This window comes from Rhinoderma darwinii, chromosome 2, assembly GCF_050947455.1.
Source record: "Rhinoderma darwinii isolate aRhiDar2 chromosome 2, aRhiDar2.hap1, whole genome shotgun sequence".
In the NCBI taxonomy this organism is placed as follows: Eukaryota; Metazoa; Chordata; class Amphibia; order Anura; family Rhinodermatidae; genus Rhinoderma; species Rhinoderma darwinii.
This window is the reverse complement of record NC_134688.1, coordinates 95,909,977-96,054,155: the sequence shown is the minus strand read 5'-3', so window position 1 is coordinate 96,054,155 and position 144,179 is coordinate 95,909,977. Positions and strand designations below refer to the sequence as shown.

The window sequence follows — 144,179 nt, the reverse complement described above, 5'->3', positions numbered from 1 at the left end:
TGATAAATTGACCTCGCATATAAGCTTTGTGCGTGCACCAAAGCGTAGCCGAGGAAACGTCAGCAGTATCATTGAGCAAGAAGAAATCCTGCAATAAATCAGCGGATTTGTTAGCAAATTGAGGGGCAGATAGAAAATAGTTGTTAAGTCGCCATTGGTTCGCAGGAGGGGTACTATATTTTCTGCAATGGATAAGTAAATGGGCGCATGATCGGACCAATCGATATTACCTATTTTAGTAGATATTATTCTACGAAACAGAAAAGCATCCACAAAAAAACATATCTATCCGTGAATATGTCTTATGTGGATGAGAGAAAAAGGTGTAATCTTTCTCTGAAGGATGCTGAAGCCGCCACACATCTAATAGCATTTCTTTTTTAGTAATATTGTACAAGTCGGACGGTTTATCTGACCCTGAAGGAGCTGAGGAGTCTAGTGCGGGCCACATTGTTTTATTAAAGTCTCCCATAAGTAACACCGAACCTGACCGATGCTTATTGAGAAGTTTAAACAGTGATTGGAAAAAACGTAACTGTTTTTGGTTGGGCGCATAAATTGCGACCAAAGTGTAGGTAATATTATTAATGTCACATATCAATATCACAAAACGCCCATATGGATCTATATGGGACTCCCTGAGTAGAAAAGCCACAGAGTTTCTAATCGCAATTGCAACTCCCCTTTTTTTGTGATAAACCGGAGAGGCATATATATTTGTGAATTGCTTATGATACAACCTACTTACATCTACCTGATTTAAGTGGGTTTCCTGCAAACATACGATATCCGCATGAGACTGTCTTGCCTCTTTCCATACTATAGAACGTTTAAACAGACTATTAAGTCCTTTAGTATTAAGCGAAACTACCTGTAACACCATTTTAAAACATGAAATGCATCTGCTAAAAGACAATTACCTGAGACCCACTGACTTACTACATGTCTGAGATAGAGATTTCCAGAGCAGCTTTGACCTGCCCTATATAGACCGGAGTTAACAAAAACAGACATACAACAATTAAACAGTATCCTGAAAGGGAGGACATCAAACTCTAAGGTGAGATGTAGAGGGGGGAAGGTGAAACACATCAATTGCAGTGTATCACCGTGAACCATACCATGGCATTTATGAAAATACAGCAAGGATATACAGCATACAGTTATGTCATAACCCTTTCTAAAGTAAAGAGAAAATACTGCAATAACCTTTGGGAATCACATTAAAACTTATCAGGACATACAAGAGGCAGTCAGTCAGAATCTTTAGTTTCCCATTCCTTCTCCAATCTAGGTAAGGATCTGGATCTTGGCGGTTTAGGAAAGGAAGCAATCGGAGATAAATTCCATTCCTGAAGCAGTTGCAGAACTTTGGCTGGATTGTTCGCAATCGCTTTCCGACCATCTTTAGTGATAATGAGCTTGACAGGAAATCCCCAGTGATATTGAACATTGTGCGATCTTAAAATCTTTGCCACATCTTGGAACTCCGGTCGTTTCGCCAATGTAACCGCTGATAAATCCGTGAACACGGAGACACCTTGAAACCTGTCTGGAAGAAGAGGTGGTTGTCTGGCAGCTTGCATCATCTTCTCTTTAAATCGATAGAAGTGTAAACGAGCGATCACATCCCGTGGGATGGCGGCATGTAATTCTTTGGGTTTTGGTATACGATGCGCTCTATCGATAAGCAGATCTGACACAGGAGCATCCGGTACTAGCGCCACAAAAAAATCTGTAAGAAATTTTTCAAGTTGTTCCGGTTTTATCGCTTCAGATATGCCTCTAAACCGCACGTTATTGCGGCGGGAACGATCTTCCAAATCCGCCACCTTTAAACGTAAGGACCCTACTTCCTCTTCCAAAGAATTGTTGATGTCTACCAGCTCATTATGTGCTGCTGAGAAGTCAGCCATTTTATCCTCCATATGAGCGGTACGTTCTCCCAGAGCAGCGAATTGCATTTGGATATTTTTAAAAGCAGCTTGAATGTCAGACTGGAGAGAGGTTCTCAGACTATCCAGTAAAATTTTTAAAGTATCTTCCGAAACAGGCGAAGCAGTAGACTGTGATGCGTGCATAGCAGGGGAGAGACAAGTCTCTGTACTTTGCATATGTGGCATAGGAGACAGAATATGAGGAACAGCATAAGTACTCACTCGGCCCCTGAATGTATCACTTTGCATCTGAGGAGAGGATCCATGAGAGGACCGGATGTGATCTCTCCCACTAGCTGAAGATTGCAGCGAGGAAGCAGGAGAAGAAGGTCCCTCGTCATCCGTCCTCACAGCCTGGAAGCCGCTGGCGCCATTTTGGGACCTCGTGGAGGGAAAGAACTCCGTGAGTCTAGCAGAGTTTGCTCTCTTTTTAGCTTTCCCCATGTTGCAGGTTGGAAAGCAGGACTTAAATGCCGCTGTCAGTGCACTTGCTGGGTCTTTTCTCAGCCGTTCAGAGCCGCTTAGAGCCGTTTGTAATGCCCGGAGTTCAGGAGCTAAGACACACACGTCTCACTCCATGCTCGTCCGGCCACGCCCCCAGTGATCATAACTTTAACACATGCTTTTGTATGCAACTGTTTTTCTTATTTAACCCCTTAATGACCAGCCTATTTATTTTTTTTTCTTTATCAAGATTTTTATTTTGAAAATATAACAGCATATAAAACATTGTACATTTTTGCCAAGAAATGTGCACGCAGTGCAATATACAAACTTTCACAATGTAAGAACAGTATATAAAATATATAGACATCAGTGGGAGGTAGCCTCCCAACCATCCAAATTAAGTATATATCGAAATGTAGTGGTACTAACTGTACCATGTGTACAGCAAGATAGTGCAATAGTCAGGGGACCAGGCCCCAGTGAAATAAGAGTTGGTACGTATAAGTGCCACAATTGTGATATCACACCAACACAAGACACTAGACAACAAAGGGAAACACATACAGACAAAGCGCACAGAGTAGGGTCACGGAATTTGTTCAGAACATTCCATCCAGCCAGAGAGATAGATCAGCACCACCCCGGAATCCAGACCACACTGCCCACGTTTGGACAAAGAGCACAGATTTGCCCCTATCAGCGGACAGCAACTCCTCCATCCTCATTATCCCGTTCACCTCCGTTACCCATTCCTTCAAAGAAGGGACAGTATGAGACTTCCAGTGACGAGGTATCACCGTTCTCACCGCAGTCAAGAAATGCCTAAAGACACCCTTTTTGAGGTGTGGGAGTGATCCAGGAACCATGGAAAGCAATCCAATAGAAGCCGAGGTCAGGACCTCAGTGTGAAAGAGCTTGTTACCTAGGTCAAATTTTTTTTCCCAAAAGGGACATAGCTTGGGACAATCCCACCAAATATGCAACATGGTTCCAGGAGCCTCCCCACACCTCCAACAATCAGCAGACACATCAGGAAATATCCTATTCAACAACGCAGGACAACGGTACCACCTGGTAAGTATCTTGTAGTTCTTTTCCTGAGCGAAACAAGACGTTGGGAGCTTGTGAGCTAAAAAGAAAGAAGTACCCCATTCCTCTTCAGAATGCTGAACCCCCATTTCCTCGTCCCACGCAGTAGTGAAGGACAGTTGAGAGAACAAGAATTTGGGCAGAAGGATCCCATGTAAATAGGACAACACATGAGAAGGGGCAGTAGTCAAGGATAGATAATGTTCCAGAGGAGTCTTGTCCTGTAGCAAAACAAGACAGTCACCCATGGAAGAAAGGTAGGAGCGTAGCTGTAAATAGGACCACCAGGTTGATCGTCTCCCCGGGCAGGCCCCAGAGACAGCATTCATTGATAAGATGGCAACATCAGGAGTAAGAGTCTCAGCCAAATATCCACCTTCTTCTCTCCCCCAACAGAGGAATGTATCAACACCCACCGCCGGGGGGAAGGAAGGGTTATCAAAGAGAGGAGTCAGAGGACCCGGGCGATGAATAAGGCCCGCGGCACCAAAGATTCGCTCCCAGACCACAAAGAACTGATGTGTGAGGAAAGGCAAAGAAAGCACGTGTCGCTGAAGGACAGACAACCACGGCAGAGAGGACAATGCAAGAGGAGATATAGCTTTTTCAATGCGCACCCACTGCTTACCCGTTTCTGAGCGGAACCAATCTACAACGCGCATAATCATTGCAGCTTGATGGTATCGTTTAAAGTCTGGAAGACCCACGCCCCCGTCTACCTTTGACTGACTAAGGACAGCAAAATGGATGCGAGGCTTAGAGGATCCTCACACAAATTTAGTTATGGCCCTATGTAAGGTCTTGAAAAAGCCCGATGGTACTACAATAGGGATAGCCTGGAAGATGTAAAGAAATTTGGTCAAAATATCCATTTTAACCGCGTTGATACGCCCAAACCATGACATACGGTTCCCACCATACTCCGCCAATTCCTTCAGGGTACACTGCAGAATGGGCGTGTAATTCAGAGCATACAGGTCCGACTGCTGTGTGGGGACATGCACCCCCAAGTATTTTAAGGACGTTGGTTGCCATTTGAACGGGAAAACCCGCGCGAGATGGGTAGCCAGAGGAGCATCCAGAGATATATTCAAGGCCTCAGATTTAGAATAATTGACTTTAAAATTACTTAAATGACCAAAATGCTCAAATTCCTCCGTCAAAGATGGCAAAGAAATCATGGGAGTTGTAATATACACTAGGAGATCGTCTGCATAAAGCGCCAGTTTATGATGCTGTGAGCCAACCCGTACACCATTAACATTAGGGTTGCTCCGCAGTGCCACGGCCAGGTGTTCCATGACCAGAACATACAAAAGGGGCGAGAGTGGGCACCCCTGTCTCGTGCCATTAGCGATAGACAAAGAGTCAGATAAAAGTCCGTTAACACGAACTCGAGCAGTAGGCCTATGGTACAAGGCCATTATCCTATCCACCATAGTAGTGCCAAGGCCAACCTGCGTCAGAACACTGCGAAGGAACACCCAGTGCACTCTGTCAAAGGCCTTTTCGGCATCCACCGAGAGTAAGCACATCGGTATCTTACGGGATTGGCAGTATCATGTTAAAAGGAGAGTCTTGTTAGTATTATCCCGCGCTTCCCTACCGCATACAAACCCCACCTGATCATCCAGGATCAAGCCAGGCAGTATCGGTGACAGACGAGAGGCAAGCAACTTCGCGAAAAGTTTTACATCGACATTGATTAGTGATATGGGCCGGAAGTTAGCGCACGATTTCAGATCCTTGCCTGGTTTTGGTAGGAGGGTGATATGAGCCTCGAGGGACTGGGGCGCAAAGGGACACGAGGAAGACACAGAGTTAAAGACTTTCGTCAAAAAAGGAGCCAGTTGACCCTTAAACGTCTTATATAATTTGTTATTAAACCTATCGGGCCCCGGACTCTTGCCCAAGGGTGAGTCTCCAATTGCACGCTCCACTTTCGATTCCACAAATTCTTCCTCAAGCCCCAAGGCCTCCCCATCCTCCAAGGATGGCAACGCAGTATTATGCACATAACGGTCGATTTTATCCCGTAACGCCTCCGCCTGCATATCGTGAAATTGGCCTTTAATATTATATAAAGCCGAGTAATATTGTCTGAAGCAATCAGTAATACCAACCGGGTCATGAACCTCACTGCCCGAAGGAGATATAATTTTAGGGATGTAGGACGCTTGTGTATGGGGATGTAATATGCGCGCCAAAGACCTACCACACTTGTCCGCAAATTCATAGGAGTGCTTCCTCATCCGATCCTTGAACCAGGCGTGGGACTGATCTATCAGGGAGCGTAAGGATTCTCTCGCTGTAGTAAGATCCGCAAAAACCTGTGAAGATGGAACCCGTTTATAACAGGATTCCAAATCCTGTATCTGAGTGAGGAGACGCGCAATAGTTTACCCCTTTTTCCCGCTTCAAACGTGCCCCATGTTGTATCAAGACTCCTCTAATGACACATTTCAGCGCCTCCCACTGGAGTGGCAAGGGAGTAGAGTCATGCTCATGGACCTCAAAAAAACCCGAAAGCGAATCCTTAAGGGCCGACACGCACACTGTATCTCGTAATAAGTTATCATTAAGTTTCCATGACTGGAAATTCGGCACCGAGTCAGGAAATGTAAGAGTCAGAAACACAGGGGCATGATCTGACCATATCATGGGGCCCATATTAGAAGTAGGATGCCAGGTAAGCAAATGGTGGCTAATCAAAAAAGCGTCTATCTGACTATACATATTATGCAGTGGGGAGAAGAAAGTATACTCTCTTACCTGAGGGTGCAGAATCCTCCACACGTCAATCAGTTGCATGGAATGCATCACAGTCTTTAGTGCCCCCAAGTGCGACTTAGGAACAGTAGACCTACCCGAGGAGGTGTCAAGCCTGGAATCGAAAGTCAAATTAAGATCTCCTCCCACAATTAAAACACCCTCGGTGAACTCTTCCAATTTCTTCAAAAACAAACGACCCACTCGGGCCTGGTCCTGATTAGGGAGGTACAAGTTAGCCAGGGTGAAAATCTTATTTCGCAAGGACAGTTTGAGAAAAACGTACCGACCACCTAGGTCAACCAGAACATCAATAATTTTGTGAGAGAGCGATTTGTGGAGACATATAATAGCGCCCTTGGATTTGGATTCCGGGTTGGCACTGTGAAACCAAGTCGGAAAGTATCGATTTGTGAACTGTGGCGTATGGCCTACCTGGAAGTGAGTCTCCTGTAGGAACAAAATATGTACCCGCTCCTTGTGCATGTTATATAAAACTTGCGAGCGTTTTTCCGGGACATTAAGCCCCCTAGCATTAAAGGTACAGACTTTCAATTGCGCCATCACCACCTCCTACCGAAGGAGCTCACGACCAGAAGGCGCTACAACAGTGGTGAAAAGAACAAAACAGACAAGGAAGGGAGACACGACAACAAAGACAGACAAACGGGCGAAATAATCACCCACTCCTTGATCTACTCAAGGAGAAACAACTCAATATACACCGGATTCAACCAGTGAGTCCCTAAGAGGAGAAGTGTCAGGACAAGGTCTAGCCAGCGCCCTGCACCCCCAACCCGGCAAATTTCAATAAAGCAAATAACAATATAACAGAAAAGAAAGGAAAGCCAAGACCCTTAGCATGATACCCTATAGTGGTGAAATAATAGTATGCAGCATTAGTAGGGACCTAAAGAGACCTCAGCAGAGAACACCCCTGAATACATTCAATATCAACATGAGTGCACATATAGATTAGCAATACAGGGAATATATAAAACATTTTTAAACATTCACATTTGTAGCGAATTGACACCAATCAACCCACACCAATTAGCCACCAGATCTCCATCAGCAATCACTTATAACAAGAGGCAGACCCAAAACGCAATGGCTATATGAAACACAGAATACAATTGCTTCAGATGAGAAACACACGAGCCGTTGCATTTAGCTCTGACAACAGGCCGCAAGGAGACATAAGAAAGGTATCACATCGGCTCAGCAGGACGACCCTCATGACGCCTCACAGGAGAAGCAGGAGAACGACCTCGCCTGCGTAACCGTGGACGCGGCGGCGGGACGGGAACATAAGGCCAATCAGGAAGGGAGACTCTAGGCAAACGGAGAGCAGCGCAGAAGTCCGGAACATCCCCTGGGTCCCGAACACTCAACAGTGTCCCATCCCTGCGAACCTGTAGCTGGAAGGGGTGACCCCAGGAATAAGAAATCTCGTGTTCTCTCAAGACGTCCAGCAAAGGACGAAGCACTCTGCGCTTGTCCAGAGTCATCCTGGACAAATCAGATAGCAGCTGGATCTTGACCCCCTGTAATAAAACCTCGCCTTTATCTCAGGCCTTCCTCATTATCTGCTCCTTGAGAGAAAATAAATGGACACGGCATAGCACATCTCTAGGCCTATCAGGATCTGGGTTACGAGGGCCTAGAGTCCTGTGAGCTCTATCCAATTCCAGAGGGTCATCAGCAGGGCGCCCTAGCAAGGTGTTAAACAGAGACTGTAAAGCAGGGATGAGTTGACCCTGAGAAATATCCTCAGGAAAGCCCCGAAGCTGAATATTATTGCGGCGATTCCGATTCTCGTGATCCTCAGCAAGGTTAAATAACGCATGAATCTGATGAGAGTGTTGATCCAATCTATCGGCATGAGAAACTTGCTGTTGTGAAATAACGGAAACATCGCTTTCCATACGCTGCACTTGATCTGATAATTCGGACAAATTGGTGGTAAAAGATTGTATCTCCGACTTGTACGTCATCTCAAGACGATTTACATAACGCTCCATGTCCTGTTTAGTGGGCAGTGCAGATAATTGTCGTCTCAGGCTCTGTAAATCATCTCCCAGGACAGTAGAACCACCCAATTGAGATGAGGGATGGATAGCCATATCTCTGGGAGAGGTAGAAGGCAGCAATGCAGGTCCCAGCACATGAGGGGAGAAAGGAGAGATCCGGCCGCCAGGACAGACACCACGTGGCGAGCAGTCCCGCGCAGGCAGAGCCATCACAGCCCCAGAAGAGCCCGGTGCTATCCCATCCAGCAGGGAGGGAAACTGCTCAGGCGTACCCGACATCGAGGAGAAGGTACTATCGGTACCTGATGCAGCAGCGCCGGCCGCAGGTGACAGCCCCTCTGGAAGCAAGGTCCCGGTGCCATCTCGTCTCCCCTCCAGATGAAGACATCTGCCGTGTGCAATAAGGAGTCCCCGTGGAGGTCTTGGATTTCCTGACCATCAGGCAAGTAAAACTAAGCTTATTAATGAGCTTATGATCGGGTTAGAGAAGTGCAGGAACGGAGCTCTCAAGCAGCACGTCTGGTCAGCGCCATGTCCAAGCCACGCCCCCCCCACCGACCAGCCTATTTTAGACGTTAATGACCAAGCCATTTTTTACGTTTTTCCATCTTCTCATTTAAAGAGCTATACACTTTTTATTTTTGCGTCAACATAGCTGTATAAGGTCTTGTTTTTTGCGTGACCAGTTGTAATTTTTAATAGCACCATTTTGGGGTACATAGAATTTATTGATTAACTTTTATAAACTTTTTTTTGGACGGGAATAGAAAAAAACAGCAATTTCGACACACTTTTTTGCATCCTAAATTTGCGCTGTTTACCCTGTAGTATAAATAACACAATATTTTTATTCAGTGGGTTGTTGCGATTGCAACGATACCAAATTTGTAGTTTTTGTATGTTTTACTACTTTTACACAGCGAAAACACTTTTTTTTCAAAGTTATTTGTTTTTGTGTCTCCATATTTGAACAGCTGTAAAGTTTTTATTTTTTTGCCGATGCAATTGTAGGAGGGCTTTTGTTTTGCAGGACGACTTGTAGTTTTTATCGGTACCATTTTAGAGTAGATGCGACTTTTTGATCACATTTTATCACATTTTTTTAAAGGCTGGATTCAAAGAAAACAGCAATTTTTGCATGGTTTTTAATTTTATTTTTTACAGCGTTCACCGTGCGGGTTAAATGGTGTAATAAGTTTATAGTCGGAGTCGTTACGGACGCGGCGATACCAAATATGTGTAACTTTTTTACTTTATTTTGTTTGTTAATAGTAAAGCAGTTTGTAAGGGGGAAAAAGTGAGTTTTTCATTTATTTTTTTTCACTTTTTTTTTTCACTTTTCATTAAACTTTTTTTCACTTTTTTACTAGTCCCACTAGGGGACTTTAATATGCGATTCTCCGATCGCATTTATAATACACTGCAATACTTCTGTATTGCAGGGTATTACTGCCTGTCCATTTAAAACGGACAGGCATCTGCTAGGTCATGCCTCCGGCATGATCTAGCAGGCATTCATTACAGGCAGACCCGGGGGACTTTATTAGGCCCCCGGCTGCCATCGGAGACACAGACACTCGGCAATCTTATTGCCGGGTGTCAGTGAGATGAGAGGGAGCTCCCTCCCTCTCTCCAAAACCACTCAGACGCTATTCAGGACCGCATCTGAGAGGTTAAATGGGTGAGATCGATACTAATATCGATCTCACCCGGTCGAGCAGGGACGCCCCCAGCCCTCAGCTGCCACTGGCTCTCACTAACGGGTTAAGTCAGTGAGTAAACAACACATGAAATACAGAAGGCATAGGGCATATGGGTGGTTTTACAAAAACATCTCAGCATTAGAGGCGTAACTTGTAGCTCCTGGGCCCAATGACGGATTAAGTAGACCATAGGCCCTGGGCTGTTAACTTGGGCCCCCCTTCTCCACCGCTGCCCTGCCACGCCGTAACAATTGCTAACACTACGTTTTTTTTGCAAGCATTAACAAATGGGTGTTACGATTCCCCTTGTCAAAGGGCTGTGTCCCTACATACTGACAGTGTCACACTGTGCAGGGACACATCCTCCTGACAAGGGGAATTGTCTATCAGTCTTGGACTGCACAAAGACTTTTTGTGAAATACAAGGATTTCCTATAATAAACACGTCAGGAGATGTGACAGATTCTCTATAAATCTAATGACTCACGGGTGATGACTTCTCAGATTCTAGTAGTTTTTTTTCCTCTTTTCTTCTCCATCGGGTTCAGAGTTCATGATGACTTCTCCCGGCCATGACCCATTTCTGCAGAATTTGCCACTCAGATGTCTTCGACTCCTCACTTTTCCTAGATTTCCACACCTATAAACGAAGATAAAATTATCGTGGAGCCACACACTGTGCCCCTAAATATAATAGCACCATACACTGCGCCCCTGAATAAAATAGTGCCAAACACTGTGCCCCTGAATATAATTGTGTCAGACACTGTAAAGTAAAGCACCAAACAGACAGTGCCCCCTGTAGATAGCGCCACACACAGCCCCCTGTAGAAAGTGCCACACAATTCCACTCGTAGATAACATCACACACAGCCCCCATATATATCACCCATCCCCCTATAGCTAGGACCACACAAATCCCCCCGTCGAGAGTGTGACACACAGCCCCTATAGATAGTGCCACACAGCCCACCTGTAGAGAGCGCCTCACACATATCCCTGTAGATAATGCCACACAGCCTTCCCCCTCTTGAAAATAATCCCACAGCCTTCCCCCTCTTGTAAATAATCCCTCTTATAAATAGTGCCACACAGCCCTCCCCTGTATGTTGCCACACAGCGCTCCCCCCTTTATGTTGCCGCAAAAATAAAAAAGTTATGGGTCTTAGAATATGGCGAAAGAAAACAAATGATTTTCTAAAAAAAGTGATTTTATTGTGCAAAAGCTGCAATACATTAAAAAAAACTATATAAATTTGGTATCGTCGTAATCGTATCGACCCGCAGAATAAAGTTAACATGTAATTTAGGGCGCACTGTGGATGCCGAAAAAAAAGCCAATAAAAAACTATTCCAGAATTGCTTGCTTTTGGTAATTTCCTTTACCAAAAAATGAAATAAAAAGTGATCAAAAAGTCGTATGTGTTCCAAAATGGTACCAATAAAATCTACAGCCCGTCTCGCAAAAAACAAGCCCGCACACCGCTCAATCAACTGAAAAATAAAAAAGTAATGCGGTGATGAAAAAACATCTCAATGCGCAGGCCGGAGGGGAACATTCCTTCAGTTTCAGGGCCATAGTATTTAGGAACTAGGAAAGGGAAGGGACATAGCACATCCGCTGGAAGCGAGGGCGCCCGTATTATACCAGCGCAAAACTTTCCCAGCAAAATTTCCCAAACTACAAAGGAGAAAGAGTCCACAAAAGGTGCAGAGTGTTACAAAAGGGGGATAAGAAAGAAAACTGTTTATCAGTGCGACACCAGCCTGTGCATAATGGATCACTTCACAGCGTAACACACACCTATGGATAATTGTATTATTTACCCCATTATTATACCCTCTTATTATGCCCTGATGTACTCCGCACAGATTACATACACCCCCACATTATAAACTGAAATACCAGCAAAACTCAAACAAAACTACCAAGCAGAATCCATGCTCAAAATGGCAGTCTTTCCCTTCTTAGCCCTACAGTGTGCCCAAACAGCAATTTATGTCCACAAGTAAGGCATTACCATACCCGGGAGAACCCACTTAACAATTTATGGGGTAAGATTCTCTAGGGGCACAACCTATTGGGCGGTGAATAGGCAGATCAGTGGAAAAATTGAAATTTTCACTTTGCACGATCCACTGAAAAACACCTGTGGAGTCTAAATTCTCACTACACCCCTTGATAAATGCCTTTAGGGGTGTAGTTTCTAAAATGGGGTCACTTTTGTTTGGTACATCAGGGGTTTTGCAAATGCAACATGCTGTCCGCAAACCATTCCAGCAAAATCTACGCTCCAAAAGATAAATACCGCTCCTTTTCTTCTGAATGCTCCCATATATGTAAACAGCCGATTATAACCACATATTGAGTGTTACCGTACTCGGGAGAATGTCTTTACAAATGTTGGGGTGCTTTTTCTTGTCTATTCCTTGTAAAAATTTAAAATGTTGATCTAAAACTACATACATGTAACATATAAACATAAAAACGGAGTATCTTTTAAATAGCGAACTAGTACTCTACATCAAACTGGTGAGTCACAGGGATGAATCATACAGGGTTTCAGTTAAAAACAATGTATGCATTGATATGCAATACCTTTTATATGTGATTAGCAATAGTAATGACAATGTGTGCATTATTTTGCAGAGAAAGTACCCAGAACGGGGCAATGGCAGCAAAGAAGCAACCGGTGTGAACAGGACCCAACCCACAGGGCAGAGAAAGCACCTGTGAAAACAAGCTGCAAAGGTAATGTTAACCCTAAGGAAGAAGACAATTCAGATATAGAGGATGTCAAATGTATATTTGATAAAAAGATTTGCATGAGAGCATGTATCTATACAGAATTGGTGATATATAGGGGTTAATAATGGAACATCAGTTCCTTTCTAAGATTTAGCCCTGAGGGAAATCTTGTATTGAGGTGATAAATCCAGAATGCTTCACGCGTTAATAATCTGTGTTTAAGATCCCCTCCTCTGTTAGTTCTGTTGATTTTTTCAATAGCATATATTTTAAGAAAATTGATATTTCTATTGTGACAGGTTATGAAATGTCTGCTGACATTAGAGATGTTAATAATTGCCGGATTTCTAATGTAACTAAGATGTTCTAAAATCCTGACCTTGTGTTTTCTGGTGGTACAACCCACATATTTTAAATTGCAGTGGGTACACTCAATAATGTAGACTACATGGTCGCTGTTGCAATTAATGTGAGTTTTTATAGAAAAATTGGTTACACCACTAGAATCCGAAAATTTCTTGGTAGTTTTACTAACTGTACATACCTTACAGGGATGGGACCCACACCTGTAAAAGCCCGTAAAATGTAACCAGGTTGGAATTGCCTTGTTGGATGGAAGGTACGAGGGGGAAAGAATGTTCCCTAAAGTTGGTGCCCTACGGGAAACTATACGAAAACTGTTCTTAAGTATTGACTCGAGTTTGACGTCCTCAAAAAGTATGGGAATATAACGGTGCACCATGTCCCGTATTTTGTCAAACTGGTTGCTGAATTGGAGGACAAGTGTAGGTTTTGCTATTCTCTGGATCCCTGAAAGGTCACTGTTTGCCCTAACTTGGTCTGTAGACAATAGGACCTTTCTGTCCTCAGAACTAACTATGGCTTGTGCTCTATCGAGAGTCCATCTCTTATACCCTCTGTTAGATAATTTATTACAAATTTTTTGTTGTTCTAATATGAAACTCTGATTGCTGGTGCAGTTTCTTTTAGCCCTAGTCAGCTGACCGACCGGTATTGACGAGATTGTATGTTTGGGGTGACTATTGGTGGCATGAAGGATGGTATTACCAGAAATTGGTTTGTGAAAAATCTCAGTCTGGATAATTTTGCCAGCAGTACCCGACAATGTCAGATCCAGGTAATTAATAGTGGTCTGGTGAGAATGGTGAGTGAAGTTTAAGCTGAAAGAGTTATTATTAATATACTTTAGGAATTCAGGTATGGCAGAGACATCACCCTCCCAGATGAACAGGAGGTCGTCAATGTATCTGCCATACCAGTGCACCTGGTGGAAAAACGGATTAAGAGCAGAGAATATAGTACATTCCTCCCACCACGCCATAACCAAATTGGCTATGGAGGGGGAAAATTTGGCGCCCATGGAGACCCCTCTATTTTGGAGAAAGAAGCCATCTTCATACTGAAAAAAGTTATGGGTCATAAGGAATTGAAGTACGTCTAACATGTAAAGCTGCAGTGTGTTATCATATGAGCTATACTTTAGTAGATGATGTTCTAAAGCCTGAGTGGCTATGAGATGGGGTATAGATGTATATAACGCCACCACGTCACAGCTCAGCCAAATGTGGTTGTGACCCCAAACTTTGTTATCAAAAATGTGCAAGACATCCTTAGTATCTCTAAGATGGCCAGGTGTTCTCTGTACAAGGGGCTGTAAGAAAAAATGCAGCCACTCGGATAGTCTTTCAGTTAGTGACCCAATGCCAGAGACGATGGGGCGCATGGGTGGGGGGATGATGCCCTTATGTGTCTTGGATAGGGCATAGAGAATGGGAATAATAGGGTTCTTGACTGACAAATACTCATATTGTTTCTCTGTAATTGTGCCAATATTCAGACCTCTGTCAAGCAGATTCACAAGGAGCTGCTGGAAGCCAGAGGTCGGATTATGGTCCATTTTTATATATGTGTCTGTGTCAGACAATAGTTCCGTAATTTGTCTAGCATATATGTCTCGATCCATAATGGTCACGCTACCCCCCTTGTCCGACATACGAATCACAATATTTTTGTTGTCCCTAAGGGATTTGACTGCATTGTTCTGACTAATTGTAAGATTATGTTGAGATTTACTTTTGTAGCTACGGCTGGTAATTTTGTGTAGTTCTCTTTTTATGATAGACTGGAATCTGTCCATGGACTCTGTCCTGGACTGAATAGGGTAAAAAGTAGGATTTGACGTAGAAAATTTTTCAGCTATCGAGCAAGGAGAAGTTTTGAACTGTTCAGTGAGCTCTACCAAATTCGACAGAGCAACTTGCTCCTGAAACATGAATGGACGAAATATATTATGACCGGATGGATCCCTATCAGGGGGTCATAAGGCTAGTTTCTGTGTGCGCATCTGTATCTAGAGAAAAATGCCTTTTTATAGTTAAATCTCGTATAAATTTATTTATATCTAACAGGGTGTGAAAAATATCAAAATCTCTGTTGGGAGCAAAATTCAGACCGAGAGCGAGTACTTCAATATGTATGGGGGTGAGGGGTACTTGAGACAAGTTTATAACATGCATGGTATGATTTACAGTCTCTGGTTCCGTAATCGGCGTGGTTGTGTGATATCCGTGTTTCCGATGTTTCCTGCCCCTCCTCCTCCCCCGGTTTTTGAGGGGCCACTTCTGGCAGGAAAGGAATGTCTGAACGATTCTGATTCTCGGGATGAATCCATGTCTGATACACCTTCTGCTCCATCTGTCATCTCATGCTCCGTGGAGCTAAAGCTGACTCTGCGTTGGCTGGTGTAACGCTGTCTAGGTCTCCTACGATCTTTCAAAATAGATTTAGCACTGGAATGGAAATTATCCCTCTTGCTCCAGTTGTAAACTTCTCCTTTAGCGTAATCCTCCATGTCCCTTTGGAATTTGCTCCTTTTGATGTCCATGATGGACCTTTCATTTGCCAATTTAACCACCTTGTCATTTCTCCTGTGTTCACCTTTTATTGTTCGTGATCAATAAAGTGGAAACTGAGTTTCTCCATTTACATATACATCGCTGGATCCTACTTCTCTCTTTTCTCAATAAATATTGAGTTACATTTCTCTGGTAAAACCTTCTGCGGTACAAAAAAAAATGGATTCAAAATGAATTTCTGGAAAAAAATAATGAACTTTGTAAATTTCCCCTCTACTTTGCCTTAATTCCTGCGAAATGTCTAAAGGGTTAAGAAACTTTCTAAATGCTGTTTTTAATACTTTGAGGGGTGCAGTTTTTAAAATGGGGTGATTTATTGGGGGTTTCTAATATCTAAGGACCTCAAAGCCACTTCGGAACTGAACTGGCCCCTGTAAAAATAGCCTTTTGACATTTTCGTGAACATGTGAGAAATTGCTGATAAAGTTCTAAACCTTGTAACGTCCTAGAAAAATAAAAGGATGTTCAAAAAACGATGCCAATCTAAAGTAGACATATGGGGGATGTTAATTAGCAACATTTTTTTTGTGGTATAACTGCCTGTCTTACCAGCAGATACATTTAAATTGAGAAAAGTGCTAATTTTTGCAATTTTTCACTAAATTTTGGTGTTTTTCACAATTAAATACTTAATGTATCGGGCAAATTTTGCCAGTAACATAAAGTCCAATGTGTCACGAGAAAACAGTCTCAGAATCGCTTGGATAGGTACAAGCATTCCGGAGTTATTACCACATAAAGTGAAACATGTCAGATTAAAAAATGAGGCTCTGTCAGGAAGGTCAAAAGTGGCCAAAGAGAGAAGAGGTTAAGAGAGGACTTAGAATGAACTAAACGCATTGAATTTTTTTTTTATAATTCAAAGTTTTTATTGAATTTTGTAAAATAAACAAGAATAAGAACAAGCAATTTTACATGTGACATATTTTTGCATCAACACGTAAGGACAACAACTAATAATGACAATTGAAAAAGTGAAAAAAGGAGACAAAAGGGGGAAGAAGTTAAAGAGAAGAAGGGGGAGGACGGGGAGGACGACAATAAGACAAAATGTAAGTATACAAGTTATGCAAAGATAGTATGTAAGCATCAAAATACTAGAATCAAAAGAGATTACTAGAGATGAGTATGAGGAGATCTCCCTCTGTCAGACCGAACCAAGCAAAGGATAAATTAACTAGAACGCACATCCAAATTATATTTGTGCCATGGCGCTATTTGTCCAACTGGATAATTCCTCAAATCTAGAAAGGTGGTTAACTTTGGCTAGCCATTGTTGTAAAGTAGGAGGGAGAGTCTGCAGCCAATGAAGGGCTATTAAGGTCTTGGCCGCCGTAATAAGGTGGGTAACTAGGTTGCGTTTAGAAGGAGTAAACAGAGTACTTGGTCTAGCCAATACAATCGTATCTATGGTTAAGACCAAATCGAAGCCCATAATAGTACGTATACTCTGCGTGATTTGCTCCCAAAAAGACAAAATACCAGGGCAGTACCACCAAATATGTGAGAGGGAGCCCACATCACCTTTACACCTCCAGCATAGATTGGAGTCAGAAATGTTGCATTTAAATAAAAACTCCGGGGGTTCTGTACCATCTTGTCAATATTTTATAATGGTTCTCTTGTAGCAAAACACAAGAAGAAAAACCATGTGCGTGAGATAATATAAATTTGGACTCAGAGTCAGACAAGGTAATATTCAGCTCCTTTTCCCAAGCTAATAGGAAATTCGGTCTGCCAGCTGTAGGGGTAACCAGAAAATTACGGTATAAATTTGATATCCTCCTAGAAACAGGACAATTAACAGCAATCACTTTCTCAAATCCTGTGAAAGGTCTAGTAACATCATGCAACTTCAGAAACAGGGAACAAGACTTTTTAAAATGTTGGTAATGAAGAAAGTTAGGGCGTAGTGGAGAAACCAGTTGTTTAAAAGAAGGTTCATCAGGAACCACAATGTCAGTAAACATATCATGAACAGATAAAGCACCAAAAGAATTCCACATAGGCGTCATTGAGACCGTCCTGCAACCTATATAATCAGGGATGAGCAGTGGCGGATTAAGTAAACCATGGGCCCTGTGCTGTTCCACAAGCTTGGGCCCCCTTCTCCACCACCGCCCTGCCACGTCATGTCTATATTAAACACCACCTTTCGGTGTGAGCATTGACAAATGAGTGCTACGATTCCCCTTGTCAAAGGGCTGTGTCCCTACATACTGACAGTCTACAACCATCGCTGACAGTATCACACTGTGTAGGGACATATCCTTCTGACAAGGGGAATGGTAACACGCATTTGTCTATTAGTCCTGGGTACACAAAGACTTTATGTGGAATACAAGGATTTCCGATAACTGACATGTCAGGAGAGATGACAGATCTATAAATGCAATGACTCACAGGAGATGTCTTCACTGATGGGTCGTTCTCTTTTCTTCTCCATCTGACACAGACCGTTATGGCGACTTCTCCTGATGACTGCAGAGTTTCCTGATGAGAAATCTTTTCCCCTTGATTCTGTAGCCATTTTCAGCATCTATAGCAACATAAAAATTCAGAAATATAGGACATGTCGGGAGTTTTACGCAGCGGACATATGCTGAGCAAAAATCACTGACAGTCTGCACTGCCCCATATACTTGCATAGGTCCGTGCGACGCAGTGACCTTGAATTGAGAGTCGTGTGTTTGAATTCCCCTGATCTCCTGGTCCTGCTGAACAGCCTGCAAAAGAGTCTCAATGACTAAGATGAAAAGGGTTGGAGAGAGGGGACACCCCTGACGAGTACCATTCGAGATGTTGAATGTTGGGGAAAGAGTATCATTGAATTTCAATCTGGCATGTGGTTGTTCATATAAAGTAAAGATAACACGTATCAGAGAAGGAGGGAAATTAAATTTCAGCAGGGTGGCTTCCATAAAGGCCCAGTCAACTCTATCAAAAGCCTTTTCGGCATCAATACCAAGAAAGACTAGGGGGATATCACTGGAACGAGCTAGCTGATTAGCATGGAAAAGTTTAGTCGAGTTGTCCCTACCCTCTCTTCCCTTAACAAAACCTGATTGATTCACATGTATCAAGGTGGGTATGATATTGTTTAGTCTAGTGGAAATGAGCTTAGCCCATATCTTCACATCTATATTCAGAAGAGAGATGGGCCTATAGCTACCATACCCTTTTTCAATATCAAAGTGACTTGTGCCTGTCTAGGGAGCAAGGAGCCTGTCAATAAGGCATTGCAGGTACGTACAAGCTGTGCTAGAAGAATGTCTTTAATTTTTTTATAAAATATAAGAGGAAAACCGTCAGGTCCCAGACTTTTCCCCGGTGGGATAATGTTGATAATTTTCTGCAGTTCAGACAAGGAGACCGGAGCTAAAAGACCAGCAGCCTCATCATCCCCTATAATCGGTAGATTAAGGGCATTGAGGAAAGAACCAACAGCTTCCGTTCTATCAAATGCAGTATTAGAGGGTTCAAACTGGTGTAGATTATAAAGCTGAGACTAAAAAACTTGGAATACCTGTGCAATATCTTTAGTGGAGCTTTTCACCGTACCTGACCCATCTTTAATAGTGTTAATATGAGCTTTGGTTCTAGCTTTCTCTATGAGTGAGGACATAAATTGACCTCCTTTATTACCATGTACATAAACTTTATGTTGAAAATAAAGGTGGTGTTTTGCCGATTTAGCTGCCAATAAAGCTCGCAACTGTTCCCTAAGTGCAATAAGGTCAGTTTGTACTAAAAGTGATTTGGAAGATTTATGCACATGTTCTAAAGCCGCTATCTGTGACATAAGAGACTCTAATTCCATCTGCTTGCTCTTCTTAACCCTGGAACCAAGCACTATCAAAAAAACCCTAATGTAAGCCTTGTGTGATTCCCAAACCATCGGCTGGTCAGTGATGCTAGAAGTGTTAAACCTAAAGAATTCTTGTAAATGGTCTCGCAGAACCCCACAATCAGCCTCAGAGTCTAGTAGGGACTCATTTAATCTCCATCTGCATTCCTTCACCGGCAACGGAGTCAGTGTGAGACGCATATGAACAGGAGCATGATCGGATATTGTAATATTCCCGATCTTGGGGTATGCTGTATAAAGAAGGAGGGAATCTGACACAAATATATAGTCTAACCTCTGAAATGAACCATGTACTGAAGAGAAATAGGAGTAATCTATATCTGCAGGGTTATGGTGTTCTGTAAGTGTGAAAGGGATGGATTTATGAATCGCTGTACTGACTTCCTTAGAGGTGGAGTTTGGGTGACAGCAATGAAACCATTGTGAGAAATAAGTTTTGGGGAGACTTGGAATTTAATCATTCTTAAAATGTGTTTCCTGAAAGAAAGTGATAGTAGTCTTAATTTTACAGGAAAGCAGTATCACATGATGTCTTTTATCAGGGGAATTCAATCCCTTAACATTAAACGAAGAGACATCCGGCTTAGGATATATCTGATGTATCTAGGTCTTAAGCTTTATGTAAAGGATCTGCCAGACACAGCTTCTGTGTCGACGCCCGTGGGTAATCAGTCTGCACCTGCTCCTAAGTCTGAGAGAGTGACACGATCTTCTACCAGTCAGGCTGGGAGGCTGAGGAGTGGGAGAGCCTATCACAGCCTGGCCAGACGGAGCTAGCTCCCGCCCTCTGTCTATTTAAACCCGCATTTCCTGCTCCTCCTTTGCCTGTGATTCTTTTCTGTTTCCTGGCTCTGCTGCTCCTGCTATGATTATTGACCTTGCTTCATTTTTGACCCTGGCTTTACTGGCTACGCTCCTGCTCTGCGATTTGTACCTCGTGCACTCCTGGTTTGACTCGGCTCGTTCACTACTCTTGTTGCTCACTGTGTTGCCGTGGGCAACTGCCCCATTTCCCTTAGCTTCTGTGTACCCTTGTCTGTTTGTCTGTCGTGCACTTATTGAGCGTAGGGACCGTCGCCCAGTACGCCGTCGCCTAGGACGGGCCGTTGCAAGTAGGCAGGGACTGAGTGGCGGGTAAATTAGGGCTCACCTGTCTGTCTCCCTACCCCATCATTACACTTTAGCATTAAATCAACAAAGGGAAGGAGGGTGGTAATTCATAGTAAGCAGGGTAGCCCGCTCTTCATCAGCGTTTCTGACCTGTCTGTGTCCATTTGTAAGTATGGCCTTTTTCGGTGTTTTTGTGTATGTATGTCCCCTTGTTTTTATCGGTTTGGTTTGTGAATCAGGAACATTTAGTTCCAGTTATGGAGTTAGGGACTCGCAAGTCTGGGGATCCTTGTCGTGGATTGCGATCTTGAGTCCTTTTGGCCAAAATGATTACTAATACCCCAGGTATTTTTCATTCTTACTTATATTTGCTTCTTTTGGACACAGCCAGGTCTTTGATGCTGGGAGAGTATGGTGTGCTGTTGTTTGGCATAGTAAGCACGGTTGCCCGCTCTATGAATTATCAAGGCGTCACAAATAGGCTTTTACCTGGCTATACACGCTGCGCCTCATGACTTACACACTATCCCTCCATGTTTCACACACTTGCACCCCATTATTCATTTACCTTTATTTATGCACTTTACTCATTACTGCCTCCTATATTCTCATTTATATTATTATCACTCGCACATACACCATTCATTTATTATTTTTTACTACACATCCCATGCACCATACGCCACTCCCCTCAAGACTAGTGGGTGTGGCTATTATTATTTAATGCACCTTTTTCACTCTCCTTCATCAGCTTTTCTGACCTGTCTGTGTCCATTTGTAAGTATGGCCTTTTTCTGTGTTTTTGTGAATGTATGTCCCCTTGTTTTTATCGGTTTGGAAGGTGGAGGTCCTGTAGCACCGAGTATAATTTTCGAATTTACTGCCTTAGAGACATGGGACTTTTTAGAGGAAGAGTCCAAAAACGGGTTCAAAGTTACATTTAAATCCCCTCCCCCTAGGATTATAGGACCATCATCAAACATCTTAAGTTGATCTAGTGTCTTCAATAACCATGAAATTTGGTTGACTTTAGGTACATAGATGTTAGCCAAAGTATAAGTAACAGAGGCTATAGTACCCTTTAAAAAAAGGGCTCGACCCTCTGAATCAGCATACTGTTGTGTAAGTGTGAAGGGGATGGATTTATGAATCGCTGTACTGACTTCCTTAGAGGCGGAGTTTGGGTGACAGCAATGAAATCATTGTGAGAAATAAGTGGGGAGACTTGGAATTTTATCATTCTTAAAATGTGTTTCCTGAAAGAAAGTGATAGTAGTCTTAATTTTACGGGAAAGCAGTATCACATGATGTCTTTTATCAGGGGAATTCAATCCCTTAACATTAAACGAAGCGTGATCTCTCGAGAACACGCTGTGTGTCTATGCACTGCCAGAAGCTGGGTGTTAAAGAAGAGAAGTGGATGATGCTGATTCGTCAGCATCATACACTTCTATTCACAACGCCCAGCTAGTAAAACAAGTAAAAACGCCCAGATGTACACACACAATACACGCCCACTTGGACTTAACTTTAAACACGCCCAGTTGTACTTAAGAAAGGCTCATTTGCATATATATAAAAATGCTCATAACTTGGCCAAAAATGCTCGTTTTTGAAAAAAACAAAACGTTACTGTAATGTACATTGCAGCGCCGATCTGCTGCAATACGAGATAGGGGTTTGAAAATCTGGTGACAGAGCCTCTTTAATGCAGGCACCAAGTTGATTTGGAGCGTGTAACTGGTCTGGAGGAGGCTGAACTCTTAATGGTTGGTAGGGGATCAAATACTTATTTCTCTGTGCACAATGCAAATAATAAATATATAATTTTGACAATGTGATTTTTATTTTTTATTTTTTTATATAATCTATCTCTCACTGGTAAAATTAACCTAGCCTAAAAATTCTAGACTGTTCATGTCTTTGACAGTGGGCAAACTTACAAAATCAGCAAGGGATCAAATACTTATTTCCTTCACTGTAGATAAATTATAAAAAGAAGGATCTTTCTATGAATATATATATATGTATATATATATATATATATATATATATATATATATATATATATATATATATATATATATATATATATACATATATATAAGTTTAGCCACAAAATTTGGAGACATCAATGATGTATATACATATTGGAAAACAAAGTATTAGTAAAGTTTAATATGCGATCACGACCATATTGAAAGATATTTTTAAGGTTAGACCAGTATTAAGAGTATTAGAAATAACAAAAATTATTTTTAATTATTAGAAAATACAAAATTGTCTGCAGGGCTCATGGGGGGCTCAGAATAAACTATTTGATCTTATTATTGTTCACAAGAAGGCTACAAAAGTGAAGCCCTCATTAAGTCCTCCAGGACTAAGGCTGTTTAGGTGGTAAATCCACCGCGCCTCTTCCTGTAACAACCTACGGTCTAGATTTCCTCCTCTAGGACCAGGTTTCAACAAGGTGATACCCCAAAATTGAATGGACTTATTGTCATTCTCATGTACACATCTCATGTGTCTAGAGAATGGGGTATCTTCTTTTCACTTCGCTTGATAGAACTTAAGTGCTTCTCACACTCACCTCCGACCCTGTGCCTTCTTTTCCCATAAGTTCTCTCCCACTGAGCAAAATTATGAGGTGGGTAATCGGGAACTGCTGGCCATCAAATGGGCTTTGGAGGAATGGCGCAATTTTCTTGAAGGGGCAAGACATCGGATCACAGTCCTCACTGACCATAAAAATGTGTTCTTTTTAGAATCAGCCAAGAGACTCAAACCTAGACAGGCTAGATGGGCTCTATTTTTTTACCAGGTTAAATTTTGTTGTTACCTACAGGCCTGGTTCAAAGAATATTAAAGCGGATGCGCCTTCCTGTAGTTTTCTGGCCACCCCTCTGCCTGAGACCAAACCTGAAGGAGTATTGCTTCCTGGTGCAGTAGTGGCAACCGCAGACTCTGACCTAACCACAGATCTCATGGCCAGCCAAGACTCTGCCCCTAAAGCCCTTCCAGAGGGCAAATTGTTTGTACCCCTACACCTCCGGCTGAGGCTTCTCCAGGAATGTCATGACTCAGTCCTCTCAGGTCACCCAGGCATCTCTGATACCAGGGACCTTGTCACCCGTGGTTTCTGGTGGCCAGGGCTGCTATGGGATGTCCGAGCCTAAGTGGTCTCATGTGAGACCTGCGCCCAGTCTAAAACTCCCAGATCCCGACCTGCAGGCTCTCTGTGTCCTTTGCCGGTGCCCCAAGGACCCTGGACCCATCTAGCCATAGATTTTTTCACCGATCTCCCTTCGTCCCAGGGCAGGTCGGTGATCTGGGTAGTGGTAGACTGGTTTAGTAAAATGGCCCACTTCATTCCCCTGAAGAAATTCCCCAATGCTAAAGAGCTAGTTAACCTCTTTATTAAACATATTTTACGTTTGCACGGGGTACCTGTTAACATCATCTCTGACAGGGGGGTCCAATTTGTATCATTGTTTTGGAGGGTGTTCTGCAAGCAGTTAGGACTAGACTTGTCCTTTTCATCGGCCATCCAGAAACTAATGGCCAGACTGAGAGGACCAATCAGTACCTGGAACAGTATCTCTGATGTTTCGTGGCCGACGCTCAGGATAAATGGTTCAGGTTTTTGGCTCTTGCGGAATTTGGCCTCAATAATCACATCAGCACATCGTCAGGAGTTTCTTCATTCTTTGCTAATTATGGTTTTAATCCCTGGTTTTCTTCAATTTCCCCATGTGTATCAGATAACCAGGTCCAGAGTAATCTCAGGGTAGCCCAGGACCGCCAGCGGCTTCAAACCAATAAAAGGCGTTCGGCTAATCCTGATTTCTTGGTGGGAGATCGGGTTTGGTTATCTTCCAAGAACCTCCGCCTGAGGTTACCCTCCAGAAAGTTCGCCCCAAGGTACATCGGTCCTTATGAAGTCATGGAGAGGATCAACCCGGTCTCCTTCCGCTTAAAATTGCACCCCCTCCTTCCGCATCCACGATGTGTTTCATTCCTCCCTTCTGAAAATAATTGTTCCCCCCATCCTTCCCATTGGGAAACCCCCCGTCCCAGTATTGACACCCGAGGAACAGGAGTTCGAGGTGGCCATGTTGCTGGACAGTAGAAAGGTTCAGGGGTCTATCCAGTACCTGGTCCATTGGAAAGGTTATGGTCCAGAGGAGAGGACTTGGTTCCCAGTCCGAGATATCTGAGCTCGGACCCTTATAAAAAACTTTAATAAGAAGTTTCTGAATAAACCTGGTTCGGGGGTTGAGGGTCCAGTGGCCCCTCGAAAAAGGGGGGTACTGTCACGTACTCTCTGCCTGCGGCTCCCTCGGTCTCCAGGACATCGAGAGTTACTTGCTCGGGCGTCGCCCGGCCTGGCAGACTGAGGCAGTCTGCAGCCAATAGGAACTCGGGAGCGTCAGGCTAATCAAAGCCTGGCTGATGTACCTGAGCTCCCGCCCTCTCCTTATTTAATTCAGCCTGGGATAGTAGGCCTTTGTCTGAAATTAGAGTTACCTTGCCTGGTCATTTCGCTTGTTTCAGACTCCCCTGAGCGACTTGCATTTTGACTCCTTGTGACCTGACCCTGGCTTGACTTTTCTTTGCCTTCTAACTTTTGTTTTTTCAGAACTCTCCCGGTTTGACCCTGCCTGACTCCGCTTTTTGCGCCCGGACTTGTCCGCTACGCAATTGCCCTGCCTCTCCCTACGTGTACTTCCCAGGTGACCCTTTGTTATTTCGTACTGTCTCTGTCTTATCCGTTTGTCAGTTTCACTTGTACCAGTATAGGGAATGCCGCCCAGTTGTGCGCCGTCATTTAGGTCGGGTCGTACAAGTAGGTAGGGACAGAGGTTAGGGAAGAACAGGAACCTCACTGTTTACTGTGTATTTGTTCATGACACTTATGAAGTTTTTTTTAAGATTAGTAAAGCTTCAGTGCTACAGATGTATAATATAAATTTTTTTATATAATGCAGCCACCCAGATCCAAATATAACTAAAATGGAAATATAATGGCTGCACATAATCCCAGCAGTTTAATGTTTTTTGGACATTTTGTCCCTTTTCTGATACACCTGTCTGATGCCAGTAGGTTGCCTGAAGTCCTATGGGAAACTACAAATAAGCCCTTATTCACACGACAGGGTTTCCCGGCCGGGTGACGGCCGTTCATAAATCGGCCGTCACCCGGCTGCAGTAGGAACAATAGACCCCTAATGGGGCTATTCACACGAGGGATTTTTTGACGGCCCGGGAAACCTGGCTGTCAAAAAAATGGGACATGCCCTATTTTCGGCCGTTTACCCGGCCACCTGGCTCCCATAGAAGTCTATGGGGCCGGGTAATACACGGCCATCACCGAAATGTGTCCCGAGTGATGGCCATGTATTCCATCGCTCGCGCTCTCTCTCCTCCTCCTCCTCCTCACAGTGCAGAGTGCATGTGAGGAGGAGGAGGAGGGTCTTTTTTTGCTCCCTGTAGGAGTCGGAATCCCCAATCCCCAGCCGGGGATTGGGGATTCCGCTACAGGAGAAGTGAGTGACTACACTGTCCATATATGGACACAGCGACGCCACTCACTTCTGAAGTGGAATCCCCAACTCTATGGCCGGGGATTTCGCTACAGGAGACGTGAGTGACTACACTGTCCATATATGGACACAGCGACGCCACTCACTTCTGAAGTGGAATCCCCAACTCTATGGCCGGGGATTTCGCTACAGGAGAAGTGAGTGACTACACTGTCCATATATGGACGCAGCTACGTCACTCACTTCAGAAGCGGAATCCCCGACCCTGTGGCAGGGAATTCCGCTACAGGAGCAGTGAGTGACTACACAGTCCATATATGGACACAGTGACGTCACTCACTTCAGAAGCGGAATCCCGGACCCTGTGGCCGGGGATTCCTCTCCAGGAGAAGTCACGGACTAAACTGTCCATATATGGACATTGAAGTCAGTGACTTCTCCTGGAAGGGGGGGGGGGGGTGATCGCAACCTACAGGGGGCAGGGTGGCATTACCTACAGGGGGCTGGGTGGCATTACCTACAGGGGGCTGGGTGGCATTACCTACAGGGGGCTGGGTGGCATTACCTACAGGGGGCTGGGTGGCATTACCTGCAGGGGGCTGGGTGGCAGTACCTACAGGGGGCTGGGTGGTATTACCTACAGGGGACTTGGTGGCATTACCTACAAGGGACTTGGTGGCATTACCTACGGGGAGCTGGGTGGCATTACCTACGGGGAACTGGGTGGCATTACCTACAGGGGACTTGGTGGCATTACCTACAGGGGACTTGGTGGCATTAATTACAGGGAGCTGGGTGGCATTACCTACAGGGGGCAGGGTGGCATTACCTACAGGGGGCTGGGTGGCATTACCTACAGGGGGCTGGGTGGCATTACCTACAGGGGGCTGGGTGGCATTACCTACAGGGAGCTGGGTGGCATTACCTACAGGGGGCTGGGTGGCATTACCTGCAGGGGGCTTGGTGGCATTACCTGCAGGGGGCTGGGTGGCATTACCTGCAGGGGGCTGGGTATCATTACCTACAGGGGGCTGGGTGGCATTACCTACAGGGGACTTGGTGGCATTACCTACAGGGGGCAGGGTGGCATTACCTACAGGGGGCTGGGTGGCATTACCTACAGGGGGCTGGGTGGCATTACCTGCAGGGGGCTGGGTGGTATTACCAACACGGGGCTGGGTGGCATTACCAACAGGGGCTGGGTGGCATTATCTACAGAGAGCTGTGTGTGGCAACAGATTTAAATGAAATTCATCCGATTTTAAAACGGACAGGGAAAAAAACGGATGCAAAACGGGTCAAAATCGTCCGTTAAAAACAGCCCAAAACGGCCAATTTTATCGGCCGACACTCGGACCCTGTCGTGTGAATGAGGCCTAACACATGATAGCATCATGATTTTTGCCAAAGGACAAACTCTGCAACATCTGCACACCGAATAATAAAGGTCGAATTACAACATCATTTGGCACATTGGGAACTCTATATTATTCACATTATATATGATACGTACTGAATCAAAAGCATAACAGACTTGAGAGTAATAAAATATATACCCAAACCAACTGGTCCAGTATTCATTTTGAACAGCAAATTTTTTGTCTGGGGTTGGTGGACAGTGAATTATTAATCTCCCTGCCAATCTACTGTTGCGTGCAACTTATAATTGATTCCAATATGATTCCAATCCTGTATAGATTATAAACTTGTATCAGTGGTGAAAAGACTGCCTGTTTTAGGTCATGGCACCATCTGATTTCCTGTTATATAATTTTTTTTGTGGTACACTGAAATTCTAGCTCACACTGCAAAACAAGTAAAACAATGAAGTAAAAAAAAATCCACATTTGGGCGCTGTAAAGGGAAGTACAAACAGAAAAAAATGGGACATAAATATCAAAACCACAAAAAAAGTTCTGGTTAGGGACTCGCAAGGCACTGGGGAGCCTTGACGTTGGGTTGCGAGCTTTGCGTATTTTGGCCAAAATAACAACTAATACCCCATGTTTCATGGATATTTCTTACTACGTATACTACACTTTTTTTCAGGACGCGGCCGGGTCTTATATGCTGGGAGGGCATGATGTGCTGGCGTTTGGTTTGGAATGCAGAGCAGCCCGCTTTAGCTAACACTAGCGGCGTTACAAATAGGCTGTTATTCGGCAAGATACGCCATGCCTGACGACCAGCACATTATCCCTCCACGTATTACACATAGTACTGACACCCCATGTACTATTCACAGCACTGACCCCTATTCATCACATTTATTTTATTTATTTATTTTTATTACATTATTACACAGTTCTGACACTTTCATACATACATATTTATTTTTTACCATCCATTCACACCCTAGCACTACACTGACACACATTTATCACACACCTTTGAGCACTTAGTCCGCCACTCCCCTCAAGACTAGTGGGAGGGGCTATCACTATTTAATGTACACTCCTTCTGCAGCATTCTTTGACCCGTCTGCGTCCTGATGGGAACGGGTTTTCACCCACCCACCTACCTAGTGAGTATGGCCTTTTTTGTGGTTTTGATATTTATGTCCCATTTTTTTCTGTTTGTGTTTTTAAATTAGGAACGAAAAGTTCTGGTTAGGGACTCGCAAGGCACTGGGGACCCTTGACGTTGGGTTGCGAGCTTTGCGTATTTTGGCCAAAATAACAACTAATACCCCATGTTTCATGGATATTTCTTACTACGTATACTACACTTTTTTTCAGGACGCGGCCGGGTCTTATATGCTGGGAGGGCATGATGTGCTGGCGTTTGGTTTGGAATGCAGAGCAGCCCGCTTTAGCTAACACTAGCGGCGTTACAAATAGGCTGTTATTCGGCAAGATACGCCATGCCTGACGACCAGCACATTATCCCTCCACGTATTACACATAGTACTGACACCCCATGTACTATTCACAGCACTGACCCCTATTCATCACATTTATTTTATTTATTTATTTTTATTACATTATTACACAGTTCTGACACTTTCATACATACATATTTATTTTTTACCATCCATTCACACCCTAGCACTACACTGACACACATTTATCACACACCTTTGAGCACTTAGTCCGCCACTCCCCTCAAGACTAGTGGGAGGGGCTATCACTATTTAATGTACACTCCTTCTGCAGCATTCTTTGACCCGTCTGCGTCCTGATGGGAACGGGTTTTCACCCACCCACCTACCTAGTGAGTATGGCCTTTTTTGTGGTTCTGTAAAGGGAAGTGTCCCCCTTTATATATATATATATATATATATATATATATATATATATATATATTATAATGTCTCATGAGCCAGAGCTGTAGAAACACAGCCCTGGTCATGAATACGGTTGTAAACAAAGCAGGACAATTAGCATTGCCCTGCTTTATTTGGAAACCATGGAGACCTGAGATAGTTTGATCTCCTGTCTCCATTTCAAATCTCCCGCACGTACGGACGGTCTCGCGCGCGGGTGCTCATGAGTCGGCTGGTGATACATTATCACCATGCCGACGCATGCTAGCCGGGGGTGAGCGCCACTCGTCCCCCACTGCGAGCGTACCGTCAGGGTTAAATAGCCCTGCGTCGGTACGCTCAGCAGCTGAAGACCACCTCACCACTCCACCAACGAGGAGCTCCACCACGGAGCGGCTCACCTCTCCTGTCCTGCCTCTTCCTCCAACGACCTGCTCCTGTCTCCCTCTCCTGCTACGTCTCCTGCTTCTGCTCCCCTGCTTCACCAACGGCACGCTAAGTATCAAGTGTAGCAACAGCTACACTTAACCCTCTCTCTCCATGTCTCCTCCTGCTGTTCCTGAAGTTAATCCTTGCTCTCCCTGAGTACTGTCCCTAAGTTAACCCTTGCTTCCCTGAGTAACCCTTGGTGCCCCTGAGTCCCTGTGTTAACTCTTACTGTCCCTAAGTTAACCCTTGCTGCCCTGAGTCCCCGTTGACCCTTGCTGCCCTGAGTTAACCCTTGCTGTCCCAGAGTAGCCCTTGGTGCCCCTGAGTCCCTATTTACCCTTGCTGCCCAGAGTTAACCCTTGCTGTCCCAGAGTAACCCATGGTGCCCTTGCAGTCGCTGAAGTTAACCCTTGCTGTCCCTGAAGTTAACCCTTGCTGTTCCTGAAGTTAACCCTTGCTGTCCCTGCGTTAACCCCTTTCTGACAACCCTTCCCACTGTTAATCCTTTACCTGATAAACCCTTAGTGTACAGGGACAGTTATATTAGGAGGGAGTGGGACAGAGATACTGAGCGTGTGAGAATTACAAGTAACTTATGTGTATTGTGTTGTAACGTAACTTCTATGTATGTTTAGGTAAGTGGGTGGCAGTATAATTAGGATTGTGATACCGTGTTTATATTGTACTGTGATTAGTTACTGTATTTTATATATGAGTGATTACTGTATGTTAATAAATATTACCTTTATTTATGTTAATAAATATTAACTTTATTTACTATACGGTCTTATTCCCTTGAGTAGCAGCAAAAGCAATTAGACGTTAGTATAAGGAAAAGGTAGGGGAACTATGCATAACCCTAGTGACCCTGATTATAAAGGCGGTAGTAATAGTGGGTGACACGAGTAAGTGAAACCCGGCTATTACCCCACCCCCTTTAACAGGCACGATCTGGGTCTTTCCTACTTCTTTACTCCACTCTATTGTTCCCCCTCTTCATATTTATTTTAGTATTATATTATTATATTAAATAGTAGGAGTATGAAAACTGGGAATTTGTCTAAAAAATGCTGGCTTCAACTAAAGCACCAAACTCATTTCTGCCATATTACAGGACTCCAATGCATTCAAGTGTTTGGGATAGGGGGTAAAAAGAGAGGATGGTAAACTATAGCAAATAACATTAGGGCTCCTCTACTTTTGCTGGCTCATGCCAGCACACACACACAAACTCGAATAGTGAGCCACTGGCATCATTGCTTCATGAAGGAGCAATGATGGAACTTAGTGGAATTTAACAGGTCCCGTTGACATATATTAGGTCTGTTTAAGTCGGTTTATGTTGTTGTTTTTTTTAAAGGAAATAATAGCACAGCACACTGTGTTGTTGGGTGATCAGAGAGCAATGGAAACCTGATGGTACAAACCCTAACACCAGTGTGAATATAGCCTAAGGTTCCTACAATCCATTGAAGAAATAAACGATAACATAATTTCTCTTTTCAGTTACATACAATTACTTCTCAGAGGAATTTACATATAAACATGGAACCATTTATTAACAGTATGTTTATGTTACATGGTGCAGCATAGTCATATCAAATTAGAAATGGGAAAAATGAATACAAAAAAATTATAATATACATAATAAATTGCAATGGATAACGGATCATTATAAAAGGTTTGATTTTGATTTAAAAAAGACTGTGTGCATTATATACGGATTGTTTACAGTTTAGTCCAGGGCTTGGTACTAATTTTGGAGTAACTGCCACAAACTTTAGCTAATGTTCTGCATTTGGTTTCTTAATTTACTGTTGCGTCATCATTTGGGTATTACAACCTGCATAAGATAAAGACAAAAGAAGTGAAACGTTTAGCATGAAATACATGGCTTGGGCATTAACAACAATTATTAGCGAACGTTCAGTTCAGAGAAATTTTCATGGATGTTCTTAAGCAAAACAGAAACAAAACTACAACCGTAGCACCCATGTTAGCGTTAAGGGTCTTATCAGTATTTTCTTTATACCTTTCCTTCCATTTTGACCCACTTCTGGTTTTGTCTCAAAAATTTTAGCAAAAACTGCCACAACTGAATCAAAACATGCAAGGTTGATTCAAATAGGATTTTTTTCAGACAAAGAGATAATGACAACAGATGTATTCCACAAATACTATAAAATAGCTTTTTATGTAAATATCTTTGTATACTTCATATAACGGCCATGGCCGCGGACCATCATTCCTTCTCCCCCCTCGACGGCCGCGGCCATGACTCTGTGAGTGCTGGCCGTCATCTCCTTTCTAGGAGACGCCAGCACTCACTTCCGCCTTAAAGGGCCAGTGCGCGCACATGAAAAGAATCTCTAATTAGCCCATGATCACCCATGACTATAAAAAGGGCTCTTCCCTTTCACTCATTGCCTGGGCGTTGTTGTGTTTACCCGTGTTAGTCTTGAAAATGGTCCCTTAGTGTTATCCTGTTCCCAGTGTTCCCGTACCTGCAACCTGTATCCTATATCCCTTGCTACCTTGTTCCTGTGCCTTAGAAAGTTGGAGTCGGGTTGTGCCAACAGTCATGCCTGCTGTGTTATACCACGCCTGGTGTCTGCTGCCAAGGTCCAATTTGAGCCTAGCCGTTGCTACTGTCTGAACTACTACAGGTACACTTGTGCTTGGACTATATATGCATTGACTTGGTACACTGTTTGGCCAGCTGCTATCCCACTACGGCAGTATGGCCCAGTGGGTCCACATACCAACAGATAGTGACACTTCAATTATAATTTACCAAGAACGGATGGCATTTTAAATTTTGTAATCCACTAAGAATAAATGAAAGCCCTGCTAACTATAATCAGTTTTATTTTTTGATGCACTTCTAAAATCTCTTTCTTGTTCTCTCAATCTCAACTTGAACCTCACATGCTTTCCGCTCTTTTTCTTCCTCTCCTCTTAGCTCCTCCTTTTTTCCCTCCCTATGACATCCCTAACTTCCTTACTCCCTTCCTGACCAACTGTAACACAGGACCCAGTCCGGACCCACTGTCCCTGCATACACAGCCACAGAAAAGGGGTCATACTCAATCAGAGCCGCTCCCCCCACTGCTCCAGTTGCAGCCCCCTCTGCACTCCGATGCGGTTATCACTACAGGGCTGTACACAGCCCGATCCAGCCCCCCTCTCCTCCAATTCAATGCAACCACAGTGAAGGGGCCATATTCGAACAGAGCCTGTCCCTACACTGTCCCAAATGTGGACACCCCGCACTCAGGTGCCATGATCACTCTAGCGCTGCACTGCTGCTGAGATACGCAAGAAGCCGCTCTGTCCTGGACTTTGCCCTGTCAACTCTCGCCAAAGGGAACCATTAAGGGTAAGTTCACACAGGGCGGATATGCTGCTTAAACGCACACAGTATCTGACCTGTGTGACGCAGGAGGCCGGCCTGGACGAAAGAAACACAGTATAATTGTTTTTTTTCCTGAGTTGTGTTTTTTTCGGCGGAATCTTAGCGCAACATTTGCTATTTGTTGCGGGATTTACCTCCCCATTGAATTCAATGGGGAAATCCTGCAACAAATCAGCAGCGTTTACACAAATACAATTGACATGCTGTTGATTGAAAAACTGCACTGCATGTAAATTTCTGTGCGGTTTTCCCGCTCAGCATTTACGCAGCGTGTGAATGAGATTTGTTTAAATCTCACCCACTCTGCTGCTACCTCATTATGCTGCGGATTTTCCGCAACAAAATCTGTTGCTGAAAATCCGCAGTATTTACACTACGTGCGAACTGACCCTTAAGGTGCACTCAAACCTTACGCTGGCCAAAAAATAAAATAAGCACAAAGTGAGTCAATTATGTTCACACTGTACATTTTTGTTGTGTTATTAACATGTATTTTTATGTTTTGTTGATGAACTACCATTCATTTGGTTGCCCATAGAATAAAAACACTGCATTTTTGTCATGTTGTTACCGCAAAACATGGCAAAAACCGCGACAAAGCTGCTTTGTGTAGGCCCTGGTCTCAATTGTATCCGCGTCCAAAGGATTGACATCGCTGGCAGGGCAAGGGAACCATCAGCATTTTTTTGTGATACAGGCGGCATGACGACATCATCACGCCGCTTGCACCGCTATGCTGGATGTGGCTTGGTCAGCAGAGAGCAGGCTTGCATCATTGGAGAAGAGGACGGCGCTGGAACGGGGACAGGTAAGTGTAGCACTATCTACAGGGGGGTGGCGCATTCTGCAGGGAGCTGTGTGCCGCTATGTAGATGGTGTGTGGCGCTATCGACAAGCGGTGTTGCGCTATATACAGGTGGGGTATGGCACTATGGGGGGGTGGCACTATCTACAGTGGGGCCATGTGGTGCTATCTACAGGGGGACTGTGTGGCACTATTTACAGGGCGGTGTGTGGCTCTATCTATGGAGGGGGCTGTGTGGCACTATCTACATGAGGGCTGTGTGGTGCTATCTACAGGCGGGCCGTGTGGTGCTATCTACAGGGGAGCTATGTGCCACTATTTACAGGGTGGTGTGTAGCACTATCTACAGGGGGTGGTGTGGCACTATCTACAGGGGCGGTGTGGCACTATCTACAGGGGTGTGTGGTGCTATCTACAGGGGGACTGTGTGGCACTATTTACAGGGCGGTGTGTGGCTCTATCTACGGAGGGGGCTGTGTGGCCCTATCTACATGGGGGCTGTGTGGTGCTATCTACAGGCGGGCCATGTGGTGCTATCTACAGGGGGGCTATGTGCCACTATTTACAGGGTGGTGTGTAGCACTATCTACAGGGGGCGGTGTGGCACTATCTACAGGGGGTGTGTGGCGCTATCTAGAGGGGGCTATGTGGGCACCATCTACAGGGGGCTGTGTGTGGCACTATCTACAGGGAGCTGTGTGTGACACTTTCTACAAGGGGGGCTTTGTAGCAGTATCTACAGGGGGCGTGTGGCGCTATCAACAGGGGATTGTGGTGCTATCTATAGGGAGCTGTGTGTGGCGCTTTCTACAAAGGGGGCTGTGTGGCAGTATCTGCAGGGATCGTGTGGTGCTATCAAAAGGGAGCATGTCACCCTATCTACAGGGAGCTGCGTATGGCGCTATCTAAAGGGGGTGTGTGGCTCCACCTATAGAGGGGGGACGGTGTTGCGCTATCTAGAGGGGGCTGTGTGGCGCTATCTACAGAAATTGTGTGACACTATCTACAGGGGGGGTGGCGCTATCTGCATGGGCATTGTGAGTGGCACTATATACAGGGGGCACAGTGTGTGTGTGATGCTTTACAGTGTTTGACACAATTATATTCAGGGACGTGGTGTATGGTACTACTATATTCAGAAGAATAGCATCCGGTGCTGTTATATTTATGGGCACAGTGTGTGGCACTATGAGAATTATATCTTTAGTTTATATGTTTTGAAATGTTGGAAAAGTGAGGAGCCGAAGACATCTGAGTGGCAAACTCTGTAGAAATGGGGCATGGCCAGGAAAAGTCATCATTAGGTCTGGACCTGATGAAGAAGAAAAGAGGAAAAAACTGCTAGAATCTGAGAAGACGTGACCTGAGAGTCACTGGATTTATAGAGAATCTGTCACCACTACTGACGTGTTTATTATTATAGGAAATCCTTGTATTTCACAAAAAGTCTTTGTGTAGTGAGGACTAACAGACAAATGGGTGTTAACATTCTCCTTGTCAGGAGGATGTGTCCCTGCACAGTGTGAACCTGTCAGCGATGGTTGGAGACTGTCAGTATGTAGGGACACAGCCCTTTGACAAGGGGAATCGCAACACCCATTTGTTAATTCTTGCATAAAGGTAGTGCTTACAATGGACACGGCTCGGCAGGGCGGCTGTGGAGAAGGGGGGCCCAAGCTTGGGTAACAGCCCAGGGCCTATGGTCTACTTAATCCGCCTCTGCCTATGCAGCATATGATCACTTGACAACTGTTAAAAAAACCAACCTCCCTAGCTACGCCTTACCAACAACTGGAGGGCACATCACTGGTAAGGCTTGCCTCACAGTTTGAGACGCACTAGTTTAGACATTGCTGGTGTAGGCCTTACCTCTTTTTAGCTTATAAATTGCTGTATAGAGGAGATTAGAAGCAGTCAACAACAAAACATTCCCAGTATTTTTCATGTAACATTTTTTAGAAAATCACAAAAAAAAAGCGGAGTTGCTTATTTGTTCTGTGATTAGATAAAAGGCATCTGGACTTCTTTAAGTATAATTTCCATTAGCAACAGAATGTGGCATACAACAGATCCAACAAAGTGCACTAACTCTCAGTGTAAGGATATATGCCCATCTATAGCTATTCTTAGTGTGGCAAATGGAGTAGGTCACAAATAATGTGTGATATCTATAATAAAGTAATGCAGCATACCTGATTCACCTTGGAGTGTCCCTGTTATTTTGTCAGAGTTTTCATTCTTTGGATACTGCTTCACTTCATCAATTGGACATGGTTGGCAGGGATTTGGCACAAAAGAAGAAACTTCGTCACTTAGATTCTGATTCACTTCAGTTGGACATGGTTGGCCAGTATGTGGCCCAGAAGAAGAATGTTCAGCACTTTGATTCTTCTTAACTTCATCACTTGAACATGGATGGCAGGGATGTGGCACAGTAGAAGAAAGTTTATCACTTGAATTCTGCTTCACTATATTAGTTGGACATGGTTGGCAAGGATTTGGCACAGAGGAACGTTCATCAATTTGGTTATTTTTAACTTCACCAGTGGGACATGGTTGGCAGGGATGTGGCACAGTAGAAGAAATTTCATCATTTGGATTCTGCTTCACTCCATCATTTGGACATGGTTGGCCAGGATGTTGCTCAGGAGAACGTTCATCACTTTGATTCTGCCTAACTTCATCAGTTGAAAATGGTTGGCAGGGATATGGCCCAGTAGCAGAAAGTTCATCACTTGGATTCTGCTTCACTTTAGCAGTTGGACATGGTTTGCAGGGATTTGGCACAGAAGAAAATTGATCACTTGGATTCTGCTTCATTTCATCAGTGGAACATGGTTGGCAGGGATTTGGCACAGAAGAAGAAATTGCTTTTGACTTTCTTTCAGACTTAATGCCTTCAGAGATACTTTCACATTCTGTAGGCACTTCTGTTCCAAGCCCCTCCATTCCAACTTGGTTTTGATCGCTCCCTATTTTGCTTTCAGCATCCTCTTTCTTTCCTTCTCTGGAAATATCGTTTTGCTTTCCATTCTCTGTCTCTCCCGAGTCTCTCTTGGGAAGGTCAATAAAACTGTCTTGTGTGCTGTCTATCCCTTTCTGACTATCTTCATCTTTTAGGTTCAAAATTGCCAATTGCTTGCCATCACTAGAACCTCCATGGTCTTGTTCTTCTCTAACTATTTCACTGGAGTGGCCTGGCGTAAGGGTTATCTTGTCTTTAGTTCCACTCTGTGTAATAATGTCAATATTTTCCTGTGTTAAATGTCCTGACACCTTTTCTTCTGTTACCACTTGATGTTTTTGAGACATTTCCAAAGTGTCGCAAAGTGAGTCACTTTCTGTTTTGGTGTCCGAGTCTCCAGTTTCTTTAGGTGCAGTTGTATCATTCTGTATAAATTCATCTGCGTTCTGACTTAAGGATTCTTCCAATTGTTCCGCATCTGGGATAATGTGAGATTTGTGAGTCATTTCCTCCGTTGAAGAAGAAGTATTTTCATCTGTGTTGGAGTCTTGAGTTTCATTTGAAATGGAAGATATGCGATTAGACTCATATTTCCCATCTGAGGAGCCTTTTTCACCGATTAAAATGCTTGTTCCTGGGTCTATCGAAGACATGAAAAAGGAACTGGAAGAACTTATGGGTGATGAGATCAGTAGAGAATTTCTTTTACTGTAAAAGAGAATTGTTTACATTTAGAATGGGATACTAGATAGAAGAAAGACAAAAAACGAAGACAATTGAAACAAAATCCGCACTATAATTCAGAGTGAATTATCAGAATAAGCCATTGTGTGTGTGTGTACTGGGGTAAAAACAGTATTTCTAACCACAATGCCACCTGTGTGATGGCTTTTTTTCAGCAGATTTGCGTCTCTGTGCGTTCCATCTCTAAATGTCAGTTTTTATAAACTCAGCTCCAGAAACGGCGGGCACTTGCTCAGGCACTTGTTAATCCAGCCCCAATACTGTGATCAGTCATCTGCTTCTTCATGAGACATTAAAACTTGCAGAATGTCTACAGATCCCCACCCCACAGACACATCAGTAACAATAGGGCAGATTTATTAATAAAGGCTTAAAGATAGATAGCCTAAAGCTGAATGTGCTATGTTTAAGATGCACCAATTTTTAAACCGGTACAGGTCCAGGATATTTTGAGCCATCAGGACCAGACACCGTTTAGCCATTTTTAGCACTCGTTAGTTAAACGGCTATAACTTTTTTTATTTGGTGGGATAGCGACATGATTTCTGCAATGTTTTTTTCCATAGACAATGCAGGTTTCTTTTTTTTTAATCATTTTTATAGACACTCGTTTTGCTAGAATTTTTAGGCTTAAAGTTTGAAAATAATAGTAGAAAAAGAAGCTTTTTTACATTTTAGCAATTTGTTTCTGTTATTAACATAGCTTTACCCTGAAATAGACTTTTTATTTGTGATCGTCCCTGTCTACCAAAAGTTTTAATATATTACATGTCTATATTAGGGTAATTGAGTCTAGCATTGGGCTAGCATTACGACAATGATTGGCGGGGGGAATGTTTTTTTTGGGGTAGGTATTTTATGTGTATTTATTATTAATTTTTTTGCACTTTATTTTACTTTTATTTATTTATTATTATGGTCTGCCCCTCAAAGGACCTTTGGCGGACTTTATTGTTTTTTACTTTCTTCTTTTACGCCATGTTTTTCCCCTGAACTGGGGCTGCACAGCAGCCCCAGTTAAAGGGGAAATCAGCCCTCTTATAGTGACTATTGTCACTAATAGGGCTGTGCTGGGTCTAGCAAGACCCAGCAGGAGTCTGCCACTAACAGCATCCGGGCGATCATGTGACCAGATCATGTGACATGATCACCGGGACCAATAGAGGCAGTGGCGCTGCTGCTGCCTCTATTCATATACACAGCACTCAATGAGTGCTTTGTAGAAGAGATCAGAGAAGATAGAACCAGCGAAAGCCGCTTCTATCTTCTCCTCAGGGTCCCCGGCAGTCACTGGAGACCCATCATTCAGCTTCCCGATCGCTCTGGCAACAAGCAAAAACCTGCCGTAAATACACAGCCAGTGGTCGGGAAGCGGTAAAAAACGTTCATGCTAGATTTGGCGCATCTTCGCGCATGTTGGACTCCTTTCCCTTCTTCACACCACCTATTGGGTGGTCAACTTTAGTCCAGTGTTCTGCGCCACAAAACTAGAGCACGCAAGTGTTAAATTTGGTGCATTTCACAACTCGACAAATCCACGGCCATATTCTAAGTATGTGATTCAACGTGGTAAACATGTCGAAATCAAGGTTCATTCTGGTGCAGGCATTAATAAATGTGGCCCACATTATATGCGCCAAGAAATAAAGCGACACAACGCCAGAACCGAGGCGCAAAGACATTTATAAACCTGCCCCAATGTGTTTAGGGTATAATAAATAGGATTTTACACTGAAATGCCTGAGCAGTGTCTCAATCAATCACTGGTATGGGATAGTAATCTGCTTACTGGAAGATTATCTATTTTAGGAAGGTAATGCTTACATGCTATTTATTTTCCTCAGTGCTTGCTGTTTGGCTGCTTTTTAGCTCATTTACCTTAGGGCAGAGCTGTGATCTGTGACTACAGTTTAGCTACAGTGCCTGCAGGGTGTCTAATGTAGTCTGAAACCCACCTCTGGTCTCATTATTGGTTTCGGCTGCTGCTCCCTCCCCCCTCTACACTGCAGCTCTGCCTTTTCAGATTGGCTGCTGTGTATAAACACAAGTTTATCACAGGCTCACCTTGAAGTTGGTGCATTGAGAGCTGATTTCTATTACATAATGGGCATAATGATCGTAAAGCACAGATAACTAAATTGCCAGTGAGAAAAACATCAGTTAATTGCTTCACATATACTGAGCCAAATACAGTAAGTCTTAGGGCTGATGTACATTGGCATGAAGCCCCACAGCTCCATTCTAAAAGAGCAACACATTATCCGTGCTCTGCCACCCATACTCCTTTGAACTATGTGTGTACGAAGATACTCTCTAATGCTTTTAGGGGAAAACAACTCTATACATATGGCATCCGATGGAGCACGCCACAATTTGTTTTCTGTCAGATTTGTACAGCCATGTACATCATCATCTAGAGCTCTAAGACATTATTCATCCAGATTTGGCAACAATGAGGGAATATATCAAAAGGTTTATGCCAGTTTCTGGTGTTAAAAAGTCGCTAATTTTTACTTTACTCACCACTTTTCGAAAGTGTCAAGAAAAGGGGGCAGGGTTTAGCCGAAGGGGATTAAGCCAGCAACAGAATTACAGATTTACAATAATTTACGCCAGAAACTGACGTAAATGCTGGTGAGTTTATAGCAGGCATAGATTTGCTTTTGTGTTGCACGGACAGCCAAAAATACTGATGTAAATTTGTTAAAGAGGCTCTGTCACCAGATTATAAGTGCCCTATCTCCTGCATAATCTGATCAGCGCTCTAATGTAGATAACAGTGGTTTTTATTTTGAAAAACTATAATTTTTGAGCAAGTTATGAACAATTTTAGATTTATGCTAATTCGTTTCTTAATGCCCAACTGGGTGTTTTTTAACTTTTGACCAAGTGGGCGTTATAAAGAGAAGTGTATGTCGCTGACCAATCAGCGTCATACACTTCTCTTCATTCCAGCCCAGCTTCTTTCACTGCACAGCGTGATCTCGTGAGATCATGCTGTGCTGTCACATACTCCCACACTAACTTTACTGAAGTGTCTTGAGAGTGAATAGACATTGCCTCCAGCCAGGATGCCAAGTCTATTCTCACTCCCGACACTTCAGTAAAGTTTCTCTGGGACTTACTCACACAGCACAGCATGATCTCGCAAGATCGCGCTGTGCTGTCATTCCACATTTTTTAGGTTTAATTCCAATTCATAAATGGGCAGTAATGTACTGGAAATAGGGGTGAAAGGCCAAAAAATGGGTAAAAAAAAAAAAGTAGAGAGTAAGTCATAAAATTAATAATTTAGGGAGGAATGGTATTTGGTTGAGTAAGTCCCACAGAAACTTTACCGAAGTGTCGGGACTATGAATAGACAACGCACCCTGGCTGGAGGCAATGTCTATTCACTCTGAAGACACTTCAGTAAAGTTACTGTGGGTGTATGTGACAGCGCAGTGTGATCTCGCGAGATCACGCTGTGCTGCGAGTACAGATGGAAATGAATGGAGAGAAGTGTATGACGCTGATTGGTCAGCGTCATACACTTCTCTTTACAACGCCCACTTGGTCAAAAGTTAAAAAACGCCCAGTTGGGCATTAAGAAACTAATTAGCATAAATAATTAAATAACAAAATTGTTCATAACTTGCTCAAAAATTATCGTTTTTCAAAATAAAAACCACTGTTGTTATCTACATTACAGCGCCACACCAATCAGATTAGGTAGGGGATAGGGCATTTATAAACTGGTGACATAGCCTCTTTAAAATAAAGACTGGCCAGTCTTTGGTCTCGTTCACATTTGTACTGCTCTTTCCATTGTTATGTTCTGTTTTGTTTTCAAACTGTTTTTTATTGGTAAAAGCATATTGGAAATAGTATACACCACAGTACAATAACATTGGCTACGCAAAGCCAATATACCGTGTTCCAAATTATTATGCACATTGGATTTAAGTGTCATAAACACTTAATTATTAGTTTTTCAATTAAACTCATGGATGGTATTGTGTCTTTGGGCTCTTTGGATCATTGTAATCAATCTCAGACACCTGTGATAATTAGTTTGCCAGGTGTGCCCAATCAAAGGAAAACTACTTAAGAAGGACGTTCCACATTATTAAGCAGGCCACAGGTTTCAAGCAATATGGGAAAGAAAAAAGGATCTCTCTGCTGCCGAAAAGCGTGAAATAGTGCAATACTTTTGACAAGGTATGAAAATATTGGATATTTCAAGAAAACGTAAGCGTGATCATCGTACTGTGAAAAGATTTGTGGCTTATTCAGAGCACAGACGGGTTCGTTCAGATAAAGGCATAATGAGGAAGGTTTCTGGCAGACAAACTAATAGGATTAGGAGAGCAGCTGCTAAAATGCCATTGCAAAGCAGCAAACAGGTATTTGAAGCCGCTGGTGCCTCTGGAGTCCCGCGAACCTCAAGGTGTAGGATCCTCCAGAGGTTTGCAAGTGTGCATAAAGCTATTATTCGGCCAACCCTAAACAATGCTCACAAGCAGAAACGGTTGCAGTGGGCTCAGAAATACATGAAGACTAATTTTCAAACCGTGTTGTTTACTGATGAGTGCCGTGCAAACCTGGATGGTCCAGATGGATGGAGTAGTGGATGGTTGGTGAATGGCCACCATGACCCAACAAGGCTGCGACGTCAGCAAGGAGGTGGCGGAGTCATGTTTTGGGCTGGAATCATGGGGACAGAGCTGGTAGGCCCCTTTAGGGTCCCTGACTGTGTGAAAATGACCTCTGCAAAGTATGTAGAGTTTATGACTGACCACTTTCTTCCGTAGTACAAAAAGAAGAACCGTGCCTTCCGTAGCAAAATTATCTTCATGCATGACAATGCACCATCTCATGCTGCAAAGAATACCTCTGTGTCATTGGCTGCTATGGGCATAAAAGGAGAGAAACTCATGGTGTGGCCCCCATGTTCCCCTGACCTCAACCCTATTGTTGAACCTTTGGAGCATCCTCAAGCAAAATATCTATGAGGGTGGGAGGCAGTTCACATCAAAACAGAAGCTCTGGGAGGCTATTCTGACATCCTGCAAAGATATTCAAGCAGAAACTGTCCAAATACCCACAAATTCAATGGATGCAAGAATTGTGAAGGTGATATCAAAGAAGGGGTCCTATGTTAACATGTAACTTGGCCTGTTAAGTTTTTTTTGATTGAAAGAACTTTTGATTTCTGTAAATATGACCTCCTGATGCTGCAAATTCAACAAATTACCATTTTAGTTCTCTTTACAACCTTTAAAATGTTTTGATCTCTGTTGTGCATAATAATTTGAAACAGTGCATTTTGAGTTTTTTACTTCTAAAAAAAAATCTGTTATCATTAGGAGATTTGTTCAATAAAATTCGCATTATACTCCAACGGTTGATGGCTTGAAGATTATACTGACTGTCATTTGCAACGACTATTTAGGAAAATCAGCAAAAAATGACATTTGCATAATAATTTGGAACGCGGTGTACAATCGTCAAAATAAAAGAGCAACAACAACAATGGGGTCATAGAAAGGGGAAGAGGGAAAAAAAGGAAAAGTAGGGGTTAGGTTAGGACTATAGCAGAATAAAGGCAAATAAAATAAAAGAGCAATGTGTGACAATAATGGCTGTACTGTAATAACATGACCTGTATACAGCAGTAAACAAACAAAGGTCAGCAGAACCATTGTACGAAAATGCTAAACATATCAACATATACAATAATATGCAAAAGTAATAAATCATAGTGATGTTTGCAGTTTAGAAAAATCAGGGAATTCAAGCCAGGGAGACCAGGTGGATAAATATTTCACACGCATCCTATTTTCCCAATGAGCTAGTTCTTCAAATCGCTGAATTTTAAACATCTTATCCAACCATTGAGTAAAAGTTGGAGGGGAAGTGTCTTTCCACAACGTGGGATTCAGTAATTTAGCTGCTGTTATCATATGAGTTAGTAAATTGTGTTTCTTAGGTGTAAATCCAACTATAGGTTTCCATAATAATATCAATTCCGAAGTGAGCTTGATGTTAAGAGAGCAAATGGTATTCACAGCTTTTCCCACTTGAAGCCAGAACGGTTGATTGACGGGGCAATGCCACTAGATATGTGAAAGTGAACCAATAGCTCCATTACATCTCCAACATTTATCAGAGATTGAGCTATTTATACCATGGAGTACCAATGGTGTTTTATACCATCGTGTAGTTAATTTAAATGAGTTCTCTTGAGTTCTCGTACACCGAGAGAAGCCATGTGTATTTGCCAGTATGAAACGTGTTTCTGGCTCTGTGAATTGCACACCCAGCTCTTCCTCCCATTTCCCAATATAACGGGGTTTATACTCAGTTTGCATGGTTAAAGTACGCTGATACATCTGGGATAGTTTAGGAGCAGTGTATGGGTCTAAAGCAAACAGATCCTTCAACCAAGTATTAGTATGAGGAATGACAAGAGACTTCCGTAATTTTTGGCACTCAATAGTAATTTGGTGTGTTAATAAAAAATTCCCATGTGGAACATTAGCTTTCTAGAGAAGATGTATGATCTCGGCATCACCAGACACCGCTTTGACATCAGATATAGTCAGGGTGTGCGAAAGATCCCAAGGAACTGGTAAATTGGAATCAGGATTACGTTGGAAACATGGGATGTAAACAAAGGTATTAGGGAGGAGGGGGAAGATAATAAATTCGAAAATCTGTTCACCTTTTGCCACACTGAAATAGTGCCCCTGAGGAGAGTATTAGTGCAAAGCGTGCTGGAAGTGACCGGACACAAACCCCAGAAGGCCTGCCTTTCCTCCACTGACATACTAGAGAACTCCATAGAGGCATATATATTCCCCGGGTCACGATGTGCTAAAATAGTCCATCTGCAAAGATGGTTGGCCCTATAATAGAACAAGAGGTCAGAGAGACCAAAGCCTTCCAAGCGGGAATTCGTAATAAGGTATTTGTAAGATAGCCTAGGGCTTAGGAAGCCAGATAGGTACAGTTTGGAGAACATATAACAATTTGGGTACGATAAAAGTTTTAAGCAGATTCCTCCTACCCATCCATGACATAAAGGGTATATGTAAGGAGTGTAAATAAGTTTTAACATCAGCTAATAAGTTTAGATAATTGAGTTTATAAAGTAGTGATGGGTCTTTAGGGATTTGAATGCCCAGATATTTAATAGACGTATCTGGCCACATATAAGGAAAGCTGGTTTTTAAGTGTGTTATAATAGTTTAGGGGGACAGAACTATTGAGGGTTTCTGATGTACTAAAGTTAATTTTAAAGTTGGAAATTTTTCCGAATTCAGAAAAAAGGTGAGTAATCTGAGGGAAAGAACACTCAGGGTTAGTGGTGCGTATCAAAAGATCGTCAGCAAATGCGGCTGTTTTGTGTGTAAACGTACCTATGGATAAACCTTGGATAATGGGCTCCTGACAGATTCTCTGCACAAGCGTCTCCATAACCAACACAAATAACGTCGGCGATAAAGGACAGCCTTGTCTCGTACCGTTAGTAATGGCAAAGGAATCCGACAGCACCCCATTTACTCTCACCTTTGCACTAGGGCCAATATATAAGGAAAGAATCGCCTGAATAAAAGAAAAAGGTATACCAAATTTCTCAAGAGAAGCAAACATATAAGGACAATCCACTCTATCAAACGCCTTTTCTGCATCCGTACTAAGAAGGACTAAGGGTATTCGAGATTTTAAAGCATATTGCACCAATCTCAAGATTCTTGAGGAATTATCTGATCCTTGTCTTCCCTTGACATATCCAGTCTGTTCAGGACCAATAATGTTAGATAACAAAGGGCTTAAACGGGCTGCTAGAGCTTTCGCCAGTCAGTGTTAGGGTATGTGCACACACACTAATTACGTCTGTAAATGACGGACGTATTTCGGCCGCAAGTACCGGACCGAACACAGTGCAGGGAGCCGGGCTCCTAGCATCATAGTTATATACGATAGGGCACTTATAATGTGGTGACAGAGTCTCTTTAAATTGTTTATAATAATTTATAGTGTAACCATCTGGGCCTGGACTTTTACCTGAGGGAATAGAATGAAAGACCTGTAGAAGTTCTGATGGGGAAAAAGGGGTGAGCAGTTCCTGGAAATCAGTGTCAGATATACGCGGAATATCTATTGAATCTAAAAAGGAATGAATAGCTTGTTTGGTGGAGTCTGGAGAGGACGTAGAAGTGTTAAATCTGCAAGATTGTAGAGATTCAAATAAAATTTTTGAAAGGCATTAGCAATTCATTTTGTATCTGTGTGATACGGCAAATAAATGCTTTATCCTGTTGAGTTTTCAGAAGGGCGGACATAGTTTTGTTACCCTTGTCTCCATGGGCATAAAATTTAAAGCGTGAAATCTGAAGCAGTTTGGCTGATTTGATGTTGAGAAGATTTGTAACTTTATTACGTAGGGAATATAATTAGTCTTTAGTAGATACGGCTTGAGTATGCTTATGGAGGTTTTCTAGCAAGGAGATTTGAGAGAAAAGGGAATTTAAAAGAGCTGACCTCTGCCTTTTAACATGGGTACATAGGGAGATAAATTCTCCTCGCAAAACCGTTTTATGGGCCTCCCAGGTGATAGCAGGTGAAACATCTGGTGTAATATTAGCGTCAAAGTAGTTCTGTATGTGCGTCTGTATACAAGATTGGTAAGAGGGATCCGCAATCAAGGTGTCATTAATCCTCCAACACCATTGTCCCTTAGGAACATCCGCTAGTGTTAGGGTAGCATGGATGGGTGCATGATCCGAGAGGAGAATATTTCCTACTACAGACTGAAGTAAAAATGGGATATGAGATTGAGATATAAAAATATAATCTAATCTGTGGTAGGTGTGGTGCGTGTGGGAAAAATAGGTGAAGTCCCTATCAGAGGGATGTAATATTCTCCAAGTATCTGTCAGGTATAAGGTGTTAAAGAATTGACGAAGTTTTGCAGTGTGTCTATATGAAAGTGAGGACTTACTAGTAGTGTCCAATAATGGGTCCATAGGGAGATTGAGGTCACCAACAACCACAAAAGCACCTTCAGCAAATTGTTTGAACAATTTTAAGGTCTGAACTATCCACGTAGTCTGCTTTAAATTAGGTGCATATAAATTTGCAATCCTAAAAAGAGTATTGCCCAAGAGGCATTTGAGAAATAAATAACGACCCTCCGGATCGACCATGTCAGCTATCCATTTGAAAGGTACACTTTTGTGAAAAAGTATACTCACCTCTACGTGAGGACGAATAAGCGCTATGGTAAGCGTTCAGAAAAACATTCTTCCGTAAATTTGGAATTTTGTTGTGTCTAATATGCGTCTCTTGCAATAGAGCAATTTTTGTTTTATCTGTAAGAATTTGTTGCAAAATTTGACTTTTCCGTGGAGAATTCACACCTCTAACATTAAATGAGGTAATTTTTAAGTCTGCCATAGATATAGTTTATAAGCAGGAATAGACCGACACACACAACTCCAAAGAAAATGCAGAAGACCATCTATTGTCCGTGGAAAGAGGAAAAATGGCGGAAGGGTTGAAAGGAAAGGCACGGGGATGGAAGGGGATAAACACATAAACAGAAAGGTTGCTAAAAACCAAAAGGACTGCATTATCCAGTGAAATCTATATGTCAAACAATTATGTAAGCATGTCCTTATCAACAGGAGGAAATCATGAACAAAAGAAAGTTCCTGCGAGATTAGATCCATACAAGACATATGTGTATGAACAATCCCAACACTGAAAAACTTACCAGAACATACGGTAAGAAGTTACATATCAAAAATAGAATCTCAGATCACAATGATACAGAAACACTATCTCCTTACAAGTTTAAAATTGTAGATTAGTAAGAGATATTAGGGGAGATCTTCATGTTACTCACAGCGTTTCTTCCACACATCTAGTGGAGAAACGAGTATGCCAATGAACCACCAGGTAATCATCGAGAAGACAATCAAGTGTCCAACTGTTAATCACGAGCAGAAGCTTTCTTGGCTTTAGGTGAGACAGTTCTCGCAGCTTGATTCCAAAATGAGGGACCAGGTAAGGGTATGTGCACACACACTAATTACGTCCGTAATTGACGGACGTATTTCGGCCGCAAGTCCCGGACCGAACACAGTGCAAGGAGCCGGGCTCCTAGCATCATACTTATGTACGATGCTAGGAGTCCCTGCCTTGTTGCAGGACAACTGTCCCGTAGTATAATCATGTTTACAGTACGGGACAGTTGTCCTGCAGCGAGGCAGGGACATCTAGCATCGTACATAAGTATGATGCTAGGAGCCCGGCTCCCTGCACTGTGTTCGGTCCGGGACTTGCGGCCGAAATACGTCCGTCAATTACGGACGTAATTGGTGTGTGTGCACATACCCTAAGGGTGGTAAGTCTACCATGGTAGACGGAAGCCATGACGGAATGTCTATAGGCGAAATGTCCAATTTCTCCCAAGCAGCTTCAAGATCCACAGGTTTTTTTTATGATGATTTGGCGGCCGTCTTTAGATATAGCTATACCAAACGGGAAAAGTCATCGGAATTGCAATTTTTTCTCCCATAAAGCATCAAGTAAGGGTTTAAGCACTCTTCTCTTTGCTAAAGTTGAAGGAGCGATATCTTGGAAAATTTGAATTGTAGAAGTTTCATAAGTCAAAGTGTCTCTATTTCTAGCAGCTTTTAAGATGGCAGCTGTGTCCGTGTAACTGAGCAAACCACATATTATACCTCTCGGAGGTTCGTTGGGGCGAGGCTTGGCCCTCAATGCTCTGTAGATACGTTCAACCGTAATGGATTTGGCCGCATCTGGGCCTATGAGGTCAGAGAAGATATTCATGGCTAGCTGAGGCAGACTATCACGTAGAATAGATTCTGGAAGGCCTCTGAGTCGAAGGTTATTTTTCCGACTCCGATTTTCTTCTTCTTCAATACGTAATATGATCTCATTAATACAACCCTGTTGGGAGTCCAGAGCGCATTTAGCCTTTGCACTATAATGCAGCAAATCATTTTGGTTATCTTCAAGGGATTCAACCCGCGCCCCAAGTCCAGATCAGATTTAATATCTGTGAGTTCTTTCACTAGCGGAGTAAGAGCTTGGTGTCATGTTACGGGTTTGTGGACCCACTAGGCCGTACCGCTGTAGTGGGGAGGCAGCTGGCCAAACAACAGGGAACCCCAGCAATACAATGTCCCGCACAAGGGTACCTGGATAGTCCAGACAGTGGATGACACAGGTGCCGCAGGTTGCGCCAGACGTGGCAAATTCCTCTGGACGCGGCAGATGACACAGGACGTTGCGGATGACACAGATGCCGCAGGTTGCGTCCGACGTGGCGAATTTCTCTGGACGTGGCAGATGACACAGGACGTGACACGACTCCGACACTAGTAGGCATAGGAACTAGAACAGCACGGGATACAGGAACAGGGAACGGGAAACACTAAGGGACCATTTGCAAGACAGACCTGGGATAACTAACAATGCTCAGGCAAGGATCAGAAGGGCTGGGGCCTTCTTATAGACCAGGAAATCATGGGCAGTTTATGATGATGATTTCCTCTTGGCGCGCGCTCGCCCTTTAAGGCCGGGCACGAGCGCGCGCGCGCACCCTACGGGACACAGCAGACCGGAGCGGAAGTGAGCATTGGCGTCTCCTAAGAAGGAGATGGGGACGGATCCATGGCTGCGGGCGTCGGGAGGTGAGTAAACCCGACGGCCCGTGGCCATTGACGCTACACTTGGTACAGTGTCCTTTTAAAAAGGCCTCTTGACACTGGAGCCATTTGAGAGTCATCACCATTATCAGAATTACAGCCTGCACTATCCATATCAGAATCATCCTCTAAAAGGTTGTCATCAGGGAGGACAAGGGCTTGTTTGGACTTACAGGCTGGAGAGGCTGCCAATTTTTTCCTCAAAAAGTGGATCAAGATCCGCTTGTGTTTTGTTAGCCTTAGGAGAGGGGTACTGCATCTTTAAGTTTTTCTTTAGACGTTTTGACCATAATGGCGATATGCAATCTGAGTAAGCAAATGTTCTGGAAGTTTCAGCGACAGGTAAGTATTCAAGCCACCATCGACACGTGAGAGTATGTAAAATTAAACACAGAGAGGAAGAACAATATAGCTGTCCAGGAACCGAAGAATATTACAGTTCCGTTCAGTCAGTAATAGAAGTGCTCCTTTGCAACAAGTGTAAAGTAAATGGCTGCCAGTTACAATCCCTTCCAACACTCAACGGTAAGTTCCTGATATGTAAATCGGTAGTTCTCTAAGTCAAGAAGCAGGCAGAGATCTGTGGAAGTGTCCCAGAAGACTGGGTACGAAAGCGAGGTCCGGAAGTCCGGTATTCAGGATGCCGGCTGGAATCCACTACCACAGCCGCGTGGTGAGATAGGCCGCACTCTCGTGTCGATGAGGTAAAGGAAAAAACTCACTCCTGTTGGCCCTGCTACAATGGTAGATGGTGGTAGGAAGGTGTCGAGATGTGTAAAGAACACCGGGGGTAAGTTCTATGGACGGATGATATGAGATTCAGACAGGGGAATCAGAGCTCTCACTCAACACGTCTTTCCACCATCAGCGCTAGGCCACGCCCACATTCCATTGTTATGTTCTGGAGCAGAACAACAAAAATACCGGAAGCGTTGGCTTGACTTTAATGGGTTCCGGCGTGGTGTCCGTGGTTTTACCAGAACGAATATGACACAGCATGGTTTGCTATTGTTTTGTGTTTTTTTCCTTGCCAGATCTGCGACGGAGGCCCCTAACGGAGCCTCCAACACATATGTGAACTGGGCCTTAATATAGTCCCCGGACTATCTGCAAATTCAAGAGTTATAATTTGGAGATACTATATAAAATAAATAAAACATACCTTTTGACTCCTTTCACAACAAAGACTTTGCTGGAATGTTGTCTCTCTAGTTTAATCATAACTTCATATAGGTCATGGTTCAGCTGCCGGGAGGATGACATAGATTCAGTAATTAATTGTAATGACCTGATTGTTACATGCAGACAACAGATCTCATCTATGAAAACTAGTACACATAAAAAACAGGGCAATAGCTGATGTTTGCTATGTTATGTACTTTTTCTTTGCTAAACCTTGTATACATGAGGCTGAGGGCATGTTCACACGCACTGTTTACAGGCGTAATTCGGGCGTCTGTCAAAAGACGGCGCGTAAAAAGACGCCCGCGTCAAAGAAGTGCATGTCACTTCTTGGGACGTTTTTGGAGCCGTTTTTCATTGACTCCATTGAAAAACAGCTCCAATAACGTCTGTAAAAGACGCCTGAAAACAGCTCCGTAATTTCAAACATATTTTGATACTGCGTGTGAACATACCCTATGTGCACACGCTGAGTCAAAAACGGCTGAAAATTACGGAGCTGTTTTCAGAGAAAACAGCCTCTGAATTTCAGCCGTTTTTGAAGCTGAGGCTGGGTTCACACGACCTATTCTCAGACGTAAACGAGGCGTATTATGCCTCGTTTTACGTCTGAAAATAGGGCTACAATACGTCGGCAAACATCTGCCCATTCATTTGAATGGGTTTGCCGACATACTGTGCAGACGACCTGTAATTTACGCGTCGTCGTTTCAGAGCTGTCAAACGACGACGCGTAAATTGACTGCCTCGGCAAAGAAGTGCAGGGCACTTCTTTGCAATGTAATTTGAGCCGTTCTTCATTGAACTCAATGAAGAGCGGCTCAAGATATACGAGCGTCACAGACGCCTCGTATATTACGAGGAGGAGCATTTACGGCTGAAACGACGCAGCTGTTTTCTTCTGAAAACAGGCTGTCATTTCAGCCGTAAAAGCCAGCTAGCGTGTGAACATACCCTAAGAATGAAGTTTCTTTTAATTTGGAACTTCTTTTGAGGCGTTTTTCATAGTGTTCAATGTAAAATCAGCTCCAAAAAAATGCCTCAAGAAGTGACATGCACTTCATTTAGGCTATGTTCACACATAGCTCGTCAAAAACAGCCCTAAAATGCCTCCTGTCAATTTCAATGGGAGGCGGGGGCGGTTTTCTCCCGCGAGCCCTATCTTCGGGCGTTTCCGCCTCTGACCTCCCATTGACTTGAAAATCACGCGCGTCGCATGGACCTATGTTAGTCAATGGGGCCGTTCAGACATTCCGTGATTTTCACGCAGCGTGTATCCGCTGCGTAAAACTCACGACATGTCCTATACTTGGGCATTTTTCACGCATCACGCACCCATTGAAGTCAATGGGTGCGTGAAAATCACGCGCAGCACACGGACGCACATCCGTGTGTCACGCGTGATTCGCGCAACAGTAGATCAAGAAATGAAGGGAATAATAAAACCACTTCCTTCATTTCTTTTTCTAAACATCAAAACGTCATAAGGATGGCATATACGTGCAAATCACGCAGCCACACAGTAAACACTTATGACACACGGAACTGCAACGCGCAAAAAATGTAGCGTTTTATTGTGAATAAGGCCTTATAGCGTGTACAAAGGGCCTTAGGGTATGTTCACACAGAGTGTGAAAAATCGGAAGTAGAACGCATCCAAACATCTGCCTATTGATTTTAATGGGAAAAACGGGACGTTTTTTTTTACGCGTTAAAAAACGGCCGCGTAAATAAACGGCCGCGAAAAAGAAGTGCATGTCACTTCTTGGGACGTTTTTGGAGCCGTTTTTCATAGACTATTGAAAAAAGCTCCAAAAACGGCCGTAAAAAACACAGCGAACAGCTCCGTATTTTCAGAAGTTTTTGAGTTTGGTGTGAACAAACTCTAAGTGTCTTGGCTACCGCAACAGTTATTTTCTTAAACGTTGTCAGTTTAAGGGTAGGAACACATAAGCGTAAACACTGCAGATTTTCTGCAACGGATTTAAAATCTAACTATCTATTTATTCTTGATAAGTTGATTTTTAAGGGTGAACCTAATTACTTAGAAAATACAACTCCAAAACCAGCAAGTTCCTGTTGTCCTTGTTACATAACCATGTGAAAATCAGTAATGTTATGCATTTACAGTTTTTTTTATTCAGTATGATATATAATGAATATATTATATTTAAATGTTGTACGTTTTGTTTTTTTTGTTTAAAAGCCATGTACCTACCTGACTCATCTCCTTGTAGAAAACATCTCTAAGATTGGCAATATTCTGGAATATGGTCACATAACATCCAATTCGACTGCAGCACAGAAAACATTAGGATCAATGTGAATTAATAAAACATAGTTACAGTATATGAAAAAAAAATGTGCACACAAAATTATTGGAGCAGAAGAAATGTGAAAACCTAGATGATAAAATAAGCAGATATTGGGACAGATTTGCTAGGCAAAATGCACAAGAATTTTGGCACAAATTGTGCTATAAAAGTGTCAATGGTCAAATTTATTTTGTGTTTCAAACTAAATTTACGCCTCGAATTACGCCTGAAAAGACGGCTCCATTACGTCTGCAAACATTTACGGTGTTCTGTTCAGACGAGGTATAATTTTACGCATTGATGTCAAAAGACGGCGCGTAAAAATACGCCCGCGTCAAAGAAGTGCAGGACACTTCTTGGGACGTTATTGGAGCCGTTTTTCATTGACTCCGATGAAAACCAGCTCCAATTACGTCCGTAAAAGACGCCGCGAAAAAGGCAAGTACTGGCAAAAACGTTTGAAACTCAGGAGCTGTTTTCGCCTGAAAACAGCTCCGTAATTTCAGATGTATTTTGCGTTTGCGTGTGAACATACCCTAACATTTTTTAGAGGCATGCACCATTCTTTGAGCTGCAAAATATTGATGAAATTATGCCTGCCATGAGGTGGAGTAAGGAAAAGTAAAGAGTCTAACATGTCTAGCAAGATGACCAAAATGTATTATACAGCGTGCGCCATTCTGATCTGGTTTAGATTTATCCTGTCTATACTTAGTACTAGCAGAGAATGAATAAATTTGCCCCATTGTGTTCAAATAAAGTTCAGTTCTAAAATTTAAAACTTCACCACTGTATACTTTGATATGGAATGAACAGGTTTCCAGATTATCAATATTCTGTATTACCAAGTAGATATCCTTATCCTTAAATGTAGTTTTAGAATGACAAAAAATGAAATTATTCCAGAATAAAATGTCTATATCCCAGCAGTGGATACTTTCTATTGGTTGTCTCTGCTCAGTCTTAGGCCTGATTCACACGAGCGCTGCGCATCTCGGACGGAAAAATATCCGAGGTGCATCCGTGCTCAGCGCTGCAGTTGAGAGTCTATGGAGGGATGCGTGATGCGTGAAAAGATAGGACATGTCCTATTATCGCACGGACCCTTCACATGGTCCGTTGAAACGACGGCTGTGTGAATGGCCACATTGAATTACATAGGTCCGTGGGACGGCCGCTGTTTCAACAGCCGTCCCACGGACGTTTAACGCGTTAGTGTTAATCAGGCCTTAGAATGTGTGGCTCTACGTACGGCACCATGTCAGAGATAGTTTCTTAATATTGTGTCCAATGAAACAGCATCGTTTTTTTTTTTTCAATCAAAAATTGAGAACTATTCAGAACTGGGTTATAATAAATATAATTATAAATAAAAATGCGCAGTTTAATGTTAAAGTGGAGGATAACCTTATATCGAGGAGTTTCATATGCAACAATACATTAAAGGGGTTATCCAGGACTATTCAAAATCAACAGTAGTGCAGGGGATAGCACAACATATAAAAAAAATGGCAGATAGTCACCCCTGAACTGCACACAGCGGAAAGTCTCTGGGCTCAGGGTCTCTAGACTCACACTACAATTGTGTTCTAGACACTTATGCCCCTGTAGCCATATAGTACGGTAACTACAATATATTGCCTGGTTAGAGAAAATGCTACTTTTAAATAAAAAATGGTACAGTTACCATTCCCAAACAAAGTATTTTCCCTTATTAGAGTATATTTAAGTGAGTCTGTCAGCTCCTTATGCTGTCCTGTCTGATTTCTATGATTTCGGCGGTATGTCACTTATTCGTTAATGTGCTGTAGTTTGTGAAAACTTACATGTCATCTTTGCGGCGCGCGGCCAGCGCTGCAGGCCCAGAGTCCAATGATATTCACGTTCCCCCCTTCCCCCCACCATCCAGCTGCTAATTGACATATTTCTCCCTATGCACAGTAATAGGGAGAAATGTGCCATTTAGCGTCAAGTTGGCGGGGAAGCGTAAATATCATGAAAATCATTGGACACCGTGTCCACAGCGCTGGTTGCGTTGCTGCAAACGTAATATGTACGTTTTCACAAACTACTGAACATTAACGAATAAGTGACAAACCGTTTAAATCAGCATTTCTCTTACTACTTAGGCCTCATGTACACGAACGTGCTTTTGCGGCCGCAATTCGCCCGAAAATGCACGGGAGAATTGCGGCCCCATTCATTCCAGGAGCCCGCACCGCAGAAAGAATGAGCAAGTCTTATTACAGCCGTGTTCTGCGGTCCGGGCTCATTGAAAATAATGGCTGCGGCCATGTGCACGGCCCGCGATTTTCGGGCGGCTCGTGGCTGTCACTCCGCCCCCGGCCGACCCAAAAATCACGGCCGTGCACATGGCTACGGTCGTGTGCATGATGCCTTAGTGTATGTTCACACGCAAACTCAAAAACGTCTGAAAATACGGAGCTGTTTTCAAGGGAAAACAGCTCCTGATTTTCAGACGTTTTTTTGAGCAACTCGCGTTTTTCGCTGCGTTTTTCAAAACGGACGCGTAAAAAAACGGCCAGTCGGGACAGAACGCAGTTTTTCTCATTGCAATCAATGGGCAGATGTTTGGAGGCGTTCTGCTTCCGATTTTTCGGGCGTTTACGGCCCGAAAAACGGCCGAAAATAGCCCATGTGAACATACCCTTACTGTTGCCTCCAGACAGGAGGTAAGGAGCTGTCAGATTTGCGTAAAAGCAACTTCCTATACACAAAAAGGATATTTTATTAAGAGGTTTACACTATTTTTGTGGTGTAAAATAGTTGCAAATTTTGGCGCACAACATATTCGTGCTAAAATTGACTAATTTTCTCATGGCCTTCTGGGGTGATGCTGTAGGCCAAATGACCGCTGCAATCTTTGATTGGCTGCAGCTATCACATGGGATGAAACGCCATCCCAGGAGGCCGGGCTGCGCTCAGAACAGAGGGTCGTGTCACTATGACAACAGCCAGGGGTAAGTATAAACTTTTATATTAATTTTACATAATACCATGTACAAAAGTTTTATTTTTTTATTTCCGCAAAAAAAGTCACAGCCCATGCCTCTTTGTTGTGGGTTTTACCTTCCCATGGAATTCAATGGGGAAAACCCGCAACAGAAGAGCAGCATAAATTGACATGCTGCGGATTAAAAAAACGCATTGCAGGTCAATTTCTGAACGATTTTTCGGCAGATTTTTTTCGCTGTGTGTGGATGAGATTTGTTCAAATCTCATCCACAATGCTGCTACTGTACTACGCTAATTCCCTTGATCACTACTTTGGGCTTATGTATTTGTTTTGTGCAAGAGAGCGGTCCCTTTACAGTTACTTAAAGGGGTTGTCCCAAGATTAAGATTGATCTCCTAACCACGAGATAGGTGATAACATGCTGATCGGTGGAGGTTTGACCAACCATGCGCACTGCCGCTTAACTTTTGATCTTGGGATAACTCCTTTAAGGCCCTTTTACATGGGCCAATGATCGGGCGAATGAGTGCTTGTACGAATGCGCATTCCAAATCATTGCCTTGTGTTAACAGAGGAGCAATCTGCCAACAAACGAACTAATGCTTGTTTATCGGCTGATCGGATCTTTTATGTGGCACAAAAAATGGTCGCTTGTCAGCAGCACATTTCCCCCTGTAGACGGAATGTGCAGCCGAAAAGATGCAAAATGTATAAATCATTGGTCCCCATACATTCCGATCATTGCTCTGTTTAAAAGGAGCAAATGAGTGCTGATTGGCAATCCTTTACTGGACAAAAATCTGCCCATGTAAAAGAACCTTTAGGCCTTATTCACACGAATGTGTGTGTTTTTTGCGCATTGCAGTACCGTGTGTCATCAGTGTTGGCTGCGTGGCTGCGTGATTTTCACGCATATTCCATGCTTATGACACGCGGTTTTGATGTTTAGAAAAATAAATTAAGGAAGTGCTTTTATTTTTTCCTTCATTTCTTTATCTACTCTTGCTTGAATCACGCGCAACACATGGAAGTGCTTCCGTGTGCCGTGCACGATTTTCACGCACCCATTGACTTCAATGGGTGTGTGATACGCGAAAAACGCGGACTGTCTGAACGGCCCCATTCACTAACATAGGTCCATGCAACGCGCGTGATTTTCACGCGCATATCACGGACGTTAAACACGTTCGTGTGAATAAGGCCTTAGACTAACTCTTCTGAAAAACGACAGAAACAGCAGTCAGTCCAGGCCTGCAGCACATGATAACAACCCCTCTTTACATTAAAGGCATCTGAGTAAGCAATGATTGAGAATTTTATCCCCTTATACTGGCTATTACCTGTTAGCCAAATTGCATTTTGCCGGGTCCTGTTAAAAGTAATAGTTGTTCATGTGACCACTAGGTGGCAGCAGTAATATTATTAAAGAGGTTACTCCATGAATCATTCCAGAAATGCTGTTAATAGGTTTTTATAATCCCTTTCCGACATTTGACTAACATGTAGAACACACACGTCAAACATAAGGCTGGCGAGCCGAATCCAGGCCGCCACCTCATTTTGTGTGGCCCGCTGTATGTAAAAACCTGAATTAGGTTCTTACATGCATCCAGGGTTGCCAACCATCCGTAAATTTAGGGACAGTCCGCATAAAAGGGTGTTTTTTTTTCTGCCGTCCGTCAGTAACGTGAGGTCAGGTGACTCAAGTCAGGTGACTGGACTGGTCCACTCCCGGGTTGGCACAGATCTCACTCAGACCGCCGCCGCATTATCTGCTGCTCCTAATGGTGAGTCACGTCAGGCAGAGTGGAGAGTAGTAGTGGTAGGCCTCCGCTCTGGTACTGTATGGTGGGTATCTACAAGGAGCGGGGCTGTGTGGCACTAAGTACAAGGGAGGCTGTGTGGCACTTAGTACAAGGGGGCTGTGTGGCAGTATCTACAAGGGGTCTGTGTGGCTCTAAGTACAAAGGGGGCTGTGTGGCACTAAGCACAAAGGGGGCTGTGTGGCACTAAGTACAAGAGGGCTGTGTGGCTGCGTGGCAGTATCTGCAAGGCGGGGCTGTGTGGCTATAAGTACAAGGGGGGCTGTGTGGTACCAAGTACAAGGGGGGCTTTGTGACAGTATCTACAAGAGGGGCTATGTGGCACTAATTACAAGGGGGCTGTGTGGCACTAATTATAAGGAGGGGGTCTGAGTGGCACTAAGTACAAGGGGGGGGCTGTGTGCCACTAAGCACAAGGGGTGGCTGTGTGGCACTAAGTACAAAGGGGGCTTTGTGGCACTAAGTACAAGGGGGATTCTGGCAGTATCAACAAGGGAAGGCTGCGTGCCAGTATCTACAAGGGGGACTATGGGGCACTAAGTACAAGGGGGCTTTGTGGCAGTATGTACAAGGGGGGCTGTGTGGCACTAAGTAGAAGTGTGGGCTGTGTGGCACTAAGTACAAGGGGGGCTGTGTGGCACTAAGTACAAGGGGAGCTGTGTGGCACTAAGTACAAGGGAAGCTGTGTGGCACTAAGTACAAGGAGAGCTGTGTGGCAGTAAGTACTAGGGGAGCTGTGTGGCAATAAGTACAAGGGGGGGGCTGCGTGGCAGTATCTGCAAGGCGAGGCTGTGTGGCTCTAAGAACAAGGGGGGCTGTGTGGCACGAAGTACAAGGGGGGCTTTGTGACAGTATCTACAAGGGGGCTGTGTGGCACTAAGTACAAGGGGGGCTGTGTGTCACTTAGTACAAGGGGGGCTGTGTGGTACTAAGTACAAGGGGGGCTGTGTGACAGTATCTAGAAGGGGGGCTGTGTGGCACTAACTATAAGGAGAGGGTCTGAGTGGCACTAAGTACAAAGAGGGCTGTGTGGCACTAAGTACAATGGGGGGACTCTGGCAGTATCAACAAGGGCAAGCTGCGTGGCAGTATGTACAAGGGGGGCTGTGTGGCACTATGTAGAAGGGGGCTGTGTGGCAGTATTTACAATGGGGGGCTGTGTGGCTCTAAGTACAAGGGGGCAGTGTGGCACTAAGTACAAGGGGGGTTATGTGCCACTAAGTACAAGGGGGGCTGTGTGGCACTAAGTACAAGGGGTGGCTGTGGCCTAAGTAAAAGGGGGTCTGTATGGCACTAAGTGCAAGGGGGGCTGTGTGGCAGTATGTGCAAAGGGGCTGTGTGACACTAAGTAGAAGAGGGGCTTTCTGGCAGTATTTACAAGGGGGGGCTCCGTGGCTCTAAGTACAAGGGGGGCTGTGTGGCACTAAGTACAAGGGGTGGCTGTGTGGCACTAAGTACAAAGAGGGATGTGTGGCACTAAGTACAAACGGGGGACTCTGGCAGTATCAACAAGGGCAGGCTGCGTGGCAGTATGTACAAGGGGGGCTGTGTGGCACTATGTAGAAGGGGGCTGTGTGGCAGTATTTACAATGGGGGCTGTGTGGCTCTAAGTACAAGGGGGGTTATGTGGCACTAAGTACAAGGGGGATGTGTAGCCCTAAGTACAAGGGGGTTATGTGGCACTAAGTACAAGGGGGGCTGTGTGGCACTAAGTACAAGGGGTGGCTGTGGCCTAAGTACAAGGGGGGCTGTATGGCACTAAGTGCAAGGGGGGCTGTGTGGCAGTATGTACAAAGGGGGCTGTGTGGCACTAAGTACAAGGGGAGCTGTGTGGCACTAAGTACAAGGGGAGCTATGTGGCACTAAGTACAAGGGGAGCTGTGTGGCACTAAGTACAAGGAGGGGCTGCGTGGCAGTATCTGCAAGGCGAGGCTGTGTGGCTCTAGAACAAGGGGGGCTGTGTGGCACGAAGTACAAGGGGGGCTTTGTGACAGTATCTACAAGGGGGCTGTTTGGCACTAAGTACAAGGGGGGCTGTGTGGCACTAAGTACAAGGGAGGCTGTGTGGTACTAAGTACAAGGGGGGCTGTGTGACAGTATCTAGAAGGGGGGCTGTGTGGCACTAACTATAAGGAGAGGGTCTGAGTGGCACTAAGTACAAGGGGGGGCTGTGTGGCACTAAGTACAAGGGGTGGCTGTGTGGCACTAAGTACAAAGAGGGCTGTGTGGCACTAAGTACAAGGGGGGACTCTGGCAGTATCAACAAGGGCAAGCTGCGTGGCAGTATGTACAAGGGGGGCTGTGTGGCACTATGTAGAAGGGGGCTGTGTGGCAGTATTTACAATGGGGGGCTGTGTGGCTCTAAGTACAAGGGGGCTGTGTGGCACTAAGTACAAGGGGGGTTATGTGGCACTAAGTACAAGGGGGGCTGTGGCCTAAGTACAAGGGGGCCTGTAGTACAAGTACAAGGGAGGCTTTGTGACAGTATCTACAAGGGGAGCTTTGTGGCACTAAGTACAAGTGGGGGCTGTGTGGCACTAAGTACAAGGGGGGCTATGTGGCGCTATTTACAGGGGGCTGTGTGTGTTGGGCTATCTGCAGGGGGCTCAGCTGGTGCATTATTACTGTGTGGCGGCACGGTTACTGAGCGGGCCTTATGATTGTCTTCAAAGGGCTGATTGTAATTGTAAGACTGTATAAAAAAAAATTTAAACAAATTGTTTTTTATTTTGTAAAAGTAGTAAAATATAACAAAAACTATATGAATGAAATATTGCCAAAATAAGTTTCTTAGTACATTATATGGTACATACATGGCCCTTAGAAAGTGGGGAAAAAACAAAAATTAAAAAAGGATAACTGGTTGCGGCGTTATGGGGTTAAAGGGAGTCTGACACCACTTAACCATTTTAGATAGGTGAAAATAGGAAAATGAAGTTATATTCACTCAAACGCCATATGCTGATAAGATGCCAATTGTCTGCCAGTCAGGGAACTACACTGGCTTCTTGCCTGTAAACTCTCCCCAACCTCTCCTTGCTACTGTTAAGTGACGGTTCTAGCGGACAGCATGTTATGAGACAGGAGGCGGCTAGTGCCGTCACTTAAGAGCAGAGGAGTTTGGGATTGTTTCCAGGCGGGATTGATTTTATTTTTATGCTTGACCTATCTAGCAGTATTAGTGGTTAGGGGGGATCAAAAGCGGTGACAGACAGCTTCTGAAGTAATTGGCAGTGTTTCTACCATTTAAAAATAATTTCATATCTTTTTTTATCTTCCCTGTGTCCCCCTTGGTGCTGCGGCTAATCTGCTATTCTCGGGGCGGGCTCTGAGCATAATCAGTTTCCTTTGCCCTCTGGCAGCTGACAATATTGTCCCTTCTTACTTTCTCTGCAGATAGGTAACATGGGATCCAGAGTAGTGAAGATATATACAGCGTGACATCCCCAGTATGCACTCTCTTAGAAATCAATGCAAATGTAATGAAATAAAACAACAAAGACTTAGTGTCCAGGGTTCATATCTGCTGTCAGGATACAGAGCTTTAGGCTGGGTTCACACGACCTATTTTCAGACGTAAACGAGGCGTATTATGCCTCGTTTTACGTCTGAAAATAGGGCTACAATACGTCGGCAAACATCTGCCCATTCATTTGAATGGGTTTGCCGACGTACTGTGCAGACGACCTGTAATTTACGCGTCGTCGTTTGACAGCTGTCAAACGACGACGCGTAAATTGACTGCCTCGGCAAAGAAGTGCAGGGCACTTCTTTGCAACGTAATTTGAGCCGTTCTTCATTGAACTCAATGAAGAGCAGCTCAAGATATACGAGCGTCACAGACACCTCGTATATTACGAGGAGGAGCATTTACGGCTGAAACGACACAGCTGTTTTCTTCTGAAAACAGGCTGTCATTTCAGCCGTAAAAGCCAGCTAGCGTGTGAACATACCCTCAGGCTGGGTTCACACGACCTATTTTCAGACGTAAACGAGGCGTTTTATGCCTCGTTTTATGTCTGAAAATAGGGCTACAATACATCGGCAAACATCTGCCCATTCATTTGAATGGGTTTGCCGACGTACTGTGCAGACAACCTGTCATTTACGCGTCGTCGTTTGACAGCTGTCAAACGACGACGCGTAAAAATACAGCCTCGGCAAAAGAAGTGCAGGACACTTCTTTCAGACGTAATTTAAAGCCGTTCTTCATTGAACTCAATGAAGCACAGCTCAAAATTTACGGCTGTCAGAGAAGCCTCGCAAAATGCGAGGAGGAGCATTTACGTCTGAAACGAGGCAGCTGTTTTCTCCTGAAAACAGTCTGTCTTTTCAGACGTAAATGCCTGCTATCGTGTACACATACCCTTACAACCCTAACAAGCTGAGAAGAAGTATCCTCAGCTATATTGCAATGCTACTTCAGAAGCTCTGCTCCTTTCCTGACATGCTGAACACAAGTAGTCTCTTCAGCTACACTGCCATGCTACCACAGAAGCTCTGATCCTTTCCTGTTAAAGAGGTTCTATCACCACATTATAAGTGCCTTATCTCCTACATAAGGAGATGGGCGCTGTAATGTAGGTGACAGCAGTGCTTTTTATTTAGAAAAACGTTCTATTTTTACCACTTTATGAGCGATTTTTAGCTTTATGCTAATTAGTTTCTTAATGTCAATCAGCGTCATACACTTCTCTCCATTCATTTACACTTCACTAGCGATATAGTTATATCGCTATGTGCAGCCACATACACAAACACTAAGGCTGTGATCACACGACCTATTTTCAGACGTAATGGAGGCATTTTAGGCCTCGAATTACGTCTGAAAAAACGGCTCCAATACGTCGGCAAACATCTGCCCATTACTTTCAATGGGCTTTACGATGTACTGTGCCGACGACCTGTCATTTTACGCGTCGCTGTCAAAAGACGGCGCGTAAAATTACAGCCTCGTCAAAAGAAGTGCAGGACACTTCTTGGGACGTAACTGGAGCCGTTTTTCATTGACGCCAATGAAGAACAGCACCAAATTACGGCCGTAAAAGATGCCCCGCAAAACGTGAGTACATGCAATTACGTCTGAAATTCAGGAGCTGTTTTCTCCTGAAAACAGCTCTGTAATTTTAGACGTAATTGCAGTTATCGTGTACACATACCCTAACATTACTGCAGTGTCCTGATAATGAATATACATTACCTCCAGCCAGGACGTCATGTGTATTCAGAATCCTGACACTTCTGAATCTTTTCTGTGAGATTTCCAGCAAGGCAAACGTAATCTCGTTTTAAATGACAGTTCACATAGTAATCTCGCTAGATTACGTTTGCCTTGCTGGAAATCTCACAGAAAAGATTCAGAAGTGTCAGGATTCTGAATACACATGACGTCCTGGCTGGTGGTAATGTATATTCATTGTCAGGACACTGCAGTAATGTTATAGTGTGTTTATGTGGCTGCACATAGCGATATAGCTATATCGCTAGTGCAGTGTAAATGAATGGAGAGAAGTGTATGACACTGATTGGTCAGCGTCATACACTCCTCTGTACAACGCCCACTTGGTCTAAAGTAAAAGCACGCCCACTTGGGCATTAAGAAACGAATTAGCATAAAGCTAAAAATCGCTCATAAAGTGGTAAAAATAGATAGTTTTTCTAAATAAAAAGCACTGCTGTCACCTACATTATAGCGCCCATCTCCTTATGTAGGAGATAGGTCACTTATAATGTGGTGACAGAGCCTCTTTGAGCAGGGCAGAAGGTTTTTTCTATTGGCTGCTATGCAGTGCACAGAGAATCCCTATGCAGAGACCTAGCTGTGGGGAGAGAGATTGAGCATGGGTGTCCACCAGCACTGAGGTGGGCACGCACATTGCTATACCCTTTGAACGCTAGGTGGCGCCACACTATGTAAGTCCTAATTCACACAAATGTTTTTGTTTTTTTATCTTTGTGTATTATCCTAGTCTTATTAATAAAGATCACCGGGACCACCAGAGCGACAGTGCTGAATCGGCGGGGAGTATATCAGGTGAGTAATGTTTCTTTTGTTATTTTATCACATTCCCTGCCGTTAGTAAATTTTAATTTTGTCTTGAAAAATTCCTTTAATGTATGAACTGTAAAATAATCATCGGTGAGCTCTGCCCTTTCGTACCTGTTGTAGAGAACTGGCAGTTCTTCTCGTAATTCTTTGTTCAAATCTTCAAATATCATCTGTGCCTTATTAAACTCTTCTTCTGCCTAAGAAAAATATTGATTTACTACTAGAAAATTTTAATGACGTATAAGCCACTAGAGTTACATTATATCCTGCACGGTTCATTACAGGAGAATATACGAAATGGAGATTCTACCACCCATTCCTGTGCCCATTAAATAATCACTACTGTCTCACAGCATCTTGTCATCAATTCCTGGTTACTACAGGATCAATGAGCTATTTCCTTAACCCCCATGGGGATATAACACAAAAAAATTAGATTTAAAAAGGTGAATAACATGTAAAATTTAGTAAATATTCTACATAAATGCATTCAAAATAATGTGTATTTCGAAAAGGCACAGTTTTTTTTTCAACTGACCGCATCAAAAGAAGGTATTAGTGCCGGAGCCCACCTTTAACCCCTTCAGGACTGAGCCTGTTTTGGCCTTTAGGACGAAGCCGATTTTTTCAAATCTGATAGGTGTCACTTTATGTGGTAATAACTTAGTAATGCTTTTTAATGTCTAAGTGATTCTGAGATTGTTTTCTCATGACATATTGTATTTTATATTAGTGAAACAATTTGGAAGATAAATTCAATATTTATTTGTAAAAAACACCAAAATTTTGAGAAAATTTGCAAAAATGTGCATTTTTCTCAATTTAAATGTATCTGCTTGTAAAACTGATAGTAATACTATACAAAATAGTTACTATTTCACATATCCCATATGTTTACTTTATGTTTGTATCATTTTTTTGAACGTCCTTTTCATTTTTCTACGACGTTAAAAGGCTTAAAACTTTTGCAGAAATTTCTCACATTTCCAAGAAAATGTCAAAAGGCTTTTTTTTCAGGGACCAGTTCAATTCTGAAGTGGCTTTCAGGCCTTATATATTAGAAGGCCCCATAAATCACCCCATTTTGAAAACTGCATCCCTCAGAGTATTCAAAACAGCATTCAGAAAGTGTTTTAATCTTTTTCACAGGAATTAAAGCAAAGTGGAGGTGAAATTTACAAATTTAATTTTTTTTGCCAAAATTAATTTGCAATAAATTTTAACACAGAAGGTTTTACATGACAAATGCAACTGAATATTTTTTTGCCCAGATTCTGCAGTTTTTAGAAATATCCCATATGTGGTCCTAGTGTGGTAATGGACTGAAGCACTGGCCTCAGAAGCAAAGAAGCACCCAGCGGATTTTGGGGCCTCCTTTTTTTTTAGAATATATTTTAGGCACTATGTCAGGTTTGAAGAGGTCTTCTGGGGCCAAAACAGTGAAAACACCCAAAAGTCATCCCATTTTGGAAACTACGCACCACAAGGAATTTTTCTAGTGGTATAGTTAGCATTTTGACCCCACAGTTTTTTTGCTGAATTCATTGGAATTAGTTTGTGAACATGAAAATCTACTTTTTTTCTGAAAAAAACGTAGACATTTTTAATTTTTACAAGGAATAAAAGAGAAAAAGCACCCTAACATTTGTAAAGCAATATCTCCCGATTACGGTAATATGCCATATGTGGTAATAAACTGCTGTTTGGGCCCACAGCGGGGTTTAGAAGGGAAGGAGCGCTATTTAGCTTTGAGAGAAATTTAGCTGAAATGGTTTTTGGGTGTCATGTCGCATTTGCAAAGCCCCTGAGAGACCAAAACAGTGGAAACAGCCCAAAAGTGACCCCATTTGAGAAACTACACCCCTTAAGGAATCTATCTAGGGGTATAGTGAGCATTTAGACCCCTCAGGTCTTTTGCAGGATTTATTAGAATTAGGCTGCGGAAATTAATATCAACATTATTTCCACTAAGATGTTGAATTTTTTCCTATTCACAAAGTATAAAGGAGAAAAAGCACCCCAACATTTGTAAAGCAATTTCTCCCGAGTACGGCAATACCCCACATGTGGTTATAAATGTTTTTTATTAGAAATCAATTAACGCTTTCTGGACTGATTCATTTTTTTTCATTTTCTTTTTTGTTTTTCCCTCCCTGCTTTCCAAGAGCAATAACTTTTTTATTTTTCCATCAAGAGAGTGGTGTGAGGGCTTATGTCTTACGGGAGGAATTGTAGTTTCTATTGACACCATTTAAAGTACCATTTAATATACTGGGAAACTGAAAATAAAATTCTTTGCAGGCTGAAATTGGAAAAAACTGCTATTCATCCATAGTTTTTTTGGGTTTCGTTTTTATGGCTTTCACCATGCAGTGGAATTGGCAACTGAATTGTTTTTTCCTGCGACTCAATACGATTACGGTGATACCAAATTTATATAGATTTTTTTATATTTTTCTACTTTTACAAAGTAAAAACTATTTGTTAAAAAAAATTGTTTTGTTTCACCATGCCTCCGAGAAGCATAACTTTTTTTTTTATTTTTGGTCGATTAAGAGGTGTGGGGACTTATTTTTTGCACGATGAGCTGTCGTTTTTATTGGTACCATTGTTTAGTACACACAACTTTTTGAGCACTTTTTATTACTTTTTTTTTTAGAGCTAAGGTAAAACAGCGATTTTGGCGTTTTATATTCTTTATTTTTTACGGTGTTCACCGTGCGACTTAAATAATGGTATATTGTTATAGTTCAAACTTTTACGGATGCAGCAATACCAATTTTGTGTAACTTTTTATTTTTTACATTACTTTGGTGAAAAAATGGGAAAAGTTTTTTTTTCTGGACTTTAAATATTTATTTAAATTTTTTCACTAATAATAACTTTATTTACTTTTTTTTTTGTCCATGTCAGCTATAATACACAGCTGACACCCGCAGCTTATGGCGCGGGCTCAGCGCATGAGCCCGCTCCATACATCACCCCCTGCACCACGACATTCTATTAAGTCGTGGTGCACGAAGGGTTTAATGCGCAGTGGATGGTGCAGCGTGAAAATTTAAATTTTCTACTGATATGCCATTTTAGTGCACAATATTTTGTGCCCAGTTTGTGCCACTGAAGACAAATACCTCATAAAATGCTAATCGGGTTCTCCCGGGTATGGCGATGCCATATCTGTGGATGTAAACTGCTGTTTGGGCACACTGTAGGGCTCAGAATATATGGAGTGTCATTTGGCTTTTGGAGCGCAGATTTTGCTTGGTAGTTGTTCTGTTTGGGGTTTTGCAGGTATTTCCTTTTATTAATGTGGGGGCATATGTAAGCTGCGCGGAGTATATCAGGGTGTAATAAGAGGGTATAATAATGAGGTAAATAAATAATAATTCATAGATATGTGGCCAGTGTCACACTGATAATGGGTGCTAAACCTTATCCGCTTTTGCAACACTCTGCAAATTTTGCATCGCCATATTCTGAGAGCCAGAACTTTTCTATTTTTTCTCCAACGGAGCTGTGTGAGGGCTTATTTCTTGCGGGTCAATCTGTAGTTTTCATTGGTACCATTTTAGGGTACATGTGACTTTATGATCACTTTTTATTAAATTTTTTGGCAAGCAAGGTGACCAAAAACCATCAATTCTGACAATGTTTTTTATTCTTTTTTTTTTATTTGCGGCGTTCACCGTGCGCTATAAATTACAATTTTACTATATTCTGTGGATTGATACGATTACGGTGACACCATATGTATACAGTTTTTTTTTATGTTTTGCAGTGTTTGCACAATAAAATCACTTTTTTTTATAAAATAATAAATTTTTGGTGTTACCATATTCTGAGAGCCATAACTTTTTTGTGTTTTAGTAAAATAGGTTGTGTATGGGCTTGTTTTTTGCAGGACGGGTTGTAGTTTTTATTGGTACTATTTTAGGAACATGCGACTTTTTGATCACTTTTTATTCTATATTTTGCAAGGGGTTATGACCAAAAAAATAGTGATTCTGGAATTGTTTTTTACTTAATTTTTTTTTGGTGTTTGCCATGCGGGAAAATGAATATTAGGCTCTGTTCACATCTGCGTTGGGGTCCCGTCCCGTTCTGTCATTCCGTCAGAGGTTTCCGTCAGAACGGGACCCTGAGCAGACACAATCTGACACCGACGGAAAGTCCACTACGCTATTGCTTCTGGCAAAACGACGAATCCAGTTCACAAAAGAGACAAACAGAAACCACGGCCATCGGCTCCTTCACCATTGCCATGCGGGAAAATGAATATTAGGCTCTGTTCACATTTGCGTTGGGGTCCCGTCCCGTTCTGTCATTGCGTCGGAGGGTTCCGTCAGAACGGGACCCTGAGCAGACACAAAGTGACACCGACGGAAAGTCGGCTACGCTATTGCTTCTGGCAAAACGACGAATCTGGTTCACAAAAGAGACAAACAGAAACCACGGCCATCGGCTCCTTCACCATTGAAATCAATGGTGATGGAAACGGAAACCTCTGGTTTCTGCCCATGTCAGTTTGTGTCTGCTCAGTGTCCCGATCTGGCGGAAAGCTCCGACGGAACGTCAGAACGGGACCCCAATGCAAATGTGAACAGAGCCTTATAGAGCCGCTTATCGGCAACGGGGAGAGCAGGGCAGACACCCTGCACCATTAACCGCCGCTGCAGTGTAGCGCCACTCGGGCGTTAACTGTTAATGCGCAGACGTAACTGCACGCCAAGGTGCGCAAAGATACTGCTCACCTGGACGTGCATGTACGCCAAGGTGTGGGAAGGGGTTAAACATAACTGTGTGTACTACATATGTTTGTTACTGTTTAATATGTGATTTTCTTCCAGGTCTCTGCCACTATAAAAAAAGACAGATGATGACGGTCAGCACTGTGGATTTGCAGTGCTGCAGAACTGTATTGCCGACTGCACTGTTAAGTATTCATATATATATATATTATTGCTAGACGGTTTTGCACTGTACGTGTGTTATGGTTGTCTGGCATTGTGAGTTGCTTCCACTAGTTGGCCCTATTTCATCAGCCATATAAAGGGCTGGCAACAGGCAGAGGAGATCAGTGTGGTAGAAACCACATGGTCTGGTAGGAGATCCTGCTGCTCCTGGGAGAATAGAGATAGTAGTCTGCTTACTGAGGAAAGTGGTGGAGGCTGCTTTATACAGTCCCAAACTCACTGAGTCAGATGAAGAGGGAAAGTTTGCCAGCTGCAGAGAGGTTGTAGACCGTGCAGTGAGAAACACTGTGGGCTACAGCAGATATAGAGCCAAGAAAGAGAGCTGTCTGTGTGAAAGGACTAATGAGAAGAGCTGCAGTACCAGCATTTGAGTAAATCCCATTAGGACAGAGGCCAGTGGGGCAGCCTAGTAAAGAAAACAGGCTGCTGAGGGAAGATACAGAAGCGTGTCAGCTGTAAACAGAGTGTGAGGCGCAACATTAAGAGATAGACCTCATGCACATGAACATGTTTTTGCATCCACAATCCATCTGCAAAAATGTGGATGAATTGTGGACCCATTCATTTCTATGGGCCCATGCACAAGATTGTGGTTTCCACGGTCCGTGCATTGACCGGGAGCTCGGACTGCAAAAAAATAGGACAAGTGAGTTTACAGGCCGCATTTGCAGTCCGGGCTCATTGAAATCAATGTGTGCACGGTTCGTGAATTGCGCACTGCCGCGGATGACACTCCGCGGCCGTCCGTGCCTACTCACGGACCGTGCACACAGCTACAGTTGTGCGCATGAGGTCATATTGTATGCAAAGCTGCCGATCCTGTTGAGGAGTTCGGTTCAGTCAAAGAGGGGAGGTGGAAGCGGGTGAGCTGTTAAAAGTTGAAATGGTGCCAGTGGTCCGGCAAAGTGATGGGACTGACAAATAGCAAGAGTGCACTGTATGCTGGGCGCCGGGGATGAGTGGCCGTGAGTGGGGTTCCCTGCATTGGTAGTCCCTGCAGATGGAGAATGGAATTGCACTGTATCCTGGATCTGAGGGGAACGGATGGAGGCTGGGGTCTTCGCAGACTTTTATGGTAGGGTTCATGTTTGTATGTCACCAGAGACACGGCAGATGAACCTCCCCCACATATAATTTTTAGACCAAATGGTTATAGCTGTAGGATGTGATCCATAGTGAATGATCAGGGTTCCTCTTACCTTTACAATTTTTGCCTCATCTTTCTTCTTAGCATTTTGAAGTGCCTCCAGGTGGTGTCTCGCACTGTCATAATCCACCAATTTTCTCCCCCGCTTAGCTATTCTTTCCTGTAAGGTTAGCACGATATAATGTTAAATCTATCAGACCATTGCTGCTGGCCATTGCTTAGTCCTGTTAAAACTCATGCTAAATCAGTTTAAAACTGGATATTGTCCTGCCTTTTCATGTCCAATTTTTATATGGGTAAAGTATAATCAGTAAAGTGTACCTCCTGTGAAAAAAACTTCTAATGTACAGTACCTTTGTAAAGCCTTTCCCTTCAAAACACAGACGTTAATGCTACAGACCTCTCTTTCTTCCTAATTCACTAAGAGGAAGTTATTATTATTGCCTACCATGTTACCGATACAGTGGAGCTGCAGCTCAGTCACCAGTCACTGTTTCTACAAGTCTCCTAGTTTACATTACACTTTCTACTCCTCCCCTCTCACGTGTTACTACACTCCTACTCACTGTTTGAATTAGTGCAGAGGCTGCTGTAATCAAAGTTCTTTATTAAGTAGCAAGGTCATTCTACAGACGCACAAAGCATGTAAAGAAGGCTGTACCGAGGCACATGGAGTCCTTGCAGCTCCGTAGTTGGAACCCATAACGACTCATATGGACATATGGTGGCTTCAGAAGCAATATAATTTTTACATAATATGGTATGCAACAGAGCATGCAACAATTATAATTTTTTTTTGGGCCAGATTCATATTGAATCCAACAACAACAAAATCTCCATATAAAATTTGAGGCATAAGGAGGTACACTAGGGCCTGATAGAAGTCTATAAGTATAAATGTATAGAACTTAAAAATCTACATATATGGTGCCGTAATACGTTTTTGTGCATGAGATCTAACATTTACTCTTATATAAGTACACCCATCTGGACTGTTGAGAATAACAGAAGAACATTTTTAATAGAACAGGACTACGTTTATATATTTTGTTGGATATCGCTATATGTTTATGTAAGTTGTATGATTTTTATGTTACTTATTAGTCTTTCACTGTATGAAGTTGACATACTTTTTGTATGTGAGGAATTATTTTATTGGTATTTAGGATGAAAGTACATTTTACCAGTGTAGAAACTAAAATGTTGTTGCCTCAAATCACCTTCATTTCCGAGAACTGAGACATGTAATTCTCCATGATATGGACGGCCTGGTCAGCTAATTTCTCCTCATAATCACTCCACAGGAGGTCATTGTTCTAAAAACAAAACACAAAAAAGCTCAGTTTACAAGTAAAGAAAAATGTTTTACACAAGTGAAAAATAACGTGTTACTCTAATTAATAATGAATACAACTTAGAATAAAATAGACCACTACATACATTCCCTTCTACCCTCACCTACTGCTCATTACACCATGCCAATTCTGCACACCATTGTTACATTTTACTGTGACTACCTTATATCCTCTGATATAATATAACTGTAAAGTGCTGACTACTCAGCTATATACCATGATGAAACATTGTTTATCCATTATTTTCGTTATTGTTTTTCTATTATGATACATGTATTTTTACAGTCAATACCATTGTGTGTTAAAAGTAAGTTACCATCCACACAATCAACATCTGGCTACTGTGATCACAAAACTGCGGTTGGCAAAATGCTAAGAATGGGGTCCCACCCTGTTCACACGTGGTACGGTCTCATACACACAGACATATTTGGATGTAATCACACACGGCAGATATTGTTGCAGAAATCTATGCGACTGAATATCAGTTCCATTCACCTGACTAGGGTTGATTCTGCAGCAGGTTTATGGATATCTGCAACAAAATTTACCGCATGTTAAACCAACCTTAGGCCATGTTCCCACGTGTCGGATACCCTGTGTAAAATTTACACTGCATATCCGACCTGGAACCCGCAGCATATTGCATCAAAAAAAACACACCACATTGTGATGCAGTCTTTCATCTGGAATTACCGCTGTGGAAAGCAAAATAGAAAGAAAAACAAACAAAAAAACTGTTATACTTACCGCAACCGGTGTCATAGTGAAGCTTCCCTCCTTTGACGTCTGGTCCAGCCTTCCCGGATGATGCTGCAGCCCATGTGACCGCTGCAACCTGTGATTGGCTACAGCGGTCACATGGGATGAAACGTCATCCCAGGAGGCCGGACTGGAGGAAGAAGCAGGGAGTTCTGGGTAAGTGTAACTTTTTTTTTCTGAGTTGCGATTTTGGTGTCAGACTCTCTGTCGCAGCACTTGCCGATCTGTTGCGGGTTTTGCATCCCCATTGAATTCAATGGGGAAAACCCGCAACAGAAAAGCAACGAAAATGCAGACTAAATTTACATGCTGCGGATACAAATTCCATACCGGAGGTCATTTTATGAATGTTTTCACTGCGTTTTTTTCCGCTGCGTCGGCATGAGATTTTTAAAGTCTCATCCACTTTCTGCCTCTGCAAATGCTGCGGAATTTCCGCACAGAATTCTAATAGATCCAAGTTGGCACCCATAGAAGTCTATAGGGCTCTACTTTACTACTGTATGCCTATGATTTCATGGGAGTTACACATTGATTTTTCTGTCAGATTCTTTATGATTCTTTTCTTTTCCTTCAAACTCTGAAAGAAAAGTGTGGCATGCTCTATTGCATTAGACGCTTAACTTCTAGGGGAAAATATCTCCTTAATATATTGTCATGGAGGCACTGTACAGCGGCACATGGAATAGTATGCGGCTGCAGGGTCTCCATGTGCTTCTGTACAGATTGTATGAAAATAGCTCTATATGTGTATGAGGCCTTCATATCGTGGAAAAAAATGTGAACATTTTTGGCGCTATTCACACATATATTTATTGCATTTATATACAGTACATTTATACAAGTACCCCTATATGGGAATTGATATGGACTTCCTATAATTTGAAATCTCTTGTGGGATTAATGATGGAACGAATCACATAAAATAATGGAATTATACAAACAGACATCCTCTCAGGGAATGTATAGTTTTATAATCCACCTACATATTTACCTCTACAATTGCTTTCAGGCCACCATATCCCTCCCAGTCTGGTCTGTAGATGACTTGCAGTGTTTCCGATAATCTCTTAGAGCTTTCATGCATTGCTAAAAATAAGAAGGTTATTACATGTACAGGTCATGTTCTCTACAATTTGTATCAAATGTTATCAAGTCATACAAATATTAACGTGAAAAATATCATAGTGGCCAAGAACTCGGGACCTGCGACTGAGAGAGGAACATGGCTGCCTATCTAAAAGTACAAGTGGAGTAAAGCCATACAGACTACCAGTTCTCCACTAATGTAACTTGTAACACACTCCACGCCAGTGTGGGACAGAGACAGCAAAGGGCCCCTGTGCAAGAACAGTGTAACGCCTCCATTACGTCTGAAAATAGGTCGTGTGAACCCAGCCTAATATTGCAAATTGTAAACTGAGCATCTCTTGAAGTCAGTCACATCCATGGAGCCTGTACGGCATCACACAGTCCCTACAGCTCCGTACTACGTGTTCTGCTGTATTGTACCTCTCTGTATAAAACTGTAAAATGAATTCATCGGAAAGTCTATATGTCTATGGAGGTACACTATTGCCACTTTGGCTACTTGGAGTGGTATATTATGGCTGCAGAACTTATACAGCGCAATACTTCAGCCATATTTATGAGCTCTTATACTTTTCATCCCCTTAGTATCCACTCCTAACTTTCGCTAAAAAATATATATAAAAAATCTGCACAAAACTGCCCTGTGTGAACCTGGCTTAGTGCAATATGTACGGCGTTAATAATATTGTTTCTGTTTACAGATATTCTGGACGAATTATCTTACCTTTTACAGCACTGAAACCCGCCTTTAAATCCTTATACAACCTGTTTCCTTCATTCTGAAATAAAAGTTATTGTTGGTGCAATGAGAAATTAGAGAAATGATTTTCAAAATTAAAAAACAGAATTAAAATACATATTATTTACTGATTGTCAAAAAATCATCTCTTCTTAAATGAACTATAATCTAATGATTTACATATCACCCCAAAAATACATTTGGATAGCTCTAGACAGGGCCGCCATCAGGAATTTCTGGGCCCCATACAGCCATGGTGTCTGGCCCCCCCCCCCTCCATTACCGGGGGTGGGCAACGGAAAGTGTGGCGCTCACGTTTGTACGTTATTCGCATTAAATTATTTTGGTGCTGATGTCAATTACTGTGAAGGAAATCATGAAGCCGGCAGTGACCGGTTCATGCTCCGGATTTTGATCTATTTAGCTAAAACGTATCCGACTGTATGGCATACAGTGGGATACGTCGCCTGGGGAATGGCCCAGGGGAAACTACTGAAGTCACTGTCCATGAACAGGGCTGGAGCCTTCTACTAGTGCTCTGCCCAGGGACTATGGCGCTGCTCCTGATGTCCATATACATAAAGTGACGTCCGAAGCTGCACAAAGCCTGAGTACACGGCCGGAGCGTCGGCAACATTCTGGCCAGGGATTCCGGCCCTGGAGAATCCCCTGATGTCACTTTACATATATGGACAGTGATGTCAGGAGCTCCCAGGGACAAAGTCCACGGGTAGAGCACTTGTGATGCTGCCTGGGGACTCCGGAATAACAAAGTTTACTACGCCATTTCATCCTTCAAAAAGAAGGTAAACCGACGTCCACCAGCCCGACGGAGGCTAAAAGGACATAATGGAGCCCTGTGAATTATCGTCTACGTTGTTTATACTGTAAGGTAGGAGATTTCCTGACTACACGATAAACTTAGGGCAACAATACGATGTGAAGGGGCCTTAAAGAGGCTCTGTCACCAGATTCTGAAATGCCTATCTCCTATTGCAGCAGATCGGCGCTGCAATGTAGATAACAGTAAGGTTGGTTTTTTTTCAAAAACAAGCATTTTTGGCCAAGTTATGAGCATTTTTTTATATTTATGCAAATGAGCCTTTCTTAAGTACAACTGGGCGTGTTTAAAGTTATGTCCAAGTGGGCGTGTATTATGTTCGTTACATCGGGGCGTTTTTACTTCTTTTACTAGCTGGGCGTTGTGAATGGGAGTGTATGATTCTGACGAATCAGCATCATCCACTTCTCTTCGTTACCACCCAGCTTCTGGCAGTGCACAGACACACAGCGTGTCCTCGCTCATCCGACGCGATGAAGTTCCTGTGGGAGGAAGTGAGTGACGTCACAGCGTGATCTCGCGAGGACACGCTGCGTGTCTGTGCACTGCCAGAAGCTGGGTGGTAACGAAGAGAAGTGGATGAGCAAACACGAGTTCGCTTAAAAAACTTCTGAAAATCAGGAGCTGTTTTCCCTTGAATATCTCTGTATTTTCAGACTGTTTTTGCTAATTGTGTGAACATACCCTAAGGCCTTATTCACACGACAGTGTCCCGCCGTTTTTCCCAGCCGGTTTGCATTCGTTTTTCATCCGTTCCGGGCCGAGCATATCTGGACAGTGACATCAGGGGCAACTCCTGAAGGGGAATCCCCATGTGGCCGGTGATTCCACTTCAGGAAAAGCCCCTGTCCATTTATGGACACTGAACGTTACTGGCTTCTCCTGGTGTGGACTCCCCGGTCACAGAGTGTTCGGGGATTCCGCTTCAGGAGTTTCCCCTCATGTCACTGCCCAGATATGGACAGAGACATCAAGCGCTCTGTTCAGTAGCGGAATCCCCGAACACACAGGGATTCCGCTCCTTCAGGGAGCTAAAGTGGGGCTAGCACATAGCAGAGCAGAGACGAAGCTACAGCAGTAGCAGCCGCAGCAGCTGCTAGCGGCGCCATCGGCCATGGTAGGTGTCGCTGCTAGCAGCCGCTATGGCTGCTATAGCTGTAGCGATGCCTGAAGAAGCGCCAGGGCGGAAAGGAGGCTGATTCGCCGGGCCAGGGCGATTTGGGAAGGGAGCCAGAGCAGCGCCCCCTTCCACCTGCTGTACACCCCAGCCCTGCCACACAGTACCCCTGCACATAGCAGAGCAGGGACGTCGCTACCACAGTACCCCCACAGTGTTACCTCCAGCATAGAGCGCTTCTTCTGAATGAGATACACTCCTCCTCCTCACATGCACTCTGCGCTGTGAGGAGGAGAGAGCGAGCGACGGTAGACACGGCCATCACTCGGGACACATTCCGGTGATGGCCGTGTATTACCCGGCCCCATAGACTTCTATGGGAGCCGGGCGGCCGGGTAAACGGCCGAAAATAGGGCATGTCCCATTTTTTGATGGCCGTTTTTCCCGGCCCGTCAAAAAATTGGTCGTGTGAATAGCCCTTTAGGGGTCTATTGTTCCTACTGCAGCCGGGTGACGGCTGATTTATGAACGGCCGTCACCCGGCCGGGAAACCCTGTCGTGTGAATAAGGGCGAATAGGCATGCAGCTTATTTAACCCCTTCCCTCCCTCCGCCATTTTTTGGATTTTAACTTTTGTTTTTTCCTCTCCACCTTCCAAAAGCTATAATTTTTTTTACTTGAGGGCTTGTTTTTTGCGGTACAAGTTGTAGTTTTACATGGCACCATTTATTGAACCGCATAATGTACTGGGAAGCTGAAAAAAAATTATTTATGGGGTGAAATACTGCACGTGCATGACGTTCTGACAAACCCCATTCACATGAGTTAGGGCTTATTCAGACTAACGTGTTAATCGTCCGTGTGAAGGACATTTTTTTTAATGGCCGTCACACGGCTGCAGGTATTTCTATGGGGTTATTCACATGGTCGTTGTTCTAACGGACCGTGTGAAGGGCCTGTAAAAAATAGGACATGTCCTATTTTTGTGCGTTTTCACGGATCCCTCAATAGACTCAAGTCTGTGAAAACGGGTCCTGCACGGCTGCAAATCGGCCGTTCTTCACGTCTGATTTCACACACGTTGGTCTGAATATCGCCTTAGGCTTTATTCACACGAACGTGTCCGCTTTGCACGCGCAAAAAACGCTGCATTTTGCCCGAGCAAAAGTTTAGTGTGGCGTCAGCATATGATGCGTGGCTGCGTGAATTTCGCGCAGCCGGCATCATTATGACACTCTGTTTTGATGTTACAACACAGTAAAGAAGGGGGGGCTTTTATGTTTCCCTTCACTTCTTTACCAGCTGTAGCGCGAATCACGCGTGTCACCCGGAAGTGCTTCCGTGTGCCGTGCACGATTTGCACGCACCCAATGACTTCAATGGGTGTGTGCTGCGCGAAACACGGGCAAGTATAGGACATGTCGTGAGTTTTACACAGTGCACACACGTTGCGTGAAATTCACTGACAGTCTGAACGGCCCCAATGCACTAACATAACTCTGTGCGACGTAATAAGTATCACGGACGTATAACACGTTCGTGTGAATAAGGCCTTCTATTGTAATTTGTAGTGAATTTTCAGTGCGCAATCCGCACCAAAAATAGGAGGCAAGTAAGTGGCCTTTTTCAGACGTCCATGTTCGGTCTGTGATATACGGACTGTGTATCGGCCATATTTCCCGGACCGACCACAGTTTAGGGAGTCGGGTTTCTAGCATCACAGTTATCTATGATCATAGTCCCTCCCTTCCCGTGGGAATACTGTCCCCGGTCCCGTACTGAAAGCATCATTACCGTATGGGACAGTATTCCCGCGGAGAGGCAGGGACTCCCAGCAACACTGATAACTATGATGCTAGGAGCTATGAATTGTGGTCAGCCTGGGAAATACGGCCGATACGCGCTCCGTATGTCACGGACCGAACGCGGCCGTCTGAATAAGGCCTTAGTCTAGTTACACAGTGCGGTGAAATCCCATTTTTTTGCCACAATTTTTGCAAAAACGTGATTTGACCGCACTGTGAGAATATAGCCTAACAGCACTTTTCATGTTTTGTATCTTTTTTTTATGCAATTTTCGTAATTGCGGCACAAATCACGCGGTTTTGCCGCGATTTTTATATAATCGCGGCAAAACTGCACCATTTTTGCCGCGATTACGAAAATCGCGGCAAAAAAACGCTAGGAAAACGAAAAAATACCCAAAATTTTTTTAACCAACTTTATACAATCTACAAATGGGGTCAGGGGGATGGGAAGCAGGAAGGATAGGGGGAACATACTCACCAGCCTGCAGGTCCGTTCGGCAGAGTAGAGGAGCTGGGGGGCGGGATCTCCACACGGAGCTTCAGCACATGCTGCATCTTCCCCGTCCAGTGAAGCTACAACAGGTATGCAGGGGCTGCCGCCTGTGTTGCTAGGGGAGTGTAGCTAGGGGGTGTCGCTAGGGGGGGTCGCTAGGGGGGTGCCGCGGGCGTTGCGAGGGGGGGCCCGTGAGCGTTGCGAGGGGGGGGCAACAGTCCGGGGGGGGGGGGCGACGGCAACCCGGCGGGCCCCTTTTCTTCATCCATGTGGCCGGGCCCCTGACGGGAGTACCAGTAATACCCCCCTGATGGCGGCCCTGGCTCTAGATACATTTAGAAATACAAAGAATCATTTGGATTAAATCTAACACAAAGGGAAAGTAAAGTATTTGCACATAGCAAGCACTTATGTCATTATAGGCAACTCGCGTTTTTCGTTGCACTAGTCACTAGAATTTCGACCATTGTTTATTTTCACTTTAATGTATTTTAACCATGGATTTATACAACATATGCCTGCTGCATCTTCTATAATGGATTAAATTGTGTCTTGAAGGGACTTCCTGGGGATTTATTTCTTGTAGTCAAGTCTACTAATTTCTGGGATTTTGTGGATTTACCTGCTGGTTGTTAAAATCATTAGCAAACTGCTCAAACAGCTCATCCTTGGTTTCTATTGTTCTTCCCAACTTTTGTAGAACCTAAGTAGGAAAAAAAAAACTGATTGCAATTCATTCACATGCAAGTGTGACACATGCAGAATATTTAAACTAGGGCTGAGGAGGGAGGTCAATGTAGAAAATAAAGTGGTAGTTATGTTAGAGAGGGGTCAGACTATATTGGTGGGGGGAGGGGAGACTGTGGGGAGAGGACTAGACAACAGGATAAGGAGATCCTTTTGTTACAAAACAGCAGTGAAAACAAAAATGCCCAAATAATGTCAAATAAGCACATTTCTGATACTGAAAATAAAAAATTGAAAGGCAAGTTAAAGTGAATGTTCACAAATGGCAGAAGTCTAGCAAGCAAAATGGGGGAGCTAGAGGCCTTGGTACTGGAGGAACATATTGCTATAGTTGGTGTTGCTGGAACATGGCTAGACTCTTCTCATGACCGGGCTGTAAGGGCACATTCAGACGTGGCAGAATTGCCGTTGAAATCCGCTGTGGACAGTTCACAGTGGAATTCTGCATCAGCCGTTTTTTACATTTGTTTCTATACATTTTTAGGAAACTTAGTTCAGACATTGCGGAAAATAACTGTGCGGAAATTAGGCTGCGGTGCATAAATTTCCCTCCGCAGCATGCTCATTACAATGCAGAGTAGAAGTGGAATTTCACTGCGGAAAACTGAAATCTGTGGCAAGTCCGCTGTGATATCCGCAACGTATGAATATGCAAACGTTGGTGCAGATTCGTTGCGTAATTGCCTCAAATCTGCACCAACATTTGCAGCGGAAAAATTCTGCCACGTCTGAACATGGCCTAAATCTACAGGGTTTTACACTGTTTCAGAAAGACAGGACAAATAGGAAAGGTGGTGGTGTTTGTCTGTATGTGAGAAGTGATATGAAGGCGAGTGTGAAAGAGACATTAAAGGGTGAAGATTGTGAGGAGATTGAAACCTTGTGGGTGGAATTACAAAGGGAAGTAAACACTGAAAAAAATTACTTTTAGTGTAATCTATAGACCCCCCCAATATAACTGAGGAGATGGAAGTTCAGCAATATAAACAGATGGAGCGGGCTGCACAGGCTGGGACTGTAGTGATAATGGGAGATTTTAATTACCGGGATATTAATTGGTGTCATGGTTCGGCTTCAACTGCAAAGGGGAGAGATTTCTTCAACCTGTTGCAGGAAAATTTTATGGCCCAGTTTGTGGAAGACCCGACTAGAGGTGAAGCTCTGCTGGATCTGGTCATTTCTAATAATGCAGAGCTTGTTGGGAATGTCAATGTTCGTGAAAACCTTGGTAACAGTGATCACAATATAGTTACATTTTACCTATACTGTAAAAAACAAACGCAGGCTGGGAGGGGAAAAACACTTAATTTTAAGAAGGCCAATTTCCCCAGGATGAGGGCTGCAATTCAGGATATAGACTGGGAACAACTAATGTCAAATAATGGTACAAATGATAAATGGGAGATTTTAAAATCTACTTTGGGTAATTATAGTGCAAAATTTATTCCTGTAGGTAACAAGTATAAATGACTAAAATGAAACCCCACATGGCTTACACCTTCTGTAAAAAGGGCAATATATGACAAAAAAAAGGGCATTTGAAAAATACAAATCTGAGGGTACAGCTGTAGCCTTTGTAAATTATAAAAAGCTTAAAGAGGCTCTGTCACCAGATTTTGCAACCCCTATCTGCTATTGCAGCAGATAGGCGCTGCAATGTAGATTACAGTAATGTTTTTATTTTTAAAAAACGAGCATTTTTGGCCAAGTTATGACCATTTTTGTAGTTATGCAAATGAGGCTTGCAAAAGTCCAAGTGGGTGTGTTTAAAAGTAAAAGTCCAAGTGGGCGTGTATTATGTGTATTTTGCAGCAGCATCAGCGTTTGCAGGTAAGTCGATCTTACCTGCAAACGCTGATGCTGCTGCAGAATCAGCTGTAGCCTCTGGTGCCGATGTGGCCGTCACGATGCAGGACCTGTGAGTGACGTCACAGATCTGCACTGTCAGAAGCTGGGCGTTCTGAAGAGAAGAGGATGTTACTTCTCTTCAGAGCGCCCAGCTAGTAAAAGTATTAAAAACGCCCCGATGTACGCACATAATACACGCCCACTTGGACTTTTACTTTTAAACACACCCACTTGGACTTTTGCAAGCCTCATTTGCATAACTACAAAAATGGTCATAACTTGGCCAAAAATGCTCGTTTTTTAAAAATAAAAACGTTACTGTAATCTACATTGCAGCGCCTATCTGCTGCAATAGCAGATAGGGGTTGCAAAATCTGGTGACAGAGCCTCTTTAATAAAATCTTAAAAAAGTAATAAAATCAGCAAAAATACAAAATGAAAGGCAGGTGGCCAATGATAGTATAACAAATTTTTCAAGTATATAAATGCAAAAAAGCCAAGGTCTGAACATGTAGGACCCCTAAATAGTGGTATTGGGGAGTTGGTGACAGGGGATCAAGAGAAGGCAGAGTTACTAAATGGGTTATTTAGCTCTGTATATACAACAGAAGAAACAGCAGCTGATGTAGCCGGTGCCAGTGCTGTTAATATATCAGTTGATATACTAAATTGGCTAAATGTAGATATGGTGCAAGCTAAGTTAACCCCTTCCCGCACCTTGACGTTAATGCACGTTGAGGTGAGCAGTAACTTTGCGCACCTCGACGTGCAGTTACGTCTGTGCTTTGACAGTTAACCGCCGCGCGGTGCTACACCGCAGCGGTGGTTAACTGTGCAGGGTGTCTGCCCTGCATTCCCTGTTGCCGATCAGTGGCCCATTTCCGCGGATTTCGGCAGTTAACCCCTTCGATGCGGCGGTCGATTCCGATCGCCGCATCTAAGGATTTTAGCGGAGATCAGCAGCCCCCACGTGAAATCACGGGGGCTGGCGATGGTACCCATGGCAACCAGACGCCAGACAATGGCTTCCGGGCTGCCATGTACAGAAGCCTATGAGGACCAGACGGAGGGTGGTCGTCGTAGGCTTCCTGTCAGTGTAACTGTCACGTCACAATGACAGTTGGAATGCATTACACTACGCAGGTAGTGTAATGTGTTCCAGCAGCGATCAGACCTGCAAGTCTAAGTGTCCCCTAGTGGGACAAGTAAAGAAAGTAAAAAAAAGAATAAAAATATTTAAAAAAAAGTGTAAAAATAAAAGTTATAAGTGACATAAACAAGAACTGCTTTTTCTCCTATAATAAGTCTATTATTATAGGGAAAAAAATGAACACGTAAACAAAAAAGTACACATATTTGGTATCACCACTTTCGTAACAACCCCATCTATAAAACTCTAATATTATTTTTCCCGTAAATAAAATAAACGAAAAATAAAGCCAGAATCACTATTTTTTGGTCACCACCCCTCCCAAAATATACAATAAAAAGTGATCAAAAAGTCGCATGTACGCCAAAATGGTACCAACACAAACTACATCCCGTCCCGCAAAAAACAAGCACTTACACAGCTTTTTTGACTGAAAAATAAAAAAGTTATGGCTCTCAGAATATGGTGACACAAAAAATAGTTTATTTTATAAATAAGTTATTTTATTGCACAAACAGTGCAAAATGTAAAAATAACTATATACATATGGTATCGCCGTAATCATATCGACCCGCAGAATAAAGTATAATGGTCATTTATAGCCATAGGTGAAAGCCGTAAAAAATAAATAAAAAACATTGTCAAAATTGATGGTTTTTGGTCACCTTGCTTGACGAAAAATGGAATAAAAAGTGATCAAAAAAAATGGCATGTACCCCAAAATGGTACCAATGAAAACTACAGATTGTCCCGCAAAGAATAAGCCCTCACACGGCTCCGGTGGTGAGAAAATAAAAAAGTTCTGGCTCCCAGAATATAGCGATGCAAAATGTGCAGTGTTCCAAAAGCGGATAAGATCGGGCGCCATTTATCAGTGCGACACCTGCTACATATCTGCGGATTATTATTTATTTACCCCATTATTATACCCTCCTATTATGCCCCTGATGTACTCTGCCCAGCCTACATGTACCCCCACATTATAAACTGAAATACCAGCAAAACGCCAGAGCTACTACCAAGCTAAATCTGTGCTCCAAAAGCCAAATGGAGCCCTACAGGGTGCCCAAAGAGCCGTTTATGTCTACCGATATGGCATCGCCATACCCGGGAGAACCCTGTTAATATTTTATTTGTGGTATTTGTGGAACAAACTGGGCACAACATATAGTGCACTAAAATGGCACATCAGTTGAAAACTGTAATTTTCACTTTGCACCATTCGCTGCGCATGAAACCTTTCGCACACCATGACTTAATAGCATGTCGTGGTGTGGGGGGTGATGTATGGAGCGTCTCACTCACTGAGTCCGTGCCATACGCTGCGGGTGTCAGCTGTGTATTACAGCTGACACCCGGGACTAACGGACAGAAACAGCGATCTCGCTGTTACAGGAGCCTGTAAAAATGACAATATACTGCAATACATTAGTATTGCAGTGTATTCTACCAGTGATCTAACGATCGCTGGTTCAAGTCTCCTATGGGGATTAATAAAATTTGTAAAAACAAAAGTAAATAGTTATTATTAGTGGAAAAAATTAAATTAAAATATTTAAAGTCCAAAAAAACAACCTTTTCACATTTTTTCTCTAAAGTAATATAAAAAAATAAAAAAAAAATACATAAAATTGGTGAACGCCGTGAAAAATAAAGAATTTAAAATGGCAAATCCGCAGTTTTTTTGGTCACCTTGGCTCTACCAAAAAATTTAATAAAAAGTGCTAAAAAAGTTGTATGTACCAAAAAATGGTACCAATAAAAACTACAGCTCGTCCCGTTATGGCTCTCGGAAAGCGGGGAGGGAAAAATTAAAAAGAAAAAGCAAAAACATGGATCAGTCCGGAAAGGGTTAATTACTTTCTAATGAAAAAGCATTTATGACCACATGTGGGGTATATCCGTACTCGCGAGAAATTGCTTTACAAATATTGGGGTGCTTTTTCTCCTTTATCCTTCGTGAAATTGAAAAAATTCTACATTTTAGTGGAAATAATGTTGATATTAATTTTCACAGCCTAATTCTAATAAATTCTGCAAAAGACGTGTGGGGTCTAAATGCTCACTATACCCCTAGATAGATTCCTTAAGTGGTGTAGTTTCCCAAATGGGGTTACTTTTGGGGGGCGTCCACTGTTTTGGTATCTCTGGGGCTTTGCAAATTTGACATGACACCCAAAAACTATTCCAGCTAAATTTGAGCTCCAAAAGCCAAATAGCGCTCCTTGCCTTCTAAGCCCCGCTGTGGGTCAAAACAGCACTTTATTACCACATATGGCGTATTTACGTAATCGGGAGAAATTGTTTTACAAATGTTGGGGTGCTTTTTCTCCTTTATTCCTTGTAAAAATTAAAAATGTCTACGTTTTTTCAGCAAAAAAGTAGATTTTTACCTTTACAGACTAATTCCAATGAATTCAGCAAAACAACTGTTTGGTCAAAATGCTAACTTTACCCCTAAAAAAATTCCTTGAGGGGTGTAGTTTCCAAAATGGGGTCACTTTTGGGGGGTTTCCACTATTTTGGTACCTCCAGTGCATTGTAAACGCGACACGGCACTGAAAACTATTCGAGCAAAATCAGAAATCCAAAATCCAAATGGCGCTCCTTCCCTTCTGAGCCCTGCTGTGGGTCCAAACAGCAGTTTATTACCACATATGGGTATTGCTATAATCGGAAGAAATTGCTTTACATATGTTGGGGTGTTTTTTCTACTTTATTCCTTGTAAAAATTTCTATGTTTTTTCAGAAAAAAAAGTAGATTTTCATCTTCCCATACTAATTCAAATAAATTTAGCAAAAAAAACTGTAACAAAATGCTAACTATACCCATAGATAAATTCCTTGAGGGGTGTAGTTTCCAAAATGGGGTCACTTTTGGGTGTTTTTTTACTGTTTTGGTACCACAAGACCCAGGGGCGTAGCTAAAGGCTCATGGGCCCCGATGCAAAAGTTCTTATTGGGCCCCCCCCCGCAAACTTCTCATGGCCGACGGTCCGCAGCTTTCAGCTGCATCGCTGGGTCACTTAAGTGACCCAACACTGCAGCACTAGCAGCCGGGGCGTCACTAAGGGCTTAAAATGTCTGGGGAAATAGCCCAATACATATGTGTCCCCCCAAAAAAAAATGTTTGTATAGGAGATAGCATATCTATAGCACTACGACGCTATCAACTATGGCTAGGATTAGATACATTGGCTCAGCAGACAGTATCACACATGATAGGATTAGATACAGTGGCTGAGCAGACAGTATCACACATAATTGGATTAGATATAAGGCCCAGCAGACAGTATCACACATGATCGGATTAGAGTTATAGTTCCCCATGCAGGGGAAGGGCATAACAGACAGTAGTTTCTTTGCAAAGTACTGGGGACACACTTTTTTCTTATAAGCTGCTGCAGTGCTGCCTGGCTCTTACCTTTGAGTCTGACTATGTCTCTGCTCAGCTCTGTGAGCCATGATGTAGCCGGCACTCTGTCCCCCGAGGATGAATGTGGGCGGGTGGCACTTATGCAGAGCAGGTACAAGATGTAATATGATGGGGGAGGGGGAGTGGAAGTGGAAAAGGTCAGTCGACGACTCATGAGGCACCTCCTGCTGCTATAACCATGACAATTCCCCCCTATGCAGTGCACAGTTTACATGCTGGCCGCTGTAGTACACAGCCTAGTGCAGCCCAGCCAATCAGTATGACCCACACTAATTGGCTGGACTGCAGCAGGCTGCGTAGTATAGCTTCCAGCAAGTGGGCTGTGCGCTGCTCAGGGAGGGGAAATGTGTCACACTGCAGAGCAGGGCCCGCCGCTGGGGATAAAGAGGTGGACGGGCAGCAGCAGCAGCACACTACATACACCGGCATCTGGCATTTGCCAGATAGGCTGCCAGGCCCTGCAGTCAGCGTTAGTGTGGCGAGGGGGGCCTACGGGCCCCCCTGGCTTACGGGCCCAGTCGCAACTGTGACCGCTGCGACCCCTATAGCTACGCCACTGACAAGACCTATTCAAACCTAACATGGTACCTAAAATATATTCTAAAAAAAGGAGGCCCCAAAATCCTCTAGGTGCTCCTTTGCTTCTGAGGCCTGTGTTTCAGTCCATTACCGCACTAGGGCCACATGTGGGATATTTCTAAAAACTGCAGAATCTGGGCAATAAATATTGAGTTGCATTTCTTGGGTAAAACCTTCTGTGGTACAGAAAAAATGTATTACAAATGAATAAAAAAATAAAATAAATGAAATTTGTAAATTCCACCTCTACTTTGCTTTAATTCCTGTGAAACACCTAAAGGGTTAAAACACTTTCTGAATGCTGTTTTGAATACTTTGAGGGGTGCAGTTTTTAAAATGGGGTGATTTATGGGGACTTTCTAATATATAAGGCCCTCAAAGCCACTTCAGAACTGAACTGGTCCCTGAAAAAATAGGCTTTTGAAATTTTTTGAAAATATGAGAAATTGCTGCTAAAGTTCTAAGCCTTGTAACGTCCTAGAAAAATAAAAGAATGTCCAAAAAATGATGCAAACATAAAGTAGACATATGGGAAATGTAAACTAGTAAGTATTTTGTGTGGTATTACTATCTGTTTTACAAGTAGATACATTTAAATTTAGAAAAATGCAAATTTTTGCTAATTTTCTCTAAATCTTGGTGTTTTTTCTAAATAAAAATAAAATTTATCGACCAGTTTAGTAATTTCTCTCCCCCTCTTTATATTTAGAGATTCTCTTGTGACTGGTATAGTGCCAAGGGACTGGTGCAGGGCAAATGTGGTGCCTATTTTCAAAAAGGGCTCTAGGTCTTCCCTGGGTAATTATAGGCCAGTAAGCTTAACATCCATTGTAGGGAAAATGTTTGAGGTGCTGTTGAAGGACTATATACAGGATTATGTGACAAAAAAATAGTATTACAAGTGACAGCCAGCACGGTTTTACTAAGGACAGAAGTTGTCAAATCAACCTGATTTGTTTTTATGAAGAGGTGAGCAGAAGCCTAGACAGAGGGGCCGCAGTGGATATAGTGTTTTTGGACTTTGCAAAGGCATTTGACACTGTCCCTCATAGACTTCTAATGGGTAAATTAAAGGGAATGTGTTGCCAGAAAAACATGTTTTTTTTTTTTTAATTAAACATTTAGTGTGTGGGTGATTAAACATTGTTCAAATTTTTTTTATTTTTTTCACGAGTCAGGAAATATAAATTAATTCTAATTTATAATATTTCCCATTTCTGGTCACTAGATGGAGCTATTCCCAAAATTGCAGCATTGCAAAATTGGGTAAAAAGCCCTCGCTCTAGTGAGCTCTCAGCATCCCCCCCTCCTTTATCCTGGCTAGTGCCGGGATAAACGAGGGGTTTGAACGGTGTAACCTCCTACACTGTGTGTCGCCATTTTTTGAGCTAACACACAGTGTAGTAGGTTTACATACAGTAGTAAACACACACAAACACGAACATACATTGAAATCTCTTACCTGCTCCTGCCGCCGCGGCTCCCTCCGGCCCGTCCGCTCCGTCTGCTGCCGCTGGTCCAAGTGCACAAGTCCGGAAGCCGCGACCGGAAGTAGTAATATTACTGTCCGGCCGCGACTTCCGGTCCACAGGAAAATGGCGCCGGACGGCGCCAATTTCAAATTGGACTGTGTGGGAGCGGCGCATGCGCAGTTCCCACACAGACGCCGTACACACAAGTGAATGGGTCGGGAGCCGTTCGCAGTCCCTATGGGACTGTGGCTGCCGTATTCCATGTCTGTATGTGTCGTTAATCGACACATACAGAAATGGAACAAAAAATGGCAGCCCCCATAGGGAAGAAAGAGTGTAAAAATAAGAAAAAGTAAAACACAAACACACAAATAAATATAAACGTTTTTAATAAAGCACTAACATCTTTAACATATAAAAAAATAATTTGTGATGACACTGTTCCTTTAAGGACTATAGGTTTAGAAAGTATAGTTTGTAATTGGATTGAGAATTGACTCAAGGACCGTATCCAGAGAGTTGTGGTCAATGATTCCTACTCTGAATGGTCCCTAGTTATAAGTGGTGTATACCAGGGTTCCGTGCTGGGACCTCTATTATTCAACTTTATTAATGAATCTGATATAGAGGATGGGATTAATAGCACTATTTCTATTTTTGCAGATGACACCAAGCTTTGAAGTATTCTACAGTCTATGGAAGATGTTCGTAAATTGCAAGCTGATTTGAACACACTAAGTGTTTGGGCATCCACTTGGCAAATTAAGTTTAATGTAGATAAATGTACACTTATTCATCTGGGTGCCAACAATCTGCATGCATCATATGTCCTAGGGGGAGCTATAATGGGGAAGTCACTTGTTGAGAAGGATCTGGGTGTACTTGTAGATCATAAACTAAATAACAGCATGCATTGTCAATAAGATGCTTACACTAAAATTCTCAAGGTGTCACACACTACACCCCTAAATATAATAGTGCCATACACTGCACATGTAATTATAATAGCGCCGTACACTGTGGTCCTTATTATAATAGCACCAAACACTGTGTCCCACACACACATGCACCCTGTAGATAGTCCCCCATAGAGCCCCCTGTAGATAGTGCCCCTATAGATCCCCCTGTAGATAGTGCCCCACATATAGTCGCCCTGTAGATAGTGCCCCACCTATAGCCCCCTGTAGATAGCGCTCTACATATATCTTCCAGGTACCAAAGTCTGGCTGTCCTCACGGAACATCCGTTTCAAGGTGCCGTCATACAAGTATGCTCCCAGGTTCCTCTGTCCTTTTGAGATTCTGCAACAGATAAACCCTGTCTCCTATAAGCTGCGGTTGTAACGTCTATGGCCGAAGGCCATCATTCAGACTTACCCTCTGACGGCCCCGGCCATGGACATCTGTGTTCTCGGCGGCATCTCCCTCCAGGGAGACGCCGGCACTCACTTCCGGGTTCTGGAACTGTTTCCCACAGGGCGCTCCTAGTGTTTTCCAGTTCCCAGTGTTACCCGTTCCATTCCTGCTGCCTGTACCCTGTATTCCATGCTGCCGTGCCTCTGTGCCATCTACAGTGATGGTCAAGTTGTGTCGTCCGCTGCATCTACTGTGCCATCTACAGTGAAAGTCAAGTTGTGTCACCATTACTGTCTACATTGCCTCAGGTACCCTTTCTGGACTATAGACATTGTTTTGTACTTAGTTAACCAGCTGCTATCCCGCTACGCGGTACGGCCCAGTGGGTCCACACCCCGCGTCATGACAGAGATTGCCTCCTACCCTCAGAATCCCCAACTCCTTTCATGTGTCCCTCGTGAAACCAGTGGCCTGCTACAGTAAGACTTCCAGTTCCACAGTTGCTCCCAGCAGTTCTTCTGATGTGTTTGAGTTGAGGGAGATCCTGGACTTTCTATTTGGTGGACTGGAGAGGGTTTGGTCCTGGGAGCCGGAAGAGAACCTCAGTGCCCCTGCAATTATTAAGAAATTTCTCTCTCGCTCTGGTCCCAAGAAGAGGGGGCGTAAAAGGGGGGATACTGTAGCGTCCATGGACGCTGGCCGTCGGGTTTTCTCACCTCCCGACGCCCACAGCAATATCAGTGAGCGCTGGCTCGCATCTCCTTCCTAGGAGACGCCAGCACTCACTTCCGCTCCGGTCCACTGTCCCGTAGGGTGCGCACGCACGCTCATGCCCGGTCTTAAAGGGCCAGCGTACGCACATGTGAAACAATCATCATCATCAACTACACATGATTCCCGTTCCAGTTGTTACCCATGCCCTGTTACCCGTATCCTGTATCCCGTGCTGTGTTCTCGTTTCTGAGCCTCTTAGTGTTGGCGTCGTATCCTTCTGCACCTGCTGTCATCTGCCACCTCCAGTGTCTTCTGCTACGTTCAGTGTCTTCTGCCACATCCAGTGTCGTCTGCCAGTCTAGTACTGTCCGCCACGTCTGGCGCAACCTGCTGCACCTACCTCCATCCATGCTGAAGCCACAGCCACTGTCTGGACTAGTTCAGGTACCCGTGTGTTCTGAACTGCTATAGACTTTTTGTATAGACAGTGACTAGGCCAGCTGCCTCTCCGCTGCGACAGAGCAAACTAGTGGGTCCACATACCCTGTGATGTTGACACTGGTGTTGTTTATATGTATGATCTTTGTACTGGTGCTGTATATATGTATTGAGCTTGGTTCTGGTACTGTATTTATGTACTGAGCTTGGGTCTGGAGTTGTATATATGTATTTAGCTTGGTTCTGGTGCTATATATATGTACTGAGCTTTGTTCTCGTGCTGTATATATGTATTGTGCTTGGTTCTGGAGCTGTTTTTTATATTTATAATAACAAAATTGCAGGGTATATAGAATTGTTTTCAATTCATTGTATATTTTACTGGAACCTATCAGGTAGTTTTAACCCCTTGAATTGCCACCATGCGGTAATACAGGACCTGACAATATTTCCAAACATTACCCTGTATTTTTTTTTCAGATGCAGCAAAATCTATAAAATCAACTTTTAAAATGGTGCACACTATTTGATAATTACTCATTAAAGGGTCAACGGGCAGTGCCACTATACTGAAGAGTCACATAGTCCTGCCTTCAAACCCACCTTTCCATGCTTGATTGACATCCCGCTGGCTGTTATACATCACTACCAGTCTCCTCCAACTTTGTCAGAAGCGCCATTGCCTTGTACTACTTGGGCACGCACCCTGAGCACACCAGGGGGATGTCAATCAAAATCTGGGGGGGGTGCCATAATATTTTTCACCTCAGACAGCAGAAAAGCTAGAATCGGCACTGATGGCACAATACTCTTCAATCTAGCAGATGTGCCGTATGCTAAGCACATCTGCTAGAGCTGAGCACTCCTCTAACGGTGCCTGCCAGAGAGGAGCAGAAGAAGCCTTAGAAGAAAGGGTGAGCAGGCACCACTCCTCAATAATGAATGGATACAGGGATGATGGGGTTTGTATACAGGGATAATGGCTGATATAAACAGGGATGATGGCCGGACTACCCATCATCCCTGCATATAGCCCCCATCATCCTTGTATATAACCACCATCATCCCTGTGTATACCAGCCATCATTCCTGCATATAAATCCCATCATCCCTGTATATACCAGCCAGGCTGGTATTTATAGGGATGATTCGGGTTATATACAGTAATGATGGCTGTTATATACAGGGATGATGGCTGGTACATACAGGGATGATGGGGATTACATACAGGGATGATGGCTGGTATCTACAAGGATAATGGCTGGCATATACAGGGATGATGGGGATTACATACAGGGATGATGGCTGGTATATATAGAGATGATGGGGTTGCATACAGGGATGATGGGGGTTCTATACATGGATAATGGCTGGTCCAGACATGATCACTGTATATAACCACCATCATCCCTGTGTATACCAGCCATCCTCCCTTTATATAACCCCCATCATCCCTGTATATAACCCCCATTATCCCTGTATATACCAGCCATCAACCCTGTTTATAACCCTCATTTTACCTGTATATACTAGCCAGGCTGCCATATACAGAGATCATAGGGGTTATACACAGGGATGATTACTGGTATATACAGGGATGATGGGGGTTATATACAGGGATGATGGCTAGTATACTCAGGGATGATAGGGGTGATATACAAAGATGATGGGGGTTATAAACAGGGATGATGGGGCTATATACAGGAATGATGGGGGTTATATACAGGGATGATGGCTGGTATATAGTTAGAATTCGCCTCTTCAGTTGTAAAAATGCGTGAGGGGGGCCCACTGGGTTGTGGCCCACTCAGATATGTTTTCCCCCCCCCTGTGCTAAACCCCTAGCTATGCCTGTGGGGATACATCATTAACCACTTAAGGACGCAGCCTTGTTTTGGCCTTAAGGCTCAGAGCCCATTTTTCAAATCTGACATATTTCACTTTATGTGGTAATAACGTCGGAATGCTTAAACCTACCCAAGCAATTCTGAGATTGTTTTCTCGTGACACATTGGGCTTCATGTTCGTGGTAAAATTTGGTCGATATATTCAGTTTTTATTGGTGAAAAATTGCAAAATTTAGAGAAAATTTTGAAAAAATAGCATTTTTCAGAATTGAAATGCATCTGCTTGTAAAACAGACGGTTATACCACCCAAAATAGTTACTAGTTCACATTTCCCATATGTCTACTTTAGATTGGCATCGTTTTTTGAACATTCTTTTATTTTTCTTGGACGTTACAAGGCTTAGAACATAAACAGCAATTTCTCATATTTTTAAGAAAATGTCAAAAGCCTTTTTTTTAAGGTACCTCTTGAGTTCTGAAGTGGCTTTGAGGGGCCTATGTATTAGAAACCCTGATAAAACACCCCATTTTAAAAACTAGACCCTCAAAGTATTCAAAACAGCATTTAGAACGTTTTTTAACCCTTCAGGCATTTCACAGGAATTAAAGCAAAGTGGAGGTGAAATTAGCAAATTTCATTTTTCTTGCTGAATTTCAATTTTATTCAATTTTTTTTCTGTAACACAGAAGGTTTTACCAGAGAAACACTACTAAATATGTATTGTCCAGATTCTGAAGTTTTTAGAAATGTCCCACATGTGGCTCTAGTGCGCTTGTAGAATAAAACACAAGCCCTAGAAGCAAAGAAGCACCTAGTGCATTTTGAGTCCTCTTTTTTTATTAGAATATATTTTAGGCAGCATGCCAGGTTTGAAGAGGTGTTGAGGTGCCAAAACAGTAGGAATCCCACAATAGTGACCCCATTTTGGTAACTACACCCCTCAAGGAATTAATTTATGGTTGTTGTTACCATTTTGACCGCACAGTTTTTTCACAGTACGTATTTGAATTGGGCTGTGAAATGAAAAAAATTAAATTTTTTTCCAATAAAATGTCATTTGTGATCAAAATTTCTTATTTTCACAGGGAACAAATACCCCATTTTGTTGCCCAATTTGTCCTTAGTGTGGCAATACCCCATTTGTGGTGATAAACTGCTGTTTGGGCTCATGGGAGGGCTCAGAAGTAAAGGAGCGCTGTGTGTTCTTTGGAGTCCAGATTTTGCTGGATTGGTTTTCGGGTGCCATGTCGCATTTGCAGAGCTTCAGAGGTATCAAAGCAATGGAAACCCACCTGAAGTGACCCCATTTTGGAAACTACACCCCTCAAGGAATTCAAATATGGTTGTTGTTACAATTTTGACCACACAGTTTTTTCACAGCACCTATTTGAATTGGGCTGTGAAATGAAAAAAAATTTAATTTTTTCCAATAAGATGTCATTTTTTATCAAAATTTCTTATTTTCACAGGGAACAAAATACCCCATTTTGTTGCCCAATTTCTCCTGAGTGCAGCAATACCCCATTTGTGGCGATAAACTGCCGTTTGGGCCCATGGGAGGCCTCAGGGAAGGAGCGCTGTGTGTTCTTTGGAGTGCAGATTTTGCTGGTTTGGTTTTCGGGTGCCGTGTCGCATTTGCAGAGCCCCAGAGGTATCAAAGCAATAGAAACCTACCAGAAGTGACCCCATTTTGGAAACTACACCCCTCAAGGAATTCATTTATGGGTAATGTGACCATTTAGACGCCATAGTTTCTTCACAGAACTTATTTGAATTGGGCTGGGAATTAAAAAATAAAAATAAATTTCCAATAATATGTAGTTTTAGCTCAAAAATTCTTATTTTCACAAGAAATAAAATACTCCATTTTATTGCCCAATTTGTCCTGAGTGCGGCAATACCCCATTTGTGGTGATAAACTGCCGTTTGGGCCCATGGAAGGGCTCAGAAGGAAAGGAGCGCTATTTGTTCTTTGTAGTCCAGATTTTGCTGGATTGGTTTTCGGGTGCCATGTCGCATTTGCAGAGCCCCAGAGGTATCAAAGCAATAGAAACCAACCACAAATGACCCCATTTTGGAAACTACACCCCTCAAGGAATTAATTTATGGGTGTTGTGACCATTTAGACCCAATAGTTTCTTCACAGAACTTATTTGAATTGGGCTGGGAATTAAAAAAAAATAATTTTTTCCAATAATATGTAGTTTTAGCTCAAAAATTCTTATTTTCACAAGAAATAAATTACTCCATTTTATTGCCCAATTTGTCCTGAGTGCGGCAATACCACATTTGTGGTGATAAACTGCCGTTTGGGCCCATTGGAGGCCTCAGAAGGAAAGGAGCGCTATTTGTTCTTTGGAGTCCAGATTTTGCTGGATTGGTTTTCGGGTGCCATGTCACATTTGCAGAGCCCCAGAGGTATCAAAGCAATAGAAACCAACCACAAATGACCCCATTTTGGAAACTACACCCCTCAAGGAATTCATTTATGGGTGTTGTGACCATTTTGACCCCATAGTTTTTTCACAGAACTTATTTGAATTGGGCTGGGAATTAAAACAAAATTATTTTTTTCAAATAATATGTAGTTTTGGCTGAAAATTTCTTATTTCCACAAGAAACAAAATACCCCATTCTGTTGCGCAATTTGTTCTGAGTGCCGCAATACCCCATTTGTGGTGATAAACTGCCATTTGGGCCCATGGGAGGGCTCAGAAGGAAAGGACCACCATTTGGCTTACTGGGGATTTTCTAGTGCGAAGTCATGTATGCAGAAGCCCCTGAGGTACCAGTACAGTTGAAACCCGCAAGAAGTGACCCCGTTTTAAAAACTACACCCTTAAGGCATTCATCTAGAGGTGTAGTGAGCATTTTGACCGGAGACCTACACCGCATAAACTGTAATGTGGCTTCTCCCGGGTATGGCAATACCCTACATGTGGCTGTTATCTGCTGCCTGGGCACACAGCAGGGCCCAGAGGGGAAAGACGAGGGTGGATAAGCTGTGCGGAGTGCATCAGGGTAAGCAAAATTGGGGTAAATTATAAACCAAGGGATGTATGATAAATTTTAAAACACTCTTTCATACAGAGCTCTGGTTATTCGGGACACGTGTCACATTGATATATTGTGTCATCCCTTATCGCCCTCTTATAGCAGACTTTGCACCTCTTTTGACTTTTTCCCTTCTTGCCAGTTTGGGGAACTTCTCCTGGAAAGTGTTGCCCTGGTACGATGCGTGTGGCCCTGCTTCCAGAAGTACTGGGTGCCCCCCCTTCTTGGTCCCTAAAGATTAGGTTCTTGATAATCACCTCTTGAAATTCCGGGGAAAGTTCCCCTCTGGCCTGCACATCGATGTAGCACGTACGCATTGTACAATGCCATCTGTATGATGTGCCCGGCCAGCTTCTTATACCTCACAGCATGGCGCTGTAGGGCTTCAGGATTTGATCTGACAAGTCCATCACTCCCATGTACCTATTGTAGTCCAGGATGCAGTCTGGTTTGGGGGTGGACTTTCCTTCATATATCCTAAACCTGTAGGTATACCCTGATGCACTCTCGCACAGTTTATACATCTTCACACTATACCTTGCCCTCTTACTCAGCGGGTACTGGCGGAATTGAAGCCTCCCTTTAAAATCTACCAAGGACTCATCAATGGAAATACACTTCTTGGGGGTGTATGCTTGGGAAAACCGGGCACTGAAATGGTCTAATAGGGGTCTCCGTTTATACAAACGGTCAAAACTGGGGTCATCTCGGGGTGGGCACGGCTCATTATCAGTATAATGTAAGAAGCAAAGTATTGCCTCATTTATTTATTTTTTTAGGTTACAGTTCAGTTCTGAAGTTGCTTTGAGGGGCCCATATATTAGAAACCCCTATCAAACACCCCATTTTAGAAACTAGACCCCTCAAAGTATTCACAACAGAATTTAGAAAGTTTATGAACCCTTTAGGTGTTTCACAGGAATTTAGAGCAAAGTAGAGGTGAAATTTACAAATTATTTTTTTTTGTCAGAAAATCCTCTTTATACCATTTTTTTTATAACACAAAAGTATTTATCAGAGAAACGCAACTTAATACTTATTGCCCAGATTCTGCAGTTTTGAGAAATATCCCACATGTGGCCCTAGTGCGGTAATGGACTGAAGCACCGGCCTCCGAAGCAAAGGAGCACCTAGTGGATTTTGAGGCCTCTTTTTTATTAGGCACCATGTCCGGTTTGAAGACGTCTTGAGGTGCCAAAACATTGGAAACCCCCCAAAAGTGACCCCAATTTGGAAACTAGACCCCTTGAGGAATCCATTGTAGTTTTCTTGGGGTGCATGCGGATTTTTGATCAGTTTTTATTCTATTTTTAGGTGGCGTGGTGACTAAAAAACAGCAATTTTACTATTGTTTTTTTATTCTATTTTTTTTACAGCGTTCACCGTGCGCTATAAATGACATATTCACTTTATTCTGCTGGGCGATACGATTACGGCGATACCCTATGTTTATAGTGGTTTTTTTAATGTCTTATGGCGTTTGTACAATAAAATTTTGTTTTTGTAAAAAATCATTCACTTTTTGTGTTACCTTATTTTAAACGCCAGAACTTTTTTATTTTTTCCATCAATAAAGCCGTGCGAGGACTTATTTTTTGCGTAACGAACTGTAGTTTCGATCAGTACCATTTTTCGGTACATGGGACTTTTTGAACTCTTTTTATTCCATTTTTTGGTAGGTGAAGTGACCAAACAATTGTGATTGTGGTACGGTTTATTATTATTTTCTTTTACGGCGTTCACCGTGCGGGATAAATAACGAAATAATTTTGTAGTTCAGGCCGTTACGGACGCGGCGATACCAATTATGTATAGTTAATTTGTTTGTTTATATATTTTTATTAATAATAAATGACTCTTAAGGTAAAAAGGGGGATTTTTACTTTTAATACTTTTAAAACTTTTATTTTCTTATTTTTACACATCTTTTTTTTACTTTTTTTTTACTTTATTACTTTGTCCCACTAGGAGACTTGAGGGCAGGAGGCCCTGATCGCTATTCTAATACACTGCACTACATGCGTAATGCAGTGTATTAGAACTGTCAGCTACTCACTGACAGCAAGCATAGTGGGTCCTGACGTTGTCAGGACTCACTAGGCTTCTGTCTATGGCATAGCCGGACGCCATTGTTTGGTGTCCGGTTGCCATAGTCACCATCGCCGGCCGTTTTCGTGTAGCAGGCCGGCGATGGCAGCTTAACCCCTAAAAAGCCGCGATCTCTATAGAACGCGGCTTTTAAGGGGTTAATCAGCGGGGACACAGCGGTCGGTCCCCGCTGTAGAAGCTGTGACAGCTGCTGTACGAGACAGCAGCTGTTACAGCTCCTGTATGTGTCGGGAGGACGGCCGAAACGGCCGTTACTCCGGAGACGTACTATTAGGTCATGGAGCGCGAACGATACATCTACCATGACCTAATAGTACGTCCAGGAGCGGGAAGGGGTTAAGATAAGCCAGGGCAATAAAACTGTGGTTAAAGGGGTGATGACTTAGGAGTTAAGGGATCTGTGATATGGAATATTTCATAGATGCCATATAAATTAAGCCCTTCTTGCCCTGTGACGTACTATTACGTCATGGGCGTTGGCCTGTTGTCTGCCAAGTACGGAGGCCTGTTAGGTCCCGCCCAGAGGCGGGGCCTAAAAGGTTTCTGGCTGCATGAAGAAGATGGCACAGGCTCAGGAGCTGAGCCTGCGACATCAGCCGCCGGTGTCAGCTGTATGTTACAGCTGACACCGTGCTGTAACGGCAGGGAATGGAGCTAGCTCCGATCCCTCCCATTAACCCCTTAGATGCCACAATTAAAATCGATCGCTGCATCTTAGTGGTTTGTTGCGCTTCGCATCGACTCGATGTGATCGTGATTATGCCGATCATTGCTATTGCAACCGGAGGCCTAACAATGGCCTCATGCTCTGCCACCTACGATAGCCTATTGGGCCCCGCCCAGAGACGGGACCTAATAGGCTTGCTTTCAGTTAATGACTGACAGCTGTAATGCTTCGCACTACATGAGTGGTGAAATGCATTAGAGTAAAGATCCGAGGTTCAGGCCTTCAAGTCCCCTAGTGGGACAAAAAAAAAAGTTGAAAAAAAGTCTAAAAAAAAAAGTTTCAAGTTAACAAAAACAATAGCCTCCTTTTTTCCTATTATAGGAAAAAAAGAAAAAGTAAACATTTTTTTTTATCACCGCGTCCGTAACGACCCAATCTGTAAAACTATAATGTTATTTTTGCCACACGATGAACACCGCAAAAAATAAAAATAAAAAACAATGCCAGAATCACTATTTTTTGGTCACCCCCTTCCAAAACATGGAATAAGAAGTGATCAAACGTCGCATGTACCCCAAAATAGTACCACTAAAAACTACAACCCGTCCTGCAAAAAATAAGCCCTTACACAGCTTTTTTGACTGAAAACTAAAAAAGTTATGGCTCTCAGAATGTGGTAAAACAAAAAATAAATAATTTTATAAACAAGTGATTTTATTGCGCAAGCGCTGCAACATATGAAAAAACAATATACATATGGTATCACCGTAATCGTACCGACCCGCAGAATAAAGTAAAATTGTCATTTATAGCGAATGGTGAACGCTGTTTGGAGAACCCACTTAGCAGTTTATGAGATATTTGTCTTCAGTGGCACACACTGGGCACAACATATTGTGCACTAAAATGGCATATCAGCGGAAAACTAAAATGTTCACTTTGCAGCATACGCTGCTCAATAATTACTAATGAAAAAACACCTGTGGGGGAAACATCTCACTACACCCCTTAAAATGTTTAGTTTCCAAAATAGGGGTCACTATTTGGGGGTTTGTTTTACTATTAGACCTCAGAGCCCTGCAATTGCGGGCCAATGCTGCGAAAATCACGAAAATAGGCCTCAAATGTGCATAGTGCTCTTCACTTCTGAGCACTGTCATATGTCCAGGCAAATGCTAAATGCCTTAAGGGGTATAATTTTCAAAATGGGGTCACTTCTTGGGGCTTCCACTGTACACTGGTACCTCAGAGTTTTGCAAATGCAACATTGCGCCCAAAAACCAATCCAGCAAAATCTGCATGCCAAATAGCGCTGCTGCCCTTCTGAGCCCTGCCGTGCGTACAAACTACAGTTTATGACCACATATGGGGTATTGCCGTACTAGGAAGAAATTTCTTTTCAAATGTTGGGGTGCTTATTCTCCTTTATTCCTTGTAAAAACTGAAAATATCCACGTTTTATCAGAAAAAATTTAGCTTTTCAATTTAATGGCCTAATTCCACTAAATTCAGCAAAAAGACTTCTGAGCCCTGCCATGGATACAAACAGCAGTGTATTATTTGGTCCTGCAGGGGCTTTGCAAATGCGACATCGCACCTGAAAACCATTCCAGCAAAATTTGAGCTCCAAAAGCCAAATGGTGCTCCTTCGCTTCTAAGCCCTGCTGTGGGTCCAAACAGCAGTTTATTAACACATATGGGGTATTGCTGTGCTCAGAAGAAGTTGCTTTAAAAATGTTGGGGTGCTTTTTCTCCTTTATTTATTGTGAAAAATGGAAAACTCAAATTTAAAACTAAATTTTAATAGAAAAAAACGTAGATTTTCATTTTCACGGCCAATTCCACTAATTTCAGCAAAATACCTGTGGGGTCAAAATGCTCACTATACCCCTCAATAAATTCCTTGAGGGGTGTTGTTTCCCAAATGGGGTCACTTTTGGTGTTTTTCCACTGATTTGATCCCTCAGGGGCTTTGCAAATGCGACATGGCACCCGAAAACCATTGCAGCAAAATTTGAGCTCCAAATGCCAAATGGTGCTACTTCCATTCTAAGCACTGCTGTGTGTCCAAACATAAGTTTATTACCACATATGGGATATTGCCGTAATCAGGAGAAATTGCTTTTTAAATATTGGGGTGTTTTTTTTTCTTTTATGACTTGTAAAAATGATTTTTTTTATGTTTTATTGGAAAAAAATAAGTTTTTCATTTTCATGGCCTCATTCCACTAAATTCAGCAAAAAAAAACAAACTGTGGGCTGAAAATGCTCATTATACCCCTTAATAAATTCCTTGAGGGGTGTAGTTTGCCAAATAATGTCTTTTTGGGGTGTTTCCACTGTTTTGGCCCCACAAGATCCCTTCAAACCTGACATGGTGCCTAAAATATATTATAATAAAAAGAAGGCCCCAAAATCCACTAGGTGCTCCTTTGCTTTTGAGGCTTGTGTTTCAGTCCATTAGCACACTAGGGCCACATGTGGGATATTTCTAAAAACTGCAGAATCTGGGCAATAAATATTGATTTGTGTTTCTCTGGTAAAACCTTCTGTGTTACAGAGGAAAAAGGATTAAAAATGTATTTCTGCAATAAAAATAAAATTTGTATATTTCACCCTTACTTTGCTTTAATTCTTGCGAAACACCTAAAGGGTTAATAAAATTTCTAAGTGCTGTTTTGAATAATTTGAAGGGTGCAATTTTTAAAATGGGGTGATTTATGGGGGTTTGTATTGTATGGGCCCCTCAAAACCACTTCACACCTGAAGTGGTCCCTGTAAAAATAGCCTTTTTAAATTTTCTTGAACATTTATGAAATTGCTGCTAAAGTTCTAAGCCTTGTAACGTCCTAGAAAAAGAAACGGATGTTCAAAAAACAATGCAAATCTAAAGTAGACATATGGGAAATGTTAATTAGTAACTATTTTGGGTGGTATAACTGCCTGTCTTACAAGCAGATACATGCAAATTTAGAAAAATGCTAATTTTTGCAATTTTTTGCAAAATGTTGGTGTTTTTTACAATTAAATACTGAAAGTATCGATCAAATTTTACCAGTAATATAAAGTACAATGTGTCACGAGAAAACAGAATCGCTTGGATAGGTAAAAGCATTCTAAAGTTCTACTATATGGGGGCATTATACTTATGGGACAGCTATAGGGGGCATTATACTGTATGTGGCTGCTATGGAGGGCATTATACTGTAAGTGGCAGCAATGGAGGGCAATATACTGTATGTGGCAGCTATTTAGGGCATTATACTGTATGTGGCAGCTATGGAGGGCATTATGCCGTATGTGGCAGCTATGGGGCAATATACTGTATGTGGTAGCTATGGAGGCTTTATACTGTATGGGGGCATTATACTGTATGTGGCAGCTATAGGGGCATTATACTGTATGGAGTGAATTATACTGTATGGGGCAGCTATGGGGGGCAATATACTGTGTGGGCAGCTATGGGGGGCATTATACTGTGGGGTAAGCTGTGGGGAGCATTATACTGTGGAGGCATTCATGGGGTCTGTCGGGTAAGGTGGCTGGGCATAGGCGTTCGCAGCGGTCTGGTACTGTTGGGAAGGGGTAGGGGGCCCAAGCTGATTTCTTGCACTAAGGCCCATGAGCCTTTAGCTACGACCCTGTCGACGTCGTTAAGGGGTTAAAGATCTTAAGTATAATTGACACCACACCTTTGTGTGATGGTTAGTTTATAGTAATAGTGCTGTATGGCAGCTTTCACTTATATCATTAATTACAAATATCTTACGGTAAAACTCACCTGGATTTGACCTGTGGTCTAACGTTTCAGGTTTCCAAATGCCAAAGTCATATGACCATACTGCAGGTCATATTAACTTATATTTTGAATGGAAATTCTCATTGTACCCTTGCTGGAAATGTAGTAATAGCTAATTGAAATTTTACTATTGATTTTGGAATTCTACACTGGCTTTATTATTTGTAGCAGTGGTAGTGCTGCTGATGGTGGTAGTAGCAATAGTAGCAAATCTCCCATCTCCCAAGGAAAGTAAAAAAAAAACAGCACTTCTCATCCATATAATGACTTCCCTTTTTATTACAGACTTGCTATTTACTCTGATATAGGCCCCATGCACACATATTTTTCATCCGTAATTACGGACCCTTTTCTATGGGCTACGGACACTTTTCCTTAATTTTACGGATGGATGTACGTGCCGTAGAAATGATGTGCATCCGTAGCCATCCATAATTACGGAAGCGTTGCTATACGATGCCAGGGGATTACCCAAGATCCCTCCCTGTTTTTTTGCGGATCTGTAAATACGGATGCATTACAGATGCACTACGGACCGTATTTACGGTCACCATTCCGTATATGCGGATCATTTAAGGATGGTTATAAATGACTACGGATCCGTCTTTACAGACAGTATTTACGGATAGATAAAATCTATGGATGTGTGCATGAGGTCTTAGGCTTCATGCACACGACCGTGCCCGTATTCACGGTCCGTGATTACGGGCACGGCCTTCCGCTGGCGGCCGTGGACAGCCACCCACATTTGTGGGCTGTAAAAAGCAAAGAAGCAAAAGATACGGCCTGGACACCTTCCTACAAATATACGGGATGGTGTCCCTGGTTAATAGAAATGAATGGGTCCGTAATTGCAGACTGTAATTACGATCCGCAGTTACGGAAGTAATCTATGGTTGTGTGCATGGGGCCTTACACAGGACAGTCACTATTTTTACTGAGACAGTGAATTTAAATAGATCGGAGGATTAATGATCATGGTATGCCATGTGACGGGGCTTGCTAGACAATGTTTGCACAAGTCAGGAAATTACTTTTTGGTTTAGACTGTGCTGTATATGAATATCATAGATAGCTGCAAGAACATATGAACCAATGAATCATAGAGGTATCTACTGCCACTGTTATGTGGGCCCAGGGGCGTAGCTAGAGGCTCATGGGCCCCGATGCAAAAATTCTTACTGGGCCCCCCCCTCGCAAACTTCTCATGGCTGACGGTCCGCAGCTTTCAGCTGCATCGCTGGGTCTCCTAAGTGACCCAACAATGCAGCACTAGCAGCCGGGGGCGTCACTAAGGCTGGGTTCACACACACTATTTACGGACGTAATTCGGGCGTTTTAGCATTGAATTACGTCCGAAAATGCGGCTCAAAAGCGTTGGCAAACATCTGCCCATTCATTTGAATGGGTCTTACGATGTTCTGTGCCGACGGTCATTTTTTTTACGCGCCGTTGTCAAAAGGCGGCGCGTAAAAAAGACGCCCGCGTCAAAAAAGTGCCTGTCACTTCTTCAGACGTAAATAGAGCCGTTTTCCATGGACTCCATGGAAAACCAGCTTCAATTACTCCCGTAATGGACGCAGCAAAAGACGCCTGCACATGCCATTACGGCTGAAATTACGGTGCTGTTTTCTCCTGAAAACAGCACCGTAATTTCAGCCATAACAGACGCTGCCGTGTGAACATACCCTCAGGGCTTAACATGTCAGGGAAATAGCCCCAATACATATGTGTCCGCCCAAAAAAAAGTGTGTATATGAGACAGCATAGCATATCTATAGCACTACGACCCTATAAACTATGGATAGGATTAGATACAGTGGCTCAGCAGACAGTATCACACATGATAGGATTAGATACAGTGGCTGAGCAGACAGTATCACACATGATAGGATTAGATACAGTGGCTCAGCAGACAGTATCACACATGATAGGATTAGATACAGTGGCTCAGCAGACAGTACCACACATGATAGGATTAGATACAGTGGCTCAGCAGACAGTATCACACATGATAGGATTAGATACAGTGGCTCAGCAGACAGTATCACACATGATCGGATTATATATAGGGCCCAGCAGACAGTATCACACAAGATACGATTAGATACAGGGCCCAGCAGACAGTATCACACATGATTGGATTAGATACACAGCTCAGCAGACAGGATCACACATGATTGGATTAGATACAGGGCCCAGCTCGCTGACATTGCGGCTCCGGCGCTGGACCCAGGACAGGTAAGAATAATAATTTTGCTTCTTTATGTGTTACTGATTATTTTTGTTTGTGTTTTTTTTACAGGTTCGGTTGTTGGACTTCGGATTTGAGGACTTCAATGACAGCGTTTTTTTTTATGCTCAATAAAATGGTTAATGAGGGTTGTGTTTTTTTATTTCAATAAAATGTTTTTTCTATGTGCTTGTATCTTTTTAAACTTTATTATCACCGCCTTAGTAATGGCCGCTGGCTGATTGGCAACCTCATTACTAAGGCGGGGCTTAATGTTAGCCGGTGCAGAGGCTAACACTAACCCCCATTATTACCCCGGTACCCACCGCCACCAGGAGTACTGGGAAGAGCCGGGTACGAACCAGTACCCGACCATCTGTAGTGACGGGCAGGCACAGGGGTGGCCGCAGGCTGGTATTAGGCTGGGGAAGGCCAAAAACAGTGGCCCTTCCCACCCTGGTAATGCTGCCTGCTGCTGCTGTGTTGCATCTGGCTGGTTATGAAAATTGGGGGGGACCCGACATCGTTCTTTCCAATTATTATTTTTTTTTTTTAAATGACGTGGGGTCCCCCCCATTTTGCATAACCAGCCAGATACAATAAAGCAGCAGCAGCCTAGCATCACCAAGGTGGGAAGGGCCACTGTTTCTGGCCTTTCCCCTCCTGATAATACCAGCCTGCGGCCACCCCAGTGGCCGACCATCACTACAGATGGTCAGGTACTGGATCGTACCCGGCTCTTCCCAGCACCCCTGGTGGCGGTGGGTACCGGGGTAATAAAGGGGGTTAGTGTTAGCCTCTGCATCGGCTAACACTAAGCCCCGCCTTAGCAATGGATGCTGTCAATCAGCCGGCGGACATTACTAAGGCGGTAGTAATATAGTTTAAAAAAAAACACAAAGACATAGAAAAAATATTTTATTGAAATAAAAAAAAAACCCACAACCCTCATTAACCATTTTATTAATAAAAAAAAAGCCGTCATCGAAGTAGTCCTGGAATCCGACGTAGTCCAACGACCGAACCTGTAAGAAAACACACAAAAAATGCTTAGTAACACATGTGTAAGGGTATGTGCACACACACTAATTACGTCCGTAATTGACGGACGTATTTCAGCCGCAAGTACCGGACCGAACACAGTGCAGGGAGCCGGGCTCCTAGCGTCGCACTTATGTACGATGCTAGGAGTCCCTGCCTCGCTGCCGGACAACTGTCCCGTACTGAAAACATGATTACAGTATGGGACAGTTGTCCTGCAGCGAGGCAGGGACTCCTAGCGTCGTACATAACTATGATGCTAGGAGCCCGGCTCCCTGCACTGTGTTCGGTCCGATACTTGCGGCCGAAATACGTCCGTCAATTACGGACGTAATTAGTGTCTGTGCACATACCCTAAGGCTTAGATACAGGGCCCATGTGTGATACTGTCTGTGGGACCCTGTATCTAAGCCTACCACAAGGTAGGCTTAGATACAGGGTCCAGCAGACAGTAATCTTATACAGTATAAGATTACTGTGTGCTGGGACCCTGTATCTAAACCTACAGTGTGGTAGGCTTAGATACAGGGCCCAGCAGACAGGATCACGCATGGGCCATGTATCTAAGCCTACTATGTGATTGGCTTAGATACAGGGCCCAGCAGACAGGATCACACAATCTGTGATCCTGTCTCATGGGCCCCCTAAGCCTGCTACATGGTAGGCTTAGGGGTTGTGCAGTCCCTAAACATTGATGGCTTATCCACAGGATAGGCCATCAATAGCTGATGTGTCGCCCGGGACCTGCAAATCAGCTGTTTTGAAGGGGCCGCAGCACTCGTACGAGAGCTGCTTCACCTTCATTTCACTACTCGCTCACACTGTGAATCGCCGACACCGATTCACAGTGTGACCGGAATGAAGGGGAGCAGCTCTCGTACGAGTGCTGCGGCCCCTTCAAAACAGCTGATTGGCGGGTCCCGGGAGTCAGACCCCGCCAGCCAGGGCTAACCTTACCTTCCTCTCCGGCCGCGGCGGGAGTTCTGTCGTCTCGATGCTGTGCGCGGCGGCATAGCACTGTGACGTCATGCGCTGCGCACAGCGCTTGACGTCAGGACCTCCGCTGCAATCCGGAACCAGGAAGGTAAGTAAAGTATGTTACTATAGTAACAGGGGCCCGCGGCCCGAGTTACTATAGTAACTTTTTATTGATGTGGTGCGGGGGGCCGTGGGCCCCCCTGGCTTCGGGGCCCGGTCGCAATTGCGACCGCTGCGACCCCTATAGCTACGCCAGTGTGTGGGCCATAGATAGGGGGTCACCATCTTTTCCACAGACAGTGTGATAATGCACAGTGCTCCTATTTTACTTAGGCACCATAATATTAGCAAATAGGGGAAGGGGATCAAAGGACATGAAGACCTTCTCTCTTGGGGCTGAATTGGCTTTCAGGATTGGGAGGATTATGCAGTCAGCATTAATGTGGCCCAGTCTTTTTTTGCTTTAGTGCCCCCTTTTCTGTGTCTACATCCCTGGTCAGATTTATTGCTAACTCTATAATATTGCAAGATCTCTAATAACCCAACATGGTATATTTTGAAGGTTCTTTGTAATGATTTTCAGAAAGTCACTCTGCTTTCTTTTGCATTTGTTTAGTAAGTACACTTCCTGTTGTATGACTTTTTTTTTTATTCTTTCACATTCAACAGGAAGTTAAAACCACAATATCTCACTTAAAACAGCAACATTTTTACATTTCTGTTTTACTTTATGAACTATATGCAAGCGAATCAGTGTGACTTACAGAATAAATAATTCTCATAGCACAACACAGCCATGATACAAAACATGATAATATTTAGTGCGGTCTGGTAAGGTTGCAGGGTTAAATATATGCCAATTCATCATCCTCATCATCATCATCATCATCATCATCATCATCATCATCACTGCTTATTACAGCACTTGGCAATAAGACTCTGCAACAATGACCTTACTTAAAAACACAGATAAAAACAGACTTTTTTTGAAAATAAGTTTTCTCTAAATAAGTTTGTAAAATTCATTATGTCAATGTTTTGTGGATCATAGGTGCAGTAGTAGCAGTTCCTATTTACACCATAAAATAGCCGAGTCGCCCTAACTTACTGCCACCCTTTTTTTTATCCTGCCAGCATACCCTTGCAGTTAAAGATGATAGGCACAGCTGTGAAAGACCATACAGCATGAAGCCGGTTGGCACCTATATGAAGTTGACTACAATCTCCTTTCTACATGCCACCACTTATTAATTCTTCTGAATTTCTACTTACGACTTATAGTACTTTACCTTCACACATTAAGTTCCCTGTTCCCACACTGTTCTTTCCTCATTGTGCCATGGAGATACTGTCCAGTCTTGACAACCCTACTTCACACTAAGGGCCTGTTCACATCAGCGTCACCCTTCCATTCATGGGTTCCGTTAGACATTTCTGTCGGGGGAACCCATGTACGGAAAGGCAAACGGAAACCATAGCTTCCATTTGCATTACCATTGATTTCAATGGTAATGCTTCCGTTGCTAATGGTTTCCATATGTCTCCGTTACGTAAGTCCACTAAGCTATTGTTTCCGCTAAAAAACTGAATCTGATTGGTTGCTATGGGAAACACTGACATGCACTTATTGTTAGAACAGGTTTTGTACCTGATGAAAAATGCATACACAGATATCAGAGTAAATAAGTGACGAAACAGTCCTCTTGAAAAAGGGGGCGAACCCCCAAAATGTTGCATCGGCGTAGCAGGACCAATCCTCCCTCCTCGTGAAGTCTCCTCAAAAGAAACCATAATCCACCGGATAGAATCCATCCGGATAATTTATGGACCCCGACACTGGGTGATATCAAAAAATGTTTGTATTCAGTTGAAATGATATGAATCTATTGCTAAAGAAAATTAATTTTTTGGAAAGAGAAACAAAGTTTCAATGTGCTTATTTCTATAAGAAACAGTCCTCTCTACAGCCGCAATTATAAAATTTAATTTCATAATAATGTATATTAAAAATTTATAGCATATTCAGTAATGCCTATTAGAACTATAGAAGCCTTTAAATAGTTATTGCACTTAAGGAAATTCATTTTAGGGGTATGTTCACACGGTTAGGATTTTCCCTAGGCAAATCAACTGTGGAGTAATCTGCAACAGAAATCCACAGCTAAAACACGGACTTCTGCTGCGAATTGGCATGACGATACGCACTCGGATAGAACCACTGAAATCCTTGACTTTTCAGACCGGAATCAAATAATAAACATGCAGCAGATTTCATGCAGATTTTTTTCTTGGCGCATGTGAATACTAGTGAATACATTGCCATTGGAATACTAGCATGTTCTGTAAGGATTTAACATGTTAACATTGCCTAACAGTACAGCTTTACAAGATTATGACACATTTAAGTATATGTACAGTCTAATGAATAGTGCTTGGGAACCTGGGAGATATAATCAGTTTTAATCAATAATTATAATTTGTCTAGTTTGTTCAGTTTTTGTCTTCAGTCTGCACAAAATGTGGATTTGTAAAGCATGGGCATGGGTCAAATTGAAGTCTTGTGAGAATTAAAATTTATTGGTGTGAAATTTTATAATACAGATTATAAGGTTACCAAGTCCAACATTTATATAAACACTATTATTTGCAATGTATGGTAGATAATAGATAACCAGACAGATAGATAGATAGATAGATAGATAGATAGATAGATAGATAGATAGATAGATAGATAGATAGATAGATAGATAGATAGATACATTTTAATGAGTTAAATGCTGGTTCCTACCATCCCCAAGTATATGTAGGCTTAGTCCCAGTTCTGGGTGCATTTTCAGTGTAGGGACCCACCTTATAGAGGTCGCCTTGTCATGGCAGGTTGGCTCACACAATTTGATCAAAATGTGCACTAAGAACCTCACTAATATAAGTAGATTCAGCACCAATGCATACTTATTTATTTATAATGTTTAGGTGGCATTAGTGTTTGCAGAGTGCTGTCACCATTTTTGTATATTAGATAGATAATTAGATAGATTAGATAGATAGATAGATAGATATTAGATAGATAGATAGATAGATAGATAGATAGATAGATAGATAGATAGATAGATAGATAGATAGATAGATAGATATGTAGCCAAGTTTATCTTGACTCTGATAACTTGCTGCAGCATGATACCACACATCAAATGCCATTGAAAAGTCAAGTTAAAGTTTCTTGCCACCGTGTATTTAATGCGTTAAGAGTCAAGATAAAGACTTCTGTATACAAACAGGTGGATGGGTGAATAGATGGATGGATATACAAACATGCGGATGGATGAATATATACTGTAGATAGATATACTAACATTTTGGATGGATGGATAGACAGACAGACAGACAGACAGACAGATAGATAGATAGATAGATAGATAGATAGATAGATAGATAGATAGATAGATAGATAGATAGATAGATAGATAGATATGAGATAGATAGATACATAGATACATAGATAGATACTTTACAATACCTTTTCCTGTGCACGGGAGAATCTCTTCTGGACATTTTTGGCAAAGACCCCTGCACCTCCTTGCTTAGCTTCTGCCATAGCTGTTTGACATGTGGTTTCCTAATTCTGTGACGGGATGTTTGCAATTAAAGAGAGAAGTGTCAGCTCCTCCCAAGGTTTACATCTTCCGCTGTAAGATTTCTAAAACCACTTCACTTTTTATATTTCTTTTTTTTTTAGTTAAACGAAGTCTCGGTATCGAAAACAGGATTATGTAGGGACTAAAACTAAATTCAGCTTATTAATATTCTATGTGAATATCTGTATTGTGCAATGTAAGTAAACCAGTAATACCACTAGGATATCTGCATTCAGCTTCATAGCAAATGTTAATATATTGTGAAATATTTACATTTCCATCAATGTATGGTAGTAGTGATCTGTACATATTATTAAAGGGGTTATGTGGGGACTGAAAATTATTAGCAGTGTACTCACTCCAGTATGTGAGTACACTCGCTAGCAAGGGGGATTCCGGTCCCCTGTCGCGCTGATTATGAGATTTTAATTTGTACAGTGCTGGCGGGGAACCGCAAGTCTAGCGGAACTGTCTTCCTTCATGCTGACACGACTTGTTGTCATGTGACCGGCCCCACTGTACTCTATGTATAAGCAGTAGTGCAGAGATTGCATAGAGTACATGGGGCCGGGCACATGACGACGAGTTGTGTTGTAATGAAGGAAGACTGTGCCACTAGACTTCTGGTTCCCCGCCAGCGCTGTAAAAATCGACTAAAATCTCATAATCAGCATGATGGGGGACCGGAATGTACATTAGCGAGTGTACTCACATACTGCAGTGAGTACACTGCTAATAATTTTTGGTCCCCACATAACCCCTTTAAGATCTTATTTCTGCAGCCCTACTTTGTTAAAGGGGTTATGTGGTTCTTTCAAATTGATGGCCTATACTTATGATAGGACATCAATATTAGATCGGTTGAGGTCCGACTCCTGGCGCTACTGCCTATTAGCTGTTTAAAGCTGCTGCTGCGTCCTCTTTGTTGTTAACATCTCTGTACTCAACAACTTTAGTATCGTATAGACTGTGACCTGGTCAGCTGCCTCTCCGCTACGGTGGAGCGGCCTAGTGGGTCCACATACCCTGTGACCGTGACAGTACGCTCAGGCCATGGAACCCGCTGGCCAGCCCAAGACTGCAGTCCAGAAGATACAGACGGAGATGCCTGACCTACGCACACGTCAGGATCAACTTCTTGAGGCTATGAATTCTATCCTGGTCCGTCTGGATCTACTCACTGTTCCACCTCCGGTTCTTCCTCCTGAAGCTGTAGCTGTGCCACTGTCCATTGCTCCTCCTGTTTGTTCCGGATCCACAGTTCCTCTGCCTCTTCCTCCCCGCTACGACTGTGATCCCAGAGCATGTAGAGGATTTATTAACCAATGCACAGTTCATTTTAGGCTACGGGCTCATCTCTTCCCCTCCGAGGAGGCCAAAGTGGCGTTTATTATCTCCCTCCTTGCTGGCAAGGCCCTCGCATGGGCGAACCCAATCTTGGAGCAACAAGGTCCTGTATCCTCGGACCTAGCCTTGTTCCTGCAGTTCTTTCGTGCCGTGTTCGAGGAGCCGGGTCGAACATCCTCTGCCGCAGTCACTCTGTTGACCCTCAAGCAAGAGGGCTCCACAGTAGGGGAGTATGCTATCTCCTTCCGTACTCTAGCAGCCGAGCTGGCATGGAACAATGAGGCACTGGTGGCGACCTTCTGGCAGGGTTTGTCCTCTCACATCAAGGACGAACTGGCAGCTCGCGACCTTCCTTCTACGTTGGATGCCCTCATCCTGTTAGCCACCTGGGTTGATATGAGAATCCGAGAGGGCACTCAAGAGGTTCGACAGGAGAGCCGGGTCCACAGACCAGCACCCTCAGTCCAGAGACCACTATTGCCTTCCCCTAGTGCTCTACCTGAAGAACCCATGCAGGTAGACAGAGTCCGGTTATCTTAACAGGAGAAGCAGCGCAGAAGCTCCTCTGGACTATGTATGTATTGTGGCCTTAAGGGTCATTTTGAGCGCCAATGCCCACAGAAACCGGGAAACTCCAGTACCTAGGTTTGGTTGGAGAGGCAACTCTAGGTGGAACTTCTACAAATGTTAAAACCTGCCATGGCTCCGCTTACATGCCCCGGTTCTTGACTGGAGTTCTGGAGAAGTTCTTCAATGGGGTTCCAGATGCCATAGCCATTGCGTGTCACAAGTCCGTCCTGTTATACCCCCTCTGGCTCAGTCACTCTCCGCTCTACCATCTCAGTATGCCAGTTTTGCGGATGTCTTCTGCAAAAGAGAGGCGTTGCCTCCACATCGGAATTATGACTGTCCCATTGAACTGGTTCCTAATGCTTCTGTTCCCCGTGGACGAGTATATCCTCTCTCCTTGCCAGGGACTTTATCTATGTCAGCCTATATCAAGGAGAATTTGGTGAGGGGTTTTATTTGAAAATCTACCTCCCCGGCTTCTTCTTCGTTAAGAAGAGAGATGGATCTCTTCGACCCTGCATTGACTACCGTGGTCTCAACCAAATCACAGTCAAGAACAAATACCCATTGCCACTTATATCCGAGCTGTTTGATCGCATACGAGGTGCCAACATTTTTTCTAAGCTAGATCTGCGGGGGGCTTATAACCTAATCCGGATTTGCCGGGGTGACGAATGGAAGACGGCATTTAACACCCGCGATGGGCACTATGAATACCTAGTGATGCCCTTCGGACTGTGTAACGCTCCCGCAGTGTTTCAAGAATTCGTCAATGATATTTTCTGAGATCTCCTCTATATGTGTGTTGTAGTTTATCTCTATGATATTTTGATTTTCTCCCCAGATCCGATGACCCATCAGAGGCATGTCCGTCAATTTCTTCTGCGACTAAGAGAGAATCGCTTATATGCCAAATTGGAGAAGTGCGTCTTTGAAAAGAAGTCTTTGCCTTTCCTGGGCTACGTCATCTCGGATCAAGGTCTTAAGATGGACCCTGAGAAATAAAAGTCTGTCCTGGAGTGGCTACGTCCTCAGGGCCTAAGGGCCATACAACGGTTCCTGGGATTCGCCAATTTCTACCGGCAGTTTATTCCGAACATTTCATCTCTGACGGCTCCCATCTCTACCCTTACCAAGAAGGGTGTGAACGCCAAAGTATGGACTCCAGAGGCAGAGTCCGCATTCATTAGCCTCAATAAAGCCTTCACTTCAGCTTCAATCCTCCATCACCCTGACGTATCTCGACAGTTCTCAATGGAGGTAGACGCTTCCTCTGTTGGTGCAGGTGCACTTCTGTTCCAGAGGAGCTCCAAAGGAAAGGCAGTAGTATGTGGCTACTACTTTAGACTCTTTTCTTCTGCTGAACACAACTACTCTATTGGAGATCGGGAGCTACTGGCCATCAAATTGGCTCTGGAGGAGTGGAGACATCTTCTAGAGGGTGCAGCCCACCCCATCTTGATCTACACTGACCACAAGAACCTTACCTACCTTCAGTCCGCTCAAAGACTGAATCCTCGTCAAGACAGGTGGTCGCTGTTTTTCACCCGTTTCCAATTTCTGCTCCACTACCGTCCCGCTGACAAGAATGTGAGGGCTGATGCCCTGTCCAGATCGTTTGAGACGGAAGACACGGTGGAGTCCGACTATCATAGACCCGTTCTGCATTGTCACTGCTAATTCTCTACAGATTAGAGACATCCCTCCGGGGTGGACTTTTGGTCGGTTGGCAGACAGGAGAAGAATTCTCCGTTGGGGACACAGTACTAAACTAGCTGGGCACGCTGTTGTCCGTAAAACCCGAGACCTGATTGCTCATCACTTCTGGTGGCCCACGCTACCTAAAGATGTTCTGGACTTCTCTTGTTGCACGGTGTGTGCTTCTAACAAAGTTACTCCCTCCGGCCTGCTTCAACCTCTGCCTGTACCCAATGCCCCCTGGCAGCACATTGCAATGGACTTTGTCACAGACCTTCCCCCCTCAGCAGGATGCAACACCGTCTGGGTGGTGGTGGACCGGTTCTCTAAGATGGCACATTTTATCCCGCTGACCGGCCTACATTCTGCTCCCTGACTGGCGAGTCTCTTTATTTGACACATCTTTCGCTTGCATGGCTTGCCTCTTCACATTGTGTCCGACCGGGGGGTTCAGTTTACCTCAAAGTTCTGGAGAGCCCTCTGTAAACTCCTGGATGTGAGTTTGGACTTTTCCTCAGCCTATCACCCCCAGTCCAATGGGCAAGTTGAGAGGATCAACCAGATCATGGAGAATTATCTCCGCCACTTCATCTCTTCACAGCACGATAACTGGGTTCAGCTTCTTCAATGGGCCAAGTTCTCATACTATAACCACACGAGTGAGTCCACCATTTCCACTCCATTTCACATTGTATACGGACAACATCCTAGAGCCCCTCTTCCAGTGTCAACCACATCTTAAGTACTGTTGCTGACTCTGCATATGGGGACTTCCTGCAAATCTGGCAACAGACCCGGTCCTCTATTTTGCTGGCAGTAGATCGCATGAAGCAAAAGGCAGATACTAGGAGAAGAGAGCCGCCTGAGTATCTTCCAGGTTCTAAAGTCTGGCTGTCCTCTCGGAACATTTGCTTTAAGGTACCCTCATACAAGTTTGCTCCCAGGTTCCTTCGTCCTTTCGAGATTCTTCAACAAATCAACCCTGTCTCCTATAAGCTGTGGCTGCCTCCTACCCTCAGAATCCCCAACTCCTTCCATGTGTCCCTCCTGAAACCAGTGGTCCTGTACCGCATCAGCAAGACTTCTAGTCCCACAGTTGCTCCCAGCGGTCCTTCTGTTGTATTCGAGGTAAAGGAGATCCTGGACTGCAAAAGGGTAGGAGGAAGGACTTTCTATTTGGTGGGCTGGAGAGGGTTTGGTCCTGAGGAGAGGTCCTGGGAGCCAGAAGAGAGCCTCAGTGCTCTTGCTCTTATTAAAAAGTTCCTCTCTCGCTCTGGCCCCAAGAGAAGGGGGCGTAACAGGGGGGATACTGTAGCGTCCATGGCCGCGGGCCGTCAGGTTTACTCACCTCCCGACGCCTGCATCCATGGAACCGTGAGCGCTGGTCCCCATCTCCTTCCTAGGAGACACCAGCGCTCACTTCCGCTCCGTTCTGCTGTGTCCCGTAGGGCCAGCGCGCGCACAAAGGAAATCGACATCATCATCATCAACTGCCATGATTTCCTGGTCTATAATAAGGCCCCAGGCCTTCTGATCCTTGCCTGAACGTTGTTCGTTTATTCCAGTCTGTCTGGCAAATGGTTCCTTAGTGTTTCCCGTTCCAGTTGTTACTCGTGCCCTGTTTCCTGTTCCTGTGTCCCGTACTGTTCTTGTTCATGTGCATACCAGTGTTGGAGTCGTGCCTACTGCACCTGCTGTCGTTTCCACGTCCAGTATTGTTTGCCACGTCCAGTGTCGTTTGCCACGTCCAGTGTCTTCTGCCACGTCCAGTGTCTCCTGCCACATCGGATACTGCCCACCACGTCTGGCGTTACCTGCTGCCTCCATCCGTGCTGAAGCCACAGCCACCGTCTGGACTAGTTCAGGTACCCAAGCGTTACCATTGACTTTCATATAGACTGTGTCCTGGTCAGCTGCCTCTTCGCTACGGCGGAGCGACCTAGTGGGTCCACATACCCTGTGACCGAGACATTTGTACTTTTATTTGCAGCTGTGCATGGTATTACAGCTCAGTCCCATTCACTTGAATGGGACAAACCTGTAGTGAACTGTAATACCAGACAGAGCCGCTACTAAAAGTACCGAGCTGAGCCTGGTCAACAATGACCGTCGGAAGAGCCTCATACGGATAGGCCATCAATTTTAAGGAAGTGGCTGACTCCTTTACCCGTTCTTATACTTATTCTTTAACTATTTAAAAATGATTTGGCTCATTTTAAACCTGTACTATGGTCACAAGTATGGGAGAGACCCATCCAGATCCATATAGATAACATAGATAAAATGAGATATTTTAAATAGTTACATGTACAAGGTACAAGCCGGGCAAAACAATTTCATGATATAACAGGGTCTGAGGAATTACACAGTGATTCTGTATTTGGTTTGCATTACATGGTGTATAGATTTTGCAAAGAGTGTTCCTCTAAAGAATTATCAGATGTCTTATATAAAAAGATGTTATTGTATGAAAATCTTCTCGAATAGCTTTTACTTCTTTGCTGAATTATCAGTTTCCGATGCCTGCAGCTCCTCTGCAATAGTGCCTGAATAATGCCATCGACACATGCTCCTGAGATCTGAACCCACATTGAATGCCTGCGCCATGCTCATGAGAGGGGAGCTGCATCAGGGAAAGGCGAGTAACTCCTTACCCCGAGGTCATATTAAAATGTAACTTCTGTATGTTGATGCAACATCAATTATAGTTTACATTGTGTTGCAATTCACCATTTCTCTTAAAAAGGATTTGCATAAATTCTGAAAGTTTTGCTAGATTATTTTTTAAATACACATTGTCATTTGATGAAGTTTTGGAATTTTGAAAGGGGTTTTCCTTGGGCCTGTCGCCCAGCGATGGGGCCCCTAGCGATCAGAAAATTATCACCTACCCGGTGGATAGGTGACAATTTGTGATTCTGGGTAAACCCCCTCTGTTTTCTTCTATTTTTTATTGCTTCATATTCAAGGATAAAGAGTCATGAAACTGATGGATGTAAATGTTAAAAAATAGCTACAACCGAATAAACACACAAGCAATAGAAAATTACCGGTTTTATTTATATCTCAAACACATTGTTTTGTGAAGCTTTATGGGAGCTGCCACTGTTTTGCCATTTTAGTTTGCATTAATATTCTGAAAGAAATGAAAGAACACTGTTGGATTTCCACTTATTAAATGAATATAAAATGAAACATTCCTTTTTTATACAGCACAGTAATGCACAGAGGCCATTCAACTCACTATACAAAACCGCATGACCTCCGTGTGCTTCTAAGAGAGAACACTTCTTTACATACAGTATGGCATTTAATAGAGAATGCTAATATTTTTCCTGGCAGATCGGTATGGAATAGAGGCCTGTTGGGAAATCTATTTCAGCGTTATACAAAATGAAGCCATAGTATGGCCATGTTCATGAGAACTAATTTTATAATCATGAAACCTCTATAGGGCACCAGTGGTTATTAGATGTGAAATTATAGAAGGAAAATCTTTACTTAAATTTAAAAAAATTAAAAATAAAAATTTAGTAAAATACACATTTCATGTTTTAGTTAGTCTAAAATATTTTTTCTTAATATGAGAAAATTGAACAAAACTGGGCTAAGGGCTATCTTCAGGGTGGTGCAAGAAAGATGTGGCGGAGGTGTAGAAGAGGGAGGTAATATCTCCGGAAATTTTGTATAAATGTTCAATAAAATATTTATCCGACTAAAACTTACATCATTGATCCATCCAATGTAGACAGAAACCCTGGTGAAAACTGTTGGTTTGAGGTAAGCATTGCAGCCGAGAGATGACACAAAACTGGTCACACCATGAACTTCATAACTGTTACCTACTGGGCAATTCAGTGGGCCTCCAGAATCACCCTAAAATAACACAGGATAGTTTACAGTGATCAAAAGATTAAAACATATTCTATCTTTTGCGGTACAGTTCTACGGCACGGACACCTATCCGTAGCGATATGGAAAGGTGTCCGCGGTCAATAGAACTGAAAGTTTTTTTTTTACGGCCGTATGCATGAGCACTGACTGACCTGCTGGGTTTCCGACAAACAGTGAACCCTGCCGACTTATGCTGCTAGAGCTGAGCCCTGGGGAAAAAACGGTTCATACCAGACCACGAACGCATGGGAAAATAGTCTCTTCCCTGTCTTGCATAATAAGTGATGTCATCACGCCTGATCACACAGGACGTAAGACGAGGAGGGTGAGCGGTAGCCGCGGCACGGGGCAGCAAGTTTTGAGGTCAGTGAGTGACACCTGACCTGCTGGTGCCCCCTGCAGTAGCCGCAGCGTGGGCCATATTTACCTGCTGGCGCCCCCCTTACATCATAGCGGCCGCCACCCTGTGCGACCGCACCGGTCGCATGTAGCTAAGGACAGCCATGCCCCTGAATACACATTTTCAACCACCAATTGCATAGTTATCACATTTATTTGTTTTATTATTTTTACACAAAATGTAGTAATGCATTTTTTTAAGAAAAATCATAAACCAACACCCATATCACCTACGTGAAAGCAACTGCCCCTTTAATTACAATAACCAGTTGCATGCGTTCTGGTGTCTTTGTGACTGTTTAGATGAGTTTTCACTGCATGCATTTAGTTATTTTTGCAGGTTGACTATTCCTAATAAAACTCCACGCTAAACATGCATGCTTGGCATGTTGGTCGATCCCGCTGAAATTGGCAGGTTCGCCCCACGTTTTTCTAATGTGTAAGGCCAGCTTTAGAAATGACACACTACCAGCCCCATGTAAAATCGTTCTTAGGGTATGTTCACACGGCAGCGTCCGTAACGGCTGAAATTACGGGGCTGTTTTCAGGAGAAAACAGCACCGTGATTTCAGCCGTAATGGCATGTTGAGGCGCTATTTCGCTGCGTCCATTACGGACGTAAATGGAGCTGTTTTTCCATGGAGTCAATGGAAAACGGCTCCATTTACGTCTGAAGAAGTGACAGGCACTTCTTTGACGCGGGCGTCTTTTTTACGCCCCGCCTTTTGAGAGCGGGGCGTAAAAAAAATGACCATCTGCACAGAACATCGTAAAGCCCATTCTAATGAATGGGCAGATGTTTGCCGACGCTTTGGAGTCGCTATTTCGGACGTAATTCGGGGCAAAAACGCCAGAATTACGTCCGTAAATAGTGTGTGTGAACATACCCTAAGGGTCAGTTCACACTGCACTTTTTGGCACTGATTTTGACGTGGAAAAAACTTTGGAATCAGTGCCATGAAACGCCCCTCTTTCTTGGAGCGGTTTCCACCTCTGACCTTCCATTGAAATCAATGGGAGGTAGAAAAAAAAAATTTGAAGTGCTTTTTTTTTTGCTGCGGTTTTTGCATTCGATTCAAACAAAAATCGGCTAAAAACGCATCAAAAAAGCTCTGGCATTTCAAAATCTACCTGAAAAATCTTGAAGGAATTTTGAGGCAGATTTTTTTCTGCCTGACAAAAAAGCTATGTGAACTGACCCTATGGGTATGTGCACACGATAACTGCATTTACGTCTGAAATTACGAAGCTGTTTTCAGGAGAAAACAGCTCCGTAATTTCAGACGTAATTGCATGTACTCGCGTTTAGCGAGGCGTCAATTACGGCCGTAATTTGGAGCTGTTCTTCATTGGAATCAATGAAAAACGGCTGAAATTACGTCTCAAGAAGTGTCCTGCACTTCTTTTGACGAGCCGTCTTTTTTACGCGTCGTCGTTTGACAGCGACGCATAAATGTCAGGTCGTCGGCACAGTACGTCGGCAAACCCATTCGAGTGAATGGGCAGATGTTTGCCTACGTATTGGAGCCGTATTTTCAGACGTAAATCGAGGCTTAAACGCCTCGTTTATGTCTGAAAATAGGTCGTGTGAACCCAGCTTTAGGGAGCATTTGTATTTTCACATGGTTTATATGCAGTCATAAATTGGAGCTCTTGGGCCACAATGCAAAATCTGTAACAGGGCCCCTACCTACCATGTGCCATTGATAATACTGGTGTCCAGTGGCGGAACTACCGCTATAGCAGCCGTAGCGGCTGCTACGGGGCCCGCGGCATGAGGGGGCCCGTGTCGCCCGCCGGCACGGGCTCCCGCCATGGCCGAAGGCTCCGCTAGCAGCCGCTATGGCTGCTACAGCGCGACGCCACTGAACACTACGGCAGAGCAGGGAGGTATCTCCCCGCTCTGCCATTAAACAAAAGACATGTATCCCCTATCCACAGGATAGGGGATACATGTGTGATCGCTGGCATTGATAGGGAGAACGGGGGACTGAAAGTCCCCTGAAGTTCTCCATCACAAACCTCGGACTTCCGGGGTCTGTGTCGGCAGCTCCGTAGAAATGAATGGAGCGCAGGTCGTGCTTGTGCGCATGCGTGACCAGCGCTCCTTTCATTTTTATTGAGCTGCGCAGACGCCGGAAGTCAGAGGTTAGTCATGGAGAACTTCGGGGGACTTTCGGTCCCCCATTCTCCCTATCGCTGCCAGCGATCACACATGTATCCCTTATCCTGTGGATAGGGGATACATGTCTTCTGTCTTCTCACACTGTAGGTCACATTTTTTGGGGGGGTTGGGGACGCTGTATAGCGTTCCCTACAGGGGGGGGCTGTATGGCGTTCCCTACAGGGGGGCTGTATGGCGTTCCCTACAGGGGGGCTGTATGGCGTTCCCTACAGACCCCCCCTGTAGGGAACGCCATACAGACCCCCTGTAGATAACGCCATACAGCCCCCTCTGTAGATAGCGCCATACAGCCCCCACTGTAGAGAACGCCATACAGCCCCCCTGTAGATAGCGGCATACAGCCCCCTCTGTAGATAACGCCATACAGCCCCCTCTGTAGATAGCGCCATACAGCCCCCTCTGTAGATAGCGCCATACAGCCCCCTCTGTAGATGGCGCCATACAGCCCCCCCTGTAGATAACGCCATACAACCTCCTTTGTAGATATCTACAGAGGGGGCTGTATGGCGTTATCTACAGGGGGAACTGTATGGCGCTATCTACAGAGGGGGCCGTATGGCGTTATCTACAGGGGGGACTGTATGGCGCTATCTACAGAGGGGGCTGTATGGCATTATCTACAGGGGGGACTGTATGGCGCTATCTACAGAGGGGGCTGTATGGCGTTATCTACAGAGGGGGCTGTATGGCGCTATCTACAGAGGGGGCTGTATGGCGCTATCTACAGAGGGGGCTGTATGCCACTATCTACAGGGGGGGCTGTATGGCGCTATCTACAGGGGGGCTGTAAAAAAGGCACTATCTACAAGGGGGGGGGGGCTGCGTGACACCCAGGGGAGGGGGGGGGGCCCAGTCAAAAGTTTGCTATGGGGCCCAGTCTTTCCTAGTTATGCCCCTGCTGGTGTCTTATGTGGCCGAGGGGCCATTGGGCCCACTCAGACACAAGAGCTCGGCGGCGGCTTCTACCTCTGCACTCCCTATAGCTACACCCTTTTTTGACAAGGTAGATGAATATAAAAATGCAAGTAATAATTGGGTTAACCATTCTTGGTGATAAATATGAACTAATTATTACAGGCATATGTGGGATTAGACCATTACTTAACAATATATAATAAAAACCATCTTACAAAACATCCAGAGTGAATTCCATTGCCTCCTGCACACACCATGGTGGTCTTGACTGTTCTCCCCCAGTAGGAGCTAGTAGAACAGATTTCATATGATACCACAGGCAGAGGGGCCTCCTGGAGAATGGGGGCAACAGATCCATTTGCTGGAATATAAAGACAAAACAATTGCAACAAATGTATATAAGGCTGATAGCTGTTGCCTAGACAGATACATTGTAACAAACCATTTCAGAGTAATTTAGATGTGTAAGTTTTCATTATACAATGATTACATTTTATTTACATTACTGCACAACCCCTTTAACCTTTTATTGCAAGTACAACCTAAGCATTGGAACAAAACTTACTGTCAGTGTAACCCCATCCTGAAACAATGCAAGGGAAATCATGGGAAAGGACAACACCATCACTGGGTAGAGTGGCAACCTGGACAGATTTGTTAAGTACAGCTTCAGAGGCCAGACGGAGTACTGCAATATCAAAGCTACATAGAAAACAAGGCAGTGAGGCCTAGGTCAAATGTATTTGTGGACATGCTAGAATCGTATACACAGATGGATTCACATTGGAATGGAAGGAATCACTACTGGTCTATGAAAATAAGCATTGTACGTACCCAGCAGCCAGATTGTTTGAGTTCCATCTAGAATGATAGATGACTTTATCCACAGAAATAACCTGCTCAGTGCCATCACTCTGGTACAGACCGTGATCTCCTAACACCACACGATAAGTTGATGGACTAACAGAAAAAATGTTAAAAAATGGTTCTGGAAACCGAGTCTTCTGAACACAAAAGTGTCATATTCAAGCAACATACCTCACCTGTCTACACAATGAGCAGCTGTCAACACCCAGTTACTACGGATCAGGGAGGCCCCACATGTGTGGTACCAATAACTGCCAGAAAGGTATTGAAGAGTAACCTGAGAAGATACATATGGATATTAAGGGACATCACATACCTGCCTATCTAAATATTTACCATGCAGTTTATTCCTTAAAGTTCATTAACTAATCTATGCTCATCTGAGTGTCCATTGGACATTGCTGCTCTTGCTGACAGCTGCGTGGTGGGCACACCATATGTTTAAGTAGGCAAGGGGCCCACTGCTACTTTAAAAGCATAATAACACAGGTCCCTACTATTCATTAGATTGCATGGAGAAGACTATGGTAATGACTTCCATCCCTAGTTTACAATTATTAGTAACTAGACAGACCAGTGTGGGATTTTCTGGAGAGCCATATATGAGTTGTCCTATGAATACCATTTCTCTTTTAATAATTCAGTAATTGGAAATTATTATAGGGGCCATATGCTATTTTGCACAGGGGCCCTGTGTTGCCTGTGTACCCCTCCGGATCCAACAGAAAGGTCTTTACCAAGTACAACCTTAAAATTTAATTGTTTTGCATGTGAGACATATATGATATGAGCGATAATATTTTTTTAAACTTTTCAGTGGTTTTCAATACAATAACACATTGTGTAAATTGAAGGGGTTCTTGTAAGCTTAAACCATGAGATGGTTTCCTGTGTTGTATCATTTTCTCAGTACATGTTCACAGCCCAAAATTATTTAACAAGAAATTTTTCTTAACCCATTGGCTTTATCTCGTCATATTAAATAATGTAATAATCACTTACCTGCCAAGGCCAACTGTTTTTAACAGCATCTGTTCCTCCTACCACGCGTCCATTTTTTTCTTCGAAGTCTTCATGACATTGACCTAAGGAGAAAATAGAGAATTTAATATTTGAAGCAAGAATTTCTCAAAAACATCTACCCAAATTTGTCATTGACCTGTTTCTTTTGTGCACTGTGATAACTTAATGGGGGAGATTCAGTAAGACTGCCATTTTATATGCCAGTCTTAAAGGGGTTGTTCCACAAAATACATGTATCTCCTACCCACAGGATAGGGGATGCATGTGTGATCGCTTGGGGTCTGACCGCTGGGCCCGTCAGCGATAAGGAGAATGGGGAACCGTAAGTCCCCTTAAGTGCTCCATGAGAGGCTTGGACTTCCGGGGTCTGTGTCTGGCTTGTGTGTCCGGCAGCTCCATAGAAATTAATGGAGTGGCAGTGACGCATGCGCACAATTTGTTAGAATGAGAGTATGTTCACATGCTGTGTTTTCAGGCGTATTTCGGGTTGTAAATGCCCCGAAATACGCCTGAAAAAATGGCCGATGGGAAAATGGGAAAAACTTTCAGACGGCATTTTTTTATGCCGCTGTTTAAAAAACGGCGTGTAAAAAAATGCTCCGTAAAAAGAAGGAGCATGTCACTTCTTGAGCTGTTTTTGGAGCTGTTTTTCATTGTGTCAATGGAAAGGCGGCTCCAAATACGTCTAGAAAAAACACCTCAAAAAGCATTTTCAGCTTAAAAAACGGCTGAAAATCAGAGGCTGTTTGCTCTAAAAACAGCTCTGTAATTTTCAGTCGTTTTTGACTTGCGTGTGAGCATACCCTAAGATGTGACATTTTTTAAGAGGCCACAATTGTGACCTAAGGACTGTAGACGTGTGCAATCCATTTACCCCCCCCATCAGACATAAAATAATAAACAAGTATACTCACTTCATCGGTTCCCTCAGCATGCCGTGCAGCTAATACAAGGTCCTGACGCCCAGCAGCATCAGGCCCTTATATGTGACGGAGCATTCAACATCTTGAGTGCTGCATTACATACAACATTCCGACGCTGCCCAGTGTCAGTACCTTGTATAAGTTGTGTTATATAACAAGCTCAACTCCATTATATATGTGTGTGTATTTTATAAAATATATACTCTATGTGTAAAAATCGATATGTGAATATGTGTTCCTGAAATCAAATAATTTCTGCCTTTGAAGGGCAGAACCCCTTATTCACACGAGCCTGTCTGTTTTGTGCGTGTAAAAAACACAGCGTTTTTACTGCATTGCAGTTCCGTGTGGTATCCATGTACGGCGCACGTCTGCGTTTTGTACGTGCGTATGTCATCCGTTTTTTACGTCAGCAAAAAAAAACTGAAGGAGGTTTTTTTCTTTTTCTCATCATTTCTTTAGCAACTGTTGCGTGAATCCCAGACAGAACACGGATGTGCGTACGTGTGCTGTCGGTGATTTTCACGCACCCATTGACTTCAATGGGTGTGTGATGCGCAAAAAACGCACAAGTATAGGACATGCAGTGAGTTTCACACAGCGGACACACGCTGCATGAAAAACACTGAATGTCTGAATGACCCTATTGAATTGCATAGGTCTGTGTGATGTCCGTTGTTTTAACGTGCGTAACACGGACGTGAAATACGCTCGTGTGAATAAGGCCTTACTCTGTACTGTTTCATGTAGTTAAAAATCTTAACAAAAAAAAAAAATAGGAAAGGACATTCTACTTTTCCTTATTTTTTTTATCCACTACTGTCTTTGGCTCAAAAAACTGCATCAAAACGGCATGTGTGAACCCAGCCTATCAGTGCAGAAAAGATTCACAAAAGAAAATTCAGTCTGACACTCAATATTTATCTTCCTATAGGTTCATTATCTGCTCAAATTAATTGCAAATGAGTTCTTAATCAGAATCTCCTAATAATAAGAAAACACTTATTAGTAAAGGGTAGAAGACAGTCAGGAAAAGCGAGAATTTAAAGGAGTCTGGGGTATTTTCAGCAAATAAATGTTATTTTTTGTATTACTAAAAGTTATACAATTTTCCATTATGCTTTCTGTATTAATTCTTCATGGAATTCAAGATCTCTGCTTGTTGATATTCAATAGAAACATTTATTGCGTACTTCCAATGTGATGGATACACAGGTGCACAGATCTTTACAGTTAGGCCGGATTCACATGAGCGTGTGCGTTTTGCGCGCGCAAAAGGTCCACAAAAGCTCAGTGTGTCATGAGCATATGATGCGTGGCTGCGTGCTTTTCGCGCAGCCGCCATTATTATGACACTCTGTTTTTATGTTTGTAAACGGAAAAGCATGTGGTGCTTTTCTGTTTCCATTCATAGTTTTTACTTCTGTTGCGCGAATCACGCGCGTCACATGGAAGTGCTTCCGTGTGTTGCGCGTGATTTTCACGCACCCATTGACTTCAATGGGTGCGTGATGCGCGAAAAACGCACAAATATAGGACATGTCATGAGTTTTACGCAGCGGACACACGCTGCGTGAAAATCACGGACTGTCTGAATGGCCCCATTGACAAACATAGGTCCGTGCGGTGCGCGTCAAAATCACGCGCGTTGCACGGACGTATTATACGTTCATCTGAATAAGCCCTTATAGTACGTGTATCAGAGCTGTGTCTTCTAATGATCCCAACACCTGTGTGTCCATCACATGACCATGGACAGAATTTTATCCAATGGAGGAAAACAATGAATGTTTCTACTGAGTAACAACAAACTGAGATCTTGAAAACTGTGAGGAATTAATGCAGAAAGCATTTTGGAAAATTGTATAACTTTTATTCATACAAAAAATAACATTCATTTGCTGAAGCTGGACAATCCATTTAAGAATGAGCAGAAGTGTGGAAAAATGCAAGAAAATGGGACAGCTTGAGAGAAACAAGCAAAAAGGTCTTTGCCAGAATGAAAGCTTATGTGGTCAGGGGCCCAGTGATAATTTGTTGGGCACAACACACATTGCAGCCAGTATAAAGTCCATATACAATCAAATTTAAATACGAATGTAGTCAAACCAGTTCTTCACCTAAATTCATATTTGCAAAACCTTGAGTATTAAGGCAGTAAAAGATTAAAATGACAGTACGAGATACATGTGCATGTTAGGCCTTGTTTACACTGAGTTTTTTTGCATGCAGAAACTATCTGCCTCAGAATTCCTTTTGCTTTTTCGAGGCGTTCTTCGCCTATGGCCATTGAAGCTATTGCAAGATCCGCGGGCAAAAAATGCTGCGAAAAAATGCAGATTTCAATGGGAGGTCAGAGGCGGAAACCGTGACATGCCGCTTTTTTCCCCCGCGAGTGGCCAAAAGCCTCCCGGGAAAAAAATGCCTATGCCGCCCATTGAAATACATTTTTTGGCGCTGATTCCGACACGGTTTCTGCATCAAAATCACTGCCAAAAAACTCGCGTTAGGGTATGTTCACACAGCAGCGTCCGTAACGGGTGAAATTATAGTGCTGTTTTCTCCGTAATTTCAGCCGTAGTGGCATGTTGAGGCGCTATTTCGCTGCATCCATTACGGACGTAAATGGAGCTGTTTTTCCATGGAGTCAATGGAAAACGGCTCCATTTACGTCTGAAGAAGTGACAGGCACTTCTTTGACGCGGGCGTCTTTTTTTACGCCCCGCCTTTTGACAGCGGGGCGTAAAAAAAAATTGACCGTCTGCACAGAACATTGTAAGACCCATTCTATTGAATGGGCAGATGTTTGCCGACGCTTTGGAGCCGCTATTTCGGACGTAATTCGGGGCAAAAACGCTCGAATTACGTCCGTAAAAAGTCTGTGTGAACATACCCTTAGAGGTAACCTGTCACCAGGTTTATGCTGCCCTATGCACAGTATGGGGAGAAAGCTGTCAATCAGCGGCCGGTTGGCGGGACAAATCGCATCTCATAAACATGGGCTGCATGAGAAAAACTGAATTTGACTTGCGGTTCCGGCGCTGCCATTCGAGGAGGGTGATAAAGAGCTCTCCAGACCTACGCTCCTCAAATCGACTGACACAGCCAGCACACCTACTATATCGACCGGGGAACAACAGACGTCTCACCGGCAGACTACACCGAGTATAAACAGGGAGTCCCGACACCATCACTGGCGCCACAGCACCCCCCGAAGTACTTTGGCGGCGAGACGGCACGGACACAATACAAGGTACAAAAGCGGGGGACCCCATAGCCCAAACAGTGCTAACAGAGGAGAGGCACGGAAATCAGACGGGCAGGACACCGAGACCAGTACATTTATCGGGACACCGCAGATTAAGCATTTTGGCACCAAAACCCGGGGCAGCACGGGGGAGAGAGTACGCGCCATCTTGCAGACTTGTGCGGTTGAGACCACACATAGACAAGACTTTGGCAACAAGACATACCCTGACCTGACCTGAACAGACGGAGATTCCGAGATAGAGGCATTCATCGTGCAGTGAGCACTTACCGCGATGCCGCCGGTCACCAGGAAAGATAAGCAAACAGTGAGTCGCCCATCATCAGAACAGGAAGATGAAATGTCGGACGGGGAAGGGGGGGAGGAACCCTCGACCTCGATGAAGATAGACTACAAGCGACTGGCCATGGAAGTAGCCAAGCGCATTACGCCTGACATACAGGATACCCTAGCCAGTACTATATCAGCCTCCCTGATAGAGATGCAGACTGATCTTGTGCAACATAGTATGCGCCTAGACGAGGTGGAACAGCGAATCTCGATGCTGGAGGATGAGGCAGCAGATACTCATGGCACACTGCAGGAGCTGGTAGCAGACAAGGAAAAGATGCTGGCTAAAATAGATGATCTGGAGAACAGATCACGACGGAACAATGTCCGTGTGGTGGGAATACCAGAGTCAGTGCCTGCTACACACTTAAAAAGTATCTGTGAATATGATCTGCCGAAGATGCTGAATATGGAAGGCCCATGCAAAGTGGAAAGAGCGCACAGGGTGGGCCCCGACAGACAAAAGCTGACACAGCCACAAGATCAGATACAGAGGGCACGACAAGTCATAGTTCGCTACCTGGATTATTCTGACAAGGAAGCGCTATTACGTCTGTACAACACCAGAAGAGGGGCGGTGAAATTAAATGGGGTCACAGTCATGTTATTTGGAGACTACTCAGCGGAAGTCTCAACGAAACGAAAATTGTTTAGCAGAATCTGCACAGCATTTCACCATCGAGGCATGAAGTTCCAACTTCAATATCCGGCGATTTTAAAAGTAACAACGCCAAGTGGCACACCACAAATCTACACGGATCACCGGGAAGCGGAAGCAGTGTACAAAGACATACTCAAAGGTCCAGGGCCTACTGCGGCAGAGAGCAACCCTACAAGAAGTGGTACGCAACAAGATACATCGCATCAGAAGGGACAACCGCCAAAAGAGAAAAGACTGACGCAGACCCCGAGGCATGGATAGCCTCGACACACAGCCAGATTTTGGCGAACTGTTCGGTTTAAGGGAGTAGTGAGTACTGCAGATGTTTAACTCTAGATATATTTTGTTGACGGGAACTCTCTCTGGGGTACTGGAAGAAGAAAAAAAATTAAAATTCAAATACGGATGTCAAGGTGGGATGTATAAGTGTATAACTGTGAAACCGGGAGATATGTTGTTAATGTTCATTTAATATATGACAAAGGAAGATAGGCTGCTTAGGGCATGTTTAAGAGTAGGTGAAAGAAGATCACATGGCAGAAAAAAGTGAAGTCCAAAGTAATAAAAGAGGGGGGAAGTGGGTTTTTCTGAAGGCAACAAAAGGAGTTAAATTGTTTGTTTTTAGTTTAAGTTTCTGGCGGAATGGTAGCCATATTGAAAGGAGTATTGAAAAATGGTTCCTCTTATGGGACGAAGATACGTCACTCGTAAACACAGGCACATATCATAAGAGTCCTATATGAAAGTAGTAACATGGAATGTTAAGGGGCTCTTGTCCCCACACAAAAGGTCGATGGTCCTGAGGCACCTCGGTAAATTGAGGGCTGACCTGGCCCTACTCCAGGAAACACACCTGGAAGAAATAGATTTCTTTAGGATGCAAAAATTTTGGGTGGGACAGGTCTATGGCTCTCCGGCAGTCCAAAAGAAAAACGGGGTGCTGATTTTAATAAATAAAAACCTTGCCGCAACTATGCGCTCGAAAGATGTAGATTCGGAAGGACGCATGATGCGTCTATTACTGGACACGCAATTGGGAGAGATCAGTGTCTATAATATCTATGCACCTAACATAAATAACCGCATCTACTTTCAGACCCTGCAAACTACATTACTAGCAGACACTTGCGAAATGAAGTTGGTGGGAGGGGATTTTAACTTAGTGCAATGTGTGACTGAGGATAGGAAAAGAAGTACCCAAGCGTCGGCACTAGCCACGGACGGTATTTTAGCTGAATTGTCACAAGCTACACAAGTAACGGATGGGTGGAGATATAGTCATCCCGATGATAGGGAATACACCTATTATTCACCATACCACAAATCCTGGTCTAGAATAGATTACATCTTTCTAAGCCAACAATTACTGCAGCATGTAGATCAAATAGACATCACTGACATGATCATATCGGACCATGCGCCAGTACGGTTGGTACTGATAGATAAACATCCTAGGGGAGAATTCACGCAGTGGAGATTCCCGACCCACCTGGCAGAGGAGGAGGATTTCCAGGAGAAGTTAAAAGGATGGTGGATGGAGTATGCGATATATAATGCAGAACACGTCACTGATCAGGCACTCTATTGGGAAACGGCGAAGGCTATATTAAGAGGGAGGCTCATATCGTACGTAGCGTTTAGGAAAAAGCAAACAGCTAAAATTTAGGGAATGCAGTGATGGACTTAGAGCGGCATACTCCACTTTTCTAGCTGACCCGGTCACAGACAAAAAACTCAAATGGATAGAGGCCAGAAGGCATTTTGAAACATGGTTGGAAAATAAGGAAAGGTTCGGGAGGTCACTCTATGAAGCCAAGCTTTTTAGGTTCGGCAACAAAGCCGGAAAGATGCTAGCAGGGTTATCTAGAGGGTTTAGACCACAGACACATATTACTAAATTGAGGGGCCATGAGGGTCAAATTCATTCGGAGCCTAAGAAAATAAATGCTGTATTGGAGGAATTCTACCAGCAGCTGTATGCTTCCACAGCGGGACCTGGGGATATCCAGGGTAGCCAGTTCTTAGCCAATCTCACCATGCCCACGCTCAACCAGGATCAATTAGGGGAGTTGAATGCTGCAATAACGCAGGAAGAGTTGCAGCAGACGATTAAGACATTATCAAATGGAAAGGCGCCGGGACCCGATGGTTACCCGGCGGAATTCTACAAAATATTACAAGATCAAATAACCCCGATGCTGCTAGCATACTTCAATTCATTGTTGACGGGAGGAGACATTCCTGCAGCAGCAAATATGGCTTATATAAAAGTGTTGCCCAAGGAGGGAAAAGATTTGTTACTGCCGGGCTCCTACAGACCCATTTCTTTAATTAATCAGGACCTCAAGCTGATCTCGAAAGTCATGGCGACCAGGTTGGCTCAGATAATGCCACTCTTGGTGGGACCTTCACAAGTGGGGTTTATAAAGGGCAGATCGGCAGTCACAAACATTAGAAAGGTATTGGGAGTCATGGATGGGATAGGGACCGAGGTAGAGTCGCACAATCAGGTGGCGATAGTGCTACTAGATGCTGAAAAAGCATTTGACAATGTTGAGTGGAGGTGGTTGGACATGGTCCTGGACAAATTTAATATACAAGGAGCATTTAGAGTTTACCTGAAAGCGCTGTACAATAATCCTACGGCAGCAGTCTGCACCCCAGGCATTAGATCAAAAACGTTTGAGTTGTCGAAGGGTACACGACAGGGATGTCCCTTATCGCCACTTTTATTTGATCTCGCTTTGGAGCCTCTGATACAGGTCTTGGAGCGGGGACAGATATATTCTGGGATCCGGGTGGGCGAAGTAGAAGTCAAAACAGCGGTTTTTGCAGATGATATTCTGTTATTTCTATCCCACCCGTCCAGGCATCTACCTAGAGTATTTGAGGTGATTCAGGAATGTGGGAAACAAGCGGGGCTGAAAATCAACACACTCAAGAGCGAACTTTTGCGTTTAACGCATCATAATCACGCAGCAGACGTGAATCTCCAGCAGCTGGGAATTAAAATTGCGAAATCGCAGATAAGGTATTTGGGAATACAAATAGGGCGGACCCCGGGAACCCTATACCACTTGAATTATGAACCCATTTTCCGCAAAATAAAACTAGAACTACAAAGATGGATGGCCTTACCGCTGTCCATGTTTGGTAGATGCCATTTGGTCAAAATGATATCCTTTGCGAGATTGCTATATCCACTGCAAACATTGCCTCTTTTGCTGAAGCATAAAGATGTAAATGCCTTTAACTCAGCTGTAACGAAATTTATATGGATGAATAAGCGCCCCAGAGTGTCATTGCTAAAACTACAGGGATATCATTGGCAAGGGGGAGTGAACATACCACACATGAGAGGCTATAACATAGCTAGCCTTTTCCGCCATGTCCTGGACTGAATACATAAAACTAGCCACTACTCGAATAGAGAATTGGAGTCGGCACTGGCGGGAGACTATGATCTCCGGGCCTTGCTACATACTAAGCTTGGACACCTACCCCAAAATGTCAAATCCTCAGTTATATTACGCGACACAATAATGTGTTGGAAGGAAGTGAGGAAAAAGCAGGGCCTCTCCTTACAATTGTCTAAGTATTTACCCCTGTGGTCCCATGTCCGGTTCCCGGCGGGGAAGTCTAGTAGTCTATTTAAGACATGGAAGAATAAAGGGATAGTCACAGTAAAACATGTGTTGCATGCGACGGAACCGAGATTAAAGACGTTATCAGAACTGGGGAGTGAATACGGGATCCAACAAACACATTTTCTGCAATATCTGCAAGTCAGTGATTTTTGTACGAAGCTGGTGGGGAATTTAGAAAAGGAAATAATAGATAACCCCTTCGATGCACTAGTGGGAGAAGATTCACATAGGAAATCCTTATCGGAACTATACCGGGCAATGAAAGATATTTATGTACGGCTAGAAAAAAAAATAAAAAATCGTATTGGAGACGGATTTTTAAAACACCGGATATAAATTAACAACTACTGGAGGGTTGGCAAAAAGTGAGAAAGCATGTGATTAATGAAGTGTGGAGGGAGACGCAATTTAGACTGATGCATGCAGCCATTTATGCTTTTAACATACCGCCCACGGTTGGAAACCCAAATAGGTTACATTCCTGCCCAAAGTGTGCCCAGCCGCACACAGACTTACACCATGGTATCTGGTTGTGTTCCGCTACTCAGGGATACTGGACGGAAGTAACGGCATATATTAGGAAGTTACGGCGTAAAACTATTCCATTGAATCCGGCACTTCTATTATTTCACTCAATAGCGTTAATGGACACTGAAGAGGAGGGAATTTTGCAACACATACCGCCGTTAGCACACATAATAATACTTATAGCCAAAAGGTGCATTCTGAAAAATTGGCTGGAAACTAACACCCCGACTTTGGAACAATTAATCCAGCAACTACATAAATACCTACATTCGGATAGAACTGAGGCATTGAGGCATAAGGAGCAGGGAACAGCGAAATTTAAAAAAAAATGGAAGCCGTTCTTGGTACAAATGTCAGACTCGGATATAGCAAAAACGATGGAGGGTTTCCAGCAAACGAAATGGTATCTCATCGAGGATATTAACGGGACATTAGGGAAACTAAAGATTACAGAGCCAAATGGTCAGAGAGGAACACATTGTGCACAGACATAAATGGAAATAGGAAAGGAGGAAAATGAGAAAAGTATTAGTTAGGTTACCATAGTTGCTGTGTTAAATGTTTATATGTTTTTACTGTATAACCTGTCATCAAAGCTGCAATGGACTTTCAATCTAAAAAGTTTTGACTTATCGATAAATGCAATAGCATGTATCACAGATATACCCTTTTCAGGGTATGAGCATTGTCATACATTGGTTTATTTTTGTTTTTCTGTTGATATTTTATATCTGTATGGTAAACTTATATGGAAAATGTAATAAAAAAGTTTAAAAAAAAAAAAAAAAGAAAAACTGAATTTTACAAAAACGACTGATCTAAATTTAGATTAGGATGAAAAGAGTCTTTAATACTACTTATCTATGTATGTCATAGTCCATAAAATAGTAGAAATAGTAAAAAGTGCAACAAACACTAACAGAGAGTAATATGAGCCATAGGGATGCTTCTTTACCATAAGACATTTATCTACTGGGTATGTTGCTACAAAAGAAATCTTACCTAAGAGGACAAGAGCAGCCAGTACCATTAGACGGAACATTTTGGGGCTTGTACTAGTAAAATGCTGTATGGCGTAGGAGAGGTTGCATATATATCAGGCAGTAGTTCATTATTATATGTAATGGGAACATTTGCAGATGTTCCCAATAGTACATTTGATCATCGACTGTTTATTTTTTTAGATAATCTCATAAACAAGGACACACAGATGATAATATTAGTAATGGTATAAATAGAACGCTTGATAGATTGTATATACAGTTAGGTCCAGAATTATTTGGACAGTGACACAATCTTCATGATTTGGGCTCTGCATGCCACCACATTGGATTTGAAATGAAACAACTGAGATGCAATTGAAGTGAATACTTTCAGGTTTAATTCAATGGGATGAACAAAAATATCCTGTGAAACGTTTAGGAATTGCTACCATTTTTCTACACAATCTCCTCATTTCAGGGGCTCATAAGTAATTGGACAAATTAACATTGCCATAAATAAAATGTTTTTTTTTTTTAATACTTTGTAGAGAATCCTTTGCAGGCAATGACTGCCTGAAGTCTGGAACCCGTGGACATCACGAAACGCTGGGTTTCCTCCTTTGTGATGCTTTGCCAGGCATTTACTGCTGCTGTCTTCAGTTGTTGCTTGTTTGTGGGTCTTTGTGCCTTTGTTTTGTCGTAAGCAAGTGAAATGCAGCTCGATCGGGTTGTGATCTGGTGATTGACTTGGCCATTGCAGACTATTCCACTTCTTTGCCTTAAAAACTCCTGGGTGGCTTTCGCAGTATGTTTTGGGTAATTGTCCATCTGTGCTGTGAAGCGACCTCCAATCAAACTTGCTGCATTCGGTTGAATCTGAGCAGAAGGTATATCCCTGAACACTTCACAATTCATCCGGCTGCTTCTATCTTCAGTTACATCATCAATAAACACAGGCTGTGCCACGTACTCTCTGCCTGTGGCTCCCTTGGTCTCCAGGTCATCGAGAGTTACTCGCTCGGGCGTCGCCCGGCCTGGCAAACTGAGGCAGTCTGCAGCCAATAGGAGCTCAGGAGCGTCAGGCCAATCAAAGCCTGGCTGATGTTCCTGAGCTGCCGCTCACTCCTCATTTAGTTCAGCCTGGGATAGCTGGCCTTTGTCTGTAATTAGAGTTTCCTTGACTGGTGCTTTCCCTTCTTTCAGATTCCCCTGAGCGACTTGCTTTTTGACTTCTTGTGACCTGACCTCAGCTGGACTCCTGACTTTTCTTTGCCTTCTGACTTTTGTTTTTTCTGCTCTCTCCCGGTTTTACCCTGCCTGCCTGACTCCGCCTTTTGCGCCCGGACTTTTCCGCGGTGCAATTGCCCTGCCTCTCCCTCCGTGTACTTCCCAGGTTACCCTTTGTTATTTCGTACTGTCTCTGTCTTATCTGTTTGTCAGTTTCACTTTTACCAGTATAGGGAACGCCGCCCAGTTGTGCGCCGTCGTTTAGGTCGTGTCGTACAAATAAGTAGGGACAGAGGATTGGGAAGAACAGGGACCTCACTGTTTACTGTGTATTTGTTTATGACAGGTTGATCTTAGTTTCATCTATCCATCGAATGCTGTTCCAGAATTGGGCTGGTTTCTTTAGATGTGGTTTGGCAAAGTCTAATCTGGCCTTTCTATTTTTGAGGCTGATTAATGATTTGCACCTTGTGGTGAACCCTCTGTATTTGCTCTCATGAAGTCTTCTCTTTATGGTAGACTTAGATTCTCAAACACCTACTTCCAGGAGAGTGTTCTTCAATTGGGTAGATGTTGTGAAGGGGTATTTCTTCACCATGGAAAGGATTCTGCCATCATCCACCACTGTTGTCTTTGGTGGACGTCCAGCACTTTTGGAGTTCACGAGATCACCAGTTCGCTCTTTTTTTTCAAGAATGTACCAAACTGTTGATCTGGCCACTCCTAACATTTGTGCTATCTATGATGGATTTCTTCATTCTTTTCAGACCAATGATGGTCTGTTTCACTTGGATTGAGAGCCCCTTTGACCTCATGTTGTGGGTTCACAGAAACAGCTTCTAAATGCAAATGCCACACCTGGAATCAACTCCAAACCTTTTACCTGCTTAATTGATGATGGATTAATGAGGGAATAGCCTATGCATTCCATTAAATAGCTTCTGAGATAAATGTCCAATTACCTTTGGTCCCTTGAAAAAGAGGCAGCTACATATTAAAGGGCTGCAATTCCTAAACCCTTACTCACATTAGAATGTGAATACCCTCAAATTCAAGCGGAGAGACTGCACTGTAAGCCAATGTTGATTATATAACTGTCCATTCAATATGTTTTGGTAAACAGCTAAAATACCAAAACTTGTGTCACTGTCCAAATAATTCTGGACCTAACTGTATAGCAATATTAAACATGTTACCTTCTGATATCTGAGAGTTGCTAGTTTATTTGTTTTGATATATTTAAGTGTGAGTAAATATTAACCAAAAGGAGTAGAAGAATATAAGGCACACAGAGGCCTTGGGACACAAATAGTAAGGACAGATTATATATAACGAGAATGAAGCTCAATGAAATATGGGTATTAGCTCTATACCTCAAGATAATGATTATTTTGGACGATCCTGATCCTTTCTAAGGACTCCTCTGATGATTTATATGACATTTTTTATTTAAAGGGGATATATATATATATATATATATATATATATATATATATATATATATATATATATATATAGTTTTTTTTACTAATGTAAAGACATACTGGGACATATTCTTTTTTTAGTCTATATTTTACTTTCTGATTGCAGATATTTTTATTCTATTTTCTGTACATGATCATAGGGGCAGCTTTCTTGCCTGAGCTGCTGTTAACATCATTTAGAGATATGCTTTAACCCCCTAGGGATGCAGCCTAGTTTGGGCCTTAAGGCTCAGAGCCCATTTTCCAAATCTGACATATTTCACTTTATGTGGTAATAACGTCGGAATGCTTAAACCTATGCAAGCAATTCTGAGATTGTTTTCTCGTGACACATTGGGCTTTATGATAGTGGTAAAATTTGGACGATATATTCAGTGTTTATTGGTGAAAAATTGCAAAATTTAGAGAAAATTTATAAAAAACAGCATTTTTCAGAATTTAAATGCATCTGCTTGTAAAACAGACGGTTATACCACCCAAAATAGTTACTAGTTCACATTTCCCATATGTCTACTTTAGATTGGCATCATTTTTTGAACATTCTTTTATTTTTCTTGGACGTTACAAGGCTTAGAACATAAACAGCAATTTCTCATATTTTTAAGAAAATTTCAAAAGCCTTTTTTTTAAGGTACCTGTTCGGTTTCCAAAGTGGCTTTGAGGGGCCTATGTATTAGAAACCCCCATAAAACACCCCATTTTGAAAACTAGACCCCTCAAAGAATTCAAAACAGAATTTAGAAAGTTTATTTAACCCTTTAGGCATTTCACAGGAATTAATGCAAAGTAGAGGTGACATTTGCAAATTTCATTTTTCTTGCTGAATTTCAATTGTATTAATTTTTTTTCTGTAACACAGAAGGTTTTACCAGAGAAACACTACTAAATATATATTGTCCATATTGTGCAGTTTTTAGAAATGTCCCAAATGTGGCTCTAGTGTGCTCGTGGACTAAAACACAAGCCCCAGAAGCAAAGACACACCTAGTGCATATTGAGGCCTCTTTTTTGTTAGAATATATTTTAGGCAGCATGCGAGGTTTGAAGAGGTGTTGAGGTGCCAAACAGTAGGAATCCCCAAAAAGTGATCCCATTTCGGAAACTAAACACCCCTCAAGGAATTAAATTATGGTTGTTGTTACCATTTTGACCCCACAGTTTTTACACGGCACGTATTTGAATTGGGCTGTGAAATTAAAAAAAATTCATTTTTTCCAATAAGATGTAATTTTTCATCAAAATTTCTTATTTTCACAGGGAACAAAATGCCCCATTTTGTTTCCCAATTTCTCCTGAGTTCAGCAATACCCCATTTGTGGCAATAAACTGCCGTTTGGGCCCATGGGAGGCCTCAGAACCGATGGAGCGCTGTGTGTTCTTTGGAGTGCAGATTTTGCTGGATTGGTTTTCGGGTGTCATGTCGCATTTGCAGAGCCCCAGAGGTATCAAAGCGATGGAAACCCACCAGAAGTGACCCTTATTTTGGAAACTACACCCCTCCAGGAATTCATTTATGGGTGTTGTAACCATTTTGACCCCATAGTGTTTTCACAGAACTTATTTGAATTGGGCTGGGAATTAAGACAAAATTAATTTTTTCCAATAATATGTAGTTTTGGCTGAAAATTTCTTATTTTCACAAGAAATAAAATACCCCATTTTGTTGCCAAATTTGTCCTGAGTGCAGCAATACCTTATTTGTGGTTATAAACTGCCGTTTGGGCCCATGGGAGGGCTCAGAAGGAAAGGACCACCATTTGGCCTACTGGGGATTTTCTAGTGCGAAGTCATGTATGCAGAAGCCCCTGAGGTACCAGTACAGTTGAAACCCCCAAGAAGTGACCCCGTTTTAAAAACTACACCCTTAAGGCATTCATCTAGAGGTGTAGTGAGCATTTTGACCGGAGACATACACCCCATAAACTGTAATGTGGGTTCTCACAGGAACGGCAATACCCTCAATGTGGCTGCTATCAGCCGCCTGGGCACGCATCAGGGCTCAGAAGGGAAAGACGAGGGGGATAAGCTGTGCGGAGGGCATCAGGGTAAGTAAAACTGGGGTAGATTAAAAATCAAGGGACGTATGATACATTTTAAAACACTCTTTTATACAGAGCCTTAGTTTTTCAGGACACGTGTCACATTGATATATTGTGTCCTCCCTTATACCCCTCTTATAGCAGACTTTGCACCTCTTTTGACTTTTTCCCCTTCTTGCCAGTTTGGGGAACTTCTCCTGGAAAGTGTTGCCCTGGTACGATGCGTGTGGCCTCGCTTCCAGAAGTACTGGGTGCCCCCCCCCCTTCTTGGCCCCTAAAAATTAGTTTCTTGATAACCACCTCTTGAAATTCCAGGAAAGTTCCCGTCTGGCCTGTAATGGACGAAGCACGTACACATTGTACAATGCCATCTGTATGATGTGCATGGCCAGCTTCTTATACCACACCTCATGGCGCTGTAGGGCTTCAGGACTTGATCTGACAAGTCCACCCCTCCCATGTACCTATTGTAGTCCAGGATGCAGTCTGGTTTGGGTGTCTCTGTACTGGTACCTCGTACAGGTAAATGGGTACTTGTGTGGCCATTTATTGTTGTCAATACAAGGACATCTCTCTTGTCTTGTACTTGACACAAAATATGTTGGTGCTAGAATGTGCCCTGCTCTCACCCCTTCTGAGTGTTTGCCCAAGCAGAGTCTTAGGGAGGCCTGTCAAATTTCTTCTAGCAGTGCTGCATGCCGCAGTACTTCTGGAAGTGAGGCAGTTGAAGAGTGGGACGCTGGTATAAAAATTATCCAGGTAGAGTTGGTAACCCTGATCCAGCAGTGGGTGCACCAAATCCCACACAATTTTTGCATTAACTCCTAGTAAGGGGGGGCATTCTGGGGGCTGAATACTGGTGTCCTTTCCTTCATATTCAAATATCCTAAATTTGTAGGTATACCCTGATGCATTCTCGCACAGCTTATACATCTTCACGCCATACCTTGCCCTCTTAGCCGGCAGGTACTGGCGGAATTGAAGCCTCACTTTAAAATGTACCAAGGACTCATCAATAGAAATACAATTCTCGGGGGTGTATGCTTGGGAAAATCGGGCACTGAAACGGTCTAATAGGGGTCTCCGTTTATACAAACTGTCAAAACTGGGGTCATCTCAGGGTAGGCACGGCTCATTATCAGTATAATGAAAGAAGCGAAATATTGCTTCATTTATTTATTTTTTTAAGTACCAGTTCAGATCTGAAGTTGCTTTGAGGGGCCTATATATTAGAAACCCTTATGAAATACCCCATTTTAGAAACTAGACCCCTCAAGGTATTCACAACAGCATTTAGAAAGTTTATGAACCCTTTAGGTGTTTCACGGGAATTTAGAGCAAAGTAGAGGTGAAATTTACAAATTATTTTTTTTTGTCACAAAATCCTTTTTATACCATTTTTTTTATAACACAAAAGGTTTTACCAGAGAAACGCAACTTAATACTTATTGCCCAGATTCTGCAGTTTTGAGAAATATCCCACATGTGGCCCTAGTGTGGTAATGGACTTAAGCACCGGCCTCCGAAGCAAAGAAGCACCTAGTGGATTTTGAGGCCTCCTTTTTATTAGGCACCATGTCCGGTTTGGAGAGGTCTTGTGGTGCAAAAACAGTGGAAACCCCCCAAAAGTGACCCCATTTTGGAAACTAGACACCTTGAGGAATTCATTGTAGTTTTCATGGGGTGCACGCAGCTTTTTGATCAGTTTTTATTCTACTTTTAAGTGGTGTGGTGACTAAAAAACAGCAATTCTACTATTGTTTTTTTATTTTTATTTTTTTTACAGCGTTCACCATGCGCTATAAATTACATATTCACTTTATTCTGCGGGGCGATACGATTACGGCGATACCAGATGTTTATAGTTTTTTTTATGTCTTATGGCGTTTGCACAATAAAATACTTTTTGTGAAAAATCATTTCCTTTTTGTGTTACCATATTCTAAGCCAGAACGTTTTTATTTTTCCTACAAGAAAGCCGTGTGAGGACTTATTTTTTGCGTAACGAACGGTAGTTTCGATCAGCACCATTTTAGGTACATGCGACTTTTTGATCTCTTTTTATTACATTTTTTGGGAGGTGAAGTGACCAAACAATTGTTATTCTGGTACGGTTTATTATTATTTTCTTTTACGGCGTTCACCGCCGAGGATAAATAATGAAATAACTTTGTAGTTCAGGCCGTTACGGACGCGGCGATACCAATTATGTACAGTTTATTTGTTTGATTTTATATTTTTATTAATAATAAAGGACTGATAACGGAACTTTTATAACGTTTAAAACTTTTATTTTCTTATGTTTACACATGTTTTTTTTAACTTTTTTTTAACTTTATTACTTTGTCCCACTAGGGGACTTGAGGGCAGGAGGCCCTGATCGCAATTCTAATACACTGCACTACATGCGTAGTGCAGTGTATTAGAGCTGTCAGCTAGTCAATGACAGCAAGCATAGTGGGTCCTGACTTTCTATGTCTATGGCATAGCCGGACATTGTTAGGTGTCCGGTTGCCATAGTCACCATCGCCGGCCGCTATCGTGTAGCAGGCTGGCGATTGTAGCTTAACCCCTAAAAAGCCTAGATCGCTATTGAACGCGGCTTTTAAGGGGTTAATCAGCGGGGACACAGCGATCGGTCCCCGCTATGGGAGCTGCGGCAACCGCTGTACAAGACAGCGGATGTCACAGCTCCTGTATGTGTCGGGAAGACGGCCGAAATGGCCGTTACTCCCGCGACGTACTATTCCGTCACTGAGCGCGAACGGGGCGGTCAGCATGACGGAATAGTACATCGCTGAGCGTTAAGGGGTTAGAGGGGTTTTCCCATCAGAGACATTTATGACATGTCCACAGGATATGTCATAAATGTCAGATAAATGCAGGTCCCACCTCTGGGACCGCACCTATCTGTTGAACGAAGCCCCCTAAACCCCATTCTAAACTGCTCTGTGTTGTGGCTGAAGTGCATGATTCCCGACTATGAATTATGCTGAGCTACGCTGTTTTTGTAACTCTTTTATTAGTGAATGACAGTTACGGAAGCAGCGCAGCATGCAAGCTATGCTGTTTCCATAACTAGCATTCAGTTCTATGGGACTTATTTAAACAGCGTAGCTCAGTGAGCTCTGCTATTTCCATAATTCATGATTGGAAATCACATTAGTCAACCGGAGCACAGAGATATAGAACGGGGTTTAGGGGGCCCCGTTCTAGCGATAGGTCCGGGTGCCAGAGGTGGGACCCGCATCTATTTGACATTTGTGACATATCCTGTGGACTTATCCAAAAAATGCAGTATTTGAAGCAGCACAAATCCCGTTATCAGGAGCGGTGTCACGCTGTAAAATCAGTGCTGGAGAGAGGTGCAGCGTTCTCTTTGCTGCTCTCAGTGTTTTCTATGTTGCCAAACACTCACAAATAAATCTAAAGTGTCACTGACATTGACTATTACATCAACACTGGTTCATTTTGCTGTGGAAAATACTTGTCAGATTTCTACCATTGACAAGGTTGCTGATAATAAAATAAATAAATAAGGCGCCTGTCAATGTTTAGCACTGACAATTACATTTGTCTGCTATGTGTGACACACTTTGCTACATTCAAGTGTGCAGCTGGCTACTTTAGTCTTATTTAGACTCATTCCACAGGCAATAATTAGTACCAGAGGATAATATAGTGGTGTGCCCTGGGGACATATACATTATATATTGTTTGCCCCTCTGTGCACTCCACTCTAGCTATCTGATACTGATGCATGCATCGTTTTCCCTTCATCCCCATTCTACCATCTTATCATATATAGGTTGAATGGGTTTATCTATTATATGGGGTGTACTTTAATGAGGGACCATTCACCCCATTCCCTTTTTTGTATATTATACCTAAGCCGGTAATTTTACTGAATTTTAATAATTCAGTATAATAGATCAGTTGATCTTCTTGCTTCTTGCCCTTCTTTTTCCCATTTCTTTCCCTTCCCTTTCCATTTGTTTAATTAAATTTGGTGGTGTACATCAGGGCTAAATTGGAAGCAATAAAGGGTCCTCAAGAGGAATTTTTGCTAATGTGGGGTTATGCCATAAAGGTAGTTCTGGAAGGGTATCCCTAAAATGTAATAGAGTTTTGGATGTGCGCCACACTGCACTTTGTGCAGTGGGAGTAACTCTATTTGTCTTATGAATTGAGGATATTCTAAATAACTAATCAGAGCTACCAAAGAGGCCATGAAATAAGTTGAGTCCAATCCCCGCAATTGGCCCGCTAAGTAATACAGGTAAAAGTCGGATAATGCCATTCCTCCAGCAGCCTTGGGGCGCTGCAGTGTAGTCAATTTAAGTTTCGATCTGGAAGAGCCCCAAATAAAAGAAATAAGCAAGAAATTCAGTGAGCGAAAGTACGATTGGGGGACTGACACCGGCATATGTCGCAATATGTACAGACATTTAGGTTGAATGACCATCTTAACCCCTTAAGGACGCAGCCACTTTTGGACCAAGTGACAAAGCCTTATTTTTTAAATCTGCCGTGTGTTACTATATGTGGTAATAATTTGGAATTGCTTTTACCTGTCCAAGCGATTCTGAGATTGTTTTCTCGTGACATATTGTACTTTATGTTAGTGAAAAAATTTGGTCTATATATTCAATATTTTTGTGTGAAAAACACCAAAATTGAGAGAAAATTTGCAAAAAATTAGCATTTTCTAAATTCAAATGTATCTGCTTGTAAGACAGATAGTTATACCACACAAAATAGTTACTAGCTAACATTTCCCATATGTCTACTTTAGATTGGCATCATTTTTTGAACATCCTTTTATTTTTCTAGGACGTTACAAGGCTTATAAGTTTAGCAGCAATTTCTCACATTTTCAAGAAAATTTCAAAAGCCTATTTTTTTAGGGAACAGTTCAGATGTGAAGTGGCTTTGAGGGCCTTATATATTAGGAACACCACAAATGCCCCCATTTTAAAAACTGCACCCCTTAAAGTATTCAAAACAGAATTTAGAAAGTTTCTTAACCCTTTAAGCGTTTCACAGGAATTAAAGCAAAGTGGAAGGGAAATTTGCAGATTTCATTTTTTTTTTTCAGAAATTCAATTTTAATCAATTTTTCCAGTAATACTGAAGGTTGTTTTTTTTACCAGAGAAACACAACTGAATATTTATTGCCCTGATTCTGCAGTTTTTAGAAATATCCCACATGTGGCCCTAGTGTGCTAATGGACTGAAATAAAAGCCCCAGAAGCAAAGGAGCACCTGGTGGATTTTAGGGCCTTCCTTTTTTGAAATTATATTTCAGGCACCATGTCAGGTTAGAAGAGGTTTTGTGGTGCAAAAACAAAATAAACACCCCAAAAATTATGCCATTTTGGAAACTACACCCCTTGAGGAATTTATCTAGGGGTGTAGTGAGCCTTTTGATCACACAGGTATTTAATAGATTTCATTAGAATTGGGCAGTGAAAATTAAAAATTACATTATTTTCCAATAAGATGTAGCTTTACCTCAGAATTTTCTCCAAAGTACAGAAATACCAAACATGTGGTCATAAACTGTTTGGGCAAGCGGCAGGACTCTGAAAGGAAGGCACTCCATTTGGCTTTTGGAGCGCTGATTTTGCTGGATTGATTTCTCTGCCCCATGTTGCATTTATAAAGCTTCTAATGTACCAGTACAGTGGAAACCTCCCTAAAGTGACTCCATTTTGGAAATTACGCCCCTAGAGGAATTCATCTAGGGGTGTAGTGACCATTTCGACCCCACAGGTGTTTCATAGATTTTCTTTAGAATTGGGCAGTGAAAATGAAAAATAACATTTTTTTTTTACTAATACGTAGCTTTAGGTCAGAATGTTTCATTTTCTCATCAAATAAAGGAGAAAAAGCACCCCAAAATTTGTAAAGCAACTTCTTCAGAGTACGGAAATACCCCATATGTGGTAATAAACTACTGTATGAATACACATCAGGGCTCAGAATGGAAGGAGCGCCATTTGGTTTTGGAGAGCAGATTTTGCTGGATTGGTTTTCTGCACCATGTCGCTGATTCCTGGGCGCCATGTTGCATTTACAAAGCCCCTGAGGTACCGGTACAGTAAGAACCCCTAAAATGTGACTCCATTTGGTAAACTACACCCCTTGAATAATTAATCTAGGGGTTAAGTGAGCATTTTGACCACACAGGTTTTTGCTGAATTTATTTGAATTGGGATGTGAAAAGAAAAAACAATTGACTTTTTTTTTTGCGAAAAGATTCAGTTCTAGCCCAAAATTCAGCATTTTCACAAGGACTATAGGAGAAAAGAACCTCAATGTTCGTAAAACATTCTCTCCAGAGTAAGGCAATACCCCGCACGTGGTCATAAACTACTATTTGGACACACAGCAAGGCTTTAAAGGGAAGGAGCGCCATTTAGTATTTGGAGTGGAGATTTTACAACTTTTGTTTTTTGACACCATGTTGCATTGAGCTATAGCACCAGTACAGTGGAACCCCCGAAAAATTACCCCATTTTGGAAACTAGATCCCTCAAGGAATTTATCTAGGGGTGTAGTGAGCATTTTGACCCCACAAGTGTTTTGCAAAAAAATGAGTACACAATAGATGTCGCAGATTGAAAATTGCCGTTTTCCACTGATATGCCATTTCAGTGTCCAATGTATTGTGCCCAGCTTGTACCACAGTAGACACACACCCCATAAATTGTTAAGCGGGTTCACCAGAATACAGTAATACCCCATATGTAGTCATAAATTGCCGTTTCGGCACACTGCCACGCTCAGTTGTACCACGATTTGGCTTTTGAAGCACAGATTTTGCTTGGTGTTTTAGTGGTATTTCAGATTATAATGTGGGGGCATATGTAATCTGT

At 43.1% G+C, this 144,179-nt stretch overlaps 2 protein-coding genes across 2 annotated transcripts; both read right to left on the bottom strand.

The window, feature by feature from the left end:
• Positions 1–31,537: 31,537 nt before the first annotated feature.
• BIN2 (bridging integrator 2) lies at positions 31,538–109,270 on the bottom strand. The gene is made up of 11 exons (XM_075850142.1): positions 109,193–109,270; positions 78,829–78,909; positions 73,933–73,987; positions 73,111–73,205; positions 71,220–71,315; positions 70,052–70,159; positions 63,991–64,076; positions 52,934–53,009; positions 50,696–50,778; positions 36,291–37,771; positions 31,538–31,721 (listed from the first exon to the last, which is right to left on the bottom strand). Exons 1-11 carry the CDS (start codon positions 109,268–109,270, stop codon positions 31,690–31,692), a joined length of 2,271 nt encoding a protein of 756 aa, XP_075706257.1. The 3' UTR covers positions 31,538–31,689.
• Positions 109,271–116,483: 7,213 nt separating this feature from the next.
• On the bottom strand, positions 116,484–126,546 carry LOC142741734 (chymotrypsin-like elastase family member 1). The gene is made up of 7 exons (XM_075851073.1): positions 126,540–126,546; positions 122,188–122,270; positions 121,362–121,462; positions 121,153–121,278; positions 120,884–121,020; positions 120,534–120,679; positions 116,484–116,801 (listed from the first exon to the last, which is right to left on the bottom strand). Exons 1-7 carry the CDS (start codon positions 126,544–126,546, stop codon positions 116,484–116,486), a joined length of 918 nt encoding a protein of 305 aa, XP_075707188.1.
• Positions 126,547–144,179: the final 17,633 nt, after the last annotated feature.

Bases quoted from the DNA above. Each gene is read 5' to 3' on its own strand.
- BIN2 (XM_075850142.1), bottom strand. From the start codon at position 109,270: ATGGCAGAAGCTAAGCAAGGAGGTGCAGGGGTCTTTGCCAAAAATGTC. The intron at 73,206-73,932 runs GTAAGATAATTC...TCTTATTTTTAG, and splicing joins GGGTTTCAGTGCTGTAAAAG to CAATGCATGAAAGCTCTAAG. The intron at 64,077-70,051 runs GTAAGAGGAACC...TATTTTTCTTAG, and splicing joins ATGAGGCAAAAATTGTAAAG to GCAGAAGAAGAGTTTAATAA.
- LOC142741734 (XM_075851073.1), bottom strand. The intron at 121,021-121,152 runs GTACGTACAATG...TTTTCTATGTAG, and splicing joins TCAAACAATCTGGCTGCTGG to CTTTGATATTGCAGTACTCC. The intron at 120,680-120,883 runs GTAAGTTTTGTT...TTTATATTCCAG, and splicing joins AGGATGGGGTTACACTGACA to CAAATGGATCTGTTGCCCCC.